At 36.5% G+C, this 142,809-nt stretch overlaps 10 protein-coding genes and 1 long non-coding RNA gene across 22 annotated transcripts; 2 read left to right on the top strand and 9 right to left on the bottom strand.

Annotated features, from left to right (window-relative positions):
- Positions 1 to 13,640: 13,640 nt before the first annotated feature.
- LOC133860184 (uncharacterized) lies at positions 13,641 to 16,231 on the bottom strand. The gene is made up of 3 exons (XR_009898890.1): positions 16,086 to 16,231; positions 15,848 to 15,922; positions 13,641 to 13,909 (listed from the first exon to the last, which is right to left on the bottom strand). It is a non-coding gene; the product is annotated as an uncharacterized LOC133860184 (long non-coding RNA).
- Positions 16,232 to 19,584: 3,353 nt separating this feature from the next.
- On the bottom strand, positions 19,585 to 20,871 carry LOC133861459 (uncharacterized). 2 transcript variants are annotated; one of them, XM_062297253.1, is made up of 3 exons: positions 20,575 to 20,871; positions 20,188 to 20,282; positions 19,585 to 20,098 (listed from the first exon to the last, which is right to left on the bottom strand). In XM_062297253.1, exons 1-3 carry the CDS (start codon positions 20,777 to 20,779, stop codon positions 20,051 to 20,053), a joined length of 348 nt encoding a protein of 115 aa, XP_062153237.1. In that variant the 5' UTR covers positions 20,780 to 20,871; the 3' UTR covers positions 19,585 to 20,050. The 2 variants fall into 2 exon arrangements, with proteins under 2 accessions (XP_062153237.1, XP_062153238.1); XM_062297254.1 differs by having other exon boundaries at positions 20,188 to 20,279.
- A 5,443-nt stretch (positions 20,872 to 26,314) lies between these two features.
- On the bottom strand, positions 26,315 to 27,087 carry LOC133860877 (uncharacterized). The gene has a single exon (XM_062296512.1). The coding sequence runs from the start codon at positions 27,074 to 27,076 to the stop codon at positions 26,426 to 26,428; it is 651 nt and encodes a 216-aa protein (XP_062152496.1). The 5' UTR covers positions 27,077 to 27,087; the 3' UTR covers positions 26,315 to 26,425.
- Positions 27,088 to 32,490: 5,403 nt separating this feature from the next.
- On the bottom strand, positions 32,491 to 36,908 carry LOC133861765 (protein phosphatase inhibitor 2). Of its 2 annotated transcripts, none has more exons than XM_062297568.1 (5): positions 36,811 to 36,908; positions 35,790 to 35,851; positions 33,975 to 34,093; positions 33,477 to 33,593; positions 32,491 to 33,021 (listed from the first exon to the last, which is right to left on the bottom strand). In XM_062297568.1, the coding sequence occupies exons 2-5, from the start codon at positions 35,792 to 35,794 to the stop codon at positions 32,756 to 32,758; spliced, it is 507 nt and encodes a 168-aa protein (XP_062153552.1). In that variant the 5' UTR covers positions 35,795 to 35,851; positions 36,811 to 36,908; the 3' UTR covers positions 32,491 to 32,755. The 2 variants fall into 2 exon arrangements, with proteins under 2 accessions (XP_062153552.1, XP_062153551.1); XM_062297567.1 differs by having other exon boundaries at positions 33,477 to 33,653; positions 36,811 to 36,907.
- Positions 36,909 to 44,107: 7,199 nt separating this feature from the next.
- On the top strand, positions 44,108 to 48,702 carry LOC133859434 (uncharacterized). Of its 3 annotated transcripts, none has more exons than XM_062294840.1 (8): positions 44,108 to 44,256; positions 45,319 to 45,524; positions 45,696 to 45,836; positions 46,736 to 46,844; positions 46,976 to 47,037; positions 48,095 to 48,198; positions 48,316 to 48,445; positions 48,584 to 48,702. In XM_062294840.1, the coding sequence occupies exons 2-7, from the start codon at positions 45,432 to 45,434 to the stop codon at positions 48,422 to 48,424; spliced, it is 618 nt and encodes a 205-aa protein (XP_062150824.1). In that variant the 5' UTR covers positions 44,108 to 44,256; positions 45,319 to 45,431; the 3' UTR covers positions 48,425 to 48,445; positions 48,584 to 48,702. The 3 variants fall into 3 exon arrangements, with proteins under 3 accessions (XP_062150824.1, XP_062150823.1, XP_062150825.1); XM_062294841.1 differs by lacking the exon at positions 48,584 to 48,702 and adding an exon at positions 44,959 to 45,021 and having other exon boundaries at positions 44,116 to 44,256; positions 48,316 to 48,568; XM_062294839.1 differs by lacking the exon at positions 48,584 to 48,702 and having other exon boundaries at positions 48,316 to 48,568.
- Positions 48,703 to 52,855: 4,153 nt separating this feature from the next.
- LOC133861812 (uncharacterized) lies at positions 52,856 to 55,645 on the bottom strand. The gene is made up of 3 exons (XM_062297628.1): positions 55,328 to 55,645; positions 55,039 to 55,249; positions 52,856 to 53,038 (listed from the first exon to the last, which is right to left on the bottom strand). Exons 1-3 carry the CDS (start codon positions 55,475 to 55,477, stop codon positions 52,971 to 52,973), a joined length of 429 nt encoding a protein of 142 aa, XP_062153612.1. The 5' UTR covers positions 55,478 to 55,645; the 3' UTR covers positions 52,856 to 52,970.
- A 1,072-nt stretch (positions 55,646 to 56,717) lies between these two features.
- On the bottom strand, positions 56,718 to 70,502 carry LOC133861763 (uncharacterized). 3 transcript variants are annotated; one of them, XM_062297563.1, is made up of 6 exons: positions 70,259 to 70,502; positions 67,251 to 67,385; positions 67,040 to 67,135; positions 66,643 to 66,789; positions 58,755 to 58,920; positions 56,718 to 58,299 (listed from the first exon to the last, which is right to left on the bottom strand). In XM_062297563.1, exons 1-6 carry the CDS (start codon positions 70,340 to 70,342, stop codon positions 56,984 to 56,986), a joined length of 1,944 nt encoding a protein of 647 aa, XP_062153547.1. In that variant the 5' UTR covers positions 70,343 to 70,502; the 3' UTR covers positions 56,718 to 56,983. The 3 variants fall into 3 exon arrangements, with proteins under 3 accessions (XP_062153547.1, XP_062153546.1, XP_062153548.1); XM_062297562.1 differs by having other exon boundaries at positions 56,718 to 58,302; positions 70,259 to 70,501; XM_062297564.1 differs by lacking the exon at positions 70,259 to 70,502 and having other exon boundaries at positions 56,718 to 58,302; positions 67,040 to 67,143; positions 67,251 to 67,387.
- A 12,702-nt stretch (positions 70,503 to 83,204) lies between these two features.
- LOC133861761 (membrane steroid-binding protein 2-like) lies at positions 83,205 to 86,630 on the bottom strand. Its single transcript, XM_062297560.1, has 2 exons — positions 86,256 to 86,630; positions 83,205 to 83,900 (listed from the first exon to the last, which is right to left on the bottom strand). Exons 1-2 carry the CDS (start codon positions 86,558 to 86,560, stop codon positions 83,537 to 83,539), a joined length of 669 nt encoding a protein of 222 aa, XP_062153544.1. The 5' UTR covers positions 86,561 to 86,630; the 3' UTR covers positions 83,205 to 83,536.
- A 6,110-nt stretch (positions 86,631 to 92,740) lies between these two features.
- LOC133859120 (F-box/LRR-repeat protein At3g48880) lies at positions 92,741 to 96,606 on the bottom strand. Of its 4 annotated transcripts, none has more exons than XM_062294436.1 (4): positions 96,519 to 96,606; positions 94,236 to 94,641; positions 93,445 to 93,982; positions 92,741 to 92,994 (listed from the first exon to the last, which is right to left on the bottom strand). In XM_062294436.1, exons 2-4 carry the CDS (start codon positions 94,592 to 94,594, stop codon positions 92,911 to 92,913), a joined length of 981 nt encoding a protein of 326 aa, XP_062150420.1. In that variant the 5' UTR covers positions 94,595 to 94,641; positions 96,519 to 96,606; the 3' UTR covers positions 92,741 to 92,910. The 4 variants fall into 4 exon arrangements, with proteins under 4 accessions (XP_062150420.1, XP_062150419.1, XP_062150422.1 ...); XM_062294435.1 differs by lacking the exon at positions 96,519 to 96,606 and adding an exon at positions 96,369 to 96,511; XM_062294438.1 differs by lacking the exons at positions 92,741 to 92,994; positions 96,519 to 96,606 and adding exons at positions 93,001 to 93,148; positions 96,369 to 96,511.
- A 9,016-nt stretch (positions 96,607 to 105,622) lies between these two features.
- LOC133860918 (single-strand DNA endonuclease 1) lies at positions 105,623 to 114,101 on the top strand. Of its 2 annotated transcripts, XM_062296585.1 has the most exons (14): positions 105,623 to 105,734; positions 105,828 to 105,985; positions 106,369 to 106,430; positions 106,523 to 106,650; positions 106,772 to 106,823; positions 106,975 to 107,047; positions 107,142 to 107,215; positions 107,712 to 107,771; positions 107,894 to 108,062; positions 109,299 to 109,398; positions 110,460 to 110,542; positions 112,035 to 112,135; positions 112,668 to 112,798; positions 113,359 to 114,101. In XM_062296585.1, the coding sequence occupies exons 1-14, from the start codon at positions 105,667 to 105,669 to the stop codon at positions 113,861 to 113,863; spliced, it is 1,764 nt and encodes a 587-aa protein (XP_062152569.1). In that variant the 5' UTR covers positions 105,623 to 105,666; the 3' UTR covers positions 113,864 to 114,101. The 2 variants fall into 2 exon arrangements, with proteins under 2 accessions (XP_062152569.1, XP_062152570.1); XM_062296586.1 differs by lacking the exon at positions 105,623 to 105,734 and having other exon boundaries at positions 105,912 to 105,985; positions 106,519 to 106,650; positions 113,359 to 114,094.
- A 639-nt stretch (positions 114,102 to 114,740) lies between these two features.
- LOC133861759 (DNA mismatch repair protein MSH3) lies at positions 114,741 to 129,284 on the bottom strand. 2 transcript variants are annotated; one of them, XM_062297557.1, is made up of 13 exons: positions 128,134 to 129,284; positions 127,668 to 127,859; positions 127,216 to 127,380; positions 126,411 to 126,509; positions 126,078 to 126,329; positions 125,048 to 125,302; positions 124,821 to 124,952; positions 123,636 to 123,896; positions 123,251 to 123,322; positions 122,024 to 122,173; positions 115,922 to 116,395; positions 115,365 to 115,690; positions 114,741 to 115,096 (listed from the first exon to the last, which is right to left on the bottom strand). In XM_062297557.1, exons 1-12 carry the CDS (start codon positions 129,121 to 129,123, stop codon positions 115,370 to 115,372), a joined length of 3,363 nt encoding a protein of 1,120 aa, XP_062153541.1. In that variant the 5' UTR covers positions 129,124 to 129,284; the 3' UTR covers positions 114,741 to 115,096; positions 115,365 to 115,369. The 2 variants fall into 2 exon arrangements, with proteins under 2 accessions (XP_062153541.1, XP_062153542.1); XM_062297558.1 differs by having other exon boundaries at positions 115,380 to 115,690.
- Positions 129,285 to 142,809: the final 13,525 nt, after the last annotated feature.

The raw sequence follows: 142,809 nt of genomic DNA, 5'->3' as shown, positions 1-142,809 counted from the left end.
ATTATAGGGAAACTCCAAATTGACTGGTCATTTTGGGGTGATAGCGCAAATGTGGCTAGCGTTTTTCTGGGTCGTTAAAAATTGGTTTTGGAAAGTCAAAAGCGAACAATATTGTGTCATTGGGGTAGGTCATTGCACAAAAGGCTACATTAGTGCTCTTATTTTTCTTAATATTTTCACAATACATTAGACTCCAATTATAGGAGAATTTGGGTAGATAAGTATGGTAATCAAATCAAATTGATTTGATTACCATACAAATCTGATTACAAACATATTTGATTACCATCAAATCTGATTTATAGGAGATAATAATGATTACAATAAATATCTATAATCAAATCCCCTAATATATTCTAACATCCCCCATCAAACTCAAGGTGGAACAATCTGGAACTCAAGGTGGCCTATCTTTTTTGCTGTATATGACAACGATCGATGATGGTTGACAGCGATGACTAGAGGAAGTCAACGACAGTGGTTGGAGATGCGTCTTAAATTTCAATAGGCCAACTATGGGCAAAAATTAAAGCCAACTATAGGCTAAAATGGGCAGTGGTTATAAACAACACCACAAATGCCAGAAAAAGATTGGCCAACTACGGGCTAAAATCAAAGTCAACTATGGGTTAAAATAAGATCGCCAACTATGGGTTGAAATAGACCCGAGTTTGGACAATACCACAAAGGCCAAAAGATGGGTCTCGGTCAACAATTGGACCAACAAGACCAAACAATTGGACCTAAATGTATGTGGGCAACTTGGCCTCTTTTGATTTTTTTTTTTTCTACTTTTCTTTTCTTCGATGTTCTTCTTATCCTCCTCCTCCTCCTCCTTCTTCTTCTTCTTTTTTTATTTATTTATTTATTTATTTATTTTTATTATTATTTTTTTTTTCTTTTTGTTTTAGTAATTCTCTCACTTCTTGCATGTGCACCACAGAATCCCTATTTTGTTAGTTTGTTTGTTTTGTTTTGTATTTTTTCTTAATACCTTGCGGTTCTTAATACCTTGCGGCTTGCGTCACTTCTATCTTTTTTTAGAGTTTGACCTGCTATTCATAATTCACAAACACAGCACAAGGCATACGCACAATTAGGAGGCGATGCAAAAATGTAAAATGTACAACTTCATGTTTTTGACTTGTTGAGAGAATGATATATATTGAATCACACAAATACTGTACATGAGAGGCCTATATATATAGGCTAGTACATGAAAGATATATACACAACATAGCCCATGTGGGACAATACAATATATAAAAATATAATCTAACACCCCCCCTCAAACTCAAGGTGGAGTGCAAGAGACCATCTTGAGGTTGGACACAAGATCGCGAAACCGCCCTGGAGGATGAGACTTTGTGAAGAGGTCTGCGAACTAATCATGAGACGGGACAGAATGAAGTTGTAGAGAGCCCTGAAGAAGATGATGACAGACAAAGTGACAATCAATCTCAATATGTTTGATCCGTTCATGAAAAACATCATTATGGGCAATCTGAATAGAACTTCTATTGTCACAGTAGACAGGAGTAGCTGAAGAAAAAGTGACACCCATATCTTGTAAGAGCCATCGCAACCAAAGGAGCTCCGAGGTGGTGTCAGCTAAAGCACGATATTCTGCCTCAGTGCTAGAGCGAGCAACAACAGACTGCTTCTTACTGCGCCAAGAAATAAGAGAGGTGCCAAGTAGGAAACAATAACCGGTGGTGGAGCGACGATCTGTAGGATCACCTGCCCAATCCGCATCAGTATAAGCATACAACTCAAGAGGAGACAGAGAGGAGAAGTGGAGCCCATGAAATAATGTCCCATTGATGTAGCGAAGAATGCGAAGGACAGCAGAGAAATGAGTAGAACGGGGAGCAGCCATAAACTGACTCACCTGATGGACAGCATATGAGATATCAGGCCTAGTAACAGTAAGATAGACGAGGCTACCAACCAAATGCTGATAGAGAGAGGGATCACGGAGAGGCTCGCCATCCTGTTGATTGAGGCGGACATTGAGCTCAGTCGGTGTGTCGACGATCTTACAGTCTGTGAGATTGGCCCGTGAAAGCAGATCAGATATATACTTAGCCTGTGTCAAATATAAACCATCAGAAGAAGAAGAAATCTCAAGGCCAAGAAAATAGCTGAGGGTGCCAAGATCCTTCATCTCAAAATGCTGACTGAGAAACTGCTTGAGTTCCAGAATACCAAGAGAATCATCGCCAGTGATAATCATGTCATCAACATATAGCAACAGAAGAATGATGCCTCGATCTGTGCGGCGAATAAACAAGGCAGAGTCATACGAGCTGATGGAGTAGCCAAGACCAGAGACAGTGGCGCTAAATTTAGCAAACCATGCCCGTGGAGCTTGCTTTAGACCATAGAGAGCCCGACGAAGACGACAGACCTTGTTCGGAGGAAAAGAGAGGCCAGGAGCTGGCTGCATATAGACTTCCTCACTAAGATCGCCATTAAGGAAGGCATTTTTGATATCCATTTGAGAAAGTGACCAATGTCGAGAGGCGGCAACAGCCAATAGAGCACGCACAGAAGATAGGCAAGCAATAGGAGCAAAGGTCTCCTCATAATCTACACCATACTCCTGAGTAAAACCTCTGGCCACAAGACGAGTCTTGTATCTGTCGACAGTACCATTAGAACAAGTCTTGATTTTGTAGACCCACTTACACCCAACAACAGACTTCCCTCGAGGCAAGTCAACCAGATCCCATGTATGGTTCTTGTGCAATGCATCAAGTTCCTCTTTCATCGCGTCCTGCCAAAGAGGGTTAGTGGAAGCCTCACGATAGGAGTGAGGTTCATGTAAGGCAGCTAAGGCATGAAAACAATGAAAGTCCTGGAGATGAGATGGAAGAGACTTTACCCGAGTGGATCGGCGAAGAGCAGGTGGGGTGGCAGGAGCCGGAGCCTCGAATGGAACAGAATCTGGGGACTCAAGCGTGGCGACATCATGAGCATTTGAAGACTGCGGCTCAAGCGAGGAAGACTTGGGACAAATATCACCAGAGGTAGAGTGAGAGAGAGGCGGCTCTAGAAGTGTGGTAAAGGGAGGAAAAGAGGGCATGCAAAATTTCTCAACCTCGTGAAATAACTTATGCTCCTAGAAAACCACATGACGGGAGATGCGAAGGCGGTGTGACACAAGATCATAACACCGATAACCCTTTTGTTCTACCCCATACCCAAGAAAGCAACATAATCGAGAACGAGGCTCGAGTTTGGTACGTTCATGAGGTTGGAGCAAAACAAAACAGGCAGAACCAAAAACACGAAGTTGATGGTAAGTGGGAGAAGAGCCAAACAACCGCTCGTGAGGGGTACAATGTGCAAGAAGAGGTGTAGGCAACCTGTTGATAGTGTAGACAGCTGTGAGAGTGGCTTCACCCCAAAAAGGAGTAGGAACCAAAGAGGAAAGAAGAAGCGCACGAACAGTGTCTAGAATGTGCTGAAGTTTACGTTCAGCTCTTCCGTTTTGCTGTGAGGTGCCTGGACAAGACAAGTGAGGAACAGTGCCATAGTGTTTTAAGATATTTTGAAAAGCCTGTTGAGTATATTCTAAGGCATTATTAGAACGAAAAGCTTTAATGTGTTTAGAAAACTGGGTCTCAACCATTTTTGCAAAATTGCGATAGATAGCCAATAATTCAGAACGTGATTTCATTAAAAACACCCAGGTGTAACAGGAAAAATCATCAACAAAAATCACAAAATAGCGTGAGCCACTCATACTAGGAACAGGGGAAGGCCCCCAAACATCAGAATGAATTAAATCAAAAGAAGCAGATGCAGTAGACTCACTATTATTAAAAGGCAAAGCTGGTTGTTTCCCAAGTTGACAAGAAATACAATCAAAAGACTTATTGGACACTGAACCTAATAAACCCTTAGAAGCTAAAACCTGTACCCGAGACACAGATGCATGACCAAGACGCGAATGCCAAAGAGCAAGAGATGGCGGCGATGAAGCGGCAGCAGCAGAGACACCAGGGATGGAAAGGTGTAAGGAGGAAAGCTCAAACAGTCACCCAATTCTATGCCTGGTCCCAAGTGTCTGGCCCGTCCGAGGATCCTGCACATACACACCAGAGGAGTAAAAAACAAGTCTATAACCCAATTCACACAATTGCCCAACAAATAAGAGATTAAAGGATAATTTAGGCACATGAAAGACATCAGGAACAGAAAGGAAAGGTGTATGAACAGTGCCTAAGGATTGAGTCGTCATAGAAGAGCCATCAGCTGTGTGAATTAAAGATGTATGTGGTGGAGGGACAGAAGTGGTAAATGAAGAGGCATATGGCGTCATATGGTTGCAGCAGGCGGAGTCAAAAAGCCAAGAGGAAGATTTACCTGGCAAAACGGAGAGGACAGAGGAAGATGCATTACCAGAACGAGCGAGGACCTGGTTGATAATTGCCTCAAAGTCAGCTGGAGATAAGGTGAGAGTAGATTCGGTAGAGTTGCCAGAGGGAGCAGCTGGAGCAGCCGAAGAAGAAGCACTCTCAGTAGTGGTAACAGCCGCAGCAGGTGTAGAAGATTTGGCCTTGCACCAACATTTGTCAATGGTATGCCCACGACAGCGACAATAGCGACAAAAAGGATTGTCACGATTCTTGGAGGGTCCACGAACAGACCTGTCAAAGTGCTCGGTCTGAGGAGATGGAGCAGCTAATACTGGATGAGTATGTGGAGTGTGCTGAGAGTGCAAAGTAGACAATTTGGTCTCCTCTCGAACAAGCTCACAGACAGCCTGTTCCAAAGTGGGAAGAGGAGAGCGATGCAAAAGTTGCCCACGAACAGGCTCAAATCATCCCGCAGAGCCATCAGAAACTGATAGAGACGATGCTGATCCCTATGGGCAGCATACATCTGAGCATCAATAGGGTCCCTCCAAGCAGGATCAGAAAGAGCCAACTGATCCCATAAAAACTGCATGTAAGCAAAAAAATCTGTAATAGTCTGATCTGATTCTTGCTTCAGACGATAGAGATCAAGAATAATCTAGTACTCGCGAGAACCATCAATCGATGAGTAGCGAGAAGCAAGCATATTCCAAGCACCCTGAGCATCATCAAAACTGCCAAATAAAGCCGCAATAGAGGGAATGGTGGTGGTATGAAACCACGTAAGAATCTGATGATGTTTGCTGTCCCAATCAATAAGACGAGTGTGGAAAGCATCATCAGTTTCAGCATCGACTTTAGTAGGCTTGAGGATATCCCTAGTCACATAAAGCTAGAGCTTGCGGCCTTTAAGAAAGCTCCTCATAAATTGGGACCAAACAATGTAGTTGGTGCCATCCAATGTAGCATGAATATGAGCAAGAATCTCGTTTTGTGCCATCTGAAGATGCCAAATGCAGAAATAGACCAGAAAAATGAAATTAGAACGAGAAAATAAGTAGAAAACACCTGGTCAGCCGATGCAGAAGTCAACGGTCAATGGTCAAAGTCAACGCTGACGTGGCACTAGGGCTGACGTGGCAGTAGCTGACGTGGCACTGCATAAGGTTGGCGTGTGGATGACACGCGCGAGGTGTGGCGGCGCGTGGGCGCGTGAACCAGCAGGTTGCAACCTTCTAGCGTGCGTGGAGGCGCGTCCACCGTCGGATTTGGACAAAATTGGTGTCTCTGAGTAGCTAGGCGGCGGATCTATGGATCTGTGCTGAAATTGGAGCGATCGAACTGCTGGATCGTCTGGCGGCAGAGCGGCAGCAGAGTCTGGCGGCGGCAGAATCTTCAGGCGGCGCGTGGAGGAGCGTGAATGCTCAGATCGGACTGTTCTTTACGGCTCTGGCACGGTGGTCTCCCAAGGGTTCGAATGGTATATAAACCAGGTCGAAACAAGGACTGGAAGACGGAGAACCGAGGAAGACAGAGCGATGAGATACGGCGGAAGCAACGGCGGCACCGAAAAATTGCTGGGAAGAGGCCGGAAGAGAAAAAGAAAAAGAAAATAAATAAATAAATTGGTGATTCAGAACCTGTGCTCTGATACCATGTTGAGAGAAGGATATATATTGAATCACACAAATACTGTACATGAGAGGCCTATATATATATGCTAGTACATGAAAGATATATACACAACATAGCCCATGTGGGACAATACAATATATAATAATATAATCTAACATGACTGATTCAAACATAGAAAGTCATTTTAGTGATCTCACGGTAGAAGCAACGGCAATGGCTAGAATCTTGGTGCTGGCGGTGGCAACAGCTGAGAAAATTGTCTAAGTGGCTGACGGCCAAACTAAGAGCGGCCCAACAGAGATCTGTGGTGGGGAGAAGTAGTGCTCTGAAGGTAGTCTGAAGGTCATGCGCAATAGTGATGTGAAACTGAGAACCAAATACTGTAGAGATGTATGCTTCAAATTGTAGCTCTTTCACTTGGTAATAAAAAGAAGGGTTAAATACATGCTTGCCCCCTGTGATTTGTGACCTTTATTTTTTGCCACTTCAGTTTTATTTTTTATCATAGGTGGTACTTGTACTATGAGAAAAGATGTAAGTGGTACCTCCGTCCCTTTTTTCATCCAAAACTAACAGAAATCCACGTCAACGCCACGTGGCACCATTCAAAACACAACACGTGGCCACAATATTTTTTTAAAATTTTTATTTTTAATTTTAAGGCTTTTTTTGAAAAAAAAATTAAAAAATTGTAGGGGTGGCTTTTGGGCCGATCTAAGGGTGGCCAACCACCCCATTTGGCCTGGGGGTGGTTCCCACCAGCCGGTATGGGGGTGGCCGAACCACCCCCGTGGCCTACGAGGGTGCCAAGCCACCCACAAGGTAAAACTCTCAATTTTTTTTACTTCCCGTTTTGCCCTTGGGGGTGGCCAAACCACCCCCATGGGCCACGGGGGTTGTTCGGCCACTCCCAAGGCAAAACCCTCAATTTTTTTTGCTTCCCATTTTGCCATTGGGGGTGGCCGAACCACCCCTATAAGCCACGGGGGATTGGCCGGTCTGCGGGTGGCCAAACCACCCCCCATGGCCTATGGGGTTGGTTCGGCCACCCCCAAGGGCCAAACCCTCAAAAAAAAAAATTTGAGGGTTTGGCTATTAGGGGTGGCTCAGCTACCCCCAAAGGCCACGGGGGTGGTTGGGCCACCCCCATGTGGCCCAAAAGGGGTGGCAGAGCCACCCCTACAATTTTTATTTTTATTTTTCAAAAAAAGCCTTAAAATTTTAAAAAAATTAAAAAATTGTGGCCACGTGTCACATTTTGAATGGTTCCACGTGACGCTGACGTGAATTTCCGTTAGTTTTGGATGGAAAAAGAGACGGAGGTACCATTTACATATTTTCCTATAGCACAGGTACCACCTATGATAAAAAATAAAACTGAGGCAACAAATAAAGGTTGCAAACCACAGGAGGCAAGAATTTATTTAACCCAAAAAAGAAAAAGAGAGAATAAAAGAGATCTAATGTTCTTTCCCTTGGAACCGAGTAGATTGCCACTGGCGAATTTTTTTTTTTTTTTCTAGAAAAAAAAAAAAAAAAAAAAAAGCAGAAAATCAATGGGAAGCAAGAAAATAAGCAAAGGGGTTTCGTGACTTTGATTGAAATCCAAAACAAAATATAAGGAATAAAATAAAATTGAAATCCAAGATCGAACAACTAGCGTTAGCCTATATATAGCTCTGATACCATGAAAGAAAACATAAACCTAAAAGAATTTAAAAATAAAGTGCGGAAATAATAAAATGGAGACGAGATTTTACGTGGTTCGGTCTATGATCTACGTCAACAGGATAAAGCCCAAAGGGCTACATTATACTCTTATTTCTCTTAATATTTTCATAATATATTATACTCTTATTTATCTGAAATCAAAGCCCCTAATATACTTACAGTTTCATGGTAAAAATGTATTACTAGATTTTCATATCCAAGATAAGTGGTTCTTATCTTGTTGATCATTTCTTTCATGAACAAAAAGTGGTGGGTCTTTATAAAGATGTCTCTAGTTGTCTAAAATTTCTTTAACATTTTTATGTTTAGTATAATTATAATTAACTTCTTGTTCAAGGAGTACTATGTCTTCTATACTATGAAAAAAAAAAAAAAAAAAAGAGGAGATTTTGTTATTACCGCAACTTTTTTTTTTTTCTAATTAATGAGGAAAAAAAGTATTATAAGGGATGATCTTTTCCACTCTTGATCCGAATGGAAGAGGGAATGGATGATCTTATTATCAAGTGTTTTGCCTTCTATTTTCAAACTAAGTTATTCGAAGTTTCTTAGTCTATTTTTTGAGATCTAAAATAAACTATTGAACCAACTTGTTTTAGATTATTATCTATTTTCTATATGGCAATAGACAGTGACTCTAGTTTAGACTCCACATAATTTTTATTAATATTTTGATTTTTTTTTCTTATATTTTTTAAATCATGAGTGAATATTATCATCAGTACCATTTAGACTAACACTTATACTACTTAAATTATTTTTCAGATTTATGTTCTATATGCAATATATGTATATAATCATCTTTCTTTTGCCCTAACCAATAGCTAACACACTCTATCTGATCATTATTATACAGACCCAAATTTCTTACAAATTGGTTTGTACGAAACTCATATAATTCAGGCTCTAAAAATGACATTTGTCCTTTAAGCTATTAAATATGATGTCATAAGACCGCCTAAATACTTTTTGGTGTCTAAGACGAGTTTCCTAATGTTAAGATATGCTAAGTCCAGTTTAAACTGACGAATAAGAAATATGGGCTTTGAAGCAAGTACAGGTATACGAGTTTTACAACAACTAGAAATGAAGCAACACACAATAATAATAATCAAGAATATAAAAGACTCGGTAAAACATGAAATGGTGAGATCGATATATTTCCTTTAAAACATACAAACGTACCTTATAAACTCTAACAATGATTTTGACTAGGTTCTAATATAGTTACATAAATACAAGAAAACTCTCAAAACTTGCAAAATGTTCTCACACTACATTATAATCTAAGCTACTTGAAGAGGTTGTCTGTTACGAACCTAAGTCTGCAATGGGATAGTTTAGGTTCTTAGAGGGAAATTAGACATCACAGCACAAGGTTAATTTAGATTAATTCTTCTCTGCCTTTATTCATAACATAACAATCTTTAAATAAATGAGCTATTACAACGTGCCTAAGGAAAATTAGGGCTGAGTCATCAATCAAATGACTCTTATGAAAATACATACATAATATGACTAGAGTTGACTTATACTATTTAGAGATATGTTTGGTGTCATTTGTTTCCCATATTTTTTACATCTCTTTTGCAAATTCACAATTGAATTTGTAGAACACACATATGGTCCCATAGATTCATTGGTAGATTTCCACATCTCTTGCACAAAGATGGACAAGAGATGTGCAAGAGGATGAAACTAAACATTTCTCTACTACTTAACGTGGTAGAAGTAAATTAGGAATATTATTCATGGTTTATGAAGGGTCCTAACATTCATTCCCTCTTAAAAACGTTGATAATAGCTTAAAAGTGCTTATTTTCAATATTAAAATAAGTATTATCATACTTTATTATAATTTTATTCTTGCATTTTATATTTGATTGTGGAATATTGTTCAAATATTAATATTAAGATTAAATGATATATTAATGCAAGAAATTGTGTTATGTAGGAATTACAACAGAAATCAAATAGTAAAAGCCAAGAGGCAGGTCAAAAGAAGAAGTATGTCCTATGTCTAAGATAGAGTCCAACGGGTAATACAAGAAGAGGTGAAACCAAACTGCTGGACCCACGAATTGGAGAAACATTCTAATACTACTACATGACAAAACCAAGAAGAAAAAGATGTCTTTGGCTCTTATAAAAAGAAGAAGCAGAGTTTTTATTTCAAGTGTAAGAGAGAGACATGGAACAAATAGAAGACTTGGATTCTTATAGTTGTACGAATCCCAAAAGAAGAATGACTCTTATCTCTATAATAGAAGCAACACGGCAACAAAAACATGGGATCCGAAAATTGCAGAAAAAGAGAAGAAGACGTTCAGCTCCAGATCGAAGAAGACAGCGACAACAGTTCAAGATTTGTTTTTATTTTCTTCTTAGTTATTTTATTTTGCTAGCATGATGTTTAGGATTTTAACGATGAAATTTATTTACGTAATCATGTCTAGCTAAATCTCAAGCTGAGGTTAAGGGTAAAACTTTTAATAAGATTGTAGTATTTATTTTCCAACTCTTTTATGGATTTTAATGTATGATCTTTTTAATTGATTGCATGATTTATTCTTAGAAAAAAGGTTTTTATTCTGCAAAATTCCTTGATTCATTATTAACTACTGGTACAGTGAATGCTTTGAATTCCCTGCGAATCAAATAACCAATTTTGCGTAATAAAATCAATCAATTTTAAGATTAATCTTTCGATGATATTTTCTCTTGGTATTCACTAATCTATTTTTCGATTATCACATAACTCTTTTATGGATTTTAATGTATGATCTTTTTAATTGATTGCATGATTTATTCTTAGAAAAAAGGTTTTTATTCTGCAAAATTCCTTGATTCATTATTAATTACTAGTACAGTGAATGCTTTGAATTCCCTGCGAATCAAATAATCAATTTTGCGTAATAAAATCAATCAATTTTAAGATTAATCTTTCGATGATATTTTCTCTTGGTATTCACTGATCTATTTTTCGATTATCACATGAGTTGCAAAATAAATATTATAATTTTGTTAAAAGTAAAACCCCAATGCTTTAGCGATTCCTTTTAATTGTTATTTCCATTATATATTTTATTTGCATTATTCAACTAAATCATCTGTCATAGATTTTACTTAATTTTATTTTTTTAGTGTTCTTTGTTTCCCAAACCCCAGTGGTTCGACACTCGAACTTCCGAGAATTACAACTTCGCGACAACCTGCACTTGGGTTTGCACACTTAAGTCATTGTCCCCAAGGACAAATTTTGATGACTGTTCTTGGATAGATTTTTTTTTTTTTTTGACAAATTGGATAAACTTTTTATCTTTTCCGTGTTGCTTCCATTGTCTTCAACAAAACCAAACCCTTTTCCCCTTTTTCTTTCTACTTCTTCTTCTTCTTCTTCTTTTTCTTCTTCTTCTTCTTCTCTCTCTCTCTCTCTCTCTCTCTCTCTCCATGGCTAGAGTGGTGCTTCTTTTGGGACTTGTTGCTGTCACGTGCACGCACTGCCTTGTTCCTTGCACAATTTCTTCTTTACAAGCAAACATTTTTTTTTCCTTCTTCTGCCAAATAACCTTGACAAGTTGACCGAGACTTTCAACTTCATTTTTTCTTCTTCTTCTTCTTCTTCTGCTAAACAAAAGAATGTCTTCGTTTAAATTTTGTTCTCCTCTTATTCCTTTTTGTGTATATCGCACCATGGTAGCAAAAGAGGTATTTATTGGTGGCACTACCGGGACGTGGTGCAGAAAGGAGTAGTTGGGCTGTTGGTGTGGTGCTCTATGTGCAGTGGATTGAAGGCAGAAACTACCGACAGGTGTGATGCGATGGTTGGCAGTGCGTTTGGAAGGTTGGGGCCATTGCTTTTGGGAATTGTGAAGCGGTAACACGATGGTTCTTGTGGGAATTTTTTTTGTTTGGGTATTTTGTTGTTTTGTGCGTTATGTGTTGTTGCACGGTTGTGGACTGGGTGGGTCTAAGATTTTGAGGGTTTCAGTGTTGATTGAAAGGGGTGGGGATTTGGAGATTGGCAATTGTGGGTTTCTGGTGGTGATGGAGCAGTTGTGTTATATTGTTGAGATGGAGGAGTGTTGTGCAAATTTATTTAACTCGCAAGTGCTCGAATCGTTTGCAATATAGTGTTTTGCATAGGGTTGGCAATTTAGGTAAACGAGTTGGGTTCGAGTCAACCCGACTGACCCGATTACATAAACAGGTATAACACGAACCCGACCCGATTATTAATCGGGTCGGAACCTTTGACCCGAACACGACCCGATTGTAAATCGGGTTACTCGACACGAACCCGATTGACACGATTATTTCCTCTAAAGAAGAAGAAGCTTCGTCCAGACTCCAAAGAAGGATCGTCTTCGTCTTGATGACCCAACAAAAACCCATGTCAAAATGACCACAAAACCCAGATCCAAGCTGACGCCCGCCCCCAAGCCCAGATCCATGCCTAATTTCACAAGAAACCGAGTATTTGCAAACGACAGAGTCTAAAACTGAAAGTGTTATGCTCATAACAGAAAGCCTCCATTTTCCTGAAGCAGACACAAAGAAACGCTAATTTGCGAGAGAAAAGAGAGAGCCCAGAGAGAATGTCAGAGAAATTGATTGAAAAGATCGAATTGATGAACTCTGTGAGAATAGGGATCTCCTTGCTCTATACAAATAAATTGCAGTACGTAATTATATAGAAATAGGAAATAATAAAAACAAGATTGGATTTTTTAAAAAGAAAAAAAAATTTTCTGAGAGAGACGGTGACAGAGTTGGGGGAGAGAGAGAGAGGGTCGGCGTTATGTTGTGAGTGTAAAATAATGTGTGTGAGAAGAGAGGGGCAGGGGGTGAAGGCTAACGTGTGCCTTCACGCCTTCGTCGGCAGCGACAAAGCAAGGATTCGTCCATTTTTAGGGTGAAGGAGGCGTGAATACTGAAAAGAAAACTTAGAAAAATGATGCGGGATGTCGGGGGGTTTGTAAGTTTGTTTTGAGTTTTGAATTTTTTTTTTTTAAAAAAAGAAACGGGTTACAATCGTGTTGGCGGGTCAACTCGAACCCGATTACCATAAACCCTAACCATGTATTTTCGTGTCGTGTTCGTGCTGGGTTCGCAGGTCGTGTCAAAAATTGCCAACCCTAGTTTTGCAAGTGCGAGGTCGATCTCACAGGGAATTGTATTACAAAAAATCAATCTCCATTCAAACTAATCATAGTTTAACCTAGTTCCAAATTTAGGGTTTTTAAACAAAATAAAACATAAACTTAACAAATCAAAGATAGGGTTCTAAGGTTTTGGAATCCACACCCACCAAATCATAGCAACATATTCTCATTAACACATATTTCTCACATACAAACCTTAAGTATGCTCTACTTTGCTTCAAAAATCGTTTGAATCATTCAATGAATTCGTTCTTTACACAAATCACAAAAGATACTCGGTGTTTCCCAAATCATCCATTGTACCCATTCAAAGAACAAATCACAATAGATACCCGATTTTTCACCAAATCATCAAATGCACCCGTTGAACGAAACACAATGAATACACAAGGTTTTGATAAATAAAACCCAAGCAATCAATTAAATGAGACAAAGTCAAATCATCACTTGTATCCAGAAATCACAAGAGATACCCAAAAATCATCTCAAAAATCGAATTGAAGTAGAACAATTAGAAATCAAAAGCCCATAAACTCAAATAGCATAAACAAGCATGAAAACATAGTTTTTCTTCAATGGTGAAGCTTCATCCTCAACCCTAGATGAGAATTTAGTTGCACATGATTAAGGAAAACATAAATAAATAACAATAATCCATTAAAAATCAAAGGAACTTACAAAATATAGAAGTTATAGATGAAAATCACCCAAGAACCCTAAAAACTACTAAAAACGGCGCCTAAGGTGCTTTCCAAGTGGCCTCCCCCCGAAGAAATGAGAAAAATGGGGTTTTTATAGAAAAAAAATTAGGATTCCTGCAGTTGTAGGTCAAGGTTAGCAGGGTGCGCTCGAGCGCCTTTGGGCGTTCGGCAGGGCTTGAGCGACGCAACAATTAAGCGCTGCGCGCGCTGTATGCGAGGCAGGTGCGCTCGAGCGCAGTCATTCAGGGCCCGATGGCTCCATCCTTTTCTATGCATTTTTACTTAAAATTCTCAATTTTCTCTCAATGACCTGCAAAAACACAAAAACTAACCAAAACATCAGAAAATAACAAAGCTAAAGGTCTAACTAGTGTAAATTAAGGGGTCCAAATATACACTTTTTGGCACTCATCAAGGAGCAATTAACTAATCCAATTTGGAGTTCATGGTAGCGAATAACCCAAATTTTGTACATATCCGAGCCTAATTTTGCTTCAAAACATTCTAGCCTCTCTTCAAAAATGGATGGTGGTGAAGCCATTTCTGGCTCTAATACCAAGTTGTTATGAAACTAAGTTCGCAATGAGATAGTTTAAGTTCTTAGAGGGAACCTGGACCTCACAGCATAAGGTTGATTTAATTAATTATTCTCTTCCTTTATTTATTGCATAACAAATTTTAAATAAATGAGCCATTATGATGTCCCTAAGAAAAATCAGGGTTGAGTCTCCAATTAAGCGGCTACTATGGAAATACTCTTATGAAAATACATACCTAATATTACATGCCTAATATGACTAGAGTTGGCTTATACTACTTAACGTGGCAAAAGTAAATCTAGGATATTATTCCTAGTTTAGGAAAGGTTGTAACATTATTGCTCTTTTATAGAGAAACGAGGGAGAGAAAATAAGAAGAAGAAGAAAGCAGTTATGCTTTTGAAAAGGAAGCTTAGCGTGCATAAAGTTATTGAATTATTGTTAGTCAACTTGTATAATCTTTTACCTTTTACAAAAGAGTCCACCATGCTTCTCACATGCATTATCTCATCATTTCATCTAGTTGATAAGGTTGAGATATTCTTTGTCTCCTATCTGTGGCGAAGCGATAGGGATTTGGTTGTTTTCAATATGACATAGTGCTTCTATATCATCTGTTAATAAGGACAAATCGTACGACAAATCAAGATTTTTTCTTGTTGTTTTGTGTTCAAGCAAATTTTTAGCTCTTTTGGTTTGATCTACTATAAGAGTATAATTAATTGGGATTTCAGTAACAAACTGTCTTTTACCACTTTATCATAAACTTGTTGATGGTTGATTATTTAATTTCTCATTGAAAGAAAACTAGGATCGTGTTGAATGCCCAAATCAACTTCTCAATACCAATAATCAACACAAGACAAGATTTTTTAAATGTAAGCCACAACAACAATATCACAAAGAATATTGTTGACAGTAAATTACATAAACATCACAACAATAACTTTAACCACCATAAGAGATAAATCAAGCACACAAGATTTTGTTGATGAAATGAAAACCCTTTAAGTACCTCAAAGATAAAATGACTTCGAGGCAGTTAAACCCAAAAATTCACTATAACAAGAAGATATAGATTACATACAATAGAAACATTTATAGACCCCTTGTAAAGTCATAAGATCAACAAGCTCCCCGCTTGTCTCTTAGCTTGACAATCTTCTCGTAATGCATCTCCTTACCGACCTATCGGTGGACTTCTTTGTGGTTGAAGGATGTGTATGGATGTGGTTTGACAATAACAAAAACACAGCTTCAAGAGAGGGATAGCTCAAGGCTTTTACAAATCTTCTCTTAGATCAACAATGGTGAAGTAAGGAAGTCTTCACAAACATCAAGAGGGGGAAAGCTTTGATGGTTTTCAACTAAAACCCTCTTGGCTCACAAAGTAGAAGCAAGAGCTCTTCTCTAGTCTCAATGTAAATTTCGTGCTTGGCTTTTCTTGAAAACCCATAGGATGCGTAAGTGACTTTTTGTAAAACTATTGAGGTAAGGGGAATCCTTAACTCATTCTAAGTGTGATTTCATTGCATGATTTTTTTTTGAACAAAGCTCAGAAGATCTTCATTGATAAAAATTGATCCCAAAGTACAAAGATTTTCAGGATCTAGGGACTCTCTGTTCCCTAGTTACAACATCAATAATACAAGCAGGAAATTGATCAAACCAAGAGTCATTACAACATCGCTATGTCAAGCTGAGTGTACCTTGATTAATTAGTGGATGAGCAGGTCTGCGGTCACAGTCGTTGCCATGGTCACATGGAGTTCAAGATCGCAACCCTAGTACACATAGTGTAATGGTGTATATGGTTCATATTATGAGAAATTTACTTACAAGCAAATGTTTGTATGTTTTAAGTATCTAAGAAGTGATAAATATGTTTTCACAAGACTTTAAAAAAGAAGAGTTTTAAAGACACCGTTTTAAAGAAAATGAAGTTACCTCAACCGTTTTATGATTGTTGATCCTTTTACTGAGCATTTCTCATTCACCATTACTATATTTTGTTTTCAGGCTTTGAACAGCATGGATTAAGAAGCCGGGATGGAAACTTACGAGAGCTTTAAAGAGCATATAATAGAATTCACGTTTATTTTAAATTAGTACACTAGCATATAATTTTCGTGTAAATAATCTTTAATGACTAGCTTTTGATGTTATTTAGACCAAACATTTCCCCATTCAATAAATTTTTAATTGAACACTATTTTCGTAACATATATTTAAGCCAACATTATTCCGACCAACCTTATAATATATGCTTTGCGCCTAGAAGAAGTTGACAAACCCAGCTTTTACTAGAAGCCAGTGACGAGTCTGACGACTGATCTTTCTCTACTACTGCGCCCAATGTTTTTATGTACGGCGCGATACTTTGATGCTTGTTTTGAAAAGAACGGAAATCATGTTTTGATAAGCAGAAAAGTCGGTGCAATTGAGATACACGGGGTCGGCTACAATAATTCAAAACCAAATAGAATAAGAAAATTGCGTAGGCCCACAGGAATTGGCGGGTGACTTTTGAACAAAATCTAAAATTATTTTATTACATATTAGATACATACTGAAAAAAATAAAACATTGCAGATCGAGTTAATTGGCTGACGCTTAATCCTCGATCCATTAATTACGTCATCAAAAAGAATACAGAAAAGAGGATTAGCCCCCGACAAAAATGACTAGATGCCTACCATAAAGACATCAATTTCCACGTTGTTTTGTGTGGTTACGTTATTTTTACGTCATTTTAATTTATATGAAGTTTACATTAAGATATATTAAGTGTAATATTTATGTATATAAGACTTATATGTATAAAATTCACGCATATAAATGTCACGCTCTATATATTTCAGTATAGGATTGATGTTTGTGATATAAAAAAATAATAATAATAATAATTACCTTATTTTGCGTGACCCTGCGAATCGACATATATGATAATATGAGCTTGACAGGTACATCTGTATTTGCTCCTTCAGAATACAAGGAGGGAGGAAATAAATCTCAGTGTCAGATTGCAGCTGGAATGCACGTTCAACGGGCTAGATGTATTCTACGGAAACTTATTCCCTAAAAATACAAGAAAATAATAATAATAATAATAATTGCACAATTGGTCATTATGTTTGGCCTAAATTATAAATCACTCTATGTGGTACAAAAAATTCATGGAGGGTTCCTGTAGTAAACTATAATTACATATCACTCCTTGAACTCATTTTCTGTCCACCAAGCTAAAAGATTCTATTAATTTTTCACGTAATATCCAATAAGAAATCGACACGTGTCCATTACAATAAAAAAATATATAAATAAATAAAACTTAAAAAAAAATAATAATAAAAAATAGTGAAGGAGTGGCTACCGAGAGTGGCACAACCACGTCTGGGGGTGGCGCATGGCCTCCCCTAAGCCTGGGGTGGCCACATGTCGATTTTCTATTAAGTATGACATGACAAACTAACGAAATCTGTTAACTTGGTGGACAGAAAACAGGTTTAAAGAGTAATTCGTAATTATAATTTACCACAAGGACCTTTCATCAATTTTTTTAACCACATAGAGTGAGGTGCAATTAAAAAAAAAAGAAAAAAAAAAAGGTACTCTAAGAAAATACGTATGCTCTACAAGTGGCATGCGACACGACCAAAGAAAGAATTAAGCTAAAAAGACTTACTTGTTCGGTTGGTAACCGTGCAGCATGCACGCGAGGATGGGGGGAATCAAATCATGCTTTGTGACAATTTCACGACCATCAATTTGAGGGATTGATGAAAATGCACGTGAGTGGTCGCTAATGGGTTTCAAAGTTGTTTTGGTTTTTGGTTTGAGGATTTTTTCTTTTTTCTTTTTTCTTTTTTTTTGAGAAAAATATACTGATTCCATTAAAATCATGAAAACCAACAAGACCATAAAGCTCTACGTAACCAAAGACGAAAGCTCTGATATAATGATATCCCTAATACAATCAGTAAAACAATCAAACCAAACCCTATCAGAATCTAGGCAAACACCTTTTTTGGCAAGCAAATGGGCAGCCTTATTACCATCCCACTTAGTATGCCTAATTTCCCAATTTCTAAGAGCCATTTTAATATCCTCTGCAATCTACCCATACATTGTCCGACTTACCCCTTTATGTTTTATAGTTTTAACTACTTGAAGAGAATCGCCTTCCACAATAATTTTTAAGAACCTCCAAGTATGACAAAATTCCACCGCACGCAACGCAGCATAAGCTTTAGCTACCACTAGATCTAATACTGAAAAAGTTGTAAAATAAGCAACAGCAAAAACTGTTCTTATGTTTTCAACAGACATTAAAAAAAAATAAAAAAAAATAAAAAAAAATAAAAAGGAAAAATATCATTAACAAACATGGCCATCATCGTATTATACTCATTTATTTTAAAATGTAAGGTATAAAGTTTTTTTTTTTAAAAAAAAAAAAAATTAAAAGGATAGGAGGAGGTTATCAACGGTGGCTACTCTATCTCCATTATTTGTTTCAAGAGAAGCTTAGACGTACGAGCGAAAAACCGGATGCGCTCTCTCAAGAACAATTGAGTCGTAGTCTGACCCACTTTCACCAAGACATTAATAAAATCCAAAATGGTTAACACTAATAAAAAATAAATGGTTCCCGTTACAAGATTAAACTCTCTCAAGATTGCCTAACCACATAAAAATTCTCTTGAAATCACTGAATCACTGCCAATGGTGATGAAGGTTTGGAATTTGACTTGTAGGAAGGATGGCTTTAAACTTTAGAGTGCAGAATCTATTCATTTCTCTCCATTACATCCATTTAGCCAAGATATTACAAATTTGTACGAAAAAATAAAATAAAATAAAATAATCCCTCATTCCCGAGAGATAAGATTCAAAAGTTGAAACAAATAAAGTTGCATTGAATTGAAATTTGAAGTGACTAAGACCAGCTCAGCGTGTCCTTGTCTACACCTCTCCTTTATGAATTATGATCCCTTCAAATTTTTTAAACATTTCAGATTCTCAAATTGTTAAATCCTAGTCATACTTTACATCTAACAGTTCATAATGTGCCAATTGTCTATATGAAATAAATGATATCAGCAAAAAGTTCTATCAATAAATGCTTTAACATTTATTTTATGTGGACAGTTGGCATATTGTAAATCGTTGGATATAAAGCTGGTTATGATTTAACAATTTAAGAATCTCAAATATTTAAAAAATTTGAGGGGATCCTGATATCTCCTTTATGAGTTTATGTCCTTTGCACAATCTTTGCCCATATGTACCATACCATGCACCGGACATACACAATAATGAAACTCATCTCCGACTACAAATATCTTACGTTTCAATCTCTCCTAAACAAAATATCTAGCCTACTAAATTAAATTATCTTTAAAGCAAGCTTAAGATAAAAAGAAACATAATTAGGAATAACAAATGAGAGCAATATTTGTCACATTATTTTTGTATTCTTCATTGGTTTAGAACTAGAAGCATACAAAATTAGTATAACACCTATCAAACCTCTCTACTAAAATACTCGTAAAAATACAAAGGCCAATTTGGTCATCCAGAACAATCTTTTCCAAAACTACACCAACACAGCTGGACAAGGATCCCCTGAAATGGTGAGAGAATACTTGTTTTCTTATATAAAGATAACTACACCCTCACTCACTTTTACATTAAATAATTAGAATCCTCTCCCTTTCAAATGGAGCACATCCAAATTCAACACGGCCAATGGCCATCTGGCCCATCTCCCACAAATCACCACATCCATATTGTTACAAAATTAAAAACCAGAATTTCAAATTAAAAAGAAAATTTGATATTGAAAGAATCTTTCTCAGCTGACAGGGTGCCAAGCTGGTACGTTAGAGGGGTCTCTCTCTCGATCGACTCTAATCTTTATGATCACTGCCTGTTTTACTTTCAACCTGTGGAACCACCTGCGGGGACATATAATCCTTTAATCTATATGATTAAGATCAATTAACCCCGATCAACCAAGCTAGAGATCAATTAGCAACTAGCTAACCTGATCTTGTGATGGAGGATTCCACGGGTGAGATGATACTCTCCTCCTTGCTCTCTTGTCAGCCCTACCGTCCATTCTGCCTCTACCGCTTCCTGCTTCAAACCCAAAACGAAGAAATTTAGATGCTCAGCTCAAAAGAATTCAAAAGGTACATGCGCAAAAAAGGAAAAAAGGGTGATAATTAATTATAATCTCACAAATATCTTGAGGCATATTCGGAATTTCTCTAGGCTCTAGGCTGTGTTTGCACGAAGAATTAATACATTTAACTCAAAATGTGCACCCAGACAAGGCTTTACAGGAAGAGTTTCGGCTTTGCTAACATGCGCCACTTGCACCACCGGCGCAAACAAAACAATGAGAGATCAGATAACTAATCATACTTACCGGGGGAGGCATGCTTTTCTCTTCTCCGTGCCTTCAAGTCTAGGGTTGACTCCGAGCTGTCCGGTAAGTAACGGTCCAGACGGTGAATCCCGGTGTTGTTTTCAAACATTGCACGCACGAACGAGGCCTCCATGGAGTTCAAGAAGTGTACGTGCTTCTCGTTGGTCCATGACCCTGTTTGATGGGCTGCTGCACAAGACTCCATGGCACCGGAAACCACCTTAATTTGATGTCGCCGAGAAACAGCCCGGTCGTTCTGATCTGAGTTGTATTGTAAATTTTTCGCAGAAAGTGTCGTAGGCTTTCGTGGATTTTATATAGAGTACTTCGCGCTAGGGTAGCTTTCCTTCTTTAAGAGCTGGAAGGGGTAGTTGAGTGGAGAGTATTGGACGCACATACTCGCCACCATTGTGGAACACGTGTTTCATTTAATTGTCTTTTCCTTTCATTTTTTTTTTTCTATTATTAAAAATCAAAATAAATTGGTAAAATAATACGGAGGACAATTCGCGTTTGAGTTTTGAGTTTAGGTCGTATTGAGGCATGAATATAAGTCTATATAGATTAATCCTAACTCTATCTATTTAATTAAATAAGTCAGACCCCTCAATCCTAACCCGCTAATTTATTATTGAGTTCGTGGGTTTGCATATTGTGTAAAAAATTACCGATTTTAATTTTTTGTGTTGGGTTCGAGTCATATTAATACATGTGTATAAGACTATATAGATCAACCAAAATTCAATCATTTTTAATTAAACATGTCATATATATTCTTCAACTAAAATTCACTAATTTCCCGTTGAAAATTGCCGACAACTTAAAAGTAATTACATATCAAATTTAACATAAATATTTCTTTCAAATCTTTTATAATTTCATTTCTAGCGCATGTTTTTAGTCATTCTTACATGTTTTTACATATAAGATGTGAGTTGGTTCCTCGAGTTTAATAACCAAAAAGACAAAAAAAATTTACAAATCGGTTTGTAAGAAATTTCAAATAATCTACATATAAAAGTGACATGTACCTTTTAAACATGTAAGAAGCACATATTATTAAAACAACATGTATTTCTCACATGACAAGAGACACATGTCATTTTTATATGTGAATTATATAAAATTTTTTACAAATAATTTATATCCTCACCCAAATGTGTTCCATTAATTAACGCTCTATTTTACAAATTCGATTTTTTGTTCTTTTTATATTGATGACAAAACGATCACGTGGTTGATTATGTGAAAGAGCGCGAGTACCAAAGTTTTAATGTAGACGAGCGGTTATGGTGGAATGAATCATGTTGGGTAAAAATATCTGGATAGCTTTACAAAGAAGATTGAGAACTAGAAGATATTTATTTTGGGTGGGGAATGGGGATAAAGTATCCTTTCCTAGAATAAAAGAAAATAAAAATAATATCAAAATATCTGAAGGGGGGTGGGGGGTTCATGAGATGCTGACCGTTGTCCAGTATTCCCGTTGTGTTGAGTTTGATTTTTTTCTTCGCCCCTAATGTTTAGGACCTCGTAGTTGAGTCATATTCACGAAATTGTCCTTGAGGCGGTCAAAGTCGACAGAAATGTTTTCGATTCAATTTACTGGCCGTCCGGAATTTGGCGGTCTGTTTCCAGACTGGAGCTGCCGCTACAGTAGAAGCAGCTCCAAAGGCGAGGGCTGCTTGTGGACCAAAAGTGGGGCTTGGGAAATATCTGTTTGGACTTTGTCATTCGTTGGGGAATGATTAGGTACGGTGCGAGTCATGAGTAGGAGTTGCTGCTGTGGCCTGTGGCCTGTGGCCTGTGGCTGTGGGTGGGACCCAAAGTAGACTAAACAACAAAGGGAGAGATGCGGAATCTGCCACTAATCACACACACCGACCCCATGCTTGATGCGTCTGTACCTGACCCATACAAACTATGGTTTGAGAGCCGAAAGAAGACGAAACTTCAAGGGGTGGTGCCGAATGACTTATCTACCCCTATACAGTAACACACCCCCCGGGCCCCAACTCCAAGCCTTTCCCAAACTCTGAATTGACCCACATAAACTTTTTCCCAGCTATCCGTACAAAGTGGATTACGATCCCTCAAACTTTTTTAACATTTCAAATTTTCAGATCGTTAAATTTTAGTCATATTTTAAATCTAACGGCTCATAATGTACTAATTGTCCACGCAAAATAAATGTCAAAGTATTTTATTGATGGACAGTTGATATATTATGAATCGTCAAATATAAAGTATGATTAGAATTTAACAATTTAAAAATCTCAAATGTTTAAGAAATTTGAGAGGATCCTAATCCGTACAAAGGTAGTATCAAGCTTTTGCTTAACCAATAAAAAAACAAATATTACAAGTTAATTAGACAAATAAAAAGAGAATATGCATATAATAAACAACCAAAAATGATATTCCTAATTTTCTTAAGAAAGAATAATGTTTCTTGTACAATCCTTACACAATTTTTGTACAACTCTAACTATTTTTTTTTTAAGATCAACCATTAAATATTTAGGACCCACATGTACAAAAAACAAATCCAATGGTTGATCATAATAAAAAAAAATAAAAAAAAAATAAAAAAAAAGTAATTAGAGTTATGCAAAAGTTATGTAAGAGTTGTACAATAAACATTACTCGAAGGAATGGAGTTTTCTTCTTTTTTTTTTTCCTTTGTGATTTTGTGTTATGGTGGGTGTCTCCCGTTGATTTGTATTATCCTTCCCTTTGACTTGGGTAATGTACCCTTTGTGATTTATATTCCCTTCCAAAAAGGAATGCAAAAGAAAAGTAGAGAAAAGAATTATGCGAGATCACATTTTTCACCTTGAGGAATGGGTTATTAGATGGGTACGTGAGGAATAAGACTTTTGTTGGTTTCTCACGCAGTCTTTACTTCTCAAAAGAGGGTATAGACTCCTAAAGTGCATTAACGGTTGAAATTACATGAAAGAAGTTTAACCAAACTTGTTGCATACCACCTCCATGTCAGGCTTCATAAATATTGTGTCAAGAGTCAAAGACAGAAATGTTAGACCACATTCATACCTTTCGAACCTTGACTTCATTTCCTTCCCCCATGAGATAACTCATAGGCTTAGTTTATGGTTGATGCCTCATTGGTAAGAGTTAATATTGATCATCATTTGTTGAGCCAGTGCAAAATCTTTCCCTCTTTCGATGTTCATGCGTGTGAAAGGGGCGCCACCTGTTGTTTTTTCTTGTCAATGCGTCCCTGGTCTTCTATCGGGAAAGGTGGTCACGTGTAGGGGCGGCTGTTCAGGGGGGTAGGGGGGCCTGGCCCAAGATTTTTTTTCCAAAAAAAAAAAAAATTCTAAAAAAAAACAAACAAATTTAAAATTTTACCCTTAATTTTTTTTATTTTTTTAATTTTGCCCCCTAATTTTATTTTATTTTATTTTTTCAATTTGACCTTTCAAAGTTGTCAATGTTGGCTCCGCCGCCGGTCACGTGACTGTTTTTTATGCTAAAATGAATTTCATTTTACAACTCTTTGCTTGCACACTTTATCTGAGTGGTTTGGATCAGACATGTCCCGGCTAGTATCGAGCTTTGTTATGATGCATTTTTCATCCTCATGCCACCTGCTCCGGTAATGGATTATGGACATAACTGCTATCTCAACATGGTGGTATAAACTCATTTTGTAATTTTATGTTGTGCTCAATATGCATGTATGTAATGCATGTTGGTTTCCAACAACCTCGACCGTCGACCTCCATTATGCTTATTTTTGTCATCTTTGGACGACAAATATATTCTACCATGTATTGTCTCTATGACTGTAAATAAATAGTATCACTCGCGAACAAGTCTGGTTTTAACTCTGGATTGGTTCATTTATTAAACAAATAAAGATTGAATAGATTGTTAGGCTCGTTTATTAACGAGTTGAACTCGTATAAATTCGACTCAAATCGTATAAATTCATATAACTCCATTTTTATTAATTTTATAGTATTATTTTAACTTTGTAATAAGAATATCTTGAGTACTTTAAAAGATAAAATAGAATTAACTTCCTAATATGATAGACATAACTTTGGTTATCGTGATTGTGAGTCTTGAAATAAATATATGTGTGTTTGAGTGTATATGAGTATGTACTTGCACGTGCGCGTGTGCATAGTAAATTTATATACATACTATAAAACATTCATATAGACTCGAAATTAGCTTGATTAAGATTTAAATTAATTTATTTAATTAACTATAATGACAAGATCTTAACAATAATTAATTAACTAATGATTAGTATAGATTTACGAAAAAAGTAAACAATCATGATATTTAATTTAAATAAAGAATGGATAAATTAATTAAACAGCTTGCGAACGAGCTCGAATTCGTTTAAAAATAAATGAATTGAGCTTGAACAAAATATTCAGTTCATTAGTAAATTGGAGTTTGGCTCATGTTCAGAATAAAATTAAATAAATTAAATTTAAACATCCAATACTCAATTTGGCCGATTACTGTTGTAATTGCCTATGTTTTATTTTCATTTGTTCTTCCTTTCTTTGGTAGGTGTTTCCAGCCGACTTATAGGTGCTGTTGGTTCATCAAGGCCGGCATGTATGTTCAGCGCCGCTCATTTAACATGCGTCCTACTGTAACACATCGCAGGGGACCTCAAGCTTTGATGATACCTCTCAAGTAGCCCGTCCAGCCCAAACCCATTCAGCGCTCAAGCCCCTTACCTTCCCTACAACTCTACGGTCTACCTTTGGGCCAAATCTCTCTTTGCAGTAGGCTTTGTGTCAACAACCTCCTACGTTTCCCTCTCCTTTGCTCTAAATATTTTGTCTTTAATGTTTTTTTAGTTGAAAAATATTTTGACTTGGTATAAAAATAAAAGTAGGTTTATATTTAAAGATATATTTTATGAGTTTTTTATATTTAAATATATTTGTTACACCTTTTTTTTTTTTTTTTTTTTTTTGCATAAAATACAAAAAATTTCACAAAAACATTGTCAAACAAGTCTATTATAAGCCAATTACTATAAAAAAAAAAAAAAGAAGGCAATAATAAAAGTCATAGGCTTTATTTGTTTCAACGTAAAATGTTTTCAGTTAGAAAATATTTTCAGCAAAATCAGAAAAATGATTTCAATTTTTTGGCGTTTAGCTCGTACAGAAAATCAATAATATCAATGACTAGCCGCAAAGGCAACCTTTGATTGTGGACGGCAACCTTCGGCAACGATCAAAAGAGCCCTTTGACGGTCAATGGTAGAGAATAAACTGCAAGAGAGAGATAAGGAAGTCGGGCACTATATGTCGAGAAATAGCTCAAATTTAAAAAATAATTTACGAAAAAAAAAAAAAAAAAAAAAACCATTTTACGTTGGTTAAATAAGAAAATATTCTCAATTTGACCAATATTTTTGGTCATATGACTCATATCAAACACTTAAAAAGAGGAAAAACATTTTCCATCTAAACAAACAAGGCTTAAAGCTAAGGAAATTAAGTATACATCTAATTTTTTTTTTAAAAAAAAACTTGTGTGGGTCTGAGATCCAATTCTAAGAAAATGCTCAAGTTTGAGTGATTTAGATGAAGTTCAAACCACAAAAAAAAAAAAACCAAATTAACAATATCAACTTGGATAAGGCCAAGGAAAGATATTCCTGTGGTCATAAAACAATTAGAAAAGGAAGTAAATAAACAAAAGAGAAAGCTACTTTGAGTTCAAGTCAACAACAGAGAGTTAAATCCACCTTTATTCATATACAAAAGTCTACTATTCCTCTAAACAATTATTTATTCTTATTCAGTACCCAGTAGCAGTGGTAGAAAAGGAAACAAACCCAATCTCATTCCAGATTAGTGTGGCGTGATCGGACGGCGTCAGGGCTCTCACCCAAAACCTCGCCCAATTTATACACCACCATCTCAAACAACACAAACAAAGCCCCCTCATACAAACTCCCCATCGGAAGCACCGGCCGAGATTTCACCGCGCCTTCCTCATCCGCATCATCCGCCATAGTTTGCGCCGGAACGTAACAGATCACACTCGCATGCTTCACGCACGAACCTGTCTCCGGCTGAGCTGTTAGCAACAAAACCCTAGCACCGTGGGATCGTGCCACGTTGCATATGGCATCGACTGTGGAGAATCCGCCGGGGCCGGCGGAGGCGATGAGGAGGTCGTTGGTGGTGATTGGGGGAGTTGTCATGTCGAACACGAAGTGGGTAGAGAGGCCCAAGTGGGCCAGGCGCATGCAGAGGGCCTTGAGCATTAGGCCCTCTCGGCCCACTCCGTAGAGGAATACCCGTCCGTTTTGGGCCGATATGGTGGTCAGCTCGGTCAGCAAGAGGTCCAAGGGGGGTGGGTGGGGATGGGTGGGTTTTGAGAAGATAGAGGATATGTCTGAGCATATCTGTGTGGCAAGGGAGGCCATTGAAATCTCTCTCTCTCTCTCTCTCTCTCTCTGGGCTTTGGTAATTTGTATCTTTATCATAACGGGTCTGGGAGAGTGCGAAGGAGTTTCAATGGGTTAGGTAATGCCAAGTAGGATTTGGCTGGGTACATAAACAAGATGAATGATTGGTTTTCATATTTTTGTCTATTTTTGTTTATCTTCATATAAAAAATAAATAGTAAATTTATCATTGAATATGTGGAACTACGTGAAATTAACACGTGGTCACACTGATTCAATAACATATTTACAAAAGAGATAAGTAAAAAATGGATAAGAAATGGATGTATAACATCTCTCTATGTATACTGAGATGTGATTGGTGTCATTATCTTCCACATTTATTGTATATTTCTTTTGTAAATTTACCATTGAATCTGTGTTTGGTGTCATTCCCATAAATTTAATGGTGAATTTGCAAATCTCTTATGCTAAAAATTTAACTATGCTATTGTTGTATAGGGATCGAGAGTCGATGCGATACCTATTGTTTCAAGTGAAATACTTTGTTATTTGGATTGTTCATTTTGAATGGACGACTCAAATCATGAGAGTAATAATGATAAAATAAATAAATAAAAAAGTGGCTTGGATGACAATTCGGTGGTCGAACTACTTCGTGTGGCCAAAAGAGATAGTTCGACCACGCTAAACTGAAAATTGGGGATGATAAAACCACTCTTTTTGGTCACATGGGTGGTTTAGTTGCCCCAAAATGACTATTAGGGGTAGCCGAACTACTCCCTTTGGCCAAGGGGGTGGTTAAGCCACCCCAACAACCACCAAAGCCAACCCATCTTCTTCTTCTTCTTCTTGTTTTAAATAATTATTGGATCAAAATCCAATAGTGATTAATTCAAAATCTGGTAATTTTAAAAGATACGTCAATTTTGAGAGGATAAAAAAAGGAAAAAAAAAAAATGTTTCATATCATTACTCTAAAAGGCATTGCACCGAATCTCAATCCACTGTCAGCTCATTGCCTAGGCGAATTAGACAGTCGCCTAAGACCCCAAATAGCAATAGTATAATTAAGTTTTATTAAAAACAAAAAAAATGGCCCCAATTATGGTAAAGAGGTTAGTCAATGCTTTTTTAATAAAGTTTCAATTATGGTAAAAAATAATTACAAATAATTGAATCCCAAAATATTGACTTTAGAGGGAAATAAAGAGAAAACTAGAAAGTACATTAATGGCACCCCTTAAGCAAGAACTAAGCTCGTAATTTCGCTTAAGGGATGAATATACTTTGACCCCTGAACTAACAATTTTTTTCTTTAGTACCATGAACTTACAGGTGTGACACTTCGGTCCCTTACACTACCATTTTGTTACAACTTAGCCCCATCCACCAGTCTTGACTGCCTTTTTTTTTTTGAACAAATAGCATATGCTATCATATATTTCTGAAAAAAGCCCCAGGGCAAGGACAAAACGCCAAATAAATCTGACTTAAACAGCAACCAAAGCAATACATAACCATTACAGGGACAGCACTGAGCCACTCTTTACATTTAAGCATAATCAACAAATAAAAGAGGACAGATCTAACACATAAGCCAACAAATAATCTAGTAACATTTAAGCATCATAGAAGCAAACTGTGAAAAGAAAAGAAAAAACAACAAAAACAACCCAAAACAAAAGCCAAAAATGAGATCCGACGTGGGGAAGTCCCCTGGAAAACCTCGGAACCACCAGCCATGCCCTGGAAGACAAGCCGTGACCCACACGCGCCGATCCAGGGGGTGACTTCCCTGGCGCGTGTAGGCCACGCACCGAGCGTGAAGAACTAGCACGACCGTGGCTGGAGGCTACTGGACCGGAAGAAGCTGTCAACCAACGTGGAGAGGCGTGCGTCTTGAAAAAACTAGCCGAAGTGAGCAAATTTGACACCAAGGAAAGAAACTAGAACAAAGAAAAAATCAGGTCAGAAACTCCGCCAAAGACATATCAGAAAGTCGCTCCCCAACCCAAATCCCATAAAGTCTTTTGCCGGGGAACATCAACCACCACCATATCTAACCCAGGAGAACAAAACTCCACAGCCCTAAAGGCTAGAAGGCACCAAATCTCCACTGAATCTAGTCAGGGAAGAACAAAAAACCTCTCCCAACCCTAAAAGGGCGAGGAGGAAAACACCATCGGGGGAGGGAGGTGTGAAACCTCTCCCCCCTTAACACTCAGCCGCTAGGTTATTCTTTTTCTCTCTAGGGCCGGCTCCTCTGACCTACCAGTCTTGACTGTTATGTTGGACGAAAAATCAAATTTAACTAAAATGTTCTAAAAATACCCTTATTTTGACTATTGAAAAACCAAAATTGTTCTTTGTAATAGTTAATTAGTAAAAAAAGATTAATCTTAAAAAAATAAAATAATCTTATTAAATTTTTGGGATAAATGCAAAATCAATCATTGGCCTAAATTACAAATCATAACCTGTGATATAAAAAATAATTCAAAGGTCATCAACTCATTGGGGTAAGCCAAAATAATAATTTAGACCATGCAGTCAAATTTCGTCAAAACATTCGATAGATTCTGTTGAGTGCTATATCAGTACAATATAATGTTGACACGTATCACTCTTAATAATATATATATATAACCTAAAAATTAAAAACTTAAAAATTATTATTATTTCGTTTTCTAAAAAAGAAATAAAAGGAAAAAAAGAAAGGGTGTAGAGCCACCCCTGACTAATAAGGGTCGCCGCGTGCCACCCTGGCCAAAGTGTATTCATGCCTTCGCCTAAACTTAAAACCAATATATTGGCTAAGTTTGTTCATTAAAGTAATTTTTATGATAAAGTAAACTTTGTTTTTTACAAATTAAGTTCTATATATATATATATATATATATATATATATATATATATATATATATATATATATATTATAATTTAGACCATGCAGTCAAATTTCATCAAAACATTCGATAGATTTTATTGAGTGCTATGTCAGTACAATATAATTATGACACGTATCACTCTTAATAATATATATATATAAAACTTAAAAATTATTATTATTTCTTTTTCTAAAAAAGAAATAAAAGGAAAAAAAATAAAAAAAATAAAAAATAAAAGGGCATAGAGCCACCCCTGACCAATAAGGGTCGTCGCGTGCCACCCTGGCCAAAGCGTATTTATCCCTTCGCCTAAACTTAAAACCAACATATCGGTTAAGTTTGTTCATTAAAGTAATATTTATAATACAATAAATTTTGTTTTGTGCAAATTAAGTTCTATATAAAAAAAAATATATATATATATATATATATATATATTATATATTGCTCAACACGAAATATGTCATCCAAGTTGGAACTAAATCTCTCGCAGCTGAGATTAATTCTCTATGTAGTTTGAATAAAAATCATAAAATTAAGAGCCAAAAGCGAGAATAATGATTTTAAATTAAAAAAAAAAAAAAAAACTAAAAAAGTAATATTAATAATATTTAAATATAAGAAAACCCCACTTAAATTTATTACATTAGGCCTAAAACTATGGAATCGGTTCTGTTGTATAAGGTCATGAGCAACTTAACGAGTGGCCCAGTTGGTAAAGTGTCACCTCCTACTTATTTAGAGAAAAATGATGTATCCTTTTGTGCTTTAGCCCATTTTTCACTTTAAGAATTTAATTTTCATTTTTTGTCAAATAAATTATGAAATAATATAAAAATACAATTATGTTTATCCCTTTATAAAAATTTAAAATTTTATTTTATTTTTTTAAAAAGAGAGGATGTGTCATGTCGAATCATATCCAGTTCTCAGTAATTGGGTCATGTCCAATCACAGTGATTAGGTAACCTAACCATGGCGGTAGTTGAATACAATCCAATCGTGTTAGTTAGACATGTCCAATCACAGTGATTGAGTAACCTAACCATGACGGTGGTTGGATACAATCCAACCGTGTTAGTTGGACTTTCACTCAACCACAACAATGGAGGTGGTTGAACCATATACTGGGGTTTGGTAGATTGAGTCTTTTTCTTTTCTTTTTTTATTAGTGGGACATAATTATATTTTTCAAATCATTTTTATTTATTTATTTGACAAAAAAATGGACGAAAGTCTCAGCTTTAAAATAATTTTAAACTCAAGTCTTAAATTTATAAAATTAGAAACTAGGTTTTAAAGTCAAAATCAGGTAAATTATAAGAAATTACAGCGTATTTTCCCTTTAGTTTATATACCAATTATACCATCCAAAGAATTTTAAACCATATAGACCAATTTTAGCCAATCAATTTTCAAATAATTGATTTGTTTAATAATATTAAATATGTTTGGTTGGCAGTCGCTTGTGTTGGTACGTCTGGATTGATCTCAAAAATGATTTATCAAAGAACCAAATTATCTAATCATGCACTACATGATGATCTATAATAAAATAAAACAAAGAGAACTCATGACAAGGTCCATGAGAATGCCCCTCTCTCTCTCCCAAAAGGAAGGAGAAAATAATGTTTGAGCTTTAAATCATAAAGAGAAGCATTCACAAGCATACTGAATCAAGCTAACGATTTCTGTCTTTTGGTTTTCCCTCCTTTCGTGGCTAATGCCAATGGTTTACTGTCACCGCAACTTAGCGCCTAGAAAAAAAATTCATGTTCTTTCATAATGACTCGTCAACCTATCTTTGAGTGTGTTTCACGTTGCAATTTCATGACTAAAAGTGTGATTTAAACTAAACTACAAAAAATATTTTGTTTGAAAGTGCGCACAATTTTAAAGGCTAAATTACAATTTTAGAGGTCAAACTACAATTTTACTAAACGTTTAATTGCGTTTTAAAAAAAAAAATCGCGTTTCACATCGTATATTTTAAAATTCCACGTTTTGAAATCGCAAACCCAAACAGACCCTTAATAAGCCACCCACGAAAAATATACAAGATCCGATCCATTATAGTTAGAAAGGCACCTCTCCTAAGGGTAGGGCATGAGCTGCAGTAATGTAAACAAAAACAATGATGCCCTAAACATTTTGTTGGATGCATGCATTATTGTATATGTACATCTATTCTTGGGTACAATCAAACAGGCTAGGAAGCAGTTAATTTTCTGGGCTGGGAGGAGCACAAACTTTTGTACCTGTACGTACTTTCGCAGCCAACACCGTTTTGGTATGCGGAGACGTCTGGTCACCAAAAGCATATGAAACACAAGCAAGAGGACGATCAAAACCCATTACAGAGTTGGAACCCCAAATCTTTTCTCTTCAAAAAGCACAAGATACGCAACCTTGTTAGTAGTGAAAAAAGCTGGTGTTGCAAATGAAGTGATTAGCCGATAAAGCAAAAACAAACACAGAAATGAACCACAGACAACCCGTTTGTTCAACTACATTGGAAACAATCTGTAAGCAATCCGTGAAAATATCCCAGGAGGCTTTGAACCACTGCCCATTGAGACACCACTGAAACAAAATTCAAACTGACCAAAAAGCCCAAATCATATTTGAGGCCATGTAGTTCGATAAATGTTAATATGGAATATGAAAATTGCTAATTCCAGAGTAAAAAAGCTTAGGATGATTCAAGGAACATGCTCCCCTAATCATGTCATAACGAAAGCGGAAAATTATATATACACAAATAGCATTGAACATAGCAGTCATATAAAAACTTGACAAAAAACCACAACACTGCAACAACATGCAATAGCAATTGTCAGTTTTTTGAGTCCTTGATTGGCTTGATCTAAGCTCCATTAGTTGGAGGAGCAGAAGATTTTTGAAGCAAAATTGCAGTACCTTCTTCATCGATATCTATTTCCTTCACACCAGCAGTTAGTGATGAAGATGAATCACATTTCCCATCCGTTTCCATATCACCGTGACCACCCCCGTTGACTTCATCCTCAAGAAATGAACCTTTCCGACGTAGTTCTTTTACTTTGAGAAATTCATCATAGTGAGCTTTTCTGTGCTCCCTAAAACTCATTCCATTCCTGTCGCTCTCAGAATCTGAAAATTTTCCACAAAAAGGCACAGCAGAGGGCATACATCATACTTGGAGTGGTGGATGCATCACCAGCCATTCAATTCAAAACTAAGAAAAGGATTACAAGAAAAGTGGGGAGCAGGGGAGGGAAATGAAATGATGATCTTTTTCTATCTCCTTCAGAATCAGCCAACTGTTATCATTGAAGAAGCTGATAATAATAGAGTACTTTTATATGAAAACGTGTGCAACTTCAACTAAATCCATCTATTTGGCCATGTTTCACTAAACCACATAGCATATGGCACCTGCTCCCTTGGAATACCTTGAATATTGTAATCCAATTTAGATAACTAAACGTAAAATAGATCTAACTTTTAAAAAATAAAATAAAAAATGTAAAATGAAGATTGTTAGAATGGCTGAATAAAAAGGTGAAAACCACAAAGCATGTAATCACAAAGCATGTAATAAAAACCTTCATCGTCCTGCTCCGTGGTATCTGCCTCATCCTCAGATGATGTCCAGCCACCTGATTTCTGGCTGTCCTTTCTACTTGAAGAAGCCACATCAGTCAAAGCAGTTCGTATTGCTTCTGCATGAATCATGTCACCGACACATTCATCAAAGCTACCTCGTACAGGAGACAAAGATCCTACATTATTCAGCACAATCCAGAGATCATTGTTTTAGAAAATTGAATAAACTGCCACAAAATCTCAGATACTAGTATACATGAACTTAATACGACTTATCCCTGCAAAAGATTAACACCCTTTTTTTTTTTTTTTTTTTTTTTATGTATTTTTGCTAGGCAACAAGAATGGTACTGCTCAAAGTGAAAAGTTCAAGAACACTTGAGTATACATACATCCATACGGCATCATTCTTTTCCCCCTAAAGTAAATGCATATGCATAGAAATTCAGACTGACAGGAATCTGCAGAAAGGGATAACAAAATATAAGTGGACTCACCATCACCATCATCATCAATCATGTGGTGATATGGGGTCTTGGGTTCAGTGATTTTCTGCCTCACAGGTTTATTCGCCTCAATTTCCCCCAGATTAGCCTCATTCCATCTTACACGCCCCCTGTTATCCAAATGGGAAAAGAAACGCTAAAGTTAATATATATCGAATTATAAGATTTGTAATAGAGCAGTTACCAAATCTATAACAAAGAATTCCTTTTTTATTATTATTATGACGAAGAGCCCCTCCAAGGCAGGGCCACTTTGTGTACCCACTCCTGTGAGGTAAACTTTGGACCCGTGTAAAGTGCCCCATTCACACGGATTGAGTAATACTCCGACTTCGCTGGTGAGCTGGCCCCAAATAATTGTTTGCACTCAAGGGAAGTCAAACCTTAGACCTCATGGGACTACCATAAAGACCAAAACCCTTACCTTTTGAGCCAAACCCTTGAGGTTATCTATAACAAAAAATTCATAAAACTTAATAGAAGCAAGGGCAAATGCAAGATATGGACAAAGAGAAAACCCCAAAAAGGATCTCAGCTGACTCCAGAAAATTATGGTAGGCTGCTTTGGACTATTAAGCTGATTTTGAAATGGCCAGTGAATATTTTCTTCCACCTTGAGAACTCAAACATATTAAACATGTACTTTTCCCCTAGCACCCACCACATTGCATTACTACACCACTCCTCTTCTCAGCAATTGTAATAAGACTTGTTCATGCATTACATCTACAACTTCCAGAAACACTCTATGATGATAACAAAATAACTCTTCCATTGTCATCTTCCTAGGGTCACATCTGCTAAATCAAAGGCCTTTTTCACCAGCCTGACCCACACAATGTCTAGCATTCCACTTGTTCTGATAGCACCTGTGCTTCAACCAAGTCAAACCTTATTGCTGAAATCATATGTCTCCATTGCAGGAGTAAACCATCTGAATCACCTTTTCCCACATCTAGTACTCAAAAAATTACACCTCTTGACTTCAGTTAAATCTACCATCTCAAATCCCACCATAATTAAACTCTCTTTTTATGAAAAAATCATTATGATTTCCCTGCATTTTGCTTTAAATTATTGAGTATCTGTAGCACCCATAATATTCAGATTCTAACAGCCACTTCAACCCTGTCATCATATGTTAACAACTAAAGAAAACAAAGATCAACACTTATGAGCAATGTTATGGGTAAATAATTGGGAAATCAGGTAAGGATCCCCATGTGCTTTTGTCCATTTTGACTTTAAGACCCCAATTTTCAATTTGATAGATTTGAGACTTGAGTTTAGGCATATTGTAAATTTGCAATCTCTGTCAGCATTTTCGTTAAATTAGTAACAAAAACAAAAGTGAAAAGACACTAATGCTCCACAGCCACCCCCTTAACAGGTGCTGGCTCGCGGCTGCCCCTTTAACAGTGAGCAAAATTGTCTTTTTTTTGGTTATTTGATTTGAAGGACATAATTCTTTTCACATGCATTTTTGTTACCAATTTGACCGAAATGTTAACAGAGGTCTTGAATTTAAAATGGGCCTAAACTTGGGTCTCAAGTCTATCAAATAAAAAACTGAGGTCTTAATGTCAAAATGACAAATAGCACATGGGGTCCGTGACCTGATTTCCCAAAATAATTCAAACTAATGAACACACTCACTCCTGAAGACAATTAATTTATCAATTTATTATTATTATTAAAAAAATTATGTCAAAAGGCCAAAACAAAATCGTTGCATACCATATTTTAGAAAACACCAAATCATAAACAACTTCTAATAAAGAAATATAAACAAATTATGTAAATTACTTCATTTTGCTGCACTGGTGATCTCCTCAGATGCAAAACAGTAGCTCAATCACTTTATTTCACTGAAAAACAAATTGCAAAACTTCTAGTTAGATTCTTGACATCAACCATCATAATAATGAACTTGTTAGATATTACAGTCAATCTTGATGGGTCTCTACTAGAATATGCAAGAGGTGAAAGGAAATTCACACGATGGCAAGTGGAAGCAACACACAAACAAAAGTATTATTAAACCATTCACACAACCGGGAAATCACAACCATAAATGTAGCAAAATCAACATATAAGTAATCCCATTACATGCACCTTCCAAATGACCTCCCAGCATAAATTTTTCATGTAAGGTATAACATAGCAGTGAGCTGAAAATCCTCAATTGAATCTAGCTTACCGAAAAGAATTCATAAGTAAATCTTATCATTGTATCTGAAGCCGACACACTATTTCCTGAAAATACTCCATCAATGTACAAAATTGGAAAAGATTCTAAACCTAAGAATAGCTTTTACAAACTGAGAACAAAGAAATCCAATTTCCCTACTAGAATCCCCATCTCCAATCCCCCGTAATACAACAAGAATATATATAATCAAGTAATAAGACACCAATAATTTCATTTATAATCACAATCAAATTGTACAAAATCCAATTCCATTTTCAAGCAATTGAATCTCTAAAACAACAAAGACCAAAATCACAAACTAAAAATCCAGCATTCCACCTATATATATATAAAAAGAAAACATTGGAGCCACAGATCGACCATCGCTCACGACCTTGGAAATATCCAAGACCATATAGATCCTTCACAGTCCGTTTGGTTGCCGAGAAAATACGCGGGAAAATGAAAAAATAACAATCGTAAAATCGGTCAACTATAATCTTTATCTTTATAGAGGAATCCAAATTTTCGTTTCTTTCCTTTTCTCTCGGTTCTTCTGGAATCAAATCGATCCTAAAATTTAAGACTAAAAAAAGTAAAAACAAAAAAAATTAGAGAGATTTGTCTATTCTGTACCTGTGAATGAATGAAATTTTGCGAGCGAGTTACTCGAAGAGCGTAAAAGAAATATGGAAAATCGTTCGTCTCCTTTTTCTAGCTAAGTTTTGGGTTTTTTGCTTTCCAGAATTACCCCTCGACGTAATTGGCAATGACGGTTTGACTTTGTGATAAGACCTAAAAATGGATTAGTTTTTTTTTTTTTTTTGGTCATCTAAAAATGGATAGTTGTGCAATTGCGTTGCTAACAGTCTACAACCGTTTTTCGTTTGACTATTCTTCGGCGTAGAGTTGTTTTTTCGAAATGGCTTATTTTTATTTTTATTTTTATTTTTATTTTTATTTTTGTTTTATTGTTTTTATTTTTTTCAGTAGTAAAGCTTTTTGGCAAAACTCTGCAAACAAAAGCTATAAAATAAAAAGTTTTTTTTTTTTTTTGCCAACGGAGTCTATTAAATTGATTGACATATGTTCAAAATATACGTAGTCTACATGCAATTTTAATTATCAAATATATTTTTAATAAATCATGTAATTATTGAATACATTTTTAACGCATTTATTTTTTTGTCTCAGGTGATTCATTTCGTATCGCAAATAGTACTTTAGTTATAGCGAAAGACGAAAATGATATTTTTGTTCAAAAACTTAACGAAAAGTATAAGTCAATGCCACTAAACTCCTTTTAAAAGCGTATACATGTCCAATATGTCATTATATACGTCCTACGTGTTAAATCAATATCACATAATATGAACTTAAAGCATCTTCATTGGACTCTTCAGTTCAAAAATTTCACCAAATTTTGGTGAAAGTTCTCAAAAACATTCATACATCAAGCTCTTCAAATTTAACCCCCATTTTTCTCACGACATTCATTAAAATATTGTTTTCTTTTCACTTCCCGCCAGTTTCTATCTCTCCCTCTGTCTCTCCTTCTCCGTTGGTGAAGACATTCACCTCTGCTACCTTCTCCAGAGACCCAACAAAAAATATTGATATTTTGCAATCCGATCAACAATCCAACAAGAAGAATAACGTAAATTACATTTTGCCGCTTTAACCTTCATCAATCTTCTTGTTCCCTAAGCCAGAGCCAACACCCCCCAAAGACCCAAACAAGAAGAAGAAGAAAACGAAGAGCAATTTCAAGGGCAAAAAGGCAGAATCCAAAGCACCCAAGCAAACCAATTAGAAAGGGGTTTAATAAACACCCACTTATGGGTCCATCGAAGGCTATAACCTAGACGTCCTGGAGAATGAGAGGATCCATATCGACCCATTTCTAGTAATAGCTCACTGGAAGATCAATAAAAGACCCATGAATTGATGAATTTGTTGTATCCATGACAACAATTTTTTTTATTTTTTTTTATTTTCAAGAAATTGGGGGGCCATGACTACAGTCTTGCAAAACTTTAAACAATGCCGAGTGGTAGTTAAAGTAGTTGCTTTCAAAACTATTAAAAAAATAATATCCGGTTAAAATAGATGACTTTTTAGAAAGTTTGATGTAGAAAACTTTTTAAAAGTGATAGTTAAACTCAAAAAAGTAGACTTTTTCACTAAGATTTAGTGAAATTTTGAAGAGTCCAATGAGAATGCTCTTAATCTACGTAAATTGGTATAGACCTCCATTTTCATCTTCCTCACCACAGTTCTCCCAAATTCTAAACAATGCTTGAACCCTAACCAGCTTTGGTACAACCGTTAATAGAGGTCTATACAAATTTACGATGAAATAGTTTGAAGCCATTATCTTATCAGCCTCTTTCTCAAACCTGCTTCTACAAAATGAAAAAACACACATTCACAAACTATTCGGCAGATTATACATTAAACAAAAAAGAAAAAAGAAAAAAAGGAAGCATGTGAACCAATATTTACAATTAATATTGGAATTGCGCTCAATGGGGCGATTGGCGTTAACAAACCAAAGCTCGTCGTCTTAAAGTGTCACACATTAGTTAGTTTACATTTATCTAACTTCTTTATAAGTCATGGTGTCCCCCTCCTCTCTCAAGGCGTCTTTTAAGAGTGAATTGGGTCCATGAACTTTAACATGATATCAGAGCCAGTTCCTTCCAATTGTTGGTCGTTCTCCCTTTTCTCCTGCTGGGCTTTCTCCCTGTTCTGTCCACATGTTTAGCCAATAGTGCCACATGTGAGGGGACGTCTTAAAGTGTTTTACATTGGTTAGTTTACATTCATCTAACCTCTTTATAAATCATGATGTCTTCTCCTCTCTCAATGCGCCTTTTAAGAGTGAATTGGGCCATAGACTTTAACACGTCGTGCTTAATGCAAGGCCGCAAGGCATTCTTGTGCGACAAGCTCGAATCCATCAGGCGCGAAATCAACAACCCACCGAGTGTCGCAATTAAGTCCATAATTAGCTCGCCAAGCAGATCGGTGGCATAATTGTAGGCAAGGCAGCACCCGCGATTGTGTGTCCTTGCCAGCATGGTCGCCGTGAAATCGCTATGCAACTTGACGTCAAAGAGCAAGCTGAAGTAGAGCAGATTGAGGAGATTCTCTGCAACGCTGAGGTCGGGTTAGTCGCTGTTATGCTCATGGTGGTGGTCTTCCGGTGTTTGGGGTTAATCGTTAGCCGGGGTGGAGTCGGAGGAAAGCTGGTGGTGCTGGGCGGCTAGGGAGAGCTCCTTAGAGACGGCCTGAGAGAGGGGCTATTGGAGCTTCTCGAGCTAGTCGATGAGGGCGGAGACAGCAGGCTTGGAGCGGAGGACCTCCTCCTGGTTAGGGTTCAAGCATTTTCAGGAATTTGGGGGAGATGAAGACGAAAATGAAGGTCTATACCAAATTACGTGGATTAAGTTCACATTATGTGGCATTGATTTAACACGTAGGACGTATCTAATGGCATTTGGGATAGGTGTCGGCTTTTAAGAGGGATTTAGTGGCAATGAAGTGTACTTTTGTTAAGAACTAAGAGAATTTGTAATGAGGGATTTAGTGGCATTGATTGCATGCACTGGAAATGGAAGAACTGTCCAACTTCGTGGCAAGGTATGTATTCTGGTCATATCCATGAACCAACTATTATTTTAGAAGCAGTGACTTCATATGATCTTTGGATATGGCATGCTTTTTTTGGGTTACCCGGGTCTCATAATGATATAAACGTGCTAGATAGATCTTTTTTATTTTCTGACCTTGCTCAAGGACGTGCTCCTCCTGTCAATTACACAATTAATGATCATAACTATACAATGGGATACTACCTCGCTGATGGCATATATCCGCAATGGGCAACATTTGTAAAAACAATTTCATCTCCCCAAGGGAATATGAGAAAACACTTTGTTGCAGCCCAAGAGTCAGCAAGGAAGGATGTGGAGAGTGCCTTCGGAGTACTTCAAGCACGATTTTCAATAGTGCGTGGGCCTGCACAATTTTTTTACCCTAAAACACTCAAAAACATTATGATAGCATGTGTAATTTTACATAATATGATCGTTGAAGATGAGCGGGATAACAATGGAGCAGAAGACTTTGAGTATGAACAATTCAACCAACCACTTGAACCAGTGACCTCTGGGCCTACAAATGACTTTAGGGAGTTCATTCAAAGCCATCATTGTATTAGAGATACGGAAACTCATTCTCAACTCCAGTTGGACCTTGTCGAGCACTTATGGCAACTACATAGTGAGGCATAAGAACTTGTTATGATCATTATTATATGTTATTTAGACAAACTTTTGTTATTTAGGAACTTCTCATGATCACTTTTGGTTTGTATTAATGATCACTTTTGGTATGTATTAATAAACTTTTGTTATTTAGTTTGCAACTACTAATGACCTGAAAATTGCACTCTCAAGCTACAAATCTATTTGAACAGAAAACATTTGGAGAAAAAGTGGTTTGTTTTGATTATGGAATTATGATTATCGATCTTTTGGTTTTGTCATCATCAATCTTTAACAGACTATATGATGCAGGACAAATTTCTTTTCTCCTGATCTGTCTCAGAATATACGAATCTTAGCATCGTATTAGGAATAAGTGGTTTGTTTTGATGTGGTAAAGGATTAGGAATGGTTCACGCTTGGAATAATAGGAATTCTTCTATTCATGGAACAAAATGTTTTATGGGTTTAATTTAATGGTGTTAGGTGTAGTTTGTGGCAGCCAAGAAAAATGGTCTAGTTAAAAGGTTTAAATACTATGATCTTTGTTTGTGATAAAAGCAATATCTTTTGCGTTTCTGAAATGCATTAGTATTATTCATATGAAGTTGCCTTTTTTAATATACTTTTTCCATGATGTATTTCGGGCTGTGAACCAATTATGTAGTCCCTTTGAAGTCTATAGGGATATTCCAAATATCACAAAACTCAGGGAGAAGTTTAAGAATATCGAACAAATTCTCAAGTCGCATGTGTTTTCTGATTCTCCAGTTAAGTTTTCATCAAGGTTCTTGCCATATTTAAGAACCAAGTTTACATGACCCACTAGCTAATGCTCTTATTTATTTATTTTCTCTCTTGATATTCTCAATTGAACTTAATTGTTATTCTCCTCGAGGCATATCCCTTATTTCCATTTATTCATACTCTTAATAGATCCAAACTAAAACATTCATGGGTACCTTACATACATGCGTACATAAAAGTCAAATTTGCAGTTAAATTCCGTTTATTTGCTGAGAAATAGATACAGAGGAGGAAGCTGCTGATCGAACACTCCACATACAATCAAGGAGTGTTCGATCAGCAGCTTGGGGTTGACAACTTAACCAAATAAACCAAGCAATATTAACACAAAAATGGGCCGATGTACAATAATTAAATAGTTTCTCAAAATGGGCTGATGTACACTAGAGCAGGACACAAAATAAAACATCAAGATCCACCTATGCAAAGCATCATAACTTTCAGTAGCTACAAAATTCAGCCTCTAGAGCGCACTAGCAAAATAGAATAGAACTTAAACTAAAACTAGCGGCTTCAAAGGTAAAGAACTAACAAAAAAGAGAGTGATATTTTGGCCTTCAAGGATTGCCAATTTGACTTTCAATGATTGTCTTTTTAACCTTCAAGGATTGTCTTTCTGCGTCGACGAACATATTGTTCTAAAATGTTTAAAATATTTAATACCGACAGTGTATTTAACCCCAAAGCTCTTGTTCAATCACTGGAGTTATTTAAAATATTTAGAGAGGCATTAATTAATTGGTCATCTTTGTTACACGGAGGGTGCCATGTTTTCAAGAAGTATAATTGATGAGGACAATGGCAGAGAATTGATTATTATTTTTATTATTTTGTTAAAGAAAGATTTGTAGACTTGGGGACACTTTAATAAGAAAGATCAGGGAGGGGGTGGGAACGAAGGGTGCCATGTTTTCAAGAAGTATGACTGATGAAGACAATGGCAGAGGATTGATTGTTATTTTTTTTTTTGTCAAAGAAATATTTGTGGACTTGGGTGCCATGTTTTCAAGAAGTATGATTGATGAGGACAATGGCAGAGGATTGATTATTATTTTTATTATTTTGTTAAAGAAATATTTGTGGACTTGGGGACACTTTACTAAGAAAGATCAGGGAGGGGGGATGGGAACAGAGGGTGCCATTTTTTCAAGAAGTATGACTGACGAGAACAATGGCAGAGGATTGATTATTAATTTTTTCTTAACGAAAGATTTGTGGACTTGGGGACACTTTAATAAGAAGGATTTGTGGACTAGGGAGTCAAGGTAATGATAGCCTTTTCGAATTCTTTGGATCTGCAAATTTTTCTTTTGAATGCAAAGTGTATGATTGATGAGGGATCCACCCAGCAATAAGAACTGGAAGGGATTGGACCAATTACAATTCGTGTTTTTTAATCCTTTCCGAACTGCCCTTGGATACTCTCCAATTCCCTTGAAAAGGAGAGGATCCGTTTCCTAGTCTTCACGCGTGCACAACATGGTCCAACTTTATGCTAAGCTTGCACTTTGGAAAAAAGAGACCCTTCATAATGCATTTATTGTTGGGGAACAAATTTGATGTTGGGATTTGGGTGTGGGTCTTTTTTCTCAACTGAGGTGAAGTCAGGTTGGGTGACATGGCCAGTGAAGACCACCCTAGACAAACCTGAAGCGTTTAGTACGTCCTTTTCAACGGTGTGGATTACAACTCTTGGGTTTATTAGTCTTAATGTTGCAGGAGTTATCACATATTCTTCCATGTTTTTATATTTTCTAAATAGCTAAAAGAATCGTCAATATATATGGCAATTGTACATGATGTCCACAAATGCAGCACAAACAAAATGATTTAACCCCAAATTATATTCAAATTTATTACATGAATCAGTCTACCCATTCTGCTACTTGACGAAACCCAATCTTCCAAACACTAAACTAGCAAATAAAACACTGCAAATCTCAGAAACCCACAAGCCAAATGTAACTAATAACACAAATTGCAAAATTTCGCAAACCCAGAATCCTGAAACCAATATAAAACACGCCAACCAACATATCAAATACAACCCACATCAAAACAAAATCAAAAGAACCAATCTTGCACATCAAAACAAAAGCAAAAGAACTAAACTTAAGAATTGGGTACGGCAGAAAACTCACGCAGAAGAAAAGGGGCCAAAAGAGATGGTTCTCGTGGAGAAGCTAGAATGAGACCTATAAACCCACAAACCAAAATCAGAATCTGAGATCAAAATCAAAACACATAAATAAACCAAATCAAATATGAGATTTAGAATCAAAACCCACAAAACAAATTAAACCAAAATCATAAACCGAATCAAACCTGAGATTCACATTTTCAAGAGGGAAGAAGCTTGCAAGAGGGAAGGAGCTCAACCTTTTCTTGGCTTCAGGAGATCGAGAACGCGGGAATGTTGAATATAGAAATAGAAAATATGAAGAGACAAGCGAAGCTTGGCTCCGCAGACCAGACGAGCAGATCTACCAATCACCAAATTCACTGTAGCACTGAGAAGATTGCTGCAGAGGTGATTTTGAGCAAACTCAGTAGAATTTGGTGAAAAAGCTTATTTGAGGAGCTCATTACAAATGCTCTAAGCTACCGTTTGCGATAAAAAAAAAAAAAAAAAAAAAAAAAAAAAAAAAAAAAAAAAAATGAATCTCAGAAGGAAAAAATAAAAGCGCTAAACCACATGACAGTCAACGGCAATTCCAAACAATTGCTTATGCCCTAAGGCCTAAACCTATGAGGCTCTAAAACAAGACATGGCCCATTAGGCATTAGATGGTGAGTTTCCATTGATGGCCCAGGCCCCACCAGCATGAAGCGAAAACCTCGCCGAGGGTAGTATAGGTATATGGAAAATGAATGAGAGAAAGGGAACGAATCCCAGAGACCATTGGAAAAAATAGCGCACCAGAGAAACTCTCATTTTGCGGGTCCAACGAAACCAGACAGACCTAAAGCAGCCACTTCAACAGTAGAATCAACACCCCAAAGAGTACGAATTCTGACCTTCAATTTCACATTTCTACAATATTTTCTTTTTCCCAGCGTCTGACATCAACTCTGGATCCAACTTTCTTGTATCATAATGGATAAAACCCATACCTGATTGTTTCTTGATCTGGGTATTTTATGATTAAGGCTTTGATTCTCAGTGCGGAAAAGCAACTGGGTATCTTTCAATTTTCAATTTGTCCATAGTACTAGATCGTGGTTGAACCTACATTCACGACGTGGAGAAGTGGCAGAAGTGGCCTTGATTTGATCAAATTCTTTCTAATTCGATTGTGCATGTATGTTTTTTTAATGTTCTTTGGGGTTTATTTAGTGTTTGAGGTTTGTTGGTTGGATTTGGATAATTGAGGGTTGCTACTAATAATATCATTTAGAATTTGGTTGATTGAAAAATCCGGGAGGAAGTAAGTATTGTTGAATACTCATGCACTCAATCAATTGTGGCCTTCTTAGATGTCCTTTGAAGAGGCAAATTATGCTGTGTGTACTGGTGGCTGAAACTTCATAACTTGAGGAAGAAAATGTGAAAGATAGCTATGGAGTTATCATAAACTCAGAGTGGGACATTAGGCAATGCAGAAAGTTTATAAACATTGTTACTAAGAGGGTAATTTAAAATATTGGTTCACAGGGATGACCAGTATGTTGGATGAATGAATGACATAATTTTTTAATCTTGCAGGGTTTGCAGAGGAAGGTATCTTTTTGATTAGCTGAACTCTGGTTTGTTTTTTAGTGTTTCTAGGTAAACACTTGGTCTTAACTTTGTGGTTGTCAGTCTCAATGTTAGAGAGGATGTCCTGGAAATGGACTTTGCCAAGTTGTGTTAGTGTCATGCATCAACAACTAAATCAATAATAATAATGCAACCCGAGATTGGGCTATTAGAAGAACTCAAAATCTTCATTTCTTTTCTATTTCTTTCTTTCTTCTTCTTCTTCTTCTTTTTTTTTTTTTTTTTTGGTGTGTGTGTGTTTATTTCTGTTGCCCTAACTTTTTCCTCTTTTCCCTGTAATATTGACCATCTCTATTCCTTTTCCAGAAGCATCAAACTGAGAGCGCAAGCCAGATCAAATTAGATGTTGTGAAGTCCTTTGATTTCTGCCCTTGAAGGTTAGGAGTAACCAGGGATAAGGAAGCGTAAACAAGTCAGAGATGTTCTCATTGTTTTATGGACTTTGGAAGTATATGTTTAGTAAGACTGAGTTTCATGTACTCATTCTTGGAATTGACAAGGCGGGGAAAACTGTAATGCATCATCTTCTTATTTTCTGTTAGATTACTGAACTCTTTGTGTCATCCTTGAAATGATTTTGTCCTCAAATTCATCAACAATATATGGATCTTTCAAACTTTATCTGTGTTGAAAATATGTGCTGGACATCACTCATAATCCTTGCATAATCTATTCATCTGTAGACTTTGTTGGAGAAGTTGAAGTCACTGTACTCAAACTTGGAAGGCCTGCCCCCTGATCGAATTGTTCCTACTGTAGGCCTAAATATTGGTCGTATTGAAGTGTCGAACACGAAATTTGTGTTCTGGGACCTCGGAGGTCAGGTATGTCAAATTCATATGTAAAATTATGAAATTTATATGAGTATGTTGCACAGACACACACATGCACACCCTCATATATTTCAAGAGAAACAATCGTTTTTGGGTGCACCAATATCAAAACTTCATGAACAGCTGGAGAACCAACATCTAATGGTCATTTTAACTTCTATTATAAATTAGAGTGGTCATTTTCTGCAGTCTTTTACATCCCATTAGTGCTTGTTCTATATTTATACTTAACGACGACCAACCTGGTACTGGGATGGTAGAAGGCATTTTATGTAGATGATAATTGTTCTTGGAAATGCTACTTTGACGTTTTTCAACTTCACATATTGGATCTGCTTAGCTGATGTGGATTTCTTAAAAGAGGTAACTAGGTCAATTTCCTTTATATGCACAACTGGGGATTTGAAACCATTCTCCTGAGATTCCAATTGTAGATAAGGGGAGGGTATCGGCTCATCTATGGCAAGTTAACTCCCACTGTTGTTTGATAGAGAGCTCGCAGGAAAATAAGTTATGTGGCTGGGTTTTATTTTATCACAAGGCAAGTTGGAGGCATCAACTTAGTTTAAGGAAGGCTTTAGTCCGTCTGATTGCTACTTGACAAATTTAGATTGAAATTAAAACTCTTGCATAGCATAAGATGCTAAAGGTGCTAAGAAAAAAAAAAAAGAGCAAAAAATAGCTAAGCTGCATGAGACATATTTATAGTAAGTCTATTTCTTGGTGCCTGATTTGATGCACCGCACTGAAATTTGGCACCGCAAGCTTGTGTAGCCATTATACTAGATTGGTGTTCTTTCTTCTTCTTTTTATTTTTCCTTTTGTTGGTGGGGGGTTGGGGGGGTTGTTTATGAAGTTTACTTACTGATGCAAGATCTTGATCCTGTCAGCCTGGTCTTCGTTCAATTTGGGAGAAATATTACGAAGAAGCACATGCCGTGATATATGTAATTGATGCTGCTTGTCCATCACGGTTTGAAGATTCAAAATCTGCACTGGGTAAGTGATGTTCAATTACATTAACTTGTGTATGCATAGTGCCATCTGAATTGACAGCAATTTTTATGGTAAGGAAGACTGATTGGAGTTAACTCTTGAATTATGCGCTAATTCCTTCAATGCATTACCAGAAAAGGCTCTTCGACACGAGGATTTGCAAGGAGCCCCTCTTTTGATACTAGCAAACAAGCAGGTGAGATCAGCTGTTCTCTCTTTCCATCTCAAAAAGTGCTTGAAATCTTGATATGAAATTCCCAATAAAGTTATGGCAATTTTTAGCATATTGTTGAAGTTAAGAAACAACAGTGTTGACCATGTTGGAATTGAAAAATTTTGTGCATGCCTTCTTCTGGGTGAATATCTTATACGCATTGACTTCTTTTGAGTTGGAATTGTTTATTTTAACATAGTAGACCATTTTTTTTTTAAAAAAAAAAAAAAAAAATTATGAATAATTTGCTGATCCTATTCTCTTGTATTCGAACATCTTTAATCTTTTGAACTGTCAAAAGTTATCCTCCTTTGTGTCTGATGAACTTTGGCCCCGGATGAAATTCTTGTTTCCATTCTATTGTGCTTTATATGGAGAAAGAGGAAACGCTTGATAAGCACTTCATATCTTGAGATTTTAAGCGTGTTCTCTACATTGCCCTCTCTTTCTTTCTAGAACTGAATGGAGTGTCGTTGTTTTCTCTTCTCTCTTGCCATTTGTGTTTCAAATGACAGTCACAGTTATGGAATGATAGTGAGGTAGAACCAACAATAATCACAAAATCACACGGTGAAAGTAGAGAAGAGAAAGAGAGGATAAAGAAGCAAAAAGGGGGGGAAAGAAAGAAGTTAAAGGGAGAGAACGAGAATCAATTCCACCTATATTTTATTTCATCAAAGTCTGCCTCTATTATAGTATAAAATACATTTAAATAGATGAACGACTAAACCCTAATCTAATTGACTTTGGGCAAAGCTCATTTATTAAATTACAAAAATACCTGTAATTCTTGAAAATTAAATAGAGCATAGAACTAAATACTAATAACCCAATTAACTACTTACAAAAAATAAATAAATAAATAAATAACCAATTAACTAATAGGACCTAAATAAACTACATGGACCAATATTACCAGAAAATTTAAAAATAGAATTGATTTTTAAAATTAAATAAGACTAAATTAAAGTAAAATTCATGTCTCGCCCCTTGCATCATATAGTCATACTCACTTCATTACATCTCACTTTGATGTCAGGATCTTGCTGAAGCTGTATCCGCAGAAGAACTTGGTCGATATCTTGATCTTAAAAAGTTGGATGAAAGGGTTTACATGTTTGAAGCTGTTTCAGCATATGATGGGTAAGAAGATATATGTAACTGGTCCTGTGTGATTCCTGCTTTTCATTTTCTTTTCCTCATCTTCGCAGCTAAATGTTCAAAAAGTTCAAGCAACAAATTTCTGAAATTTGATTGCAGGATGGGGATTAAAGCAGGTGTAGAATGGTTGGTGGATGCAATGGAGAGAAGCAAGAGAACTCAAATGTTGAGAGTTCGTGCTGGTGTAACTGGCCCTGCTTCTGCATAGAAGAGACTATATCACATTTCAGTTCGTTTTTCACCTTTTCTTTTTTACATCTGTAGATAAATCATAGCCATTATTGGATTCTACTTGATTAAAAAATATATTTTTTTTTTAGATATCTTCAACCAAGTATTGCTTATTGAATTTCTTGCCAAATTGCAGATAGTACTTATTTTGTACCTTCAGATTTGTATTACAAAGAATTATTGTCTCTCCTGCTCGGACATACTGCTGTTGTGATGCTGGAGCCTTTATGCATTTTTTTTTTTTTTGGGGTGGGGGGGGGGGGGGGGGGGGGGGTTCCTGGTACGATCCTATCACCAGGCAGAGAGAGTATCTCAGAAACAAATGGTTTTATACAAACTGCATCCTTATTTTTACATTTTAAAATTGTAGATGAAAATAGGGGTGGCAAAACCAACCCTTGTATATTTGCATGTCCCTAGCTGTCCGATAAGCGGGTGCATTATTATTAACCGGTTCTTCATCTAAATTCTAGCCCTAATGGTGATGACACATGCTCATCTATAACCATTTTTGAAAATTCTTTAAAGAGCTTCACCCATGATTGTAGAGTATGCTCTGAAGTTTGATGCGACTAAAAGTGATATTCAAATTGACCAAAAAAGCTTCTTTAACTTTCGGAAAATGGTTTTTGTTTTTTAACATCGTAAACTAGTTTCACCTCTCGCTCGCTCAACCCGCACACCCAACTAGACTTCACGCTCAATTCAGACCTCCTTCTCACTCAACTTCAAACCGCACAGCTCCTCTCTTTGCTCTGCACATCTCCTCTCTCTCATGGATTTCGTATTTCTTCGGCTTTTGCATCTCCGGCACTCTCGTCTCTCTCCCTCTCTCTCTTTGTTGGATTGTCTGAAGGTATGGTCACGAAGTCTAGCTGGCTACTGCATCAAATTTAGATTTTTTTTTCTCTAGAGAAAGAAAATGATTTAGATTTGTGGATTTTTCTACGTAGATTTCGTCATTTTTGGTGAGCCAAGGTTTGGTGGCTGTTGAATTGGTTGAGTCTAGCTTTCTTTGTTTGGATTCAATTTTTTTTTTTTTTCTCCGTCATTTTCGTTTTGGACTTTTACTGTCTACGTACTCCCTTCAAATTACCACTCAATTGACAATGTCCCTCTTAAACTTTCAATTGGAATAATATTTACCTCAAACTACTATACAGTTGTTAATGTCCTCCAACATCAACAGAAAGACAAAAGTGAGACAAAAAAATAAATAATAACAATAATAAATGAAAAACCATAGCAATCCCAAAAAGTCCTAACTATTCATTAACCCATTCTCTCTTGCTCTTTTCTCCTCCAAACCCCTGTAAGTAAATTCAACTCTCTCTCGTGAATTCTTTTCCAGTGGTTTTCCGGTGAGTTGGAGGCGAGGGATTAAGGAGATTCGGTATCTCCGGTGATCAGAAAACCGTTGTTTATTTCACACTGAAACTGTGTTTCAATTATTTTTTTTGTTACCGGAAAACCGTTTCTAAAGATTGTTTCTAGTTGATTTTGTGCTATATTTTTAATGTCTGTGGCAAAGTTAGTTGTTGTGGTTTTTGTGCGAGAAAGTTAGATACAAATTTTTTTGTTCTCTTGTTTGCTTATTGAGAACAAGAGATTTCGGGGTCTATGGTTGCTCTCGATCTAAATCACTGACACTTCCAAAGCTTCCCCCCTCCCTTTCTCTTCCATTTTTCTCCTTCCCTTCCCTTTTCCACTGCTTACGCCTTCTACGAGGTTCATATCCGGTAGAACACTTTCTAGCTCTATCCGCCTATTCGGAGGCAATTTATTTGCTTTTTATGCTTTTCGTTTCCACAACACAGAGAACACCGGTTTCCACCATCTTCCTCCACCGTGTTTACTGTGATTTTTGGCTAGGTGTTTGGGTTGAAATCTTTGGATTTAGATCTACGCTCCTCCGTCAAATATTGCACGACACTTGCCTCACCAGTGGGTTCGCTGGCATCTTCCGCTTTCACCGATGGTTGCCACCTTGTCTTCCGCATTTCACACATCGGAGCATGGCATACACGCGCCTGAGAGTTTGTCTCCCTTTCCGGCGTTTGGTGGCCACGCTTCTCCCTCTAGCCTTCCCCTGCCCCCAGTTTTCGGTGGTTCCTGGCGGCCTCTACGATCCCTGCTGGAGAGAGGCCTTCCAGCGGCACGCACTGTCACTTGCGGCTACCAGTCCACCCCACTCCACCGACTCTCTGTTGTTGTTTTATGTGCTATAATTTCGTTACTTGAGTTATTGTTTTCCTTTATTGAAACTATTGTGTTTGAATTTATGTTAGTTTCTCTCTTTTCCGTGGTCTTTTTTCCAGACTCTAACAACGTTTTTACTATTCCTACCATATTTTGATAGTTCTTTTGAAATCACCTAGTGCGGCCTTTTGAAAGGACTTAATCATTTGTTTGTCCCATTTCTTACATTTGGTAAATATCTCAACGCTGTTTCAATGTGGTTTGGGCTTACTATTGGGGAGCCCACTCATTTTTCGTTATTAGGCTCGCCCACTTCTTTCTTTCATATCAGAAGTGAAAAAGATATATCCTTATAACCCTCTTTTTTATTCAATTAAGTAAAAAAATCATTGACGCTATGCCACATCCAACAATTGTTTTTCGTTTTTTCATTTTAGATTTTTTTTTTCTTTTTGTTTTATTAAGGGTATTTTTGTAGACATAATACATTGACAACTTTTTAGTATTTTGAATAAACATTGTTCCAATTGAAAATTTGAAGAGAACTATCAATTAAATAATAGTTTGAGAGAAGTACGTGCATTTTTTCTCTTTTTTTTATTTTTTTTATTTTTATGTGCTTTGTACTAAACTGGGTAATTTGATATGCAGATCTTTTGTTTTAATTGCTTTATTTTTTTTCATTTAAAAAGAAAAAAAAAAAAAGAAAAAAAAAAAGAAATGAAGAAAAACCGAGTAAACAGAGCACACAATAAAGTAATTAGAGAAAACTCAATAAACGAATTAGAGAAACCTCCTTTGTCATTGCCAATTGCCAAGCTTAGCTCAAAAGTGTCTGCATTGCTCCAACATATATAAATGGGGGGAGGGTAGCCCATACCAACCACTTGCTCTTGCCGAGTGGATGAAGGTGATACCGAGATTGCGGTAAGGTGAAGAAAGCTCCCACATTTTGAAAAGAGAACTACTACTCTTACCAAATTCTTTTTTTAAAAGTTGATTCTTAAATGATGTGTTAATTATGAATGATATCTACTATTTTGAAAAATGTATAATAAGATAGATGGCATATATCATTAAGAAACCACTTTTAGAGAAAAAAATTTGAAAAGTAAAGCATTTTTCTTTAAGAGCTTACCTTGTGTGGAATTGGTTTGGTCACCTCTTTGGTGTCCGAACTTTGGTCCCCTTGTAAGTTTAATTTGGTACCAACCTTTTATGAGCAAATCTATGACAAACACCCATGGTTATTGAGACATTTACACTTCCCAACCAAGCAACCTCAATAGCAAGCTCACCACAATCCCATATTTCACTCATGACCACTTCGACTTCTCTGAAGTTTTTGGCCCCTAAAACCATCACCACCACCCAAACCGCCAAACCCCAACCCCTCATCATTATCGCAAATAGTTAAACCGATTTGGGTTGCAGGTCTTAGCATTGGAATTGCTAAGGATATGTGTGTAAATATATAACTGGGTCAGATGGATAGGATCCCACCTTAATTAATGAATTGAACTAAATATAGAAATAATCTACATTCAGATAAATGTTACATGTAATTTCAAGTGCTTATTCCCTGACATGGCAATGAAAATCGTCATTGAATTTTGAATAGGTTAATCTTTACATTTCACATCAATTGTGATTTTCACTACCACATTAAAGAGGAAGCACTTGAAAATACATGTATTTTTCCTTCATTAAATGCATAATAAATAATTAGTAACTAGTTATATATCCAATCCATTATGAGTTGCCCTAATCCGTGTTTGTCACCACTACTAAAAAGGAAACAACGATTGTTCTTCTGGTACAAACTAAGATTGTCAGCCAAGATCTTGGTTATCTTAACTACTTTCATTCGAAAGGAAACAAGATCAGACTGTCTGATGATGTTTTGTTGATTTACAAATGCTAAAATTACATGCATTCAGATGAGACAATGATCCTCTCCATTTCAAATGAAGTAGATAATATTCATGAAAGTTAAAATTTAAAGTTGGTTTATCTAACGGTGTATATGAAGTCAATGTTGACACGTCTTTTAAAGAATTTAAATAATGTGGAATCGTATATACCATTAGATGCACTAACTTTAAATCATGATCAAGAAATGTTTAGTATCCATTTCATTTAAAATAGAAAGAATCTTATTCCGTTAAGATTTAGCCATATGAGGCTCAAGCTATGGAAGTCAGAATTGTAAAAGAATCCCACCGCATTAACATTTAAAGCTGAATTGTTTTCAAATACATACATCAAGATAAGCCAAATACAAGACTCTTTTAATACCTGAAGTTTCCAATTCGATATGGATTTCATGCTGTTTGGTTTGAGACAACAGAACCTGGCGTGCTGGCTCTTTCCTTCACTGTTGGTTGTGTTTCTGGGAAAAAAAAGAGGAAAGAAGAAGAGATGTTTGATGATGATTCAAACATGCAAGGGATAGCTAAATTTAGTGAACATTTATCTCTATCACAGCTTACAATTGTGTAACTGCAGGTCAAAGACAAGAAAAACCGAAGGGAGAAAAAGACATGAATAGATTTTATAAAACTTCAGTTGAAGAAAGTGGACTTATGTTTTATATGCTTCAACTCTAAATTTTTTTTTTCTCACACAGTGATATAAATTGCTAGACTAGATCCCATCTAGGCAAGGGAAAATAGCGCGTACGTGCACACACAAAATTACTAGACTAGATCCTGTCTAGGCAAAGGGAGAATTCCAATTACACAAGATTCAAACAAACCTAATACCTCTACGCATCCCTTGCACTTCAGCAAAGCAAGATTCATATAGATGTAAACTATGGCTGTGAACGGGAAGATAGAATTGGCTATTCTGGATGTTAAATATAGGCACGCCAAAAGAAGTGTAAAAAATCAATGACGTCAAGCTTGGTCCTAGATAAGCCACCTTATTATCTTCTTGACAATGTAGCACTGACGAGCTCATAAACCTGCTCAATTATTAATTTGAGCTTAGATTACTCTCTTCAATGCTAAATGACCACTTCCAGCATCTTTCCTTAACGTAATACCCTGATACTGAATTGGACATTAAAAAATGTAGATTGGTTCTGGGCATATTCCACTATCCTCGTGTTAGGAGCAGGATATTGATATTATGCTGGAAATTTATTACTGATGGGGATATTATATTGGGTATATTTTTAATCTAAAAGAAAAATGGCTAGCTCTATCACTTTGAGGCAGGCTCTCAAAATATAGGCAAACTTATGTCTGAAATCATCCAAACATGTGCATCACTTTCTAAAGATAATACCAGGTACTGATTCCACTGTGCAGAAAAATGGCAAAGATCTAGCAGCTTGGAGATTTCTGAAAGCATCTGGGTTTTACTTTCTTAAGGTACCGAATGCACCCTATGAGAACGTCTTTCTTTTAGCTTCATGAGAATGAGGAGGCATCTATCTAAGCTTTGTTAGTTCCCAAAACAGGAAATAGCAGTCACCATTTATAGGAAAGAGAAGCACTGTTTTAAAATATGCAAGCTTAAAGAAGACAAAGTATGGCGCAGATCCTCAACTTAAATGTAATCCTTGAGCTGACCCTTATTGCATAGCCCTCAATTCAACACAGAAACATATCTGAAGAAGCACCAAGAGATTCCTTAGTGTACTACGTGCATAAATTGAACAATATGAAAGCAGTGAAATACTGATTCAAGCTTACAATATGAATATGCCCCTATGCACAATCTAGGTCCATGATTTGAAACATTCAAATTCTTTAGCAACGAGGCAGACTTTAGGCTCACTGCAGGTTATCTGTGCTAGTAACCAGATAGCAAAGAAGTGGTAGAACTACAAGCTTGCAGCTCAATCTTCTTTAGAAGTGAAGGCTTCATATTTCTGTTCCTAAAACCTCCTTCAACCTACCAAGAAAAAGCATACTCTATGTCCTTAACTTCACGTTTGAGGTGACTAAACATCATAAATAATCAGTTTTATTATTACTATTACTATTATTATTATTATTATTTATTTTGTAGGCAAAAAGGCAAGGCAGTCAAAAGGCGAGGCCTTAAATTAAGACAGCCATAAAAGGAGTTGTGATGGATAAGTGAAGATAGAATAGAGAATGACACTTCAACCAAAACTTTAAAGGAAAACATTGAATAAATCATACATAATTTTTTTTATTATGAAATTGATTATTTATATTATATATTATAACTTACTCTAGAATTTCAAACAATCTAATCTCAAGTCTATACCTAATTTTTACACCATATTATATACATTCATTATACCAAAATTTTGTTCATGGTAGTTCAAAGAGACAAGGCAAGCTGCAATACTAGTAAGCACAAAAATGAGCTATGAATGAGAAAACGCATCTAAAATGATAAAAGCTTAACTGGAAATTAAGGCCTTAGGCCTGGTCTTGAACAAGATCCGATGCCGAATGATCCCAACAACGTGCAATTCAACTCTAGACGAAGAAATAGTGTCACCGCTCTGGTTATCGGTCTCGGGGTGTTTAGTTTTCTTCAGCACCAACAGTGGCTTCTTCAAGGGCACTTTCGACCCAATCAATTCATGATACCCAACCGTAAGATTATACACCTCCTGAACCGAATTTCAAGTTGTTAGAATCTTTCTTGTCCAATAGATCCAAATTGAGAGAGAGAGAGAGAGAGAGAGAACCTGAGAAGAAGGGCGGCAGAGGAGGCCGATCTTGAGGTTTTGGAGGCGGTCTTGGACGGCGGGTTGAGCTTCTACTGTGCCTTGCAATTCTACGATTGCCCATTCTGGGCATTTCCCTTCACCGCAATTGCACTTCACTCGAATCTGCATTCTTCGTTTCCTTTTCTATTTCTCTTTAGTCTTCTTGTATTCGGGCAGAATTTTGACGAACCACAACTTTCTTGTTTTTATCAGACTGCAGAAGTTGGGAAATCGGTTTCGGCGGCAAAGAAGATTGGAAGTTCCCGCTTGTCGGAAACGATGTCGTTTGCATTATGAAACTTATGTTGATATTCTCTCGGCTGCCTCTACATAGCACTTTTGCCAATCCTCTTGAGAAATATTAAAAATAGCAATGAACAAGCCCTACACCATTTTGTTATCTATATTTTGGTAAAAGATTTGATATTTTTAGCATTTCTCCTACGTAAAATATCTCACCAAAAGGTATAATTCTCTACTTTAGCTAATTTTATTTTATTTTTTATTTTTTTTTATACACTCAAACAGATTTTTTATTCTCTTATCCACTTTCTTTTAAATATTATTTTTCATTGTTTGTTTATTATGTTTTTTCCAAACATTCATCCTTTCTAACGTTCATAATTTTTTAATACTCATATTTTTCCTATGATCATATTTTTTTTTCCCAACAGACATTTTTTGACCGTCATACTTTTCCAACGGTCATGAGAGAATGAGAGAAATGAAAAAAATAAAGGAAGAATGAAGAAAATATTTGAGCATTTTGCTACACTATTTACATTGTAGCTAAAAAATTGTGTTTACAAAAGGTAAAGATAAATTGTAGGATGTGATTTTTGCCTCATATTAGCTATATACACAATATGTAAGTTGTAAGAGTAATGCTAAAAGCCATTCTTGTGTCCTTCCAACTCTAAGAATAATGTGACTTTTAAAATTACCATTGACCATTAAGCTTGTAGTAATTTTAAAAACCACATCATTTTTTAAAGGATTCGAAAAGAACTTTAAGAATTGCTGGAGTTTTAGAGCATCTCCTATGCATGCTCTCATAGAATCCCTATTATGAGAATGGGGTCATGAAGGAAACAAACAGTATCCAAAAAAAAAATGATGTAAACGGTAAACCTATGAAAAGTACAGATATTGACCAAGTGCTTTATCCATCAAACTGTCTCCCTCAAGCAATTAGATTAGTTATCAAACTCAAAGAGGCTGAATTTAAAAAACAAAACAAAACAAAGAAAAACAAAAAAGCTCAGGAGGCTTGGAAGTTGGAACACTGAGAGTGGGATAAGCAGATGCGTTTGGTTGGTAACTTATAGCTTAAACGAGGACAGTAATTACGGGCAACAAAAGCTCAGTGTGACAGTGGCATTAAAAGGACTAAAATTAATAAACAGTGTCCAGCACATGCAGTCCGGCTTACTATCAAGTATCAATACAAACACTAGAGACAAGTAGGCATAATGATAACTACAGCTTGGCTTCTTAAGAAGTACACAGAATGACATGCAGATAGTCGTCATTCTGCAGTGGGGAATTAGTACAAGAAAGCAAAAGGTTGTAGTCCTGGAAGTATCCTTCTACAAAATCTCTAAACTGTACAAATGAAGTCAAATTCGTTGCCTATTATTGGCATCTATCGCCTCTCCCTTCACTTTGTCGGTGGAGAACAGTTGTAGCTGAATTCTGCAAGCTGACATTTCCTGTGTGCGGGAATACAGGCTCTACCAGAGCTTGATGTCTATAATTGGGATTCTCCAGAGTGTCAATTTTCTTACCCAAAAAATCAGTTGGACAAAATTTATTAAAGCCAACATTCGATGAAGTCAAGCCACTACTTGCTTGGGTTTGCGATGAGCTTTGTTGTGAATGAAAGGAATCCTGAACATCAAGAACACAGTCCACTGGAATAGCACCAGTAAGAGTTTTTACAGCAAATTCTATGCATGGGTCCATCCATGAATCACTAAAAGCCATATTGACAGGTGATCCTGGTTTCTCAGAGTCCCTGTAGTTATCTTCAACCTTCCTGGCATGCTCTTCCGGAAGAGCTAGGTCCTGAAGAGACAAAACAACAGAGCATCCTTGATTCTTGTCGCCCTTATTTTCTGTTTCATCCATTTTAGTTTTTCCTGGAGTAGCTAAAGTAGCCAAGTCCCCACTAGCAAGCTGGCTATTGTTTGATACTGACGAAAGTTCGGTGCTTTTGGGACTGTCAATGCCTTCTCCAGTGAGAGTTTTTATAGCAAATTGGATGCATGGATCTGACCATAGATCCATGGAAGGCAGGTCCACAGGAATACCAGGTTTCTCATTTTCTTCATTCCCTTTTCCAACCCTTCCAGCAAGTTCTTCTGAAATAGCTAGGTTCTCCACAGGCAAAACAACAGAAGATTTTGGCTTTGGGTCATCCTTCTCTTCTTGCATCTTTCTAGCATGCTCTCCTGGAGTGGTCGTGTCTGCAGATGTGTGTTTGCTATCGATGGACTCCACCAATACTGTATTTTTGGAACTATCAAAATTACTCTCTGCTTCCAGCCCAGCCTCAAGCTGAGCAGGCTCCGGGGATGCCCAGTGAGCCAATCTACCAGGGGAAGAACTCGGAGGTGTACTGGCCCCTGTCTCACCTGGCAGCTTAACAAATCGACGGACTCGACTAGTTTTTAGTTCTGGCGTTGGATCAATATCAAGGCCAGCAAGTCGTTTTGAAGCTCGACGAGGCAAGTTATATTCTTTCTTGCTTTTAGATTTGCGCATGTCAAGTTGGATCTTTTCATTTTCATGCATTGTCCCCTTACTTTCCAATGATTGATTAGCTGGATGCAATCCAACGACAGGAGCAGAAGCAAACACACTTTTAGCAGAATCATTCCTCCCTTCTATCTGCTCTGAAACCTTGGCTTCCGGCAGGATAGAGCTGCTCAAATTAATGTCCAGCCTACCTGCTACACGTGGTGAATGCATATCAGATTCAATATCTTAATATTGGCACATGGAGTAAGGATTATAAACAAAAATCAATGACCCAACTTCCTATATTTCCTGGATGCAAATCTTTTTACCACTTAAACGTTCCATGAAGCCCCTACTTAACCCGTGTCTTCTTGAACAGAAAATAAGAAATAGTTGCAACATTGGAAAAACTGCAGTCTAATGTAATTTGTTGAAAGTACCATTCCACTATTCTCAAATAGCTTACACTTCTAGAGTAAATGGTTATTAACAAATTTCATTTCGTCTTCTTTTTTAAGCAATTTGTGAAGTTTCACTATGATAAACATGGAACTCTGAAAGTCATCCCCCACCCAAAGGAAGAAAGGTGGAAAGAACATTAATAAGAGGAAAATATGACAGCACTGAAATAATCTCATAATGAGATGGGAATTCAGAAATTTACACTGATTAGAAGTATGTTCGGAGAGGGGCACGCATTTTCCTGTACAGGAAGAATTAAGCATATGTTCATCCTTTACCATCACATCCCACTTTGAGCTCTGATCACAGATAATCGGTTCCCTTGTGCTGCTGGGCACTGATTTCTGCTTCTTTGCTACAGCGGGCGACTAAGATAGAAACAAAAGGAAGACACCAAGTTGAATAAGTGCATTTGTTCCATCATGTAAAGCTAATAATGTAAGAAAAGTTGAACCTTAAAAAAACATACATCCAAAGACTAGAGAGATCTAAATCATGAACAAACCTCCAAATCTGTAACTTTCACATACTCAGACCTGCATAAGGCAGACTTAAATATCTAACATTTAATATAATTCCCAATATATAAATGCGTTTTGTGACAGCTCAACTGGTTTTTGTCCAGATCACAACTAGTATAGACTAACCTCACATAGGACTACTAACATTAGTTGACAACAATTCCCCATAGTGGGCAATGGAAGGCAGATTGGGAGAATCTGGTCAGTCGAATTGACAGAATTTGCTGAATAACATAGCTGATGATCAGATTCACATACGTACTTTGTAATAACCCAATACACACTAAACCATGTTAAGGCAAATAAGCTAAGTTCCTTGATTTTGCATACACACTAACTGAAATTTAATGGGAGAAACTTTCTGACCTAGTGATGCCTAAGCGCATATCTTGAAAGACTAGGAGTTCCTTTGCAATTTCAAGATGGGAACGGTTAATTGTGAAATTTTGAGGTATCTTTTGGAGATAGGACCCAGGTTACTTATCAGTTCAGGAGATTTATGGGGTATACACAAATACATTAGTTTTTTTGCTTATTGTCATGCGTGGTTCTTCTCTTTTCCTCAGGTCTTTCTATTTTGTAACCTTAGTGGGTTTGTATTAACCCTTCTTTTTATTTCTTTAGTTTTACGATATCTAATTCAACAAAAAGAAAGATTCTTTGTTCCAGCTTTCACAAGGCAGACTGACCATTTTATTATAGTTGTCGACCATCTATGAACTGGGAACCCTAAAGTTGAATTGCAAGTGTTAGAAGAGTTTGTTAGGGTTTGTGGGTATTTTAGTCGTTGCTGTATTTTTCAAAGCCTATATAATAAGATGTGTGAAGTAGGCTACGTAAGTGAAACAAGCCTCCTCTTTCTCTCTAATGCTTTTCATGCAAACCTCACAACATGGTATAGAGCCCAGGGTTTAATTCTTTTACCTATGATCCTCTGTTTTTCTCTCTGCTTCTTCTCTCTCCCTTCTTTTCGTACTTTTCTCTCACCCAATCTACACGTGCTATTGATCGAAGAGAACTGAGATACTGGGCTTGATGCCTGTGTTAGGAAAGCAATGGCGTCGAGATCACCATCATGAGGGGTGTGATGTCGCCGTCATTGTTGTTGTTGGTTCCGTCGTGGTTGGTGGTCTGATGTAACTAGCAGAACCGCAATTGTGGCTGCTATGATTTAGGTGTTTCCCTGCAGTGAAAATTCACGCAGGGTGGTTGGTTGTTGTGGTTGGCGCTCTCTGTGTTACAATAATGCCGTCTCCAGTGGCTGGAGCTAAGGGTAGTGGCAGTTTCGTAGTTTCAGTGACATCAGTGGATTTTGCGTGGATTTAATCATCGTTTGACTTGTTCACCGTCGTCGTGGTGGTTGCTGGCACTATCTGAGAGTCACTGGCGAATTTCCAGTGAGTTCCGGAGAAGAAGGCTATTTTGTTGCGGGTGCTTACTGTTCCTTATCCAGGATAAGGATATCCATAACCTAATTCAAGCGGTTTGTAATCCAAGGATAGGATATCCCTGGTTTAGTTTGGGCTGAGTCCAGCCCATCTTCAGTTCAGCCTGACCAGCTCCAGTTCGCCTCATCTTGCCGGTTCTTCCAGTTCAAGCCAGTTTGAGTTTTTTCGATCGGTTCAAACAGGGTTGGTTTATTTGTCAACCAGTTGATACTGGTTAGAGTTATTTTTTCCGGTTTAGGAATATTTCTGCCAGTTCCGGTTTGGTTTTTGGCATATTTCAGCCAGTTCAGGTCAGATTTCTGGTTATTTCGTTCGGTTCCAACCAGTTTCTGATCATTTATGCAATTTCTTGGTTGTTTTGATTTGGTTTGGAGCTGTTTCTTGTGATTTTTGGCATAATTCAGTACTGTCGGTGGGTTTTCCAGCTAGTTTTTGTGGTTATTTGCTGCTTGCTTGGTTCTAGTTCGAGTTTACGGGATTAATTGTTGTTGCTAGTACACTGTGTGGTGGATTAGACATACATTATGGCCTCTAAATCTGATTTTATCACTTCGGCTCTTATGATTAATGCTCCTATGAATTATGTGAAACTCAATGGGGAAAACTATGTCTATTGGGCGAGATCAGTGGAGGTATTCCTTAAGAGGGAAAGGTCTGTATCATCATTTGCAATCTGAGAAACTTTCAGACTCTAGCTCCACTAGCCTTTGGGACCAAGAAGACAATCAAATTATCTCACTTATGTTGAACAATATTGAGCCTCACATTGGATCCTCATGTATCTATCTTCCTATTGCCAAGGATATTTGGGATCATCTCAGACATATGGTACTGGGAATATCACTTGGATTTATGAGGTGTGTAAACAATATTTTGGGATTCAACATGGTGCTCAAACTGTGGACGAGTACTACAATCAGGTTGTGGCAATCTGTAAGGAGAGGAACATCTATCAGCCGCTCTCCACTGACCCGAAGACTATTTTAAAGCAATGTCAAGATATGGATGTGGTTTAGTTTCTTCTCGGCTTGAAACCCGAGTATGAGTATGTTAGTACACAGATTTTGGGTGGTTCAGAACTCCCATCTCTTCTTGAGGTTTTTCTAGGATTCAGAGCGCTACTCTTTCTGATCATAGCTCTCAGTCGAGTTCTTAGCGTAATGGTGATCCCACTGCTTTTATTGCTGTCTGTGGCAGTTTTGGTAGTTCCTGTGAGGGAAATGGCGGTCGAGGTGGTCGGACTAGAAGTCATGAGCCTCGCAAATGCACTCATTATGGCCATAGTAATCATTCTGTGACTTATTGTTGGGATTTACACGGCAAGCTATCTGGGTTTGTGATGCAGAATGCGGTAGCAAGATTTTTAATTTTTATTTAGGTTTTAATTTGGTGTATTAGTTTATGTTTTATTTAATTTTATTAGTTGGTTCTTCTTGTAATTCAATAAAAAGAAATTGTCCGTGTCTTAGGTTATGTTAGGTAAGTGAATAAAATTATGTTAGGCAAGTTATTAAATGGGCGTTGCCCTAGGATTAGGGTTAGGGTTTAGTCTATAGTTTATTTAAGCATAATTTTCTAATGTAATTGACAGATTATGATGAATGAAAATTGATATTGATGGTTTGCCAATTATCCCCCCCCACCCCCCCCCCTCCCCTTTTTGTTTCACGATTCTCCATCCCTTGGGGGCTTCTCTTCTTTATCTTGCTTCTTCTTTCTCTATCACGATTCTTTAATTTTTGTGGGTTTGTCCTGCATCAGTTTGCAAATTACGTTTCTCAGAAGGATTCTCCAACCACATCTAGACCACCTGCTACTACGAGCCCAACTCTAGATTCTGATCTGATCTCCATTTCTAAATATGAATATGCTCAATTTTCTTAGTCCACAAGCGGGCCTCTTCCTCGTCCACTGCTACTTGTGCTCACTCAAGTACTACATCTCTCTATCTCTTATCCTCCACTAGCGACCTGCGGGTTATCAATTTTAGAGCAAATGAACATATGACTGGTTCTTCTACTTCCCTCTCTAATTATCATGATGTTTGTTGGGAATAATTCAATCAGACCAGGCTTTGGGTCAGTACCGGCCCAAGAGGGAGAAACAACAAAACTCCTGGGAAAGTCCCATCCTGAGAGGTAGATATTAAGCAGCCAAAATAGCAAGACTCCCGGGATAGTTCAATCCCGAGAGATAGATACCAGGCAACTATTCCCAAGAATACGGGGCAGGAGATATAGTCAGATTGAGTCCCAAGAATGAAACATCTCGAGACCAAGACTCAGCTATCAAGCCAGCCAAGGCCCGGGACGAGCTTGTTCTCGAAACTCAGTTAAGGCCCGGGACAAGCATGTCTCAAGAACTCAGATACTAATTGTAGCCCCGAAAATCCGGATGAGAATCCCACGAATTAAGATGGACGTTACAGGCACGATCTCTTGAGATCGTGCCCAGTCCTCGAAAATCCGGGATTGAGGCTAATCCCAAATTTGTTGGCAAAAATCCTGAAATCTTAGCAGCAAGGGTGCAAATCTCAGCCTATAAATAGGCTCCATCCCCAGGTATAAACTAAGACTGATTTTAAGAGAATTAAACACTTTTTCTCTAGCAGAAGCTAACTTAAGCATCGAAACAGACCCCCGGAAGGGTCTCTTAGGTTTGCTAATTTTGCAGCATTCTTGGAGAAAGTCTGAAGAATCTAGAAGGAAGAGTTGTGTTCACGCCATACCAGAAACTGTACTAACATTGTTGATACACCTCAAAGCGTCACCCTAGCTAATGGTTCCCTTTTCAAAGTTGTTGGCTCTGGCAATCCACATTTGAATCCTGATATTGAGTTGTTGTTGTCTGTTCAACATGTTCCTAATTTTCCTTCTAAGTTGTTATCCATTAGTTAAATTACCAAAACTCTAGATTGTTCTATTAGTTTTTACCCTCCTTTGTGCATTTTTCAGCATCTCAAGACGAGGAAGCTTGTTGCGGGGCATGAAGTTGGTGGATTAAATTATGAGTGCTAGACATACTCTCAAGTGTCTACTTCCAAATGCTAACTCCCGGATGTGGCAATGAAAATCACTATTAAATGTATTAAATTTCTCTTAAATTACTTGGATCTCGCACCTACATTTCACTCTTGCGCTTTGCAGTCGTCAATCTGCTCTTCAATGGCATTGTTGTCTAGGTCATCCCTCACTTTTTACGTTGAAGCATCACATCCCTAGTCTTCGTCATGAGTTGGATGTGCATCACAAAGCTTGTCAGCTTAGTAAGCATCATCGTGTCTCTTTTCCGTGAAAAGTTGTGTAGGGTTTCAAGTCCTTTTGAGTTAGTTCATTCTGATGTATGGGGTCCAATTAATATAGCATCCAATAAATTTCACTATTTTGTGACATTTCTGGATGATTTTTCTCATATGACATGGTTTTTTTGATGAAAAATCGTTTTCTATTTTCCAAATTTTCCGTAATATGATTAAGACTCAATTTGTTCATAAAATCTGTATCTTGCATTCTGATAATGCCAAAGAATATACATCTAGTTCTTTTGCTTCTTATTTGTATGCATTTTGCATCAAACCTCATGTGCTCACACTCCACAACAAAATGGTGTGACTAAACACAAGAGTCATCATTTATTGGATGTTGCACGTGCCCTCTTATTTTATATGCATGTCACCAAACAATTTCGGAGTGATGTTCTCACTGCTTATTATCTCCTTAACCGAATGCCCTCCTCAGTCTTAGATGTTGCCTCTCATTCTCTCTTATTTTAATCTTCACCCATGTTCTTGCCATTGACGGTTTTTGGGTGTGTTTGCTATGTTCATTATTTGGGTCCTGGAAATGATAAGCTTGACCCTCATGCTACTAAATGTGTCTTTCTTGATTATTCCACAACCCAAAAGGGATATCGTTTCTACACTCCTGTTCTTTGACACTACTTCACTAGCATCGATGTCATGTTTGTTGAATCTACCCCTTATTTTCTTGGTCCTACTTCTTTGGGTAATTCTACTCTTGAGCCTGATGTCACACCCATATTGATGCATGTTCCGACCCTGTCTGAGTCTGTCTCTCCTTCTCCTCCAATCTTCTAGCCTCTATGCTTGCCTACCCCTCTCTAGGTCTATACACATCGCCCTCGACCATCAGCTCCTACACCCCCTACCAACATCCTTATTGTCTACAGATCCAGCGTCCCCACTAGCATCCGTCTCTTTGCCTATTGCTCTACAGAAAGGTAATGTTCTTGTACTACCCAACATCCTATCGTTCAGTTTGTATCAACTAGTTCTTTGTGCCCATCACTTTCTTGCTTTATTTCCCATCTCTCTAGTGTTTCTATCCCAAATACAATGCATGATGCGTTATTTTACTCTAATTGTTGGCAAGCTATGGAATTGGAAAGGGAGGCCTTCAATCAAAATGGGACGTGGAAGCTGGTTTCGTTACCACGCGATAAACAAACTATTGGTTGCAAATGGGTTTACAATGTTAAGTTTAATCCTGATGGTTTAGTTGAACAGTTGAAAGCTTGTTTGGTTGCAAAGGGTTATATACAGACATATGGCATTCATTACGAGGAAACTTTTTCTCCAGTTGCCAAAATTTCTTCTATTCGTGTTCTTATTTCTTTGGCTGCTAATCTTGATTGGCCCTTGTTTCAATTGGATGTCAAAAGTGCCTTTTCATATGGGGAGCTACATGAAGAAGTTTAAATGGAGCAACCACCTGTGTTTGTTGGTAGGAGTATCAGGGTCATGTCTGTAAGTTAAAAAAGGCATTGTATGGTCTCAAGCAATCACCAAGGGCATGGTTTGAAAAATTATTTGAAGCGGTATTAGAGTTTGGTCTCCAGAGATGTCAGACGGATCATTTAGTATTTCACTCACATGCTACTGCAAGCTAGATTCTCCTTGTGGTATATGTAGATGATATTGTTATTACTGGAGATAATTCAAGAGGCATTGCCCGATTGAATCAATTTTTGCGACAGCAGTTTCATGCAAAGGATTTGGGCAAACTTCAATATTTTCTAGGTATTGAAATTGCTAGATCTCAAGCAGGTATCAACTTATCTTAAAGAAAGTATGTACTTGATTTGTTAGAAGAGACGGGTCTTTTGGGTGCTCGTCCTGTTGAGGTTCCGATGGATCCAAATCATAAATTATTTAACGATGAAGGGGAATTATTTGAAGATCCTGGCACGTATTGTCGTCTAGTTGGAAAGTTGAACTCTCTTGCTATCACCAGGCCCAAAATTTCATATGCAGTTAATATTGTTAGTCAGTTCTTGGAGGCTCCTTAGGTTTCACATTAGGACGTTGTTACTCGCATTATTCGGTATTTGAAGAGAGCCCCTGGTCTTGGGATATTGTATAGACTAAATGGATATCTCAGGATAGAAGGTTTTACTAATGCAGATTGGGCAAGTTCTCCCTTAGATAAACAGTCTACTATAGGATATTGTACATTCTTAGGTGGTAATCTTGTAAATTGGAAGAGTAAGAAATAGACAGTGGTGGCGCGATCTAGTGCTAAAGCAAAGTATAGGATAATGACTCATACTACTAGTGAGTTGACATGGTTACAAAATTTTCTTCAGGAGATTAGGTTCTCAGCTCCCACGCCTAACCTATTATTTTGTGGTAAACAGGCTACTTTACATATTGCATCTAACCTAGTTTTTCATGAAATGACCAAACATATTGATGTTGATTGTCATTTCATCCGAGAAAAAATATTTAATGGAGATATATCTACACCATTTGTGAAATGTGGAAACCAATTAGCTTATATGTTTACAAAATCTTTATGTCATAACCGGTTAAAGTTTATTTGTTCCAAGCTGGGTTTATATGATGTATATGCTCCAGCCTAAGGGGGAGTGTTAGCAGAGTTTGTTAGGATTTGTGGGTATTCTGGTTGTTGTTGTATTTTCAGAACTTATATAATAAGATGTGTGAGGTAAGGCACGTTAGTGAAATGAGCCTCCTCTTTTTCTCTAATGCTTTTCATACAAACCTCACAACAGAAAGAAAGTTGCTGCAGTTACAAAGAAATTTAACCAAGTGAAAAGACAGAGATATAAAGTTGGTGAATTCAATCACGAGTACACTTACAACAATATTATCATCTTCCAACTCCATATCAATGTTTCCATTGTCTTTCGGCTTGGATGCAAGCCTTCCTAATTCCCCAGTTTCAAGATAGCGAAGTACGTCCTTCATAGAGTGGAATATATATCCACTGACAGGATCAGTGTAGAACTGCAGAAATCAAATATTGATTAAAGACATATAATTTTCAGTGGCTCAGCAACTAATAATATGTAGAGCACAAACAATTTGCAAATTACAGATGAGAAGTCAAGCATATCAAGAAACTAGCAAGATGTGAGCTAACCCATGAAAAAGACACACAGAAGACTTGCAATTAAATGACTGAAAAGTAGGGTGAAAAAATAAAAATCAGACAAACATATTAAAATACCAGAAAAAGGAATTAGAGATTGGATACCGGATCTCTTCTGATCTTATGACCCTTTTTTGTGACTCTGATTTCTTTGATCCATCCTGGAGGTAACCCTTCTGCCATAGCTTTCTCAACTACAACCTAGATTGCTTGAATAATCAAAGTTTTCATCTCCAAATTAATAAAATCAGATTAATATTAGATCACAAGAAAAAACAATATCATAAAGAGCAGATTATGTTAACACTCAACAGACATTTTTTGCAGATCGCTTGAGGGTGTCTTTTATCTTCTGTTCCGGTTTAGGATTGCAGACTTCTGGAGTGTTGAGATAGCGAGACACCTCTGCCCTGGAATTGAATCTCAGTCCACTTGAGGGAGCAAAGTAATACTGCACCAAGCACAAATGGGCATTTAAATCTGAATTAGATCATCTTTTTTTTTTGATAGGTAATAAACAAAATAGCATAAAAAAACGTAAAAGGCGCCCTTAAGCATAAAGGAAGTATACAAAAAGGACACCACCAAAAAAAAAAAAAAAAACCTGAAAAACCCAAAAGAAGAAATTCTACATCAAACCCCCAACTTCTTGCCCCTAACCCGGCTAGAACCCACACTCCTAGCATCGAAATTAATAGAACATTCTAGATTCTTGACCTCTCTTTTCTCCTTTTTCCTTTTTATCTCCTTAACCTTCTTAGGAGGGGAATCAGAGTCATAGCGCTCATCCTCAATCAAAGTCAAAAAATCCAGAAATCCCTTCTGATCAAATCCCACAAACGAAACCCCCATCGTGCGAAAACACGACCTACTATCTTTCACTACCCTGGGGTAAATAACAACACTTTCCTTCGGATCAAATCCCCTTTGAAGATTCCCCCACCTCAAAGACCCCAGATGACAAACCAGGTAACTGGGGCCACCCAAACACAGAGGAGAACAGCCTTGGCCACTGAGGAAACAAGACCCACTGAAAAGGGGGAATGGAAGCCGAAACCCCGAGAGGACCTCCAAACTTCCCAAAAAGAGGAACCCCACCAAAACTCCTTACCAAGGCAGGGGCATCCGAATGCACCACTACCTGCCGAAGGAGAGATCCTGAAGGTGCACCAGAAGCAACGCAGATGGAAGCATGCCCAGCACCGCCTAACGAGGCACCAGGCTCACCAAACTGAAATTCCTCAACGCCCGACCTCACCAAGACAGAGCCAGCCAACGGAAGAACCACTGCCTGCCGATGGATGAGCCATGAACCGGAAAAACTTGAAACCATAGAAGACCGCACCCCAGAAGGAAGATCACTCAGAAGCACCGGAGGACGCAACACCGGCGCCAGAAGGGGGGAAGAACAGTAGCCTGATTGACGGACTCGACCACTGGAACAAGCTGCCGATCCCTAGAACCAGCCCCGGAATGTGACAGACCCAGATCCACCCCAGGATCTGCCGCCGACGTCATGTCCGGCCGAAGAGCGCTCCCATGGACTTCCGCCGAACGCTGAAGACACCCCGGACCCGATCCCCGCCCTGAATTAGATCATCTTGGTAGATGATAAACCAAAACTCCTGCATCCTAAATGATCTTTTCACTGAGTGGGCATCTTCATTCATTGAATAATCAAAACTCAAGGAGGATAACATGCTAAGAGGCATTGCTATGCCAACACTAATAAACAAGTCCACATTGAACAGAATACTACTGTCGAATACAAATACATATGAACTGAAGAAATTAGCACTAAGGAATTTTTGAAGGCTTAAGCATAACAATAACAAAAGCTTTTAAAAAAGGGTTCATGAAACTTGGGCCAAAATACAGCTTACTCTTATGTCAAAGAGGCTTCCTAATGCTTTAGAACCTTGCATATTTCTTGAATAGAAAATGTTGCCAACTACACTTCTTTTGGTTGCCAGGAAAACAAAGGACACAAAAGAACATAAGGTATTCAATCTTATCTTATTTTCCTAGTGACTTTTGGGAATGAAAAAGCATGTGAGCTAAGTGATATAGTTTTATTAAGTTCAACTGAAAGGAGTTTAGGTTGTATTGGATCTCAGATAAAATTCGCATAACTTTTCTTACCAACTAAACCAGTTGAAGAAGGGGATTTGCATGACAAACCAAAACACAAAAATCCTCTACCCACCACAAAATCTTTATATAGGTACTATATCCAACAACAATGGAACAGAGATATCCAATGTGTATACCCCACTCCAATGCAACTATGCAACATAGTGACCATTGTTGTAAAATTTTGCTGTAACCAAACAAATGATATTTCAGAACCAGTAACGGCAATCAGTCAAAGATTCAATGGCTTCCCGGTTGCATAAAGAAATAGCCAGGAAATGGTAGAAAGAACACATTAGAAGCAAGTTGGAAACCCTTTCAAAATGTTTCTCTTAAGAAAACCCTTTTCCAAAACCACCACAGCACAAATTTGTGTTCTGCATTTTGATTCCCCCCACCACCTAACAGCAATCTCTCTATGGTCCTATCCAGCATCTGGGAAAAGCATATCCTAAAAAGTTCATTGATAACCTTCCACATCATTATGCTTGCAGCATAAGAACATCAGTGTTCTTTTATCTTACTATAATTGTGCACACAGCTCTATAATCTCTCTTGCTGATGTTTCATTGAGCTGGTTTTGCATCATGCATCCCGCCATCACAATTCACAACAAATACCGCAAAAGTTTCCATCAGTTTGCTTTCATAATCTCCAAATAACACAGAATTCCTTGAAAATACACTAATCAGACAGCATGCTTTTCCATGTAACTTATAGTTCACATCTACCATTCTACACACAACAAATACTGTACGATACCTCGTTAAAGAAATTGGAAGAATGATAGTAGCTCTGTGTTAATGTATTTTGTGGGTTGTTTTTTTATTTTTGGTTTGAAAAACTATTCTGATGTGAACTATTTTTGTGTTTTTAAGAGTGTTCTGTGTTTGAGTTATTTGTTAATATTTTTGTTTTGGGAAGATAAAACATAAGAGAGAAAACAAAAAATTTAAAAATTTTACATCGCAAAGAAACACCAACCAACTCTAGCAACTACCGTTTTTAAAGCACAAAAAATACCCTTTAAAATCCAGAAAAGGAAACTACTCAGAAAAGAAACAAATGCTAAAATAAATACTCCCAGCAGTAAACTTATATAGAAGATCTTGCACATTTCTGAAACTATAAGCTTGAAATGAGAGAAAAAGCAGTAAACTTATGAGTCAAAATTATGTTCCTTTTTTTTACCTTATCTCTTTTACCATGCTTTCTCACTCTCACCTCCACGGTCCAACCCGGCGGAAGCCAGTCCTCTGAACTCTCCTCCGTCATATTTCGCCGGAATCTGACTTTATTCGTCAACGATCGTCGGAGACTACTCTCTGTCTCTCTCCGACTCTCCCCGAATCTGTGTGCGTGAGTCAAGCGTTCGGACAAAAGGCAAACTCCGGAGCCACGTGTGGCCAAACTCTCGGTGTTGCCAATTGGTGCGGCCTAAAACGTGTCAGGACTATACTCTATCCTCTGTGGTAACTTTCCATGCTGTTCCCTCACACTACTGTCACACATGCTGCTTCTGTTTGTACATTATGGTTGAAAATATCCTTCCGTTTCCTTTTAAAGACTCACGTGTCCCAAAGTTCAACTCCAACAAAGTAGAAAATCTTGACTAGGAATATGAATAATTAAACTCTTCTTTTTTTTTCTATTTTTTTTTTTTTTTTTTAGAGAAATGCTAGAATATCTACTGTCGTATTTTTTGAGTCATTTTGTGCTGACTTGGCACACTTTTTTTAAATTAAAAAAAAAAAACTATAACTTGAAACCGATTCTCTTTTTTTTCTTTTTTCTTTTTTTCTGTGTCAAGTCAACACCAAATGACCTATGAAGAACCACAGTAGACGTTTTAGTATTTCTCTTTCTTTTTTTCTATTTTCTCAAAATTAATGTGACTTTTAAAATTATCATTAAATCAAAAGTCAAAATTATTGTGACTTTTAAAATTATCATTAAATCTAAATTCAATATATACCAACAAAGTAGTTTTGATTCGACCACAAAATGAGATATAATTTTTGCACATTTTTAAGGATATAAAGTAATTAGATGAGTTTTACATGCCACGTAAACAAATCAATATCGAAAATATGTGCTGAGGTCGAGATTGAAGCACAAATTGCACGCCACCTAATATTTATCAAGCAAACATTATGAGTAGAAATGATAAATAAGCTAAAACAAAAATGAATATATGCCATTGGTGTAGTTTCTTAGAACAAATTGAATGATAGAGACTTTACTATTTTATTGGAAGAAATGCTATATTCTTTTTCTTTTTTTAAATGTAGCAATAAAAATTATTATTAAATTTAAAATTTTATTGTCACGTCAAAAAATGAGTACTTGAGAATATATATAGTATTTCTCTTTTATCACTAAGTAAGGTTAGAAGTTATACTTTTATTTTAGTATTATTTTATTTACCAATGTAGTAGTGTTAATCGATTTTTAGATCAATTTTTATTTTTTTAAAAAAGCAAAATTAAAAGTTGATTGGTTATATTAATATAATGAAAAAATAATTAAATAAAAGTATAGTTTTTAACCTCTATTTTTATATTTTTCTAAAAAAAAAAATGACAACGTGGCACTTCTTGTTAAAAGTTAGTGTAGGTGTGGCACATACGATCAAAAATGTAGTCGTGGCTAAATACTATCCTATTGATTTGTTCAGAGGCACATATGGGAGTGTAAATTGTGTAATCCATCGGCGGAACACTGGATGTTTCCTAATGATTTATATGCTTCATGTGCTTAGATTCTGCACTCTGATGCTTCACTGCCATGGTACTTTTAGGTATGGTGTTAACTGTTAACCTTATCTGTTCCATATTTTAGTTTGGATTCCTTCCGTGATAATGGCGTTGTTTGGCCAGCAACATACCAGAAACAGAATAGTGAGTCGTTACTATTCGACTTTTTTTTTTTTTATATATATATATATATATATATATATATATATTTTTCAATAACAATCAACATTAAAATATTTTAATTTTTTTTTTATATCACATCAATATTTTTATTATTATTATTCAAATAAAAAAATTCACTACAATATAAAACTTTTTTACTTTTCTGTATAAATTATTTTTACTTTATATCACATCTATCACTCTTTATTAATTTAATATTAACAATTCACTACTCTGGTTTATTCTCTCACTTGCCAAACAAGGCCAATACCCTTAAAAGTTAAAACTGTGCCATATTGACTCCTTTATTTGTATTTTAGGATAAAGTGCATATAGCCTCTTCAAACTACTATTTTATTGTCAATATACTTTCCAAATTATCAATTGTGTCAATCTTCTCTTAAACTACCAAAAAATGCCAATGTCTTCCCTACTGACAAAAATGTCATTCATAAAATTATTAAAATTTAAAAAAAAAAAATTAAAAAAATCTAAAATAACAAAAAGTTATTTAAAAATAAAAACTAAAAATAAAAAAGGGCTTTTCTTCCTTTTTTTTTTGTTTGTTTTTTTAATTATTAATTTTTTTATAATTTTCAGTTATTTTTTCATTTAAATCGTTCTTTTTTCCTTTTTTTTAATTTTTTTTGTTTTAGTTTTTTTTTAAAAATTTATAAGGACAGTTTTGTCTTATTGAAGAAAAAAAATTATAGTCATTTTTGTCTTTTTGTTGGTCTTAGTGGAGACATTGACATGTTTTAGTAGTTTGAGAGGGGGACATTGAAACAATTGGTAGTTTGGGGAGGACATTGACAATTAAGTGGTAGTTTAAGAGGAGTAGTATAATTTTTCATATATTTTATTATTATTTTCACCGCAACGTTTTACTGGAGCAATAAAAGTTATTTTAATTACTCAAAAAATTATCTCTTTTACTCATTCTTTAATACAATCAAGCGTCTTTTGGAATTGAGTAATTCCTCCTAACAATCAATCGTGTGGCATGATCGTGTTGAGTGGCACCCGTAATTAGTAGCGTTAAGTGAAATCCTCTAGGTTTAACCATCCTTTGTGGGTCTCGTCCCTTATCTAATCAAATCAAAGTCAAAGGGTTAAATTCATCGGTCACTAATAATAATATATCTTATCCTAATTTTAAAAATGAATCCCCATTCCCACTTGACCTAATTCAAAATTTTATTGCTTGCCCATTATAATGCTACCAAAAATTGAATACTTTATGAGGCTATTCTCAAAATCCACCTTATTAAAATTCAAATAGTATAATGTTTTAAATCCATCTTAACCTTAGAAATAAAAAATCTTCATTTTTCATTAAATGCACTTGTGGGTATTACAATTAATGATAGATAAACTGTTGGAAATATTATGTAACTATTAAATAACTATCTTAGAAACTTAAACTTTTGAATATTTTTAACATGTTATATTATGATATTATTAGAAATACTATGCTATAAATTTATTTATTGGACAAGTGATTTAATATAGTGTGGGGAATTGGGCCGACGCAAGACATTAGCCCATGAGGCCCATTTCAGACGAAACAAGCTGTATAGGCACAATAAAGCCCATAAACAAGTTTGCCACCACGATTTTACTGTACTATGCAAAGCAGGGATTAAAGCTCCATTAGCAGCAAATCAAATAATATCAAATCTCGTATTACCATACAAGATTTGATAACTTGAGGAATTCAGGAACCTCTACAATTAATCATGAATCCCATGATTTGGAGAGATCAATCACGGCTCTAATTGTTCAACTCATGCACTACAAAAGGGAAGCGTCATCCATGTATATAGGACTTTTTGCTCACTGAAAAACTCATGTACGTCCTTTCGTTATTCCCCATTCTCTAAACACATTGATGACTTAAACATCAAAGTTATTTTCCGCTGGCACACACTAGCAAGCTCTTTTGCTTACACCCCATTGTTTTTGCAGTTTATCACATCTCGATGCTCACCATCCGAAAAACTGTTCCAACATATAGTATCCTCGAAATGATTCCAAATTTGAATATTGACTCCATATTATATATTTTATTTCAATTAAACTATGTTAAACCTTATATTGACGGAGAGTATTATAGTATTAATTAAATAACTAAATTTATTAGATTATTTTTTTTATTAATATCATTTTAGTATTAAGATGGCATTCACATACTTGCGTATGGGGCATGTTTGCTTCAGGCTCATCAACATGCCGGACCACAACCGAGCAGGAACCCTCCATTCTACCTGAAACTCGTCCTGAAAATGGATCTAAGTTCACTTCACGCTCTGCGTTCTTTACATCTTTTGGTCCGCCACCAGAACTTGGCTGAACCATCAAGATACATGGCAGCCGTATTCACCAACGCCTCCTCGGACTTAATCCGACAAACCGCTCCATGTCCTAAAAGTCTTCGATCCTTAGCATCTCGGGTGCCAACGAATGCCTTTGGTTTCGCTTGAATCGAACCATCTCCGTCGAGCCTCTTCAACGACACTAGCCTACGGGTTCTTCCTACTAGCCATGGCTTGGCCTAACCTTTGGCTCTAATACCACTTGTCAAGGTGCCCTTATAGCCGCATAGTTGTTGCAAGGCTTTCGTGAGCTAGGTTGCCTCCTTCCTCTTTCCGCCTATCACAAAGAGCATCTTCTGTTCCATTCCAAGTGGAAGGATCAGGACTTCAAAGCTACTTAAATGAATCATATCAGCAGGTGCAGGATGTGCTTCTTTCCCTTTAGCAGCGGCTTCTGTGCTTTTAGTGGCTTCCCTTCGGGCATGCTGCAAGAGCGTAGGTGAGTGGTAAGCGTAGGAGGCGTACCCGAAGGGCAGCGGCAGCAGTGTGGTTCCAGGTGCCGTCGCTAAATTGAGATCTGCAGGGTGGCGGGGACTTCTACTGCCTTGTATCGGGTGAGGAGAAGTGGGTGGTAGGCTTAGTAGGGCTCGAACCTACAATATAACCATTATGAGCGATACGTTTCAACCAATTAAACTATAAGCCCCTACAGATCGCTACATGCAATTCGCTCACTTTGGGAAGAGCGGACGGAAAGAGGAGCTTGAATGACCAAGGAAACCTACTTGCTGTTTGGATGCCTTGAACTACTTACTGTCATTGCCAATTAAGTACTCTCCAATTTTTCTAACCGGAGGTGGAAACACCTAGAGATTTATAGAGCCTAATTGGCAACCTATTTTGATATTGTTTACATGCGTTTGGCGTCTTGTTTTTAAAACAAAATGAAAAATAAAATGACTTCTAATTTACCATGTGTGTGTGCACTATGTGTAACAAAATATTGTAAATGTGGAATTTAAATAACACAAATATTTTGTTAACGAAATAGAAATTCAATGAAGAGAAAAACCATTTCGGGGCAGTCAAACCCAGGAAATTCACTATCAGAAGACAAAGCTAGTACATAGACAGTAACACTCACATACCCAATGCAACAATCGTATCTAGCACTCTAACACGTAACCCAACGTGAACGCCTCCCAACTAAGTCTCCTACTTGAAGAGGTATTTTATGGATTCCTTTACCTTAGGGCTCCTCCCTAAGATAGACTTCAATTGACGAGCACAACAACAGCACACAAAGGCAACGACTTGAGAGCAAACGGATTAGCACAATATCTCCTAAAATATATTCTCTAAGCTCTAAAGAATTCAATACCGAATTCTGTAAATAATTCATGCCTAGAGGCCTCTATTTATAGGCTACAAAAGACCAAAATCGACTCTGATTCGGTTTTCTCTAGGCGGTGTCCGGACGCAAGCTGAGGCCGTCTAGACGGACAACTGTGCAACCAGCTGTCCAAGAAGCACTAAAAATCTTTCCTGAATAAGGCCGCGTTTGAACGGTTGCACTTCAGCTGCACCCAATTTCCATAATAAGGGCAAGCGTCCGGATGGTGTTGTCCTGACGTCCGGACGATTGCGATTCTTCTCTACGTCTTGTCTTATCAAGGATAACGTCCGTGTTAGTTTGTAATTGGCTACATTCTGTTGAACAAAATCAATTCTATGTAATGATGCATTTAAACATGGATTCAGCTATTCAAAGTTCTTCTAAAAGATTCTGCACAGTCTACAAGTCAGGGAAATCGGATCCCTTGCAGCCGTCCGGACGACATGATATACCGTCCGGACGCCCAACTGTCCAAAGCACCATCCGTCCTGTCGACGAGAACTTTTTGTCAGGACCTTCCTCTGTGTCGAGAAGCTTCGAACTGCTCCAGCTTGAATTCGTCCGGACGTTTCATCATCACGTCTGGACGACACTCAGTGTTCGACCAGCTATGGGATTTCTTTCCAAAACACATATATGGGAAGATCGCTGCAACTGTTAGGACAATGTGGATTCCTATTCGAACGCGATCATCCATAAGGCAAGTCGCGCATTCAAAATTCAGACGTCCGGAAGCCAGCCTTCATGGTTCGGATGCGCGAGCTACTTATATGAAAATTGTGTGCATCAGATCAACCGTCCAGACAACCATTCCTTTGGTCCGGACATGCTAAGCCTTGATATGGAAAATGCGTGTAGCTAAAGTGCGACCGTCTGGACGACAGGGCAACACCGTCCGGAAGCGGCTCAAATCTGGAAAGAATTTCAGCGAAATTTTAGAAAGCCGATCGCACAATTGTTCGTCCGGACGCCTTATGTCTACCGTCCGGATGGCGCCTAGGTCTTTCAAGCCAGACGCTTATTTGAATCTATAGCCTATAAATAAAAGTTCCTAGGCTTGAGAACTGCAATAATTCGGTATTGAATTCCTTAGTGCTTAGAGAGTTATATTTTAGAGTTATTGTGCTGAGTTAGTCTCTCCTAAGTCGTTGTTGTGTGTGCTGTTGTTGCGCTGATCTAAGGTCTATCTTAGCGGTTGGCCTTAGGGTAAATGATTCTATTAAAGACCCCTTCAAGTAGGAGACTTGGTTGGAAGGCGTTCGTATTGGGTTACATGTTAGAGTTCAAGGTACGACCACTGCATCAGGGGTATGTGAATGCTACTACTTTGTAACTAGTTTTGTCTTCTGAATAGTGGATATCCTGGGTTTGGCTGCCCCGGAGTGATTTTTCTCTTAATTGAGTTTTCACTTCGTCAACAAAATATTTATCTCCCTTTATTCTGCATTTAATATTTTGTTGCACACTATTCACACACATTGTAAATTAGAAGTCATTTTAATTTATATCACATCTATCACTTTTATTAATTTAATATTAACAATTCACTACTCTGATTTATTCTCTCACTTGCCAAACAAGGCCAATACCCTTAAAAGTTAAAATTGTGCCATATTTACTCCTCTATTTGTATTTTAGGATAAAGTGCATATAGCCTCCTCAAACTACTATTTTATTGTCAATATACTACTATTTTAATTATTTTATCTATGAGCATGGCATCATTAAGGCTACGGCTTCAGTTCGTGATTGATTTTCCTTTTCCCAATTGGTCCATCACATAAATTTTGATCAATCATTCAATTCCATTGATCTAAACGATTTTGGCATTCAATTTTGTTTTCTTATATCCCAATTAACCCTACCAACCTCGTTATTCAATTTTGTGTTATAAAAAGGAGATGTGTATGAGGAAAAGGTCTGATTATAAAAATAAAAAATAAAAAAATTCGTTACGAAATAATAAAACAAAAAATTTTAAAAAAAAAAACAAAAACAAAAACAAACAAAAAAATAACTGAAAGTTATGAAAACAAACGAAAAAAAAAAAAACCATTTTTTTTTATTTTTTGTTTTTTGTATTTTTTTTTATAACTTTTTGTTATTTTAGATTTTTTTTTTAATAATTTTTTGGTTTTTTTAGTTTAATAATTGTATGAAGGGTACTTTTGTCATTAGGAGTGACATTGACATTTTTTTGTAGTTTAGAATGAGACACTAACATAATTAGTAGTTTGGAAGGGACATTGACAATGAGATAGTAGTTTGAGGGGGTTATGTACTTTTCAAAAAAAAAAAAGTGTGTTTTGGAGGGGGTGAGATTTAACAAAGTTAGTTTTTTTCTTTTGCTTTGGTACTCCAGTCAAGTTTTTATTTCCTTTGTTGAGCATTTTGGGCATCTTCCTTTGTTTTCTCTTCATTCTTTTTAAGAACCAATGGAAGTTGATGGTCTTAGTACATGTTGTAGCATGCCATAACAATCTCAAGACTGTCATAGGCAATGAATTTTCTACTCGAAAAATTTATTCTCAAGTCCCATGAAATAAGTCTACAAAGTATTCTTAAAATTATCCCATAATATCTCATTTTATGAGAATGGCTGTAATGTTCAGTCATCATTTCTTACAAGCTTGTTTATTTATTAGGTACATATTGTTGCATGAATTTATTACTACTAAAAGCCCCATTTATTTGTTGACCATATTACAGGCTCTGATATGCACATGGGGGATGATTTTAATATATTCAATAATTTTAGTTTTTCAGTTGTTAAGAATGTGAGGATTCTGTTTCTTGATTGCTGGACCATTACTTGAAGCCCATCAGAGGAGAGTTTTATTTTTTAATTTTCAGTTTTTTGAATGTGCTGATTTTGTTTCTTGATTGCTGGAACCATACTTGAAACCAATGAGAATATAGTTTCAATCATCCATATGAAAGTAGCAGTGCTTCATTTTCATAATCTTGTTACTAAAGTTATTGGAGTAGAGCAGTCTCTTTAGGCTTTTCGGACAGTAACTTCTTGGTTTTGACGTTGGAATTTGTTAAATTACTATTTGTTCTAAAAGTTTAAGCTGATAAGAAGAGGTAAATTTAATCACTTAATCAATACTTTAACACTCCCCCTCAAGTGTGGGCTCGGACTCCCTTTTAATAAGTAGGCCTAACACGTTGGATATTTAATTGACATGGGAGATAGGTGAATGAGACAGGGTTCGAACTTATGACCTCTGCGCTGAGACCATGTTAAATCATCGCTTATCCCAAGAGTATTGATTAAGTGATTAAATTTTACCTCTTTCTATCATCTTAAGCTTTTGAGATAAGTGGTAATTTAACAGAATTCACACAAACACATTAGAGAACCTTATACGCAGACAGCAAACTAGCAGCATCAACCTTCTCTTTTGAGGTTGTGCTGTCATATTGTTGTCCAACATAAACCTTCTCTTTAGAACTCTCTGTGCAACTTCTATTTTCTCATGGCAAAACTTTGACATAAATCACTCTACAAAAACAAAGAACTTTGTATAGTATATATCTTTTCTGCCATCAAATAAAAACGGTAATATGATATATGACAAACAGTAAAATCCAATCAATTGTGAAGTGGGTTTGGTCCACCAGGCACAAGTGGGTGTGAAACTGTGTGAATCGAAGAGATCTTTTTCTTCCTGGACTCCACAGAGTAGCTTCGCAAAAACATGGAAGAATACTTGGTCCTTAAACCTTGTTCTTTTTCTTCACTAGAAGTTTTGCCAATAGAATGAGAGCAAGAAGCTTGCATATGTGGAAGCATAATGATAACCAGTAGGAAGAGGATTAAGGATTTTTTAACTCTCATGAGTTAAAACTGTTAAAAAGAAGAGGAAAACAGAGTGTTTGCGTTGTTTGTAGCTATTGAGAAGTTGAAAGTCTATTATATGAGAAATGCTAGGTGTACTTAAAGTTTTACAAAGAGAACCTTACAAACTGACGTGGCATATTCTAGAAAGACAAAAATGCCCTTCACCTACCCCTACTCCTAGCCTCTGATGGTCGACCAAGAAACATGAGATGGTTGAGAAGGAGGGGGAGATCCGGCCAGTTGGGAGATCCTGCCGGGAGCATATCCGGCCGGTAGCAGATATGCCAGGTCCATGGGTTTTGGTGTCTGTCCGGTAGTAGATTTGTGGGTTTCGGTGTGATGGGTTTAACCGGAGATGGAAGCAAGAGCAGATTCAGCTGGCGACAGAGATCCTGCCGGTGCATGGGTTTCGGTGTCCGGCTAGTAGCAGATCCGACCAGTGATCCTAAACACTGAAACCCATCGGGAACTTATATACAAGATCCTGCCAGTAGCAGATCCGACCGGTCTGTGGGTTTTGGTGTCTGTCCAGTAGTAGATCCGTGGGTTTCGGTGTGATGGGTTTAACCGGAGATGGAAGCAGTAGCAGATTCGGCCGGCAACGGAGATCTTGCCTGCAGTGATTGGGCTGGTGCGTCGGTTTCGATGTCCGGCCAGTAGCAAATTCGGCCAGTGATCCTAAACACCGAAACCCATCGTGATCCGGTCTTATCACGAAGAAGGCGATGATCGGGCACTACTTGTAAATGATCGCCATCACAAAGAAGGCAATGATTGCAACCTGGAAGCACCACCTGGCAATGAGTCCACGATTTTTCGGTGGGCTAGTTCAACCGGAGATGGAAGGGTAGTTTGGTCTTTATGTATTAAAAATTGTTTTAACTTATTTTAATATTAAGCTGGCGTGGAGCCTCTCATATTGCTCCATGTTAGTTTGTAAGCTTCCCTTTGTAAAATTTTAAGTACACCTAGCATTTCTCCTATTATATATAGATATCATTGAGGAAAACTAAGCCAAAACTCAATTCAACATATATTATCGATTTTCAATTCTTAGATAATTGGATTCTTTGATGCAACCACATCTTTTTGAAAATGTCATAAGTTGACTTTTGAGGGAGTCGCTTTCCGGAAGAGAGACTGGCTAACTGTACCTCCATTTTTCAATAAAAGGCCTAAGATTAAAGAAGTTGTTGTTGCTCCATGCTCATTGCTCACTGCTCACTGCATGGCTCCGCCTATACCCCATTTGAATGGGCATGCCAAGGACAACTTTTGCCCAAGTTGTGTTTGAAAATACATGAGAGTTTTGAAGGGTTTTTGTCGTTTCAAAGTCTAGGTATACGGCTATAAAATAGGTTAATTTTAGAGTGCGTTTGAGATTGTGATTTCGTAGACAATAAGTGCGATTTTAAACCAAATCGCATAACATAAATCGTTTGGGAACTGCGTTTTTAAAAATTGCGATTTGAAAACGCAGAAAATATGCTTTTTCAAATCACAAGTAAGATGATACTTTTTTGAAAACGCATAATTTTAAAGGTTAATTTGCAATTTTAAATGCTAAACTGCGATTTTGCCAAATGCTTTACTGCGTTTTTAAAAATCATTTTTTTTTTTTCAAATCGCACATTTTAAAATTGTAATTTTAAATCACACTTTTTGAAATCGCAAATCCAAACAGACCTTTAATTCAACTTATTTAATAAAACAGATCAAATAAACCTCTTAATCTTGATACGACCCTTTAAATAAACATGTGGCATGACACAACTCACATAGTAATAAACAAATCATGTTGAGTTGACCCGAACATAACATGTTTAATATAAATAAGTTAAATTAAACCAATTACTTGATATGACCTGATTAACACAATTTTATATTTTATAAACATAAATTATATTAGTTATACACAATCAATTTTAATAATCCATATCCAATAATCTATAACCATAATTTAATAAATGTAACCCAACTTCTCCGCACAATATCCAATCAAAATGTAGTTATAGTCTAATTAACCCATTTATTACTCACGTTTAACCAGGTCGACTCGATTTGATCTGAATCTTATTACACTAATGTGTATCCACTAATTTTGGGTTGTGTTCAATATCACTGGTCAATGATTTTGTTTTCTATGGCGCCTGGCTATGAGAATAAGAATTCTAATTTGATCTTTGCAATTGTTCTGAAAGGAAAAAGCAACAGAATTATAATTTAGTTTGATTTCTTCTTCTTCCTTTAAAAAAAAAAAAAAAATAGTTTCTAAGCTTTTAGTTTTGAATTTAAATTTAATTTTTTTGTTTTTTACATTTATGTATTTTTATTATAGGTGCCACATGTCATGATTTCATTAAATCTGATGTGGCACACTAACGAATCTGTAAAAATTTTTTTAATAAAATTTAAAATAAAAACTTAACTCTCACAAAGAAAATCAAAGGTGATGGTCCAGAAGCACAATTATTTTGTTATAAAAAAAAAAAAAAAAAAAAAAAAAAAAAAAAAAAAAAGAGAAAAAAATAGTGAATTATTACGAAGATTCTGTTTGGTAGACTTTAGAACTTCCCACATTGAAAAACCAACCTTCATGTCGGGAACACAACGATTTTCTTTAAAAATAAAAAAAATAAAAAATAAAAAATAAAATATTATTGTTTGAACAATCACTCCGCAAATTACCAAAATCATTGCAGCAATTTTGCGCTACCAAAGTAGGAGGCGCGTGACCACTGCTAGAAGTTCGCCCGCTTAATTGCCAGTCAGGTCTCGCCTACGGCCTCTCCACCTATGCCTCTAGAAATCTCTCGCACCAACCTCTCGCCCTTCTACTTTTTTCTTTTTTCTTTTTCTTTTTTTCTTTCCTTTTGCTATGCTGACTGCTGAGTGACTGAATCTGGGACGACGCATCTTTTTACTTTTTTTACACTTCACTGCAAATACTTTTTTGTTCTGACATAATGATGAAAACATGTGGCTGTGGGACAACCACACGTTTTCTTATTTATAAACATTTTTAATTATAAATTTTTACTAGAAATATGCATTAGATATGAAAAAACTTTTAAAAGTAAATGAACAAGAAATTAATGAATATTAAAATGAATCTGTAGAGACAAATTTCTTACTAACAATATGACGTAGAATCTCAAAAGGGCAAATTTTATTTTTTTTTTTAATAAAAATAAACAAATAATTATTTAATATTTAAATATAACAAAAAAGCCTCATCTAAAATATTCGCCTAACGCCTCACTTAAACATAGAGCCGGCCCTGAGCTAAACATCAGCAATAGGGAATTATTAGCTGCTACACGATGTGTTTTACAGCCTACGTACCCTCTTCTTTTTCTTTTTTTAGTTTTACAGCCTACCCTATTTTTGCTTCTTTTTTTAATTTAAAAAATTAAAAAGAAAAAAAAAACCAAAGAGAGAAGCCTCGCCTCTCTAAAGAGTCAATGCTTTAAGGCATTCCTTTTCTCTTCTGAGAGGGCAGAGAGAACTTTCTGGTTAGTATTCTGTCTCTCTCTCTCTCTCTCTGGAAGTTTGAGTTGCAGGTTCAAAGTGGTCCTACAACACCATGATCCTTTTGAGTGAAAGATCCGAGAAGTTCAAGTTTCAAAAAGTGCAACGAGGTCACCGTATTCATTGCAAGTAAAGGGAACAAAAGTCTCAATTATAACTGCATATAAAGAAGCAGAAGACAACTCCATACATGTAATTGATCTATGCCACAATCCTCGATCAAATAAAATACACCGAAGGAGATACAAGTTGCGGCTCTGAATCCCCGAGGCTTACCATCGCCAACTCCTTATTTAACAAACTAAACTTGAAACAAGTGTGCTTATAATAAGAGAGTTTTCCTACAAATTACGTGTATGATCCATGAAATACAGACATGCACCCAATATTACTCTTCTTCTGCTTCTCCATTAGGAATGATTTGCAAAGTTTTCACGCTTGAGATATATATATACCCAACCATTACTCTTTTGCAGCATCAGCGCCAGGAGTTTCCTCAGTTATAATTGCTGCGCTTTCTGATGGACCATCTTCAGCAGGTTTAGCAACATCATGGTCTGTAGATTCTGCTGGACCATCTTCAGCAGGTTTAGCAACATCATGGTCTGTAGATTCTGCTGGTTCACCAGGCTTCTTCACAGTTCCAACCTTAACATACTTGCTCATAAACTTGTATTCCCAATCCTGCAAAGCCTCGAGTTCGAATGGACCAAGACCAGATGTATCCCCAGTCAGGTCTTTCTCTTCAAAAGACATCTTTGCAAGAGCTCTGCTAGCATCCTTTCCAGCAAACAGTGCATAGGGTCCACCCGGTCCATAAAATACCCTGCAAGGAAGATGGGTTTAGATGCTCAGATTAAAATGCATCAGTAAATATTGAATATGAAAAGACACGGAAACGAGAAGTCCTGAGTCACAAAAACAATATTTTTATCCCAATACAGAAAATTAGAAGTCAAGCAATGTCCATGTAAACAATCAATAAAACAAGCAGTTCATTTTAATTCCTAAAGACATTACCCCCTACAGAACTTTTGTAGTAGGTAATTGTGTTACTCACCATGAATATTCACTAGCGGAATCTAGCTTCACATGAAACTAAACAGAAGAATTGCCTAGTTGAATCTAAAACAAAATCAACAAGGAGAGACAGGAAAACACACACAGGAGAATTGCATAACAAATATAGAAAAAGAAAATCATGAAGGCATCATGCCAACCCCTCCCAGCCTTAAGGTAGTGCAACTCCAAATTGGGCTATGATTTTCAATTTTTCACCACAGACTTCAGCTCATCTTTCATCCAGTTAGCTGTATCAAACTATGAACATACTTTATGTAGCGAGTGATTTCCTCCAATTTATATATATTGAAAATCATGCAGAGAGACGAGTGTATCAGCAGAGAACCATAATAACATTCAACTGATGATGTCATTTGTTATCTAAAAGAACAACTTAATAGAAAATAATTCATTTGGTTTATAGTGGTTTCAAAATGTGTGATTTAAAAAAAAAAATAGCAATTTCAAAACGCAAATAATGAAAATGTGATTTTTAAGAACGCAGTTAACGTTGGCTAAAATTGCGGTTTGGCCTTTAAAATCGTCCATTTTTAAAAACACACCGCCTCACTTGCGATTTGAAAACGTGGATTTTTCCACATTTTCAATCCACCATTTTTTCAAACGGAACACCACCTACAATTTTGTTTAAAAATGCACTTTTGGCTTGTAAAATTGCAGAGCCAAACGAACTCTAAATAAACAAAAGAAAAGGAAAGGAAAGGAAAAATAATTGAAAATTTAATAGGAATACATTTTCCCTAACAAAGGTTTTGTCGTCTCACAATTCAATAACATAATAAGAGGATTTTAAAGCTTTTAAGTAATAAGCCATTTGTCCATAGTTCAAATAATGGCATATCCAACCTACATTACAAGTACCAGCGATGTAGTTGAATAAGAATACAACCATATTTAGAAAACCAAATTATCACATCAACAGTAACAAACCCAATATTCTGCTGAATCATATGTAAGATCCATTAAAAAAAAAGAAAAAAAAAAAGGACCATTAAAGTACAATTAACAACAATCCCTTGTTACTTCATACGATACTACTGGTAAAAACTCCACAATGCATCATTGAGAAGAAGTATCCTTTTCTACCATAGACATCAACCGCCAAAAGTGCATATCCATAGAGAATCGGAAGACCACAAAGAAGAAAAAAATGAAAAAACCCCTCAATTACGAAATCCTTTAAAGCCTTTTTTGATAAGTATTTTTTTTTAAAAAAAATTTTTTGATAAGTACGAAATCCTTTAAAACCTAGAAAGCAATACATCTAAAATACCAAAGCAAACCCCCAAAACCTTTCCTTTTTTTTTTTTTTCAGTGTATGAGTGTGTGATCGTCTGAGGGACCTCTTCTGTAACTTCCTCTGAGTTGGGCTCCTCTATTTCACAGCATGCACGTGTGTGGTAGAAAGAAAACCATCAAAGTACACAAAATTAGAAGAAAAAACGATGATTTTTACAAAACCAAAGGCAAGCTCGCCATAAATTTCACACACCCAGAAGCCAAAGCAACAGTTGACAAATAAACATCTCAAAACTCCACCCCAAAAAGTTCAACAAATTTCAGATACTCAAAAAGCCATAAAAACCCAAAATATGTCCACTAATATCACCATCACTTTCAGGCACCTTCACGCAAAACATCCATTAAAAACCTTTGGTTGTTACAAAACTAAAGGCAAGCTCGCCATAAATTTCACACACCCAGAAGCCAAAGCAACAGTTGACGAAAAAACATCTCAAAACTCCACCCCAAAAAGTTCAACAAATTTCAGATACTCAAAAAGCCATAAAAACCCAAAATATGTCCACTAATATTACCATCACTTTCAGGCACCTTTATGGCAAAACATCCATTAAATGCCACCTTCCCCCCCCCCCCCCCCCCCCCCCAAAAAAAAAAAAAAAAAAACCCCTTTCGAAAATAACCTGGCTCCACAATTTTTACATACGGGCAATCGCAGAATCCCAAAACATACCATTAGTTATACAAACCCAGATGGTAAAATTCACATTTACCTCGAAAAAATCTAAGAAACCCCAAAAAAATCAACTAATTCGACCTACCCAGAAACTCACAAGAAAAAATTCAAACACAGTACCTGCTCTGCGACACGTCATAGATCTGGCCCTTGATAGCCATGAGCAGAGGCTTTTTAGGATCAGATCCATCGTACTGCTTGAGCTCCTCCTCAGTGACCTCCCCGACCTGCACCGGAGGCGGCAGAGGCTGCGACTCTTCCTGGAATTCCCTGGGCCTCTGATACTGATCCGATGACCCAAACAACCCCGATATCACGTAGTACACGGCGAGGAACAGAGCAATAACCGTAAAGAAGGTCGCCGGAGAGAGCCCCGTGTAGACCAGGATCGCCTCCTTCAGTGTCTCCCACAGTTCAAGGGCCATTTTGGTTCAGGTTCGATTTTCAGCGAACGACTGAATGAGAGAGAGAGAGAGAGAGAGATAGAGAGAAGAATAAGAAATTAGAGTTTTATAGGTATTATCAAGTTAGGGGTTTTTATTTTACTAATTTCAATTTTTTTTTTTTTAACCGAATTTCAATTTTTTTTTTAATGTATTGTTTGGAAGCATAATACATTAAAAAATATATTACAGGTTGGAGACAGGGCCTGACCGGGATCTCCTATTTACAGGTTGGGTCGTAGGAAATAGGGATGTCACCGGTGTGAAGGGCGGGTTTGGTGGATTCTGTCCGCTCGGCGTTCGGGCAGGAATTTTTTTTTTTTTTTTTTTTTTCCACAGGATTTGTAATTTCGGATAGGGAATTGTAAAATATATTCATTCACTGCGAGTGTTAGAGTATGTTTGGGTGTTTAATTTTTTATTTTTTTTGATAAGTATGTTTGGGTGTTTAATTATACTTAATTATATTTGAAAAACTTGTTTGGATTGATTTTTTAAGTTAAAATTGTATTCGAATTCTATTCGATTCATTTTTAACCCAATTCAAAAACAATTAACCCAACTCAGTAATAATAATAAAATAAAATCAAAAATTAAAAATAAAGAGTGATCGATGTCTGGGGGTGGTGGCCAGAACACCCCAAGTGTTTGGGGGTGTATCAACCACCCCCACAATTAATCAAGCGATTTTTGAGCCATGCTAAAATAGTAGTTGGGGGTGGCTCAAGCGGTTTCGAGAGTGGCCGTTTGATTCTAGGATGGCCCAGCCATCCCCAAACAGCTGTTAGGGGTGGTTCGAAAATCACCCCATTTAGTTTTTTCTTTTTCTTTTAATCAATTTTTTAGTTTAATAATAATAATAACAATCACTTTTATATATATTTTTTCAATTAAATTAAATTCACACTCTCAAATTTTTTTAAAATTTTTTTTTTTCAGATTCTCTAAATTATTCAAATATAATTTAAAAATTTTATTTTAGGTAATATTGTTTAGGACGGCCACTCTCTAAACGGCCAATATTTCTTAAAGGTAATGATTTTTTTTTTTTTTTTTTAATTTTGTCCATTTTAATCTTTTTAAGTCTTCTTTTGATCTTTAATTAGATTGTAGATAATATTTTCCATATTGTCTACAATCTAATTAGAATGCATTGACTAAGAGCTGCAATATTTCTTTGCTAGGCGCCCAATTATTTATTTTATTTATTTTATTTTTTATTGGGAGAGTTAATTTATTCTATTAAGAACAAAAAGAGAGAACATTCGGCCACGGATTCTTAGGGATTATGAGCTATAATAGAACAAAAACTTGAACCGATAACTAAAAAAAGAAAAAAAAAATGTTATTTTCTCCGACTCTTATCCAATTGTAATATTTTTTTTTTTTAAAAAAAAAACCATTTGATACGTAAGACTTACATGTAAAAAAACAAATTTAATGATTTATTTAAAAAAAAATTGATGAAAATTAGACGGAAGTTAATAAAGTAACATATCTCGAAAAATAATCATCTATTTTGTCTCACAACTGATAGATATGGACACCAAACCAACAATTTATTTAATCACATAATCAAACAGAGTTATATTTGATGTCATTTTTGTACACGTCCTTTGTCAATCTCTTTTGCAAATTCATCACTAAATCTATAAAACTTAGCCGTGATCCTACAAATTTAGTGATAAATTTACACATCTATTATACAGAGATAGACAAATAAAAATAAAAAATAAAAAACATTTTTCAAATGTAAATTACAAATCAAACCACAGTTTATATATATATATATATATATATATAAACTGTTATTATATATAAACTATTATTAGGACGGTATATATATATATATATATATATATATATATATATATATATATATATATATATATATATAAACTATTATTAGTATCGTCCTAATTTTCTCCGTATACTGTATTTCGATGAGACAGCTCTCCATGTTATTGGTGGAAATTAGGTGGTCCCCAACCACCAAAAAATATACTTACTCGTTCGCGGACAATTTGTACCTTTACTTTGAGCAGTATCTTGTTTGCTTGTGATTAATATATAAACAATATATATCAATAAATGTTAATGTCTTCCTAATAACAATAATATTTTTCATAAAATTATTAATTTTTTAAAAAATTAAAAAAAAAAACAAAAAGTTAGAAAAACAAAAAACAAAAACTTGTTTTTCTTTCTTCTTTTTTTTTTTTTTAAAAAAAAATTGTATTTATAATTTTCAGTTATTTTTTCGTTTTTTAATTTTCTTTTCTTTTCTTTTTAATTTTTAATTTTTTTTATTTTATTTTTCAAATTTATAAGGACATTTTTGTCTTATTGAAAAAAATTCAAGGTCATTTTTTGTGTTTTTGTTGGTTTAAGGAGATCAACATTGACATTTTTTTATAGTTTGAGGGGAGATATTGACACAATTGATAATTTAAAGGAAACATTGACAATTGAGAGATAGTTTGAAGAGAATATATGTACTTTTCTCTAATAGTATTTATCAATAAGTTATTTTCTTATAATTTTTGGAAAAGAAAATTATAAATGGGTGCAGCCCACAATTCATAAATCAGCGGATTTTTCGGGCTTGTTTGACAAACCATTCTCAACTCTCCCTCTCTCTTTTTTTTTTTTTTTTTTTCACTTTTCCCATAAAAATCAAATAAAAAACATTCTAATTATTTTACACTTTTTATATCACATCAATTATATTTTATTACTATTCAAATAAAAAAAAAAAACCCATTACAAAACAAAACTTTTTCACTTTTCTATAAAATATTTTCAAATTTTTTATCACATCATTCACATCTTACTATACAACACACAAATATTTCACGACACAATTACTTAATAAGCGACCCAAGTTTACATCTTATTCTTGTTCAAACTTTCACGATGCTCCTCAAACATAATTTTGACAAAATCATAGTCTTGCCACTTAGGGGTAATTAGGTCAAATAAGTATGGAGAGGTAGGTAGACAATAGACATGGTCGGTAAATAATATATTTTTTTTTCTTTTTTTATTATATATAATGGTAGGTAAAAATATCAAATGCGAAGATGTGTGAATCCCATAAATGTGGCAGGTTGCTAATGTGGCAGTTTCATCCGGTTTAGGTCATTCATTTGTTTGGTTGGAATTTGCATATTACCCTCTTGAAAAAATTGTGATATAAAAATGTGATATATAAAATTATTCGTTATGCATTTAGGCTAAGAGAAATGATTTATTCCCTTCCATGATCATTTTTTCGTTTTTTCATTTTTTAAAATTACTATTAAATCTGTAGGGTTCATCTATATCTCACATATGATTCTTCAAATTTAATGGTGATTTTCAATACTATATACAATATTCATATCTCCATCTTATCTCTAAAATATGATGTGTATTTTAAAATTATTATTACATCAAAATTCTATATTAATCCATCATAAATCCAATAGTAATTTTAAAAGTTACATCACAATTGAGAGGATAAGAATCTTACATATAACATTACTCTTTTGAAAAGTATGATGATGTAAGAATCGCACCACCCCAGATGAGCATCGGGGGTGGCCACGACCACCCCTAATGCTATCAGGGTTGTTGCGACCACCCTTTATAAAAATATTAAGAAGTTTTATTATTATTATTATTTTTTTTTATGATGAAGTTCAGGGTTTTTTTTTTTTTTAATAAAAAAAAAAACGACTTTTTTGAAAACTCAATTTTTTCCTTTAGGAGTAGCTTCTATTCTTTTCACCCCCATTTTTTTTATTAAAAAATAAAATAAAAAATAAAAAATGTTTCTCTTATGTTTTGAAATATAGAACCCTACAAAAAATACTTCTAAACCTTCTATCAAACCCAGAATTCTTTTTAAATGAAAAACAAAAAATCTCTTTTCAAAACCCTTATCAAATATACAAGTCTTCTCTTTCTTTCATTTTATTTTTTATTTTTTATTTTTTCCATACGGTGGATAGTAAGAGCATGCACAATCGCCTCTTCCTTAGCTTTTCTCTACATTTTTAACAAAACCCATAAAAATGCCGATATAACAAACTTTTTAGCAATAAGATTTTCTTTTTACATTTAAAGAGCCAAAAAAAACAACGTTATAAATTTTTTAAATCTACTTTTTACAAACTGTGCCAACATTTTTCCTCTCGGCACTGTATTAATGGCAGTTATTTTTGCGATTAAAAAATAGTATTTATTTAAAGTAGAAAAACATTTAAAGAGTTTGTTTTTTATGAGTTTTAAAAAAGTGACTAACTAAATCAAGAAAATTAATTTTTTAGAATTTGATTTAAAGAAATTATGAAGAGGTCATTCTAATTGCTCTAATCAATTTGATTTTGGTAGGTTGGACTCATGGCCATCAGATCAATTCAATCACTTAATTAATATGAATTCAATTAACAAGGATGCTTGCATCAGGCTAGAGTATAGATTTTACACTCAAAAGTCCAGAAAGTGGAAACACAACGGAAGGAACTCTCAATTTTTTATTTTATTTTGTGGGAAAAACTTGACTAGATTTGGTAAAGACCATTGGAAGTCAAGAATTTAAAATTTGAAATAAAGAAAAAAATAAAAAAAATCAATGATCTCAAAAACATCGGTCCAATTAAGCAGCCATGGCATCCATGATCCAACAACTCTCTCTCTCTCTCTCTCTTAAAATGTATAGGCAACAACATAAATTAGTATTTACAATAATTAATTGTTTAAATCATACGTGAGATTCAACTATCCAAATAAATTTTAGACCATTCGACCACTTATTTTTACGTGGACTCTCACAATAATTACTCAAATTATTAACAATTTAGATAACTAATTACAAACCACCAAGGATGTGGCCTGGTGTAGTGACATTTTAGGTTGTCTCAATAGGACTAGTATTTAGTTATGACTTAATCAATCTTAAAAGAGCGCTTACGATTTCAACAATTTAAACTTCTCTAGAGCAATGGGCAAATGCCATCGTAATCCCGTTAAGATAGGATTATTACTCTAGTAGCTCCCTATGCCCCTTTTAATTTTTTTCTTTTTTTTTTTAAAAAAAAAAGGACAACTAATTGCGGTGGAACCCATTCCCAAAGCACATGGCTCCGCGACACCTACGAAGAAGGTTGACCAGCACCAGAACAGTTTTTCAACAATAAAAACGGCCGAAATCGTAATGCACAATGGCTGTCATACCTCTTGTCCTCTTCTAACCTATCCCTCACCAAACCTACCCCCTCTGTCGCATTGGAAAAATCGAAAAAAAATAAAAATAAAATAAAAGTAAAAATCTCAAAAGAGAATGAGCTCTTACTTATCGGCAACAAACAGCGACTTGGGTCTTCCTCTCTCTCTCTCTCTCTCTCCAAAGCAACTCTACCCTCATCAACGAGAAAGACAAAATGAGAGGTAAAGAAAATATGTTTTTTTTTTTTTTTTTTTTTTTTTAAATGTCAACACAAAAGGAGGAGGAAGAAAAATTCGACTTAATAACTTCCGTTTCATGAAGTGTAGTCTTCAGCCAATTGAATTACGCCTTTGAAACAAGAAAATGTGTTTATAAATGGGCATAGTTATAGTTGCATGGAAAAATTGGTACGAGTAATTTTGTTGATTGTTAAATTTCATTAAACCAAAACTACGTCGCGCATCTAGACTCGAAGCACATACTAGGAAAAGAAACACAGTTCTGGGCCTTTTAGCCCCCTCTAAAGCGCTTTGAAATATTTTTACCAAATTGGTATGTCTTGTCTTAAAAGAGTTTATTTGTTACTAAAAGTAAAAATATATATATTTTTTTAATCTTTTTAACGCAATTTCAAACAGGTTCTTAAAGTACGTTTGAGATTGCAATTTCGTAAATAGAAAGTACGATTTTAAACTGAATCGCAGAAAATGAACCATTTGAGAATTACGTTTTTAAAAAATTGCGATTTGAAAACACAATTTTCTGAATTTTCAAATCGCAGGCAATTGGGTGCTTTGTTGAAAATGCAGAATTTTAAAGGCTAACATGCGATTTTAAATGTCAAATTGCGATTTTGTCAAATGCTTAACTGCGTTTCTAAAAATCACTTTTTCAAATCGCAAACTCGAACGGATCCGTAATACAAATAAGAAAATAAGATGCATCAAACATGGTTATGCTTCAATACAAATATGGAAATGAAGTGTATACAAAACAAATAAGGCCAGAGATTATGCCATAGTAGGAAAAGCGTTTAACAAGATGTAAAAAGATGTCCTACAACAACAATCTCAAAGAACAAATACATATACAGTCAAAAAAATCGAGCTCTCAGCACAGTCTAAAGCTCATTTCCAAACATGTCGATTTGCTGTAGATATAAAAAAAAAACAACCAATTTTACTTTCTCATCCACATCTGATATCTGTAACAATCACAACAGGTTCGAAGGAACCAAACCATAATTAATGAATGTACTGAGACTAAATGAAAATATGGGGTCATTAGCAAATGTGGAAATAAATGTGGTGTTATAGAATCCTGCAAACAAATATCGACCATCAGTGCTACCTTGAATCCTGCAAGTGAGATTACAATATCAGCAAGTAATTCATCTCTAAATATTTCCAGTCACATCTTCATAATTTACTGAAAGTGAGGGACCAAAATTGAGAATCGTATATATTGTAACAAGAACTTACTATATGTACGAAAAATACAGACATCAAGAATCCCGAGGCAAGCAGATGATGTGTCAAAAACCTCAGAGCATAAAAGCAATACAATAACCAAAGGAAAAAAGCCATATACTACAGCTTATAATTCATTAAAGTACAACCTCTGCATGCTCTAATCAAAGTGCAAGAGAGCTCACCTCATCTGTTTTCCAAAGCCCTTCCTCATACCTGTACCACCTAATCTGCCCATCATCATTTTTGGTTCGCTGGCACATAATGCATGAGTCTTTAGTGCATGTTATAAATTCGCGCAACCGAGAAGCCTTTTCACGAATAGATTGATCAATTTCTCCAACAACTCTTTTAGGTGCAGGACGCAGACGGACTTCTATCAAAAGGCAGTGCGATATGTTAAGCACTTCTAGGTGTAGTAAACTATCCAGGATAATGATCAGAGCATCCTTTTCTATAATTGAGCATCGGAGACTTAGGACCTTTAATTTTGGAAGATGTGTAGCTAGTGTACAAGCAAAAGAATTGTTACAAGGGCCCATAATCTTCAGTTTACTAAAGTTCTTGCAGTTCTTGGAAATTTCCTCCATAAGGTATGGAGGATCTGCTATGTTAGGCATTGTCAGGGACTCAAGATCTTTCCATGCGCGAATGGCCTTGCATATTCCAGTCTTTTTTATTCTGTTCCAAGCCGGCAGGACAAGTCTTCTGAGCCGTGGGCACCTGCAATAAAGACAGTGATTATTTCTCAATTCAATACTGGTTAATGGTATAGACATATGAACACATCTTACAACTAAATCCACAGTCTGATTGTGGGTATACAGATTAATATTCTATCCATCATCATGGCAATAAGCAGCACGGTCAGCAAAACCAGACAAACATTTCATATAAAGGAGATATTAGCAATAATATCTGAAACCTTGAGGGTGAAAACATTTGGCTTCACAAATGCCAAAACTAATGGAATTACCTTTCGGCAGTATAAGTCAACTGCTCATCGTTCACGTATAGGTTGAAATGGAAAATCAAGCTTGTTATGTTTCCCCTGCTGAGACTCAAAGAAATCTTCAACAGACGAGTCAATGTCTTATCAGATCGGCTATTAACATAAACATATGGCTCTAATTGGATCATTATGAAATCAGATTTCAACATTGATAAATCAAGTGTTTTCCAAAGCAGAGGATCACAGCAAGCCATACGCCATGCGCTACAGACATGAGCAATGCCCTTAGTTAACTCAAATATGTCAAAAGACTGGAAAATCTTCACCAAAATATCAGTGTGCAGGTCCTCCCATCTCCTCACAATAGAGTAACAGTCTTCCATTTCACCACCTTCTCAAACTTCAAAGGATTTTTAACGCATCCAAATTTCTGCATGAAAACGAGTATAAGGAATCAATATAAAAGTTTAATTTTTAAAATTCCTATAACTCTACATAAATTATTATTCATTCATGATAACAAACAACATAAAATATAATAAAAAAAAGCCAAATATGATAGGAATAGCCAGCATCAGTTTGTTTTCATAACTTCAACTGGCAAACAAATCCCCAAATGCCATTCAAAGCCATTTGATTACTCTTAAAAAATCAGCAGATGCAGAGTAGGCTAATGCTGCTAACTTCATCTGTGGGAGGAAAAATGGCCATAAAGAAAATTGTAATATTTCTCCTAGATATATACTAGGACTGTTTGTTCTGCAACTCAATGCAGAACATAAAGAATCAAATCATAATTTAATTATAAATTTGGCTGACTACCAGTAAGGAATGGTACTATACTTGTAAAACTGATAATAACCATGACTGTGATTAAAAAAGAAGAAGAAGAATGACAACAAAAACAACAATGAACCTGTAATTAACTCAGGACAGCATCAACAGTTTTATGGGTTAAAGCATGATAATCCCTTTGATTTAATTAAATCATATATGCTGCAAAAATATAACTATGAATAGCTAAATCTTTCCCACATTTTCCCTCTCTTTAGGTGACCATCAATGAGTAAAATCCTAAATTATTCTCAAAACAAATGAGATTAAGGTTTTATGTATTGCAGAGAGAAAGGAGACCTAACCTTTAAATAGAAAACCTAATAGATTCTTCTCATCATAGACTCCTAGCCCTGATTAAAGTTACGGACCTACATATGGTTTGCCAAATCAAATAGGACTCATATTCCTATACAGCTAAAGTATGCAAAGTTCAATAACTTAATGATCACTCAACACTATTTGGCCTATCTGTATATCATTGTAAGCTACAAATTCAACCTGTTTTAGCAAGTGTAAGGGATTTAATACTTAATAGTAGTGGGTTTTGGACTAGATTTATTATGCTGGGTATTTTAGTTAGGTGAGTTAGTTAGTAACCGAATGGACTGTTATAAAAGGTCCAGTTCATGAGCGTTAGGCAGTTTCAAGAAATTAGCCACCCAACGCTCCTCGAATAGCCTTACACTTTCCAATTCAGATTCTATCCATTTTCGTTTACCATTTGCATTACAGTACAATACATCATTCCAGTATTCAATCTACCATTTCCATTACAATACAATACATCATTCCAGTATTCAATCTGAGAAAGCAGTTAAGTAAATACATAACATAAATCCAAAACTCACAAGCAATGGAAGCCCAATTAAGAAAATATTCTAACAATCTGATATTTAGAGAAAGATATGTAAAAGAAAAAAGAAAAAAGAAAAAGAAAATCAGGAATTGTTCAGTGCTTGGCACCTGAATTAAGCAAGTCATACTCACTAAGAATTAAATTTCCAACAAATCAAAAAAGAAAATCCAACGAATCATACAAAGATCAATTATGAACCAAGAAGTCACGCAAATCATAAATAGTGCACACGCAAGCACATATACAGAGATGATATGAATAATCTTTGTGAATCGCGTAAGTTTCATTTTCGTTTTCGCAACTGCCATGACCCCATGAACAGATAACCCGCAAAGCAAAGTTGTCATTTTGAAGCATAAGCAAGATCTTGAAAAAACTACGTCTGAATTGAACAATTCAACTTCATGAACACTAAAAACTCCAAAAATTCATAAAAGAACACAAAACCCAGAAGCAATTCGTACCCAAAACTTCCTGGGTCTTATCATTTCCCATTCAGATCTATCCTGATCCAATACGCATCCTATACATACAATCACACATACAAAACGTGCAAGTGCACATGCATACACACATATATACAAAAGGGTCGACACAGAGAGAGAGATCGAGACCTTAATTCAGATGTCAGTAGCGTTGGATCTCGATGCTGTAAGTCTTCTGGGTCCTGACTGTTCAAAAAGGAATAAGACCCCCCCCCCCCCCCCCCCCCCCCCCCTCCCTTTTTTTCCTTTTTTTAACTATACTTAATCCTTCTAATAACCACGCAATTTATTAATTGTTTAAATTTGAGAAAACTTATGCCGTGATTTAACCCTATACTTTAACAGATGAGAGATATTGTAAAAAATTTAAAGTTTAATACAATAATTTGAAAAGTTTTAAACTTTTAGAAATATATTATAAAATGAATAACAATTAAGGAGAAAATGGAGTTTCCCTTTAAATTTTATGGATTTATAATAAGGGATTCTAATCTCTCTTCCTGTAAAAATTTATGGTTCAAAAGATGTAACTAGTTTTTTAACCGCAAATTCGTGGTCGGAAGTATTTATAAGTGAAGTTCAGGAGTAACTATTTTTTTTTTATTTTTTTCATTAATCTCTTCGTGTTTCAAAAGACGTAACTGGGAAGAAAGGAGAGGAAAGCGGATGCGAAGCCTTTGGAATGACTAAAACGGCTTTTAGCATTGGCTTTTGACGAACTGCCAAGAACTGTTCAGCTTTACATGCCAGCAAAGATTCGAGGAATCCGAAAGTGTTACGGCCGAACGAATAATAATTGATTTTTTCTATTATTCGTATATAATTGTTATTTGCTATTTGTATATGTTGATGCGATTATTAAAACTTATTATTTGTTTATGCGAATGTAAATATGGTTTTTATTATATGTAGATACGGTTTTAATCGCATCCGTATTTTTTTTTTTATATATATAATATATATTTAATTAAATTCACTAAAACGATGTCATTTTAAATTTGGTAAATTTAAAACCTTTAGGTTATATTAGGTTTCTTTTATTATCATCTCAAAGTAATATCTCACTACATTTACCTCATTCTTTTTTTCCTTTTTTTTGGGTAATCCAAATTCCGATTACTCTATAAGACAATGACCATTTATGATTGATGATTGTAAATTGTGTAACAAATGAAATATTAATTTATTTAAGCTTGCAAATAATATTGGACATAAATTTATTACAAACTGATTTGTAGAAAATTGTATAAAACCCACACATAAGATTGACATGTATCTCTTGATATGTGAGAATCACATGTTTTAATAGAATATGCTTCTCACATGTTATTTTAATAGCGCAAATAGAAAAACATGTGCTTCTCACATGTTTTTTTTTTTTTTTTTTTGAAATCAATTTCATAACTAATAAAACAAATAGGGAGAACTCCCTTGTTCAGTACGGACAAGCTCTGAAATTAAGTTAGGAAAAGACTTAAGACCCGATGAAGACCCTGTTGAGCTGCTAAACAAGCCAACCTATGAGCCACAACATTACAATTGCGATTAACGTAAGAAACGCCCCATTCAGAGATAAATTGAAGAAACAATCGAGTATCGTCGATGATGCTGCCAAAGCAAGTAGGTTGAAGACCATCCGAATTCAGAGCTTCCACAACCATCTTCGCATCCCCCTCCATTCTGAGCTTTTGAAACCCCGTAGCCTTCAATAATTCAACCCCTGTTCGTGCTGCAAAAGCCTCCGCCATAGAAGGGTCGAAAATATACGGGATATGCGAACACATACAAGCATTCACTCTACCCTTGAAATCTCGAGCTCTTAAACCCACCCCCATAACTTTTTTGGCCTTATCAAGAGCCGCATCCCAATTCATTTTGATCCAGTCAATTGGGGGTTTTTCCCATAAAGAGGGACGGGGTGAGACAACAACAACAACCGGGCAAGACAGGGAGGAGCGAATTTGTTGGAACTCAGAGAGAGATTCTCTTGCCTCAATCACCAAACACTTGGGGGGCAAAAGCTTACCTCCGAAAACAATCCGATTCCTGCGAGTCCACAGTTTATGCACCGTGATTGCCATCAACTCCAACTCTGAGACCTCCAACAGAGAGCTCAAATCGTGGAAAATTGCCAAAAAAATCCCCTTCGGCAATGGTACACTTTTGTATTCATTTGGAACATTTAGCCCACACAGCAATAGACATCGCGTAACGCCAAAGAAAGTGTCCAGAAGTGTCCACCTCCACTTCGCACTGAGGACAAAAAGGCTCCAAGACAACCTTCCGATGGTACAAATTCTCCTTCGTGGGTAAAATGTTGTTACATCCTCGCCACAAGAAGAGATGACCCACCCGTGGAACATTCAGCTTCCATAGAAGCTTCCAAAAAGGATTGGCCGTCACGGGCATAGAGCAGCTTCCCAAATTGTTTGATCTGCTCTCAAGTCCCAGATGATAAGCGCTTCGTACGGAATATTCACCATTCTTAGTATTGGGCCATCTCAATCGATCATGCTGGGAGCGTGGGGGCAATGGCCATTCCACAGATTTGAGCTACCACCGGAGTTGGGAAAATGCTTTCAATCATCGGTATGTTCCACCAATTTGTGTCCTAATTGATCAATTCATTGACTATTGCATTAGCATTGGCCAAAAAAGATGTATAGGATGTACCATGAATTAGGGAGTTAGGAAGCCATTTGTCCCGCCATATACGAATTTTTTCCCCAGTCCCCACTTGCCACATTAACCCCTTATTTAGCAATATCTTCGAGTTCTAGGTTGATCTCCAGGCAAAGGAAGGTCTTTGGCCAAACTGAGACTCCAGAAAATCCACCCTAGGAAAATATTTAGCACTAAAAACTTTAACAACCAACGACTCAGGATGATGGATAAACCTCCACCTATGCTTGGCTAGTAATGCCAAGTTAAACATCTCAAGATCTCTAGCGCCCCCCCCCCCCCCCCCCGAATCTCTGCTTCACCCAAGCTTAAGCCAACTTGACCAAGCAATTTTGGACATGTTTTCCTTACGGCCCCACCAAAGCTTGGCCATTAAGGAGTTAATCTCTCGGCACAGGGCCATTAAGGAGTTAAACGCTCATTGTGTATATTGGATTAGCCTGCAGCACAGCCTTGAGGAGGATTTCTTTCCCAGCATGGGAAAGAAATTTCTCTTGCTACCCATTCATCTTGCGCCAAATTCTACCCTCAATATCATTAAAAGCACTGATCTTAGACCGTCCGATGAGAGCTAGGAGGCCAAGATAACATGCATAATGTTAAGTAGAAGCCACCCCCACTGCACCCATCATTGAGCTCCACCTTGCTAGGTCTGTGTTCCGGCTGAAGAAATAGGAGGTCTTGCCACGATTCACCTTTTGGCCCGACACATCCTCATAACAGGAGAGCACCTCTTGGATTTTCCCCCACTCTCGCAGGTTAGCCCGACAAAAAAGAAGGCTGTCATCTACAAAGAAGAGATGATTAATAGTGATACCGCCTCGGGCAATAGGAATCCCGAACAACAAGCCTTCCCTTTCATTGAAATGCAGTAAAGAGCTCATGGCCTCGTACAAAGAATGAATAGGTACAGTGTGAGGGGATCACCTTGACGAATCCCCCGTGATGGTGTGATATTGCCATGCGGTTGCCCATTAATGAGGATAGAATAAGAGACCGACCGCACACAAGACATTAGGAGGCCGATCCATCCCTCCGCAAACCCCATCTTCCTCATAACCGCCTCCAAAAAACCCACTCCAATCGATCGTACGCTTTGCTCATATCGAGCTTTAAGGCCATAAAACCCTCCTTCCCCTTCAACCGGGAATCCATCGTGTACAACGTTTCAAACGCCACAAGGAAATTGTTGGTGATGAGCCTATCAGGGATAAAAGCACTCTGTTCCAGTGAAATAACATAAGGAAGAACCTTCTTAAGCCGATTAGCAAGGACTTTAGATATAAGTTTGTAGATCACGTTGTAGAGACTGATAGGACGATACTCCGTGATCTTAGTAGGAGAGCTAACCTTTGGTATGAGAACAATGTCGGTTGCATTCAGCTTTGCGTCAAAAGGTGCACCATTCAAAAATTGTAGCACTGCCCTACTAACCTCACTGCCTGTTGTAGCCTAAGATTTCTGGGAAAAAAAAAAAAAAAGCAGGAAAACTGTCCGGTCCCAGAGCTTTAAGAGGATGCATTTGTGACAATGCAAGATGGACTTCGGCCTCCACAAAAAGGTTGCATCAAAGTGGTATTCATCTCATTAGTGACAGAAGGTTCCATGTGAGCAAGACACTCAGAAACTCGAGAAGGACCTTGGGAAGCAAACATCGTCTCATAATAGGAGATAAAAGCCGAACTAACCTCAGCCTTCTTCTTCCAAACCCTCCCCTCCTCATCACAAATCTGGTGAATACCATTTACCTTACAACGATGATTAGCCCAAGAGTGAAAATATTGAGTGTTGCGATCACCCCTTCGGTACCAATTCTGCTTCGATCTTTGTTTCCACTTAATATCCTCCCTCTCCAATATCTCATCAATCTCACCTTGAAGCCATTGGATAGTGCCAATATTGCTGGGGTTCTCTTGGTGTTGAATCCTCTGCAACTATTGAGTTTTCTGTTTCGAAACCTTGCCCGAATTGCCAAACTTCTTCCAACTCCACTGAGAGAAAGAATGTTGGTAGGAGGAAAGCTTCATTTGAATTGACAGCATAGGCTCCCCACTAGGAATATCTTCTACCTAAGCATCCTTTAGCACCTCCAGCCATTCTGCATCCGAGGTCTAACTATCTTTAAATTTGAAACCCCTCCGAAAAAGGGGCTGATCCGGTAGGGCAGCAACAACACAAACCTATACAGGGGTGTGATTGGATGTTCTAACTGCTAAAATGTTAACAATAAACTCCGGAAGAAGGCTAAACCATTCCCTATTAGCCACGGCACGATCCAGCCGTTCTTTGGTAAATGTAGCATCGGTTCTATGATTACTCCAAATAAAATGCGACCCATGATAACCAAGATCACCCAGGTGGCAATCTTTTAGAATAGTTCGAAACCCATCCATTTAGGATTCCACCCTTAGCGTCGCCCCATCCTTTTCAGATTGTTCAATGATTTCGTTGAAATCCCCAACACACATCCAAGGAGAAGGGGAAAAAGACTGCAAATGACGAAGCAACTCCCAAGAGCCAACACGCTAGCCACACACAGGATTCCCATAAAAACAGGTTAGCTTCCAATGAGGTTGCCCCGAACTATCCATGATTGTGGTGTTAATGTGTCGAGCAGAAAAATTGAAAATCTCCAAAGCTCCCCCCTCCCGCCAAAGCAAAGCTAACCCACCACTTCTCCCCATCGGGTCCACCACAAAACAGCCTGTAAAACCTAGCTTTACTCTAATCCATTCCATCTATTGTTTTCGACATAAAGTTTCGATAAGGAATACAAAACTAGGCTGCTTTTCCTTCACTATCTGGCAAAGGTCCCGAACTGCCCATGGGTTCCCAAGTCCTCGGCAATTCCAACTTAAGATATTCATTGCGGCAGGGGGGGCTGTACATCAGCCTCCGCCATTGCCTTAGATTTCTTTTGAATGGATTCCGGGGTAGCCAAAAGCTTAGCAGGCCCCAGTTTCCTCTTTCTCACAACCGATCGAGAAGATATCGATCCATTAACTGATATTCGTGCTTGTTTCTTACACTTTCGTAAAGACTGAGTCTGTGGCCCTTGCTTGGCGTTGAACATAACAAAGCAATCCTGCGCTTGAGAACTCACCTTCTTAGCAGAGGGAGAAGATGATGGTACAGACAAACAAGAGTCAGTCTTAGCCACCAACACCATTGCAGTCGGATTAGAACCTCTCGGAACCATATCCACCACATCTGTAGCCACATCCTTCTCAACAGCTGACATATCCTGCCCCTGCAAGGACACTTTAGAGCATTGCATGGAAGAGCTGACTGGGACCGGAACTACATCAAGACATATGGAAACCTGGGGATGTGTTCCTAGATCTTTCTGCCCTTACTGGAAATAACCTCCTACACGGTACCAGTGTTAAGGGAACACGTGTCCTTAAGCCTCCCCCCATGTAGACGTGGGGAGACGTTTAAGGAGAAGTCGCTAGCGTGGGTTGCCAGAAATCCCTCCTGCATGGGACCAGTTGATGAATGGATGTAACTACTATCTGGTTGAGCCCCCGCCCCCACTGGCCAAAACTTCCCATCGTCGGTCCTGACTGAGGAAGAGAGACAAGCATGTGATCCACCATGGCTCACAATATGTAGAATTGGACGACTCTCCAACCCAATGGACTTGCCAGTTGGTCCTTCCACTCTGGATCCTGTCCTTGTGGGCAAAGAAAACTGAGCATTCCTACCAACCATTGGACGTCGACCAGCAGCATTGGCCCGAAGCCAGGTGCCGAATTGTACCTTAGAGAAAACACCCTGCAAAACAGGATCCTTTGTATGCAAGCATCCCTCCAGCCCATGACGAATCACCCCGCAATGGAAACAAAACCTAGGGAGCCTCTCATACTAAAAAGCAATCCAAGTCGAAACTCCATTAATCTTTAGCAAACGACCTCTCACCATAGGCTTTGAAATGTCCAAACGGATATGCACTCGAAGGTAATCCCCCCACCCCACACCAAATTCATCCGTCTCGACCCCCTCCACTTGTCCCACCAAGCTGCCCAGTTGAACGCCCATGGTTTCACACATGCACGATAGAGGGAAATGGAGCATACGAACCCAAAATGAAACCTATTCAAAATCTACACAAGCAGGATCAATAGACCCATTATACACCTCCATAGCAAATAGTTGTCCCTCAAACACCCATGGGCGGCCTTCAAGGACCCGTTCCTTATCCCACGCATGTTCAAACTCTAAGAGAAATAGATTTTCCCCTAGTGTTTTAAACATAGTTGTTCCATCCGGTCGCCATCCCCGCAGTAACGTAGACTTTATAGTATCCTTCCCTATAGTACGATCCACAAATAACTTCCTCACCATACAAGATTTACCTCCGTCAACAATGTGGTTCTGCCCCTAATCAGTCGCCTCCACCAATATACTCTCCTCCTCTGATAGCAAGAAATTCTTCCAACTCACCATGAGATCATCCGCCATAGTGAAATAATCAAGAACTCTTCTTTCCAATCAACAAAGACAAGAAAAAAACTACTTTCTCCTCTATGGATTCAGGAATCCCCTAGAGATAAAAAAAAAAGAGCTGCAAATTGGATATGTTTTTAAAAAATAAAGTTTTTAAACTATATAGATAATTTGCTTCTCACATGTTTAAATGACACATATCACTCTTATATGTGGGTTGTACGAAATTTCCTACAAACCGGTTTGTAGGGAATTTTTGTCTATTTACAATTGCATATAGATTTAGATAGTAATCTAAAATGCCAATAACCTCATACACGGATAGCGGATAATAACCACAATAACCACACGGATGCGGATATTGATTGCATTATACAGATACGAATACCTGAAAGTGATAATCGCATTTTGCGAATATGGATGCGAATATTGCTAATAACTGCATCCGCATTCATATTTTCACTTTTAGTCCAGAGTAAAAAGTGGAATTAGGTGGATAGGAATTAAGATGCTATTGAACGGCCACAACGGGTTTTCAATGTGTTATGACCTTGTAAATTTGTAATGGCAGGAAACAGATTCTCCAATTCAAATGAACGGGAGAGTACCTTGTCAATGTAAAGTAGAGATAAAATTGTCTTTTTACATTTTTTGTTGGACATTTTTTTCCTTACTTTTACAAGATTTGAAAGATTCAAATACGTAATTTTAAGGATGTGTGTTTCACATTGCGATTTCGTAGACAAAAAATACAATTCTAAACTAAATCATAAAAAATTAATTGTTGGGAATTGGGATTTGAAAATGTAGAAAAATCTACATTTTCAAATAGTAGGCAATCATTTTTTTTTTTTGAAAACACACAATTTTAAAAGGCTAAACTATGATTTTAAAGGTCAAACTGCGATTTTGCCAAATGCTTAACTGCGTTTTTAACAATTACATTTTCAAATCGCAAATTTTAAAATCATTACTTTTTGAAATCATAAACCTAAATGGACCCTAAGCCCGATTCATAATTTTTTTTCGAAAAGATTAGGGATAATTGGGATTTATATTTTTAAATATTGATAATATTTTGGGATGATTTTTGGTCTTAGGGAGGGAGAACTCAAATTTATGATACGAGTTATTATTAAAAATATTTTGAATAGTTATGACGAAACCACGACACTTTTATAAATTTAATCTACAGTATATTTTACTATTTTTTAACCTTAACTCGAAAACTAAAGATATGTAATTCGAAAATATTTTCCATTAACTAATATTTTTGTACCAAACCCAAAAAATATTTATGTATATATAGAGAAGTACATATAACCTCTTCAAATTATTATCTCATTGTCAATATTTTTTAAACTATCAATTGTATCAATGTTCCCCCTAAATTATCAAAAAAAAATTAATGTCTCACATATTAACAAAAATATCCTTCATAAAATTATTAAAATTAAAAAAAAAACTAAAAAATTATAAAATAACAAAAAAGTTATACAAAAAATAAAAAAAAACTAGTTTTTCTTTTTTCTTTTTTTCTTTTTTTTCGTTTCTTTTTTTTTTTTTAATTTTTTTCCTTTTTTTTTTTTTTTTAGTTTCTTCTTCAATTTTTTTTTTTAGTTTTAATTTTTTATCTTTTAATTTTAGTTTTTTAATTTATTTATTTTTTCGAATTTATAAAGACATTTTTTGTCTTAATGAAAAATTTATGGGTCATTTTTGTTGGCCTTAGCTCTTAGGATAGATATTGACATTTTTTGATAATTTAAGGAGAGATATTGACACAATTGATAATTTGGAGGGACATTAATAATTGAATGATAATTTAAAAGAGATAAATACAGAATATTTTCTTAAAAAACGTTTCTAAATTCTAAGTTGAAATAAACACGGTCTAAAATAATCAAATGTCTTTTTTTTTTTTTTTTTTAATTAAATTTTTGTAAGTAAATCAAATTTTTGTGAGCCCGAGGCTGGGCCTGGGCAGGTTTCAGGTAGCCCAATATAACTGAGTTCTTATTCATCCGGTACAACGGATAAAATTCCAGTTTTCAAAATTTAACCTTCTAAAAATTCGAAATTCCCTCCCCCCCCCCCCCCCCTCTCTCTCTCTCTCCCCCCCCCCCAAACGCACAGCGACATCGACATGGGTGTGAAGAACTTATGGGATATCCTAGAATCATGCAAGAAAACTTTCCCACTCCACCATCTCCAGTAAGTTCCCACTCTTTTTTCCCTTATTTCCATTTTTTTTTTTGGAAAAAAGAATTATGGGTTATATGAATATGCTTTTGATTTTGGGGTTAGGAACAAGAGGTTGTGCATAGATCTCTCCTGCTGGATGGTTCAACTTCAAAACGTAAATAAATCGCACTCCTCTATGAAGGAGAAGTCTTATCTTAGAGGTCTCTTTCATCGCCTCAGAGCTCTCATCGCTCTTAATTGCAGCCTAATTTTCGTTACAGGTACTTGCGTGCCCCCCCCCCCTTTTTTTTTTTTCCTTTTGTTTTCCTGGGTTCTCTTCAATTGTGTTTTAAATTCTGTTATTTGCTGATATTTGACATTTTCATAGTTGTGAAGATTGGATGTTTGGTTCTTGTAAAAGAATTATCAATGGGCTTGATTTTTAAGAATAATTTGTCTCTATGTCTCAGTACTTTTTTTTGTTCTCTTCTGAAGTGAGGCTCTCTACTTATACTAAGTACATGGGATTCAGCTCCTTTATGGTTAATATGTCAATTTTTGCTTATCTACGTAAATGAAAAAGAATGTATTTAGTTAAGATGTCTTTGCTTTCCAGAGCATTTGACTACGTTTCTGAAATTTAAGTTATCTTTATTGGCTGTAGATGGATCAATTCCTGCTATTAAGCTATCAACTTATAGGCGCCGCTTAAATTCAGGAAGTGAGGTGATAATCCTTGTATGCAATAGACCATGTTGTATACCTTCTTTACACTTTTTTAGTTCTTCATACTAAATTCTTTTAGTTTATGAAGGCAGGTTACTCTAGATGAAAGAAACTTGCAGAAGGTGACCTCACTACGAAGAAATATGGGATCTGAGTTTTCATGCATGATCAAAGAGGCAAAAGTTTTGGCCGTGGCACTTGGTATCCCTTGTTTAGATGGGTAATCTTTACTGTTACACTAAATTGTCATACATTTTAGGTAGTTTTGCCCCTTTTATCTTCTATTGGAAACGAAAAGATTTGGACCAACTCTATATATTTTTATGTTCATCTAAATTCAGGATTGAGGAGGCGGAAGCACAGTGTGCTTTGTTAAACTCAGAATCGTTATGTGTGAGTGGAAATTTTTTACTGTTAGTTATATAGGAGTATCGGATGTCCACTGGAGATTCATAATGTGTACCATCTTGTTATCATCGTAAACATCATCAACATTGTTATCATCATTTTCAATTGTCATTAACATTTCCATAATGACTATTAGGATGGATGTTTCACTTCGGATTCTGATGTCTTCCTATTTGGTGCAAGGACAGTGTATAGGGATATCTGCCTTGGTTCGTAGATGCTCATTTGCTTGTCTCTTGACTTTCCTTAGATTGAATTATTTTCTGCTTACTAATTAGGAATCCATTTTTTCTAATAAATTAGGAGATGGCGGCCATGTCGTCTGCTATGAAATGGCAGACATTGAGGGACAGCTTGGATTTGGAAGGAACTCACTGGTAATTTCTAGCTGTCTTGTAAATGTAAATGTAATGATGGAGCCTTTTCGTTCTGGTTGATTTGATAATTCTTTTGGTATGCAATTGAGTGAGGAGTGATCATGATGCATAGTAGTATCTTCAAAGTTTATTTTTTCAATTAACGCCATAATTATGGGCAAATTCGAGAGAACAAGAGGTTGACATTTAAGCTGTAAAAGCAGTTGTGCTTGGCTTTAAGATATGGCAGGAATCTCTCATTTAGCTCCTATACATGACAAGAGTTAATTTTCTCTTTTAGGAATTGTTCTTCGAGAAGCTACTCATATGGAATTGTTCACATGTGTTTGTGTGAAGCTTTGCTGTAAATACATTAGTCATAAGCTACTTCATTTTCTCCGCAAGGAATGGCATTTATGAACAGATTTATTTAGGATTATGTTTGTACATATTCAAATGGGATTGGGATTCTTTCTCTATTAACAAGCTTGGTGACTCAGTGAATTGTAATCTTCAGATTACCCTCGCCCTACTTCTTGGTGGTGACTACTCCCAAGGAGTTTATGGTCTGGGTCCCGTAAGTTCTAAACTTGTTCCTTCTCTTTGGTAGACTACATTTTTCTTTTTTCACTTGTCAGATTGCATTTAGAATGGTAAATCGAAGCTTATGCTGTAATACTAAATTTTCTTTCTCTTTAGGAGTCGGCTTGTCAGATTGTTAAATCCGTTGGAGACAATGTTGTCCTTCAAAAAGTTGCATCTGAAGGACTGTCCTTTGTAAAGAAGAAAAGAGGTTCAAAGAAACAGGGGCCTGTTTCCAAGGGCAATGACAAGGAGAACTCACTGGATCAAGAGATAAATATTAATGGTGAATCTTAGAAACCTATCAGTTCATGTAACTGGCCTGCTTGTCTATTATGCTGTTTTAGGAGACTTTTGTCAGTCTCCAAAATGAAGACTTCATGCGTTCATAGTTGTGCTTAAGTTAAATTTATTTGTGCTTAAGTAGATGGAAATATAGGATAATGCTCTTTGAGCTTTGAGATAAATTCATATAAAAAAGGGTTTTTGAGATGACTTCGATAGATCTTTTATTAACTGCTTTAGTAGATATTCTGACATGATAAACAATTGCAGTATGTGTGTATCTATACCATTGTCTGATTGGTCGACCTTGACCCTTGTTATTTTGAGGTCATTTAGAATTCAGAGTTTCCCTTGATTGGATACCGCTCTTGTGGCCCACACTCAAATAGTGCTTTACCTAGATGCTGTTCTGCTGTCTTTAAGATGACTTTGGCAGTTTCTCTATTAAATGCTTTAGTAGATATATTTTGACATGATAGATAATTGCATTATGTGTGTCTACATATACCATATTCTCATTGGTCGACTTTGGCCCTTGTTATTTTTAGGTGATCTAGAATTTAGAGCTTACTCTCATGGTCCACACTCAACTAGTGCTTTACATGTGGATGTCAAATCAACTGCTGTGTCTTAACACATTTCGAGAAAACCAGTTAGCTCTGGGTTCACGCTTGACGTGAAAACCTTAAGTCAGGCTCCCTTCACTTTTTGAAAGCAAGAAAGTGAGAATTTATCTATTAAGATTAATTTTAAGTAATCTAGTTTAATGTAATAATCTAATGCATTATTGAATTGAACATGCGATTCTTGGAATTCTCTCACTTATTAATATTTTTTAACAAGAAATGTGAAAATTAAACTTGCGAAAAAAATGTCTAGTCTAATGGGTAGGACAAAGTTTTTCTAACCTTTTGTATAGTTTCAAATCGTATTGGAAATAATTATATTTCCATATATTTTGTTGTTGATGAGGATATGTTGGTTATATTGATGTGGAGGTGAACATTTTTCTCATGCTTTTCTTGGATTTATGTCATTCCAAGTGGGAGGCTTGTTTTATGCCCCAGTTATAGAGATATATACAATTATAAATAGATCCATTTAATCCACGCCTGTGTGGGTATGTGTGTAAACTAGCTAGATGCTTATATGTTGATCTTCAGTTCCAAATATTTGGTTTGACAAAATGGAAGAGTTTACATTGCTGTTACCATTGAATTTTTTTATGGTTGTGTAGGAAGTGAGCACGATTCACAAAGCAATGATCAGTTCTTGCAAGTTATCAATGCTTATTTGAAGCCCAAGTGTCACTCGGTAGATTCTGATACCGTGCATAGGTAAACATCAGTTTCGTTGTATGTACAGATGCTAGTTGCTGCATATGGGAGAATGATGAGCAATGCACTATATTATTAGGTTTTGTTTTTGGTGCCTTGCAAGATTGCAGACAGCTTCTTTATTTTTTCTAAATAATAATAATAATAATAATAATATTAATGACAGTTAGCGCTCAATGCTCTTTCTGTCCTTTCTTTAATAATAATGACCGTTGTAGCGCTAAGAAAGTTAAACAGTTAAAAAATTGTTACTTTTGATAATTTTCTAGACATGGGAATTCAAGATGTATCTCGATGAAAGGAGTAATTAGATAAAATTCTTAAAAAGAATGCAGTCTCTCTGGCTCCATTATAATTTTGGAAATATTGATATCTATTAGTTTTCTATATATGTATTAATACCCGATAATGAATTATAATTTTAGATTTTAGTTACTTGATTTTACAATTGATTTGTAGCATATGAATTCTTGTTATTTTGACATTTAATTTAATTTAATTTTTTTTCATTTTTTGATGATAGCACATATGAGAGCATCTCAACAGACTAGGGAAAATGTTTATATTAGCTAAATTTAGCTCATATTACCCCTTTTTTTACCTCCAGCAGATTAGCTAGAGGCCACTTTTTTTTTTTTTTTTTGATTGGTAATTTACACATGGTGGGACTTGAACCTAGGCCCTTATCTTCCACCTTGCTACCAAGGGAGGAAGTACCATTTCAGCTAAAGCTCATTGGCTACTACAAGCTTGGTCACTAGCCCATACAAAATGCTTCATAAGCGCCTGCACCTGATATTTGAATGAGAATCACCATGTAATTGTGCTGGAGTCTTGTAGTGCTAGATACCTCAATTTCTTGTGCCACGACATATACATCCATCTGAACCTGTGAACAGGTCAATAGGGTGCACCAAAAGCAGTGAAACTCAAGCTGTCAGCTTACAATCAGCTGGCTAAGTTGTTGATTTTATTGTTCTTATCCTATCAAGAACTGGGCTGGTTATTATAATGTGAAAGCCAGAGAGTGAAGTTACATTTTAAATGCTTCACCTTTGTAGGGCTTCTGCTCAATATCCTTTTCAACGTGCCAAACTTCAGCAGATATGTGCTCAGTTCTTTGGGTGGCCTCCAGAGAAAACAGGTTCTTCATTTGTTCCCTCACTTATATATTGATGCCTTATATGCTCTTGCATACATACATCAAATGTAAGAATTTTGCAAGCATTGTGTAGATTTTGATTGTCTTAAATAGTTAAGAGTTTGTAGTGGCTAAATGGGAGTCAAGGTTTTTGTCTACTGTCCTCAGTTAATACCAAAACAAGATTCTCAAGCGAATTCAGAACGTTGGATTTTTCCAATGGCCAATGTTTTGCAAATTACTTCAGTGGCTTAAAGTTGTGCAAGTCTTCAAATTCTGGAATCTAAATCTCAGTTGATTAAGAAAATATGCTATAGTTGTAGGACATTTATATTTGAGAATTGTCATGCTGAACATTTCAAGAGCATGAACCTGTATCCACCTGTGTGGAACACTTGCCTGTGGAGTTATAAAAGAATTCACCTCCGGTTACCCAAGATACGTGCAGAATCTTATGGGTGTTACACATTTTTTCTGTGACGAAACTAAATACATAGCTAGGAAGCACAGATTTCAAAATACCTGCTATTCCCATATGTAACACATGTATGATACGGGTAAACGGGATACGTATTAGACATATATTATATGGACTCAACAGGATATGGCTTGGGAACAGCGTGAATAGAGCATGGATACAGCACAGATAGGTTTGGGGTAAAATTAGATTTTTCTTCAGAAAAAGTGGGTATTTAAATGTACATGAGGGAGAACACAGATTTGTATACCCCCTGTTGTAGTTACCTAAAAAAAAAAAACATTGTACACCACCTGTACTTCTTTTTATAAAATTCTTAAATACTTAAAAAACTTGGGGGGTCCGCGCGGGGGAGGGTGGGGGGGGGGGGGGGGGGGGGGTGGGTCTCAAAATTCCAAATCTCTATAAATGATAAACATGAGGTGTGGATCATATCTTCTTGTGTTTTTCTTTGGCTCAAAAGTTTGGTTATTTGTAGCTATTTTATCCTTATGGTGTTTGTTCTTCATCTTTTAAAGTAGAAGCTGGCATATGTAATGATATAATAATTACCTATGATATACATGTTTTGTCATATCCTACATTTTAGGAAATGATGTTCCAACGTCTGTACTAATATTAGTATTAGTGCTTCCTAGATACATAGTTAATGTACTAAGTATGGTCTCCATAAGAAAACTAAAACCCAAACCTATACATAGATCAAGACATGTTTAATATTATAACTTCATAAAGACAAACATATAGTTCTGTCAATATTTCTTGATGTTTCGGAGTTGCTGTGTTGGACATGTTGTGTCCTCTTCATGACACCATTCTCATATCTTTGTCCAAAATCATTTTGGACTTTGACGTTATAGAGTATCATAAAATATGTTATCTGTAACATTTCCTTTCCTAGTTCCTAAGTCACAAAGTGGTCTTTTCAATCTTTGTTCATTTTCTGTTTCTTTTTTCCTTTTCTTTTTTGGCTTTCTTGTCGGTATTTTGTTAGCTTATTCATGATTCATGGCTCAGATGAGTATATCCTTCCAAAGATTGCTGAAAGAGATTTACGGCGATTTTGTAATTTGCGTTCCACTTCATCAGATCTAGGACTGAAGCTTCCACTGCACAAGGTACTACTGTTCTTTCTGTCACTAGTTCTTCCTGTTTCTTTATTCTTAATGCATTACTCAAGACAAAATTATGATATGAGAGGATTCTGTTCGGTCATTCATGTTCTTCAAACTTCCGTGGTTGTACTGTTAGTCCTAACCTGGAATATTTTGACAATGGCATGTTTGGGATCTCATAAAAGATTGAAAAATTCGTTGTGATTTGCGTTATATTGAAAGCATATTCTATCCTTTTGCTTGGACAATTATCAAAATTGGAGCGACTAGCTCTTTTCATTGCATTATGCCAAGAAGCATTTCTGGCATCCTTTTATTTTAGTTACAGTTGAAAATAAGTTCTGATTTTAAATTTTTCATTATACAGTGCAATGACTTTGTCCATAGGATGCAAATTGCCCTTTCTTATTTAAAAAACACAGTTGATGAAGTCTGAGTGAATATGCTATTTGTACTTTTCTATCCTCAACCATTTTGTGGTGTATTTGGTTTTCCATTCCCCTTTCATATTACTAGCAATATTTCCCAATTGCAGATGCCAGTAAAATGCCCTTTAGCTCGAATTATCAAGCACCGAAGGGCTCAAGGAAGAGATTGTTATGAGGTTTCATGGGAGAATTTAGATGGAATTGAAACTTCCATAGTACCATCAGAGCTCGTACAGAGGTATTGAGTTTAATTATAATGTAGTGACTTAATTCTTGTTGGATGGTGCTGCATCTAATCAGAGGGGTGTCGGGTTGCATGAGCATTGAAAGCTCTTTTTTTTGTTTGAGAATGCAACTTGGAAGTGCGGGATGCTTTCTAGTGGAAACTTAGGTTTTTCGAGAACCAATAAAATATTTTTTCCTTTTTCCTAGTTTTTGTTCTTGGAGTTTTGCCAAATATGCAAGTAAAAAAAAAGAATGTGTTCAAATATAACAAATCTCTCAAAATAATGCATTGAGAGGAGCACATCAAGAGGACTGTTATTAATCCATTGTATCATTATGCAGTGAACTTCTTGCAAAAGGTTAATTCTGTTTACATGTTTTTCTGACGTTGTCTAGGCGCAAGAGGGTGTCCAGTTCTACTTATTGAATCAAAGTAGCAAAAATTATACAACCATTTCCCAGAAATTTCTTAGGGATATTCTGGATAAGCATATAATACTGTCTCCTATTAACAATCTAATATCTTCTAATACCACGATACTTGTTATCTTGTTTACTTTTATTTGTCTCAAGTGCCTGTCCTGAGAAGATTGTGGAATTTGAGAGAAAAGCTGAAGAGAAGAAACAAAATCACCGAAAAGCCAGGCAAAAGAAATCAGAAAAGGGATCTTCTGTGGCTGAAATTGATCTAAAACTCCAAAGACTATTACTTGACATTGAATTGGGAAGCAGTTCTGTTCATGATCCCTCCTTTTCTTCTGTGTTGATATCAGGAAACTGTACTGCTGCAACAGAAGTTGATCTAACAAACCAAGATATGTTACTTGATCCAAAGTGCAGTGCTAACTGCAATGGTGATATGTCTTGCTATCAAGTTGGTAAAAGTGAGGTCATTGACCTCTTAAGCCCTCCCCCAACAAGACAACACCATACTGTTTCCAAATTTCCACAATCAAATTGTCAAGATATTGATGTGATTGATTTGAGTGAGTCGGAAACTGATGTGTCACCTGAACATGAGAGGAAGGCAAGAGAACTGAGGTTATTCTTAGCCAGCATTAGGGATGATGTCCCCTGAACATCCATGAAGGTCAAATTCTGTAGAAAGGAAGAAATCTAATGTAGTCCTAGTTTGAAATTCCTCCCAATGACACTGTTTTTGTGTCTTGTATCTCTTAAGTTTCCTCTTTGGTAGTAGAGATACTGTAGTGTATCAAAATCATATTTAGATGTAGTGCAATGATACTGGATAAATTATTGTATAAGGCTCAAATTTAGTTCAAATTCATTCTTTCTCATATATTAGTTCCCTGGGTTTTGACATTCCTAGTAGATTCTGATTTTGTTTGTGGGAGGTCCCAGATACAAACTGTATCTTATGTATTTATTTACGTTTTGAGCTAAGAGTAATGTGTTCACTCACTTCACACCGTTGACTTGATATGAGCTGGATGGACGTAGAAAATTTTATTTTTCTTAAGTGACCATTCAACCCATGTCACATCAGTCAGTATAAAATGGGTGTAATAAAATGAGTGTGAGGAATAGATCTATTCAAATAGAAAATATCAGTTTGTCAAGAACTTAAAGGGGCATATGACTTGGATATTTAGCTGCAATTTCATTCTTTAGAAATAACTTGGCCTCTTGGAGATAGTGCTGAGGCCTGTTTCAGGTTCAAGTTGGATTTCAGTAAAGTAAGGAGCAAGCCAGAACATGGATTCATCTCATGCAGTTTCAGGCTATAGCATGAATTAATTTGAATATGCTACCACTTTTTCACTCCCAACATGATTGAGAAGTGGCCTTAAGAATTACTGCATATGAAACTCTACAGAAGATGTCTATGTACGCAGAGTAATACTAATAATGGAGGAAAATGGGATTACATTTTTCTAAGAGAGAGAAATGTACTGAAAAAATAAAATAATAAGGAAAAAAAAATTACACAAAAATGTTATCTACAAAACAGAAGAAATTCTTCATTTTGATACCAAATAGGAGAATCTTGTGTTAATTACAACATATGGTAATTTGCGCAGATAAAATAAAAATGAGATTACATTTAACTGTTAGAGAGAGAAAGAGAGAGAGAGAGAGAGAGAGAGAGAGAGCGGAAATGTACTGGAAATAAAAAAAAAAAAAAAAAAATACACAAAAATGTTATATACAAAACAGAAGAAATCCTCATTTTGAACTCTGCCACGATCGCTTTACTGTTGCTCTCCTCGCCATAGTATGCATGTGCCCCACTCGCTTCCAGGAATGGCCTTTTTTTTTTTTTTTTTGAACAACAGGAATGGCCTTTTATCTGAAAAATAATGATTAAAAAAAAAAAAACACAAAATTCAATGGACATATCACAACTCCATAATGCAATTTCCTCAAAAAAAAAAAAAAAAAAAAACTCCATAATGCAATGTGATAGAAACTACAACGGCCCACTACCGGGCATGAAAATTGACTGCAGCAACACCACCAACCAAGACTACGAAAATAGCACAAATTGTTCGTCCTACTAAGAAATGTTTCTTTGAAGAACGAATTCAAGAAAGAAAAGAGAGGAAAACAAAACTAACCAATTTCATCTTAACCTTACTAATTCCTCTGCAATGCTCCTAGTAGCTTTTAAAAGCTGGAAGCTTCTTGCATCATCAGATATTGCAGCTTCCAAGTTCAAAAAGAATTCCTTGTAACCAATACTTATATCTTCTAATTCCCCTGTCCGTCCTGGACGGAAGCACGCAGGAGTTCCCAACATGTTCTCTTGTGCTTTCTGTTCACAATCAATCAGCACTTCATCTAGCAACTGTTTTTTCCCTGATCTCCCTCCTGCCCTGCATCTTACCAAAGCTTCCAACCTGGAAGCCATGAAAGTGGCTCGACCAATACATGCTGAAGGTAGCTGAAAAACATGAGTGCCCACTTAACTTAAACAAGAGTCAATTATGTAACAAATGAGAAACTTAGGTCAGAATGATCCGAAATGTCAAAGCAATTGCAAAATAGGCTCCCCCTCATCATGTAAACACAGGAAATCCATTTTGATAATCTACCATATGGGGGAGAATATATACTTTGAATCACAACACAAAAGTGAGAGGAGAGGGAGGGAGGGACAGAGATCTCAAGTTACCTGTGCAAGCTGTGCAACCTTAAACCCAAAACTTCTCTCTGAAACACCAGTGACAAGCTTATATAGGTAAGTGACGTCTTCATGATCTGATTTTGAGTCCTTTATTTCCGATTCTTTATGTGAGGTCAAATATGAAACATGGTAGGCCTTGACAGAGCCTGGAAATTCAGTTATAATATCGGCAATTTTGGGGTAGTGGGTGACGAAGAGGACCATGCATCTTTTTTGCTCTAGCAGATAATGCAATGTAGCATAAGCAATAGCTACACCGTCGTGTGTACTTGTGCCTCTCCCAAGTTCATCAATGATAACCAATGAACGTGCTGTGCAATTGTGGAGTATATATGAAGCCTCATTTAACTCTTCTAGAAAGGTGCTTCTCCCTTGTTGGATACTGTCAGAAGCACCCATTCGGGTGTAGATACCATCTAGCACATGGAGTTTTGCTGATGATGCTGGTACAAAGGATCCGACCTAGAGGAATAGAGCAAAATTCCCATGAAGCAAACACCATTTTGTCAAACAAAAGCCATAAGAGGAAGATTTTGGAAATTACAAAAAATTATTCAACAATCAAAACAAGCTGAAGAGAATTCATAATAAATCTTATTTCAGAAAATAATGCAAATAAATACATAAATGAAGAACATAACCATAAAAGAGCCTAGAGAAAAAGAAGAAAATAACCTTAAAGAACTCAGCTTGATATCAAAACATCCAAATGGAGAGCACTTTCCCCAGGATGAATACTAGGCCTTCTTAGTAATGATAAAGTATTAGATTTATAAACACAGAGCACGGCTTCAACAATCCAAAAGCTAATATGAAACTTGAAATCTAAACAGGAAAACTCTACACAAATGTGCAGGTATGAAGACAAAAAGGAGAAAAGAAGACCGTATTTAGTTTCCACTTGGGCTCCGTTTGTTTCAACGTAAAAGCTTATTTCAAAAACGTTTCCAGTAATTTTCAGTATTTGGTGCGGACGAAAAATATAAGTCAACGGAAATGAATTTCAAAGTTAGCGAAAAATGAGGCATTTAGGGCTTAAAATGACTTACGCCTCATGTTAACACTAATGTGCTCATACTTTCTTATAAAAAATTCCCTAGAGCTCATTTTTTGTTCGAGAAGATACCAATTCTAGAAATCCTTCACCTCTTATATATATGTACACACACACATAAAAAAGTCAGATCCAAATACATACATATCAGCAAAAAACATATCATTCCAATCTGCCAATAACTACTACTACTACAAAAAAAGCTAAAGGTACAATCCAAACAATACCCAGAACCCAAATCTAGGAACACTAACAGTAAATCAGATCTAAACCCAACAAAGTTCGTAAAAAGTCAGATCCTAAACACATACATACCAGCAAAAGGCTTCATATATATATATATATATATATATATTACTAAGCTACCAAAATTTTCAAAATTTTACCATTTTCTTTATTAAGGAAAGGGTTAAATCCAAAATTGGTTAATGTGCTTTTGATGTTTATCAAATCAGACGTTGGTTTTTCAAAAGTGATAACATTGGTCATTGAGCTTTCAGGGCGAGAAAAATCACTCATTCCATCCACTTCTGTGCTGGGGTGGGTCACGAGGGACGCCCACCTTTGCGAACACCTGAGGGTGGGTCACAGGGGACCCCCCACACTTGCGAGACCACCTCTATTGCAGGGGGACAGACGGGAGGAGGTGGTCGAGAGGTGGTCGCCGGGGTGGGGGGTCCCCCATGACCCACCCTCTCCTGTGTTGAGGTGATCACAATGCGGAGGTGATCTGCTGGTTGCAATAGGAGGCGTAGACGTCAAGCCTGTCGTAGTAGACGTTGATCTTGTTATTGGGCTTTTAGGAGGGAGAAGTTTGAGGTGAGGAGATTTGGGGAGGATAGGTTGAAGGCATAGACAGTGGCATCCTAGAGGATAACCAGGGTTTGCTGGGTTGGAGGATGGTCTAGACGATGAGCATCGTCACCAAGACCATGAAGTTGAAGATGAGTATGCCAGCTTAGATTCGCTTGAAGATCTTTTGCCGCTTGTTCCTGTGGTTTCGTTTCCGCAATCCTCCCATGAAAGGGTGCGTCCAAGGGCATAGGGCTCCCCTGCGACCAACCCTAGCGCGGGAGAGGGTGGGTTGTAGGGGAGCCCCACCCCTGTGACCACCTCTGCAGGGTGAGGGTTCTGATACGTTCAGATTTTCCTAGGGCTAGGTGGCACTACCGTAGCCACCAAGCAACCCCAAGCCGGCTGGAATAAGGAGTTTAATTCTCCATATTTTATTTCCTTAGTATTTAGTTTAATAAGGAATGTATTTTCCATTAGTTATTTCCTCCTTAGTTTATTTTCCTACATTGTGTTATGACTGCTAGACCTAATGGTTATGTCTTATGACCTAGCCGTCATTTATTTAAGTGTAATCCTACTCATTGAATAAACATGCTGAATATTATGAAAACTTAGACCTTTTTGGTTGTTTTGGAGATCAAGGCTCTCTCGAAGTAGCCATTGGAGATCACGGCTCTCTCGAAGTAGCCCATATTCTTTTCTTTTGTTTCTTTTTATTATTTGATTGCATCAGGTTCCCCACCTTCGTAGGGGTGGGTTGCCGGAGAACCCCACCACCACTCGCAGAGGGGGATTTTCCCACCTCCATGCTTTCCTTCCTTAGGGGATATGCTGATATGGCAAAGATGTACAGACCGACCACTGATTTGGCAATGTGTGCTGATTTGACAATGCTTACATGGAGTTAGTACACGTTGCATAATGTAATTGGACAACCTGGTTCTCTAGTACAACTGGCAAACAACTCGATGGCGAAGTAGATGGATGGAGTGATTTTACATAGTTAGAAAGCACAATGACCAATTTTATCACTTTTGAAAATCCAAGTTTTGATTTGATAAATATCAAAAGCACAAGGACCGATTTTGGATTTAACCCTTAAGAAAATCAATTTATCCAGTTATTAAATTGATCTAAGAGGAAAATATACTTACTCGTTTCGAATTAACATCCCTATTGCATATGCACCCCCATACTACTATTTGTGACACTTCACCCCCTCCAACTACAACTTTGTTACAAAAGGATTTCTCCGTTAGTTGTTTGTGTTGAAATGGACAGAAAATAACACAGGTCACACACGTGCATATTTTAGATTTGAGAAGTCGAAATTGTCCTATGGTTGAAGCATTAAAAAAAGGGGGGGGGGTTAAAAAAAGGGGGGGGGGGGGGGGGGGGGGGGGGGTGGCCACCCTCTCTCTTGCAGCTTGGTGTTTGTTGTGGTTTAAGCCACCCTGTCAAGGGTTTCAAGGTGGCCAAACTATTCCTCAAAAACACGTGGTGGTGGTGGTGGTGGGGGGGGGGGGGGGGGGGGGGGGGGGTGGTGGTGTTGACCACCCTGCATGTGTTTCGGAAGTAGTTTGGCCACCCCCAAGGGTTTTGGAGTGGCTGTGGGTAAAAAAAAAATTGTTGCATTTTTTTTTTACATGCCTATGAGGGTAATTAAGTCAATTAAACATCTACAATTGGGGCATTTTTGCAATTTCAAGTCACAATTTTGCAAATAAAAGTCACATGTTCCATTTCCGTCTATTTTAACCACCAACTAATAGAAGGGTTTATTTACACCTAAATGGTAGTTGGTAGGGGTCAAGTGTCACAAATGGTAGTTTGGAAGTACAGGTGCAAAAGGATTGTCAGTTTGAGGGTGGTAAGTAAATTTTCCCCTTTAGTTTTCATTCTATTTTATTCGAATACAATTATTAAGGGTAAATTACACTTTTACCCCAAAACATAAAATCTTAACTGTACTTACACTTCCAAGTTACGACTTACTGCAACTAGGACCTATAAACTACCAAAATGTTTCGAGCTGCTACTTGTGTCAAATTTGGCTGTTATTTTAGATGGAAAACATAATGTGATTAAAAAAAAAAAAAAGAAAAAAAAAAAAGAAGAAGAAGAAGAAACAAAAATTGACGCATCTGTTTAGCTAAGGGGTGGCTGCGCCACCACCCCCTTTGCTATTTTAAGGGGCAGTGGCTCTGTTGTGGTAGGGGGGCCTTTCAATTATGGTAAGGGGTGGCCACAAGTTAACCTTTTTGTTGTGGTAAGGTGTGACCGCACGGCCACCTTTTCTATTACGGTAGGGGTGGCCACGTGACTTCCCCCTCTATTATAGTAAGCCACCCCCTTGTTCGATTCAATTTTTTTTTTTTTTTTTGTTAACCTGTCTGAAGCAGCTCATCATATGGCACAGTGGCAATTTCATAATTGATACTTGCAAAATGGAGGTAATTTGTAGCATAAACGTCTTTAACGCACGTGCTAGTCACGTGTGACATTTTCCATCTTAAACTAATAGTCAAATCTGATATAGGGGTAATTTGAAAGATTTTCATAGTTTATAGGTCTAAGTTGCAGTGAGTCTTAATTTGGAGGTGTAAATGCAAATGGGGTGGTAGTTTTTGGAGGAGGGAGCAAAGTGTAATTTACCCAATTATTAATTATTATTATTTTTTTTTATAAGCAATGTATATTTAATCAAAGTGCAGAGGGGCGCAACTCTATTACATAGGGAGTATATAAGAGAACTCCTAAAATTCAGAAAAATTAGAGACATTCACACTATTTCAAGCCACTTTCCATGTACAGGAACTATAGCATCATCTTCTTTATCTTTAGCAAAACACTCTCACGATCTTCAAAACTCCAAGCGTTCCACTCTCGCCAAAGACACCACATTAAACACAAAGAAGCCAACCTCCAGATTTGCAAAGCATGACGAGTTTCAAATTGTCCCCTCCAACTTCCCAACAAATTACTCATCTTTCGAGGCATAACCCAATCAACACCAAATAGCTGGAGAATCACATTCCACAATTCAATCGCAAATTCACAATGAAGGAATAAATGATCAATAGACTCTAGACTACCACACTTTTTACACATACAACAACACTCCATTACAATAACATTCATATTTCGTAAATTATCCAAAGTTAAGGTTTTCCCTAAAACCACAGTCTAAAAAACAAAGAACGCTACTCTTGGGGGCGCCTTAACTTTCCAAATACTCTTCCAATGAAGATTGGACAATATTAGATAATACGAGTTAACTTCAAATATTTTTCTTTTAGATGGAATCTAGCAAATTGAATCCTCGCCTCCATGCCTCACTCTTTGAGAATACATCTCAAACAACCCTAAAACTGCTTCAACCTCCCAATCATGCACCGGTCTAGTAAATATAATATTCCAATAAATGTTTCCATTCTGAGGCTGCATATTATCCGCCACCCACACATCCTTGCCACAAGCAATAGTGAATAATTTCGGAAATGAGACCTTCAAAGGTTACTTCCCACACCAAACATTATGCCAAAATAGAACACGAGATCCATTTCCTATCTCGTATCTCACATCATCAGCAAAACCGTCCTATGCCCTCCTTATACATTTTCACATGCCTACGCCATAACGCCCCCCAACCTCCTTAGAACACCAATCTCCACTCACACTATCATATTTGATACTCAGGACCTTTCTCCACAAAGCCTCTCTCTTCGTTGCATCCTCCACAACCACTTCTCCAAACGAGTTCAGTTAAACTGAATCATATTTTTCACCCCCAAACCTCTTGATGTTAATGGAGTACATATAGTCAACCATTTCACCATATGGAACTTAAATTCATCACCAACACCCCCACCCCACCCCCCCAACACACACACACACACAAAGTTCCTCCATAGTTTTTCCAATCGATTACCCACTTCTACCGGAATAGGGAAAAAGGAAAAGTAATACGTTGGCAAACCCGATTATTAATTATATGAGGTTATATAAAAATATTAATGATTTTCAGCGCAAAACAAACGTTAGAAAATATTTTCATGCTCATTTTCAAAGTGTTAGCCAAATACTATAAAATCAGTAGTTTTCACTAAAAAATGTTTTCAATCAAAAATATTTTCCATCAGTAGTTTTCACTGGGTGTTAAAACTTTAAAAATATTTCCCTTTTAAGTTTTAACACCCAAATCATAAATAGTATATATGGTAGTTGGAGACTGATTGTACCTGAGCCATGATAGCAATGAGAGCAACTTGGCGAATGTAGCAACTCTTTCCACCCATGTTGGGTCCAGTAACAATCTGACAATACTCTCCGTCTGCATGCAAATTTGTGTCATTTGGAACGAAATTGTCTTGTAATGTAGTTTCCAAAACCTGGTCAAAAGTAATAAGCCGTAAGCAGGAGGCCATATCCCAAAACAAAAACACCCCCATATCCTCAAATCACATGTCCAGAATGGCAAGTTCAACATGTGATCTAGAGGGTAGGTAGAAACTGGGAAAACACTTCTCTGAAAAGAGAATAGGTCATTGTGTCTCTTCCAGCGGGGGGGAGAGAGAGAGAGATTTTGCCAACATCTAACGGAAGGGCTAAATTACAATGAATTGATAGTTTGGAGGAGTCAAGTGTCATAAATGGTAGTTTAAATGTGTTTTTGCAGATGATATGTTAGTTTGAGGAGGTAAGTATTTTTTCTCCAACAAAATATTGTTGCAAAACATCTGCTTGACCCATATCAACATGTATGAAAAAGTTGCCATTATCTACCCCCAATCTTCATAAGCTAGTTTCACTCAGAAAAATGAGAACCATGGCTAGAACTATTGAATTTTCTTTCATCTTAATTTTGATGTAAATAAGCACTTTTATCTATATATTCAGTAGCCCCACTACTAAGAAATCTTTAGAATTGGAATGTGAACACTAGAACACTATTAAGATCTCCCAAGGAATAAAATCTAATGTTTCTAAATAATGATCTATATTTTGGAATCCCAATGCTTTTCACACATCAAATGATAGAGAAATTGACTCAACACAAAACATTATTGTAACACCCAGTCATACCCAAAGCACTGAGATTAGATAAAGAGAGCCTCTCATCAAACAAGTTGAATGACTTTGTACATTCAAAACAGGATGTAGCTCAAAGGAGTACTGCTAGAAGTCCCTCTTATGTTCATCTTGTGTCCCTCTAATAATTATATAGCTTTTAAAATCACCATTGGACTTGTGATTGATCACTATTGAATTTTTATCAAATTGTGATTTTAAAAGCCACCACATTTTTGGAAGGACACAAGAGGAACTTCTAGAATTACACAGCTCAAAGACTACAATACCTTGATTGAGGAGAAATATATTGTCGTATACAATAACATCAGTTCAACAGATTCAATGTTAAATCAATAAGATAACTCAGAAAAACTTACTAAGTTTCACAAACTTACAGGATGACGACCAGAATGGATATCTATCTGAACAGGTTCGTCTTCATAGACAAAAACTGGGCGAACATAGTCCTGCAACAGATTAATTTAGAGGATTACATAACCATATAACATAAAGTTTTTAGTCACAGATATAGTGGAAGATTTCACACCCCGTCCCTAAATGATTTTCAGTATGGCAAAACAAAAATTGTAATAACTACAAATAAATGCTTTTCCACTGACTCATTCATATTAACTGTAATAAATGGATAAGGGTTATTGTGGCAAAATTCAAATTTTATTTAACAAAATTTTTACGGTAGACAAAACTTCTGGACATCCTGAAAGGGATATGTGGACTATAATTTAGGGACAGGAGGTAATTATTTCTCCAAGAGTATACCTTATTTCTAGAAAGAATGGCAAGTGAGTGCAGACAATCCAAAGTAGCTAGTGCTTGAACAGCAGCATGGAACTCGGCATAATATTTACTGAATCCCCTTAGAAAGCTATCCCAAGCAGCTCGACAGGCAATAGTTAGCTTCTCATTTGCCAGGGATAACTCGTCTAAAGCAGTCAATACTTCAGGTGGGTGATAGCGTATTGTTTTTTTCGTGCTATTTACTTTAACCCAATTCAAAGGTACCTTTACATCTAAGGGAAACTGCAGCAAAGCTACACCAAGTTAGGTATACCAACAAGTGCTGCAGATGAAATTAAAATCATCAAGCTATATTTTTCAAGGGAAATAATCAAAAGTAAGGCCAAGCATGTCTGCAAAACATAAAAACAAGGGAGCATGGCCAATAACAATGTATAACCAATCGATATATGCATAAAGAAAAAGAAAAAGATAAAAAAAAAAGAAAAAAAAAAGAAAAAAAAAGAAAAAAAGACATTAATGTAACAATATTTGAAGTCACTAGAGTTTGATCTAAAAAGCAAAGCTATTACCAGTTTCATATAACTTAAGCATTAACATTACCCACATCTTGCTATACAAACTATGGTCCAATACTTGTAGTAAAGACGAGCGTCCATTGTATCATGTGAAACTTATTTCAAAGCTTAACAAACCTTTATGTAAAAAAATATATAACAAAGCTAGACATTCAACAAACAACCAAAAAAGAGGTGAGAAAACAAGAAAAACCAAAGAAACAAAACGCAAACACCACCACCAACCAAAAAGCACGAAAAACAAAATAAAAACTCATTAACTTATTTTTGTGTTGAATAATAATAGAAGCATACACCTTCAGATTAACCAAATTGAGCCTTGGAAACACCCACCCCTCCCCCCCCACCCCCCAAAAAAAAAAAAAATGGGATTGTGGAAAATAAACTAGAAACAACTGCTACATTAGAATACATGAACACCTATTAGTAGATGTAACAACTCAAACACCTGACTTTAGGGGCCCTCTAAACTATTTGAGGAAGAAAGAAAATTGCACTCAAAGTACAAAATAACTAACTTTGGAGTAAAAAGATAGGTGGAATCTCAAACAGAAACAGACATCTATAACTTGCATTGGGAATTTTAATTACATCAAACAATTTCCAGGCTGAATTTCAACTCAACTACCTCTATCAAATGTGTTATTCCAGACACACTCATGAATTCCAACTTGCGCATTCCAAGCCGATTGCGATACAAATCAATCAGAGAATCCAATTTCTCCTTTGCCAGTTGAAGCTCTTTCCGGGCTTTAGCAACCTATGCATAACAAGGCATGTCAAGATCGCATGAGAGAGAGAGAGAGAGAGGGGACTGGAATTCAGATGATGAAACCCTTTGTCCATAGTACAAACCTCAGGAAATTCACCGTTAGAAATGATAAATAAATTTTGTAGATCCCTTTGTTCAGCTGCTTCTTTGTTAAGGGTAGAAAAAAGTTTCGCAGCATTGCCAATTACACTGGATGATGAAGCAGCCAAAATCAACTTTCTCAACAGTTCGGAGCACACAGCCTTTGCTTTCATATTCTTGACATTGTTCTCTCCTTCAATATGAAGTTGCTGAAGTTGTTTTCCAGCATATAAAATAGCTTGAATAACTGCAATGAACTGTAACATCCAATCATGCAAAAACTATCAGCATGCTATATAGGAGGCATGAGAATTGACTCCAACAATCAATTAGAACTTGAAGATGAGGGAAAAAATTTGTATTCTTGCAGAATTGATTCTAGCTGTGACATATAATATGATTTAAAACTGATTTGAATAATGTAAGACCAACATTCTAAGCCAATATGATATTCTGAATTGATGAAGAATGAATACCTTCCTTACAGAATATCACAAAAAAGAACACCAGTACTAATTCATTCAATTATCCATTTATTATCTTTTCAACAGCAAAACTTTGACCTTCAATAGAACTAGATCCCACCTAAATCACTACAAGGACTGCACATAAGTAAATGCTTCTAAAGTTGATCAGAAAGCTAACAGCATTAAACAGTATAAGATCGAGATCTTTCAACACTAATTTGAAGATTGTACTAACTAGGTGAGCATAGCATGTAGCTGCCCAATCCAAAGAAGTAAATGAGCATGCACTTGCATTAAGAAGGTTTTATTTTCTTTGTTTTGTGTGTGTGTGTGTGGGGGGGGGGGGGGGGGATGTAAGACGCGAAAATAGGAGTATCAACTTTCGGTTGGTTTTAGTTGGGGTGAGGTTAGAAAATAACTTCTAAGGAATTAGTACTAGAATCATTGACCAGAAAGACAACATATAAATTGTTTATATGTTGATAAAAGTATAGCAATAAACATTTATAGAGAAATACAAGTAAAGCAATACACATTGATAAAGCAAAGGATAAGCATTTATTACCTCAGATGGGGTGGCAGTCCGATGGAAGATTCTTGTTATTCCACGTTGAATATCAGGCGACCTTCCCAAAGTCGTCAAAACCGAAGAAAGTAAATAATTAAACTCAGGTTGTACAATTGTTATATCAGAATCCTCCCCATCTGGCCCTCCAATATTTTGTGAAGCTCTAGAAGACCCCATCGATTCTGCAATCTCAGAAACAGCATCAAGGCGAGCAGAAATCATGTTTCTATCACATAAAGGGTGAGTTACCTGTATCATGCGATAGAACTATCAAATACTGGAGAAAGAGAATTTCAAGCAAAGTACATCAGAATCACATCCACCCCATACCCAGTGCCTAAGAAGCCTTGAACCGAATATAGTCAGAGTATGATTCATTGACTGCAGCAAGGAGCCAGACTCAGAACCATCATTGTTATTCTTCAAAACCTAAAGACAATGGACACAGTTATCTAGTGTGAGAAAAAGGTATAAAATTGAATATTCCTAATGAGGAAAAATAAAATCAAAAGAAGCTGTTCTAGCTTCCGGGAGATATAAAATGCATTATGAATATATCATGTTAATAAAGTTCTGCAAGGCTCGGAAAAAGTTAATAATAATAATAAAAGCCAACTCATGTTTCTACTCTATTTTCATTAATAATAATAATAATAATAGTAGTAGTAATAATAATAACATTCTTCAAGAATCCTTTCAAAATTCCTCAGAATTTTTTCCTGCAGGAAGTTCATTATTCCTCTGACTAGATATAAGTTATCCTACATTGGAGAGACGACGCAGAATTGCTGCTGCCAACTCAACCATGTGGACTACAACAATTGACAATAAAGTCATAAAACATCAATGCTGTCAGTGCAACATCTGAGTTGCAGTAAGCCTTATTCCAACTAACTTAGGGTCAGGTTTATGGATTGAAGTATGGACCATTGGGGTTGAGATGATTTACCACTGGCCCTCAACCCAAAATTAACCCTTATTGAAAGTTCCTGTCCAATGGTAGCAGCCCAGCGGCAGAGGTGCCAAACATTATGCTGGCTCAGCACTATTGGCAGTTTAGAATATCACAATACAAGTTTTATTCAAAATTCACCAAGCAAAAAACTTTTAAGCATACAAAAAAATAGTCAATTACCTCCAATTGTTGAAGTGCATTTGCTGAGAGGGTCATCTCTGTGTTGCTTGAGAAGGGCCTAAATGAACCTCCTAGGCACAAAATTCTTTCAAAACCAAATTGTTTTAGATGACGAATGGTTAAGGCCAATGCTTGGACGGCCAAATCTGGCACGTTCATAATTCCCTTTAAAACCAAAATAGCATGGTGTAAAAAGATGACAATAGCGTTATGAAGAGAAAAAATAAAGATATAATCACATTTTTCTTTTATAAAAAAGGAAGCAATATGAAAAATTTGCAGCAGACGGACGACACATAATTTAACTAATCCATGAGGATAAAGTTATCTGGAGGTTATTCAACTAAAACAGGATCTGCTAAAGGAGCAGTTGCCGGTTAAAGAGTGTTATGCATGCCCAGTGGTTCTATATAGCTTGGTGCATGAAGAAAAAAATGTAAATAATACCATACCTCAATTGTCAAGTGATGGCTTCCCTGCTCTGCGACCTCTGTGTTTTGTTTTGGATGATCTGCTAAACTATCTTCACTCATGACCTCAAATAAAGACATCACTTCAGCAAGTGCACCACCATCTTTGAAGCACTCTCGCGAGGCATGCTCCACACGGACATTTGAGGCAGGTCCGGCATAAGCAAGTAAGGGCTAATTACAGAAGTTCCCAATAATATTAGGCAAGTCCAACTTGGAGGCCAGGAAAATCACAAAGCAATAGATAAACAAGCCTCGTAACGAAAATGACAAATCGCATCATTCATAGACAAAAATGATATAAACGTACAATGGAAATGCAACAAGAGTACTGAAGCCCTTAACTAATATCAGCAAAACCCAGCACTGTACATTTCTCAAACATGGGCAAATATATGTTTCATTTCTTCTATAACACAAACTTTTATTATCATAACTACAAGGCTACCTTCTCTGTTTTCTTAGAGAGAGGCTCCCCAAGAAGCAACTCGGCCGGAGACAAGCTCAAAACCACAGCCTCAAGCCCGCTCCTCATAAAATTATCGTTGAACTCCGCATAAACCACATCCCCGGTAGATATCTCCACCGCAACCATCCCAATTCTCACATCAAACTGACTCTCCACTCCACACTCCAAATTCTTTTCCAATACACACTTCTCCACCACACACATCAAATAATTACTCTCTCCCCCACACCCCTCCTCTCCTCCCCCCACATCCTCGGCAGCCTCCAGCGTCGCCTTTGTGTACAATGCCGATAATCCCCGGCAAAACGGGCCCAACCGATTCGCCCCGTGCGCCTTAATGGTCGCGGTCTCGGTCTGCTTCACCACACCAACCTTATACCCAGCACTCACAAGCCTCCTCACATGGACATTTAGTCGAAAAGTTGGCACGCTAGCCGTCATAAAATTGTGATCCAAATGGGCATAAATCCCCAACACCCTCGCGGCAATTTCAGCATCTTCGCCGAAAAAACGGTATTTGTAACCAACTTCCACCATCAAAAGAACATCTGGGTATTTGTTCTTTAGGTCCACTACTTGTTGTTCTAAGGGGGTGTATTTGGTCGGGTTTGGGTTTGGTTTTGGGTTATGAGTGGAAGGTTCTGGAGGGGTTGGGCAAGGCTCTAGAAGTTTGTGGAGGAATTTTTGGTGGAGGGAGGGGTTGGGGAGAGGGGGAATGGGATTGTGGGTGTGGGGGGAGAGTTTGGGAAGTTTTGGGGGTTTGGGATTCCGGGAGGAGAGTTGGGAGGTAAGGAGGCGTTTGGAGGGTGAGAAAGTGACTGTGGCTGAGATTTTGGGAGGTGGGGTTGGTGGGTTTGGGAGAGAGGGTTGCGGGGTTGAAGAAGGAGGAGGAGAAGGGGAAGGGCTCGACGGGGTTTTAGGTTTTGAAGCAAAGAAGCGGGAAATCACTTGCTGTTTTTGCTTGCCCATGACGGTGGCGGAGGTGGAACCGTGGAAGCGAAGCCAAATTATTTAGAGATCGTTTCTTGATTTGGCGCGCTTCATTCTGGACTTTCGCCGCATTCCACAAATTAAATGAAGATGTCTGCTTCTTTTAATTTGTTTGGGACTCGGGTTTTGGCTTGGGCGGACCGTTGTTATGCATTTTAGCTGATCTCGCAATATTATGCAATTTAGCTAATTAAAAAGCAGTACTTTCAACTTTATCTACTTTTTTTTTTTTTATTATTCTATATTTTCTTTAAATAATATATATATATATATATATATATATTTTGTTTTCTTAAAGCATCAAAAGAGAAATCACTGTAGCAAAAAAAGAGAGAGAGAAATAATTAAAAAATAGTTCATAAGCTATAATAACATATCAAAAAGCAAAATATATGTTTTAGACAAAGAGAAGCCAAGTTGTTGGACATAATTTTTGTCAAATATTAGCTAAATATACACAATAAAAAAGTTTTAGAGCATATGTTAGAGATGCTTATAAGGATCCGACTTTACGTCATGTAAATAACAAAACTGGACATCTTTTATTATGGATTTTGACGGTCACGATTTAATCTTATACGAACAATGTTTTGGCAAACTTGATGCGTTGGGCAAAAATAATGACATTTTTATTTAATAACTATCCCACAATATTAACTTGACAATTCAAATTAATTTTTAGATTTTTATTTTTTAATAATGATTGATCCAAAAGTTGATTGGTACTGGCATATTAGCATTATAGAATAACCGTAAAATAAAAATGTAATTTCTAACATAACCCTTGCTTTTAAGAGTAGCGCGGGAATGGGGTCTCATTTTCTTACATTTTCTCAACAACTGAATGGAGAAAAGAGAATGAACCCATTGGAGCTTCTTTTCGATTTATTGGGTGAGAGCACTGAGATAAGCATCGAGGTGTTGTGAGAACTTGAGCTTGTGTCATTTTGATGGAAAACAATCCAAGTAAAATAGCATTTGAGAAAAACACACTAAGCCCACGAAGCTCAAACTTAATTGATTTCACTTTAAACAATTATAGTTGCACTCTAATTTATATTTTTTATTTAATCAATTAATCCCATATACTATACTAATATTTAATACACTATATCTTATCATTGAGTGCCAAATTTAATCACATAATTATTCATGTTTTTGTGAAATCTTATTTCACCATGTACTTAATTATTTTAGCAACTCTCACTAAAATGCTCTGGTTAGAGACTAAGAATAATTATTTCCATTAATGCTCCATTTGTTTCGACGTAAAATAATTTATGTTGTAAAATATTTTCGAAGAAATCATTTTTCAGAAAAATCATATTTAATCACATAATTATTCATGTTTTTGTGAAATCTTATTTCACCATGTACTTAATTATTTTAGCAACTCTCACTAAAATGCTCTGGTTAGGGACTAAGAATAATTATTTCTACTAATGCACCATTTGTTTTGACGTAAAATAATTTATGTTGTAAAATATTTTCGAAGAAATCATTTTTCAGAAAAAATGATTTTTCTGAAAATATTTTTCAGCGTTCGGCTTGCATGAAAAAATCACCAACGGCGAAAAACAGAATCTGGCAACTTCCGGTCACCGTCGTCGGATTCTAGCTGTACTAGCCGGAATCCAGCCAGATTTGTCAGACTTCAGCCAGAATCTGGCTAGATCCAACTGGTCTCCGGCTGCATTGGCCGGAATCCGACCAGATTGGCCAAATCCGGAGTCCTGCCAGATTGGCCAGATTCAGCCACAATCTGGCATAATACGACTCCAGTTCTGGCCAATATGGCCGGACTCCTGCTGTATGACCGGAATTTGGCGAAATCCGGCCAATTTGACCGGAATCTGGTCCGTCAGAATTTGGCTATGGCAGCCGGGAGTCACCGGATTCCTACAAAAATTTTTAGATTCCGACACCGACCGTTTGCCGGATTTCGATGATAGTCGACTGCTTGAGCTTGAAGCTCTACTCCGTCGTTTAAAATAAGGTCGACTGCATATGTCGTTTGGAAAAAATAAGCGTAAATCATTTTTCGAAAATTAATTAAGCATTTTTTGTCAAACATAAATCATTTTTCGGTTGACTATTATTTTCGCCCCTACCAAAAACCGAAAAATGCCGAAATCATTTTCCATAAACTATTTTACGCCCAAAAAAAACATAGCATCAATTAATTTTCACATTTTATTCTTTGTTTTCTTTATTTACACTTTTTTATTTTTGAAAGGTATTTACACTTGATATGTTTGGAAAGCTTTTTGTTGCATCGTCTACTGGTTGTAACTTTGTATGCTAGCTAATTATTTTTATTGTTTGCATCCATATGCGCCTAATAAACCCCTTCCCCTCCCCTCCCCTCATTTTTATCTTGACGTCCACCTGTCCCTGTCCCCTCCCCAAGCTTTTGGCAGGCGTCCATCTTGGACAGGCCTAATATTTTTTATTTTTCTTCCCATTTTACCCTTGCCATGAAAAGTGCATAGTTTTTCAAGTTGTGAAAAAGCAAGGGTAAAATAGGATCTTTCGCCAACATAAAATGCTTCTCCAGCAGACAGCAGTCTGCTACATGGTCATTTACCGACAAAAAGTGCCTGGGGAAGGGGACAGGGACAGGTGGACGTCAGAAAATATGGGGGGAAGGGAGGGAAGGGGTTTATTAAACAGGCCTAATATGTTACCATTTACATGAATTGTTGTAATGGGTGTTATAAACATTAACTTTTTAACAGTTGGTCATTAAAGTTCTTTGAAAGTTTTATCATTTGATATTATCTTCATTAGTTTTTGTGTGAAAGAAAAAAAAAATGTCGGCTTATAACAGTTGGTTATTAAAATGTTTATGGCTTCAAACGTTTGGTCATAACATGCATTAAACGGTCATAACATATATATATATATATATATATAGTTTACTAAAGAGTTTATTTTTAATTATTTCTTTGCTTCCCAATCAAGGACGGAACCATAAAGTATTTTGAGCAGGGCCAAGGCATTTTTGACAAAAAAAAAAGGAAAAATTAAACAAAAGAAATTATACAAAATAAGTGTTTCATAATACATCAAATTTTAGTAAAACCACTTATCAAAATGCAACCGTCGTTTTTTTTGAATCCCGAAAATAATCTATGATTGAATCTATACTAATTGTTGCAACAACTTCTCTTTCGATGTACACCATTAGAGAATCCGTCAGAAACTCGTCTTCAATTTTGTTGCGAAGCTTAGTTTTGACAATATTCATGGTTGAAAATGCTCGTTCTGTAGTTACGGTAGAAATGAGAAAAGTAAGAACAAGTACAATAACTCAAAAAACAAGTTGGTAGATAGTTGATTTTCTGGTACTAACCAACCATTAGCACAGTTCATAAATATTTGACAGTGCTTGGAAACTCGAATGTTAAACTAATTATGCTTATAATGGTTAAGTTCTATTTCTAACTGTTCATTTTCAAGACCTTTAAAGTCTACCAACTGACAAATATCATCAATTCTAAAAGATTCACATGTGGCTCGAGGATCAAGAGCCGAGTCGAGAATAAGCAACTCTACCACATGCTCACTAAACCGGCGATTTAGTTCTTGCAATTGAGAATCTATTGAGGCACAAAAAATATCGACTTGATAATGTTGCTCAATTGTAAAGTCGGCTTGTTGATGCATGGCGAGCTCGACTTCATCTCTCAACATAACGAGCATTCATATATGGGACATCTATATTTCGTTTCTCGCAAAATAACTTCACATTGGTAAGTAAATCATCCCATTTATCATCTCTATATTGTTGGATATATGCTTTAGTGGATGAAACAAGATGCATAATACTTAAAATGTCTTGAGATTTTGATTGCAATTCTTAACATAGATGATCAGTGATCTGCATCGTTTCTTTCATGAGATGCAAGATGAAGACAAATTCAAATGAAGTCATTACTTGTAAACTGAATTTGCTTATGCTCATTAGGAAGAAGTAGCTCCCACATCAATAGTTTTAAGAATAACTTCACAAGTTGGACTAAAAATTTTGATCAAGCTAGAAACCGATCTCAAGTGAGAACTCCAACGAATATCTCCAGCCCGTTGTAAAGTACTAATTTGATTAATTCCCCTTCCACTCTCAATCTCATCAATTTCAATCAGGTAAGCAATTTCAACAGTTTGAACAATCCGCAATTCTTCAAATCGATTGCATGAGGCACAAACAATATTGACAATAGAACTCAAATTACTAAAAATTGATGAACATGAATAACTTCTTTTGATGCTGCCACTGATGCCAATTGCAAACGATATGCGAAACAATGAATATAGTAGGCATATGGACAATCATTTGAAACCAAAGCTTGCAATCCATTCCACCCATCTCCCATGTTACTTGCACCGTCATATCCTTACCCTCGAATATTTTCAATAGCTAACTTATGTTGAGACAATACAAAATATATACCCTTTGTAGGGTTAATGCCGTAGTATTAGAGAAATGAACAAGCCAAGAAAAAAGTTCCCGCACAAAACTATCTTTGTCGACAATTCTTAAAACTATAGTCATTTGCTCATTCATTAACTCATCACGGGTTCATCAATAATTATACAAAACTTTGTATTACCAATTTCTTTGCAAATTGCCTCATTCAATTTGGTTGAAAAAATATGTAAAATTTCTTTTTGTATCATTGGTGATGTATAAAATACATTTTTTTGAAGCTTTAGCTATCACTTCAGCAATCTATTTATTATATAAAACCATCAAATTCAATATTTCAAGAAAATTTCTACAATTCGTTGAATCCACACTTTCATTTCGACCTCAATGCAACACCTTGAAATGTAAGCACTTGAACAACATCAATTGAGACTTTTAACTGCAGTCGATTGTTTGCAATTTGTTCATAAGTGAAATTTTCAAACACATTTTGTATGTGTTGAGACTGGTTTCTAAAGTCCTAGTATGACCTCTCAGCAATTCTATGAAATGAATTAGGATCTTTTCCTATATGATTGAGAAAAAACACAATTTTTTCTATTTCTAACTTTCTTCCAACTCTTGAATCCATCTATAGTGAATACACATTACGTAGGATGCCAGATGGCGTATTAAAGAGAAAGCATGGTAGACAAAATGTTTCATCTTTATCGCGTGAATATTCAAGTCATGAAAGAAATAGATTGAACTACAAAGGTTGAAAGCTACGAAGATGATTTTCATCTCTAGATTTTGGGTATTTTGGGAAGATATATTGGTATGGACCAGCTTTAATGTAAGCTCGTCGAATTTTATCTTGTTGATTAACATTATACTCTCATATCTGACAAAGTAATTCAGGATCAAACTCCAATGAACTAATATCAAATTCATTTTCGTCATCTCTTTGAGATTTTTTAGAAGAATTTTCAAAAACTACAATATCAGAAGTTGGCGATGATGCATCACCAACATTGGCATTTAAACTTTGTGCATTTTTTTCTTTTGAAAAAGTCAACTCTTGTATTTGACTTTCTCATCATCTACAAATAAATTTATATGGTTATATTGGAGTCTTTAAAAAAGTAAGGAAAAATATTTGTAAGTTAGCAATTAACAAATTCACATAAAGAGACAAAACTCAACCCAAATCACAATATGACAAATTAACAATGATTCTACTTTCACACTTTTTTTAAAAGGTTAAAACTTTCTCAAATTTCAACTATCACTTTAAACATTATCATTAACAACACAAATTATCAATTTATCATCCACACAATCACTTTCACTGTTCTCACAATTCACGAGTTAGTGGACAGAGTCAGGACAAAGGACTAGTGATTAGTGTATTCTATATTCACATTTCATGAGTGAAAAGTTAGTGCATAGTGCCTAGTGGACTAGACCAACGGTGATGGACACCACGACTGCAGCCTGCAGGACATGGACTCTTCTTGAGTCTTCTAGACTTTATTTTTACTAGGAGTTGTTCAACTTATTCTGTAATCACTTTATTTCAAATTTTTAATGATTTTTAAAAAATAGATAACTTCTAATTAACCGTGTGTGTGTGCACAATGTGTAACAAAATAATGTAAAAGTGGAATTTAAATGACACAAGTATTTTGTTAACGAAGTGGAAACTTAATGAAGAGAAAAATCACTCCGGGGTAGCCAAACCCAAGATATCCACTATTCAGAAGACAAAGTTAGTTACAAAGCAATAGCACTCACATACCCCTGATGCAGTGGTTGTACCTTGAATTCTAACGCATAACCCAATGCGAACACCTCCCAACTAAGTCACCTACTTGAAGGGGTCTTCAATGAACTCCTTTACCTTAGGGCTCCTCTCTAAGATAGACTTCAACTGTAGCACAGCAACAACACACAATTGCAACAGCTTGAGAGCGAGCAGATCAGCATAACAACTCTTACAAATTATATGCCTAGATGCCTCTATTTATAGGCTACAGAATACCTAAATCGAGTCTGAATCGATTTTCCCTAAGCGGCGTTCGGACGGTATTTGAGAGCGTCCGGACGACCAAATGTGCAACCAACTTTCCAAATTCGTTGATATTCTTTCCTGAATGAGGTTGCGTCTGGACGGTTGTACTCTTGCTGCATGCAATTTTCATAATAAGGACTAGGCGACCAGACAATGTAAACTGACGTCCGGACAGTTGAAAATCTTCTGCATGTCTTGCCTTATCAAGGATAGCGTTTAGATGAAATAACCATGTTGTTCGGACGGTTCAGCTGTCTTCCCATATCTGTGTTTTGGAAAGGAAATCATTTTACTTGTCGAACACTGAAAGGCGTCCGGACGTGTTGCTGAGACGTCCGAACGGATGCAACTTGGAATAGTTCGAAGCTTCTGGACACAGATGGGAGTCTGGACGGAAAGATCTCGTCGTCCGCACGAATGTTGCTTGATTGATGAGCGTCCAGATGGAATACTACGTCGTCCAGACGGATGCAAGGGACTTAAACTTCACTGTCTTGAACTCTGCACAAAGTCTTCTTGAATCACATAACCAAAGTGTAGATTCTGAATATAACAGTATCCTTGATTAAAAAGCAACATTACATAGAAGTGATTTTGTCCAGCAGAATGCAGCCAATCACAAACTAACAAATTTTTTTTCTCCACTCTATTTCTTAGTTTTCTCCTCTTTTGTCTTGAGTCTTGTCTAGTTGTCTCTGACTCTCTAGACTCTTACATGGTCCACACTCCACACTCCACAAACTTCATTTTTCCAGTTCGGTAGAATGCAGTTCCTATCTTTTTCTTCCGAATTTCCGCCATTATCTTCTTAGTTCTCATGATCTTCCTTTTTTTTCTTTTTCTTTTTTTAATTATTTCTCTTCCCTTGTTTTTTATCCTAGGTAATTCCCAATCCCACTCGCCCACTCCCAAACCTAAATCCAAATCGCCTCAGTTCTCACATTCTGTTCTTTAGTTCACCTTATGAGTGAGTTATGGAATACATTGAAGTTAGGGTTTTAAGAACTTACAAAGCCGAGACAAGAGATCCGTCCAATAGGCCGCCCCTGTCACCAACTGAGATAAAACGAAGCGGAAGCAATCTGCCTACGGCTACTGGTCGACTGCCGATGGTAATCACAATCCATAAAAGACGGATGAGATCCAGTGACGGAGGAGGTTAGGTGAGGAGTCATGACCGAGAGGTCGATTGTTTTCAAATTTTGTTCAAATTGTTCTCTAATTTTTTTGTTTTTTTTTGCTTGTGGATATATTGTAGTAGAGGAATTTTTGTTTGGGCTTTTAGGTTTAATTGGGCGATGCCAAAAAAATTAATGAATAGGGCTAAGATTTATTGGGTAGGGCCAACATAATTTATTGAGTAAGGGGCCATTGAGATATTTTTTTTTTGTAGATTTTTTTTTTCAACCTTGTAAAATTGTTTTTCCAAAAAATTGAAAAAGGGGGGGGGGGGGGGGGGGGGGGGGGGCATGGCCTCTACTAGCCCTCTCCTCCTCCATCATTGTTTCCAATACTATTCACTTCAAGGCACAAAGCCATATACTGTATCATTAGGTTTTCTAAAATACATACATACATACATAAGTTAAATGCTATAGTCTAATCTTGTGAGGCGTGTCAAGAGATCCGATCACACCGAGTTATAAACTCCGGGAGACACAAATCAACATTTAAGGGCAATGCTCTTACTTGATTATATAGCATGTGAGATATTTTCTTACTCTAACTTTATTTTATTACAGTTTGTAACGATCTACCCCTAACGATATAATATTGTCTGCTTTTGGCTCTCCTGAACCATACTTCTCAATAAGTCACCTATCCTGGTACTACTTTCACAAAAGCATGCTTAATTGCGGAGTTCTGATGAGTTAATGGTTATCACGGCTTTAAAACGCGTTGTGTCAATAAGGGTGTGAATATACATATAAGCACATCTTTATTCTCATAGCCAAGTGATGTGGGACGTCACAATCATCCCCTCTTTGGACCCAGTGTCCCCGCTGGCAACCTTCATGATAGATTTTTAGAACTTAGCACTTTCTATTGTGTTGTACTGAGTTTGTTTGAAAACATTCACTTTTATTAATAATAACAAAAGTGAGTGATTGCTTATGTTGTACGAAAAAAAATAGCAATTGCTAATTGTGTACAAAGAATACCATTTTGTTGAATATTCTTGCTTGTAAGCACATGGTAGGAAGAAGAGATGCAGTGTGCATGTTTAATTGATATGTTTTCATGACACCCAGCTGGTGTGTGGTGACTTAGCCTATTTTGAAGGATCTTGGAATAAAATCGCTAGCTCCGTTGTGAGTTCTTAAATTTTGATTCATATGCCTTGAGTTTTTATTTATTTTTTATTTTTTTAAAAAAAATGATATACAAATTCATTTATTAAAAGAAAAAAAAAGTGATGAAAGTGCTCATTAATTGAATCAATGCTGGTGGAAAATTATAATTACATAAATATTGTATATGATAAGCAACATTTGTTGATTGTTCTATTTCAAAAAAAAAAAAAAATAGCATCTAGCACTTATGTTAGTAATGGCATGCTAGAATAGCATGAATACTTAAAAGTAGTTGGTAATTTTTTTATCTATATCATTTAGCTTTGAAGTTTTCCTGACATGCTCATATAAATAAAATAGATGTGATTATTGATATGCCTATTGGGGTTGAGAAATTTATTATATCAGAAGATTGATATAAATGACGTGTTTATAACAGTGAATTAACACTAGTTGATTATTATATGGTTAAGCCTAATACTTTGCATATTTATTAGGCTTTAGTTTAAAAGATTTATTTTTAAAAAATTGTCAATTGAGAGAAAATAAAGAATAAAAAAAATGATAGATCATACTTAGAGAAAGATGGGCTTATGGAAATCATTTCTTAAAGCACTTGTGTGCTATTAATGAAAAATTATTGGGACAATTTCACAAAATGGTATCGAACTATCACAAGTTTTGACGGAAATGTACTAAACTATCATTTGTGTCGAACCTAGGGTTTTAACTATCCAAATGAGTCCCAGAAGGGCATTCTGTCTGTTCTTGATGTTAAAACATGACGGATGTTGATTCACGTGACTTCCACATTACTTTTTTGATGTGTTTGGTCTCTTTTGCCCCTGACTTCAACGGATAAATCAAGTCTGAAACCTCCTTCACAAAGCACTTCTCTCATACATTGATACACTCTCAACTCATACCCAGCTTCAGCCTATCTCCATCAACGCGTGAAAGGTGGGTTTTTTTGCATGAGTTAATTTCTTCCGTTCTTCTTCACATGGAAGGGTTTACGATCAGAACCTATGTCCGACAGTGAATTGAGCTTGGCAACTCTACCCGTCCACTGTATAAATGTGGATTGAAAGCATGTTCGTAGACATCCTTCACCATGAAAAATTTTGGTAGGAGGTTTTATTCTTGTGTAAATTACAAGGTAAGTAATTTCTTCCCCCAATTTTTTTTTTTTCCCCTTAAGGTTCCATCTCTGTTTTCCCAATTTTTTTTCCCTTAGGATTCCATCTCTGTTTTCCCAATTTTTTTTTCCCCTTAGGGTTCCATCTCTGTTTTCCCAAGTTTTGATCGATGGGATTTTCCAATTATGCAGCAAGAAGCTGTGAAATGTGATTATTTTTCATGGCATGATCCTGAAATGTGTGTGTACAGTTTAAGAGTTGTGTTGAGGTTTAGGAAGTGGCACGAGAGTTTGAAGCTTTAACAGGAATTGAGTGGAACCCAGGTTTTGGATGAAGTGGATAAATATAAGTCTGAAGCTAAGAGGTGCAAGAATGAAGCTGATAAATGCAGGGAAGAAGCTGAGAAATACAAGTCGAAACTAGAGAGACAGAAGATGAAACTTTGGTCAGTAAAAAGGAAGTACAAATTTTCCTTTGTTTGTTCATGGGTGATATTCTTGTTGTTGCTGATATATTCTCAATCTCACAGACAATGCAATGCATCGAGGATGATGTTGGAATGAAACTTTTTTGTAATGGTGTAATGCCTTGTAATGTTGTGAGTGTTGGTCGGATTTTGTTCAAGGGTGGTAACTGGTTTGTAATTGTTAGCCGAGTTATGAATTTCCCTTGATAAGTGTATTGTAGATGTTGTTATCTTTGAAATATTGTTGTTCATGGGTGATATCAATTGTTATGTTGGTTCCAAATAACTTGTAAATGACTAATATGGTATGTCTTTGTAAACTTGTTGGTACCATTTGTTACCAATTGTTGTTTTAGGTCCAAAATTGGTACCAAAATTGGATGGATGTTATTGGCTATTCCATTGGTCTATTTGTTAACAAGAAGTTCACAGAGTTATAAAAAACATTTGGTACCGAACTGGTACTGGCCTTCTTCCTAGCATATCTTGTTGTTTTGGGTCCAAAATTGGTACCAACAGATTAAGGCAATTACAGACAATACCAAAATGCCATCATAAACTATTTGGTTTCAAAATGGTACCAAATGTGTTCCTATAAACCTGTTGGTATAAAAAACATTAATACAAAAGTTAGACTCATCCAATCACAAAGCAAACAAATTCCTCCAATCATTACACAAAAGTCAAATGACATCAAAACACATCAACACTATCCTTAACATTCCATTAAAATTCTTCAAAAAACAAACCAAACAAATATGTCCATAAGTTATAAAAGTCAAATAACATCAAAACACATCAAATTTAGCAACTGAAATTACACATTAAACCTTTCCAAAAAATAGTACCATAAGTTAAGTAACATAAGTTAAATTACAAATCATAACCATGCTGTTAAGTATTATAAGTTAAGTTAATACATCCTGAAAACCATGCTGTCCATGCCCTTCCAAAATACACAACACATATCTAAAAATACACATCAAACTTGCCAATTCTTCTTCTTTCATTTATCCTTTTTGCCTACAGGTGGAGGAATGTCAGAACTTGTTACTTTTGTCTTGTTTATGTCAAAGTCAGAGGGAGTAACTCTGAAAGTTATGCCACCTGCAGCCCTGGGAAGACCCCATGAGCATGCATGTCCACCTCTTGGAATCTTGTGTGGTCCATAAGGGTTCCCAGTGAGGTCAACCATCACCTTTCCTCTAGTGTTTGGGTTAGTTTGTGTAGGATGTGCTCTCAATCTTCCACCAACTTTGCTCCTAGTTGCCAAACTGGTACTAGCCTTCTTCCTAGTATATCTTGTGGTTGCACCCGTTCCTCTAGTGCTCTTCTCACTCCTACTTGGTGCAATATATGTAGTGATTGTACCCTCTCCTCTTGCTCTTACCCTCTTTTGACCCCAACTCCTTGTTGGTGCAGTAAGATTGTCAGTAGATAGGGCACTAGATGTTGGTACACTGGAATGACCCATAGATGGTGTACTAAAGGATTCACCCAACTAACACATCAAAGTTAAAAACCATCACAAAACATAATGTGTATCAATTATGTTCACAAAACAACTCAAACATATTAAACTCACAGTATGAAGAAACATATGCCTTTAGGTACTAGATGTATGCTAAACAATCACAAAGAAGAAACATTGCCCTGTTAAGATTGCAGTCAGTATCTGCAGCATGTTCTCTGTAGAAAGTTCTCCTACGTTGTTGTCTTTCATCATGCCTCATCCTCATAGTGCATGTTCTTGTATTGTGACCATATTTCTTGCACATCCCACATTGGTTCTTCTTGCCACCTTTTTTGATTCAATATGGATTTGATGTCTCATTAGCACTTCTATTTCTAACTTTCTTAGGTCTACTTATAGTTGCTCTTGACTTAGGTGGTTCAATCTTCGGTTGATTTGTCCTAACCCATTGCTCCTCACTTAGTACAGGGTAAATGATGGGTTCACATGCCTTTAAGTACATCTCCTTTCCAAAGTAATGACTCAAATAATCATTTGGGTTGCCTCCCCCATGCCATATTGCTGAGATGGCATGACAGCATGGAATGCCAGAGACATCTCACTTTCTACACCCACGTGTTCTCTGGTACAAATTGATCACATACTTCCTGCCCTTGCAATCAACCTCAAATAAACCATAACCAAGAAACATTGGTGTACAATGGCTGTCCTCATCTTCCTCTATCTCCAACTTCTCTTTAATTTTTGGCCCCACATTCCCCTCCATGGCCCTTATAGCATCTCTCTTCCTTTAGTACATTCTCATTAAGTTGCCCCTGATTCCTTCCAACATTGTCAAGATGGTCTTATCCCGAAACTTGAGGATCTAGCTATTGAAGCACTCAGCCAAATTGTTGTGCAGAAGGTCACACTTTGTACTTGTGTTGAACTATCCTCTACACCAGGTTCTAGGGTCAACCTTTTCTAGGTACTCGTGTGCTTTAGGATTAAGGCCCTTGAGCTCCTCCATTGCAGCATAGAATCCAGTTTGTGTGTAAGTTGAAGAAGCTTTCCACAGCAGGTCCTTCAATAACACCTCCCTATGACCATCGTCTCTGAAATTGGCATATAAATGCCACATACATGTTTGATGTTCAGCATGAGGACACACCTCATGTAGGCTTGGTACCAGTCCCTGCACACATGAAAACAATAAACACATCAAATTCATTGGATTTAACATACCAAATCACATACAAGACATGTAGATCATAAAAAAAGCAATATGGAAATACTTACTGTTGAGACAGTTTCCGGTAGGTGACGTGTCGATCAGATATTTGTCTTGGTTGCTTCTGGTCCACCTGAAAAACAAGGCTATGTCGGGGGGTTCCGACAACCCCGCTCCGATGCTTAAGTGAGTGTATGGTTCTGAGAATAAATGAGCAGAATAATGCCAAAAAGATTGATTAGCATGTACCTTAACATCTGAGGAGGTTCTAGTATTTATAGAGGTTGAGCAGCAGTTTAATTAGCCTCTCAATTCGTGCACGAGGCGGTTGGAGGAGACGTGGCCCCGGATGAACGGATATTCCGGGTTCCGCTTACCTCGGAGGCATCATCAAGTTTCATGACGTGCGTCGTGTCCCTTAGATTCCGGGTACTGCCGAGATATACGCAGATGTGGATATCAACTAGCATTTGGGTTGCCAATTCGGGCCAGTTGTGACAGATTGGGCCCAAGTGGTCTTAACGGGCTCGGGTGGATTATGCTCTCTTTAATATTTGGGCCTGGTCGGGTGGACCAGAGTGGCCTAGTTCTCGGGTTGGG

The sequence above is a fragment of the Alnus glutinosa genome, chromosome 2 (genome assembly GCF_958979055.1).
Source record: "Alnus glutinosa chromosome 2, dhAlnGlut1.1, whole genome shotgun sequence".
NCBI lineage: Eukaryota > Viridiplantae > Streptophyta > Magnoliopsida > Fagales > Betulaceae > Alnus > Alnus glutinosa.
This window is presented reverse-complemented; position numbering and strand designations above follow the sequence as displayed.

Excerpts from the sequence above, each read along its gene's own strand:
- LOC133861765 (XM_062297567.1), bottom strand. Across the intron at positions 33,654-33,974 it reads GATTGATGATGATGGTGATG|GATCTTTGTCTCCTGTACGA; the intron begins GTGAGTCCACTT and ends TGAATAATGTAG. Across the intron at positions 33,022-33,476 it reads CACGGAGCAGGACGATGAAG|ATTCTGAGAGCGACAGGAAT; the intron begins GTTTTTATTACA and ends GAAAATTTTCAG.
- LOC133861763 (XM_062297562.1), bottom strand. The coding sequence starts at position 70,342 with ATGACGGAGGAGAGTTCAGAGGACTGGCTTCCGCCGGGTTGGACCGTG. Across the intron at positions 67,386-70,258 it reads AGCATGGTAAAAGAGATAAG|TATTACTTTGCTCCCTCAAG; the intron begins GTAAAAAAAAGG and ends TGCTTGGTGCAG. Across the intron at positions 58,921-66,642 it reads TGGAAGATGATAATATTGTT|TCGCCCGCTGTAGCAAAGAA; the intron begins GTAAGTGTACTC and ends TTTCTATCTTAG.
- LOC133861759 (XM_062297557.1), bottom strand. The coding sequence starts at position 129,123 with ATGGGCAAGCAAAAACAGCAAGTGATTTCCCGCTTCTTTGCTTCAAAA. Across the intron at positions 126,330-126,410 it reads CAAGGCTTCTTAGGCACTGG|GTAACTCACCCTTTATGTGA; the intron begins GTATGGGGTGGA and ends CGCATGATACAG. Across the intron at positions 125,303-126,077 it reads GGACTGCCACCCCATCTGAG|TTCATTGCAGTTATTCAAGC; the intron begins GTAATAAATGCT and ends TGGATGTTACAG.
- LOC133860877 (XM_062296512.1), bottom strand. The coding sequence starts at position 27,076 with ATGATAAAGATACAAATTACCAAAGCCCAGAGAGAGAGAGAGAGAGAG.
- LOC133861459 (XM_062297253.1), bottom strand. The coding sequence starts at position 20,779 with ATGGAGTCTTGTGCAGCAGCCCATCAAACAGGGTCATGGACCAACGAG. Across the intron at positions 20,283-20,574 it reads AGAAAAGCATGCCTCCCCCG|CAGGAAGCGGTAGAGGCAGA; the intron begins GTAAGTATGATT and ends TTGGGTTTGAAG. Across the intron at positions 20,099-20,187 it reads ATCCTCCATCACAAGATCAG|GTGGTTCCACAGGTTGAAAG; the intron begins GTTAGCTAGTTG and ends ATGTCCCCGCAG.
- LOC133859434 (XM_062294840.1), top strand. The coding sequence starts at position 45,432 with ATGTTCTCATTGTTTTATGGACTTTGGAAGTATATGTTTAGTAAGACT. Across the intron at positions 45,837-46,735 it reads TCTGGGACCTCGGAGGTCAG|CCTGGTCTTCGTTCAATTTG; the intron begins GTATGTCAAATT and ends TGATCCTGTCAG. Across the intron at positions 46,845-46,975 it reads AGATTCAAAATCTGCACTGG|AAAAGGCTCTTCGACACGAG; the intron begins GTAAGTGATGTT and ends ATGCATTACCAG.
- LOC133859120 (XM_062294436.1), bottom strand. The coding sequence starts at position 94,594 with ATGGAAGACTGTTACTCTATTGTGAGGAGATGGGAGGACCTGCACACT. Across the intron at positions 93,983-94,235 it reads TTGACTTATACTGCCGAAAG|GTGCCCACGGCTCAGAAGAC; the intron begins GTAATTCCATTA and ends TCTTTATTGCAG. Across the intron at positions 92,995-93,444 it reads GGCTTTGGAAAACAGATGAG|ATATCAGATGTGGATGAGAA; the intron begins GTGAGCTCTCTT and ends TGATTGTTACAG.
- LOC133860918 (XM_062296585.1), top strand. The coding sequence starts at position 105,667 with ATGGGTGTGAAGAACTTATGGGATATCCTAGAATCATGCAAGAAAACT. Across the intron at positions 105,986-106,368 it reads CAGCCTAATTTTCGTTACAG|ATGGATCAATTCCTGCTATT; the intron begins GTACTTGCGTGC and ends TATTGGCTGTAG. Across the intron at positions 107,048-107,141 it reads GTATAGGGATATCTGCCTTG|GAGATGGCGGCCATGTCGTC; the intron begins GTTCGTAGATGC and ends CTAATAAATTAG.
- LOC133861812 (XM_062297628.1), bottom strand. The coding sequence starts at position 55,477 with ATGCAGATTCGAGTGAAGTGCAATTGCGGTGAAGGGAAATGCCCAGAA. Across the intron at positions 55,250-55,327 it reads TCTGCCGCCCTTCTTCTCAG|GAGGTGTATAATCTTACGGT; the intron begins GTTCTCTCTCTC and ends AATTCGGTTCAG. Across the intron at positions 53,039-55,038 it reads GCCTAAGGCCTTAATTTCCA|AAACACAACCAACAGTGAAG; the intron begins GTTAAGCTTTTA and ends TTTTTTTCCCAG.
- LOC133861761 (XM_062297560.1), bottom strand. The coding sequence starts at position 86,560 with ATGGCCCTTGAACTGTGGGAGACACTGAAGGAGGCGATCCTGGTCTAC. Across the intron at positions 83,901-86,255 it reads TATGACGTGTCGCAGAGCAG|GGTATTTTATGGACCGGGTG; the intron begins GTACTGTGTTTG and ends TCTTCCTTGCAG.